Here is a 116670-nt window from a genome sequence, read left to right as displayed (position 1 = left end):
TTTTTGCCTTTTTTTTTAATAAGCTGTAGGAGTACTTTCTGAAAGTATCAGAGTAGTTTCCAGCAACTGGGGTAATTTTAGGCATGTAACCAATAAATAACCTTTCCACCATTATTTTAACTCGTTGACACTTTTATTCAGTGTGAATTACACTTTTTTTCTGAGTCAGAGGTATTCCTGTCGAAATTTTGTTTTCATTTTTTTCAAATTTAGACCAATTTAAATAAGATCATAAAGTTTTTAGCTTTTTTTCTTTATTAAAACTTTAATATCATATGCACTGAATGTAACTTTTTAATGTAAATATTATTAAGTAAACATGATTAAGTTTGCTTTTCAGTTCAATATATAAAATGTACTGAGTATGATGCATTACTGAGAATGGCCTGAGCCTGTATTCATAAAAATACTGAAGTTAAGATTTCCATTTAGAGTACCAGTAGACGTCCATTGCTTTTGAAGAAAAAACTGTCCTTTACGAACAAATATAACCTTAAGATGTGTTATGCATACGGGCCCCCATTTTTCAGCTTTATATTATTTTGTCAGTTTTGTTGACCAAATAAAGATATTGAAGGAGATTTCATGATATTTATTTTTTAGCTTAGTATACCTAGCCGAAGACTATTTGTGCTTTTGCTTTCCATCGTATGTCGCCCGCTGTTAACATTCCGAAAATTTTCTCTCAAAAACCACTGAAGGGATTTACTTTGAACTTGGCACAGTCTATCTTTCATGTCCTTATGCTACATTTAAAGCTCACCTGACCATCAAGTTGCATCCGTCGTCCGTCGTAATCTTTTCACATTTTCATCTTCTTCTTTGAAACCACTGGACGGATTTAAACGAAACTTTATAGGAATGTTCAGTTGAAGGTTCTTTACGAACTTACTTATTTTTGTTCTGGTCCAATGAAAAACAGGGTCGCTATAGCAAATCTTAGATTCTCATTGGCCGATTTTCTAAAATCTTCTCCTCTGAAACTGTTAGGCTAAATGTTTTGAAACTTCACAGTAATGACGAACGACAGATTTATTTGCTAATTTAGTTGCGTGGGAATATTTGAAAGCTTCCGTCCTTCCACCGAAACATTTCTTGTGGACACTCTAGAATCAGCATGCTTCGTTTGATGATAGTCCAAAACAATATCACGGATGCTTTTGAATTTCAAAGTCAGAGGTCAAGGTCGCAGTAATACTTGTAATTGTTTATGTTGTCCATATCATCCCTTTGTGGACACTTTAGAATCAACATCTTTCAATGAGTTTTGACGAGTTTTGATGATAGTCCTTTGTATCTACTCGGAAGCTATCGATTTTCAAGGTAAAAGGTCAAGGTCTCAGCGTGGGAATGGTGCGTGTGCGGTGAAACGTTAGTCTGAATCATGCTTTACAGCGTTAAGAGTCGTTACTTTCAGGGTTTTTGTCTCGCCAGCGACTTCTGTCGCAGAAAGCGAGACTTAGGAATAGTGATCCGGTAGCGTTAGCGCTTGATTTAAAAGCTTTATTTTCCAGAAGGTAGATGACCTGGATAATTCATACTTTATATATAGATGCCTTATGTTACGAACTTTTCGTCTGTCATGACGATTTTCCTTGTCGTCATTTCCATGGTTCAGTAACTACTTGAGAAAAAAAATCTTTTTCTTTTGCAATGATAATTTCTCGCTTAATATAAGTAATAGGATACCCGTATATTTGATATGTACTACCTTGCAAGGTCCTCATGTCTGTCAGTCAGTTTTCACTTGGCCTCGACATCATTGCATGGATCAGTTAACAAGGTTAATGTTTGTTTATGTGTTACATATTTGTTTTTCGTTCATTTTTTTTTTCATAAATAAGGCCGTTAGTTTTCTCGTTTGAATTGTTTTACAGTGTCTTATCGGGGCCTCTTATAGCTGACTATGCGGTATGGGCTTTGCTCATTGTTGAAGGCCGTACGATGACCTATAGTTGTTAATGTCTGTGTCATTTTTGTCTTTTGTGGATAGTTGTCTCATTGGCAATCATACCACATCTTCTTTTTTATAAGTCCATATCTATAAAGCAATAGGTCTTCTATAATTGGTTGTGCAATGATTGTAGTTGTTCATGTCCAACTGGCAGGTGACATCTGACCGTGACCTCATTTTCATGATTCAGTGGTCAAAGTATATTTTTTTTTGTGTTTTGGTCTATTTTGCAGATACTATAAGTATCCAGTCAATTATATTTGGTGTATGGAATGTTTGTAAGGTGTACATGTCTGTCTGTCAATAATAATCTGACCTTGACCTCTTTTTCATGGTTGACTGGCCAAATTAAAAATTTGTGATATGGTCTATTTCTCAGAAGTCAATTATATTTCGTGTATGGATTCCATTCTGGCAATAATCATTTGACCTTGACCTCAAGGTCATGGTTCATTGGCCAATGTTACATTTATCTGATTTGGCCTTCTTTCAGATACTAAAGGGATAGTATAACTATATTTGGTGTAGGGAATAATTGTAAGGTGTGTATGTCTGTTAAGTAGGTGTAAGTTGATCTTGACCTATATTTCATGGTCAAGGTTATTTTTTAAGAGGTTTATTCGGAGATACTTTTAGCAATAGGTAAACTAGATTTGTTGTATGGAATGAGTGCATGAACTACATTTCTGTCTGAAAGGGTTTATCTCACCTTCGTCTCATGTACATTGATCATTTAAATGTTTATTTATTTATAATGCTTGTGGTTTAAACTTGTTTTTTATACTTACAACATAAGTTATATTATGAACACTGGAACAGGCGAGACATTTCAGTGTGTCCACTCTTTTTCATACGAATCGAAATGTTGCTCATAGTGCTCAAAGCTATGCTAATACGACTCATGTCTATTTTTGAGGAATTTTGGACACGAGACACAAACACCTAACAAGTGAGTGAAAGAGACCGAGAGAGTCGTTGCTCGCAGGGTACCTCATACTACTCGTATGGTTGCTCATACGACTCGTGGCTTTTTCGTATGACTCGTTGGCTTGCTCATACGACTCATGGTTACATTTTGCATCGGCCACAGTCTCTCTTCTCCTCCTTTGCTGTCAAAATAACGCCAAAAGTAGGAAAAGCAAGGTTGTGAGCACGGATCAGAGCAGTGTAGATCACCGGGGGTACCGGGAATAGGAACGGAAAAGAGCCCATTGGAGCGAGAAAAAAAACAAAAGACAAAGGTGGGGATAAGTTGTGTGGGGAGAGCTATTTTGAGCGAAAAGAAGAAAAGAAAAAGGTTGGGATACGGTGCAAGAGAGCGCAAAAGAAGAAGAATTTTTTTTAGCAAAAAGAACAAAAGACCAACGTTTGGATACGGTGTGAGATAGAGCAAAAGAAAGAGAAGCATTGGAGAATATCTCAGAGAATTGACATACGGAACAAGATGGAACAAGTGTAATTAGCAAACAGTTGATTGACAGTTCAAGTATCAAAAGACCTATATATGTACGCACTCGGTCTGATATACAACAAAAATCATTAGCATGGTTATTTCCACGTATCATTTTGGAACGTTTACAAAGTCAAAAGCCAAGATCTTTATAAAAAAAAACTACCATATTTTGTACCTGTGTGATAGAAGAACATCGGTTACACCCATTTTCGTAAGGTACTGCTTTGTATATCACTACATGCAAATACAAAAGAGCGAGAGCATAAACCAATTTATTTATTTTGTATCTCTTTCATTTTCATAGCTGTTGAATAAACCAGCGACGCAAACTTAGGTATAGCGCTACTGACTCGTCGACGTTTTCGGGTGGTTTCAGTAGATTTTCCTCCATGTAAATGCATCCCAACTCAAAAATCTCTTCTTCGCATGGGTACTCGTCCTCTTCAGCGCATTCTGATCGACAAAAGTGTAGCACGTCGTCATCGACCTGTCGAATATGCTCCTCAGCATTGAACAAGTCGGGATAAAGATACATGTTGACAGGCCGTCCATGAAAAACATACTCTCTACTTCTAATATAATGAGTGTTCCATACCTGCGCAGTGTCATCTAGTTCGTTCTGTAAAAAAGACAAAGCCATTTTTCATTTTTAATCAGGACAAAAGGCCAATCAAATCACAAGATTTTCAAATGCAATTTGATTAAAATCTTCCCCATTAATTGTACACTACCGTTAGAAGTAGGGCTGATCAGTTTGTTCCAAATGTCCCTGTAAAAGTCCAATCTTGTTGGCGTAATTGTCTTCTCTAGGTTCTGATTGGCAAACATACATTAAGACGAAACGTCGACTGAAAGTATATGTGTCATTCTCAAAATATGTCCAGATTCAACAGCACACGATTAAAAGGTGGGGGAAGTGGGTGTTCCGGGTATGTGCACCCCCTTTTTTTTTGGAAAATTTTGTTAAATTCATGTGAAATATAGGCCAAAATCGGCAAATAGTAGCCTGGCACACCACCACCCCTCATTTGTTCTAGCACCCTTCCTTTTCAAAATTCTCGGATCGTCCACCTTAGACGGATTTGTTATCACATAAGCAACACGACGGGTGCCGCATGTGGAGCAGGATCTGCTTACCCTTCCGGAGCACCTGAGATCACTCCTAGTTTTTTGGTGGGGTTCGTGTTGTTTATTCTTTAGTTTTCTATGTTGTGTCGTGTGTGCTGTTGTTTGTTTGTCTTTTTCATTTTTAGCCATGGCGTTGTCAGTTTGTTTTAGATTTATGAGTTTGACTGTCCCTTTGGTATCTTTCGTCCCTCTTCTACAATTTCGCGTTACCGAGAAATCCTAATGTGGGTAACTTTTTTCTATGATGTTATTTTTTTTTCTGTTCCAGATCACATTTGATATGTATGTCGTTTACGAGTTTATACGTTAAAATAGGATATTACTTATTACAAAAACTCTTATACGTTACAATCATTAGAAGTCAGGTACAATTTATGGAATAAATGCCAATCAGATACCAAATCATCGAACAATTAAAGCGTGACATACGGAGGCCGCCATGCAGCATGTACACCATGTACGACCGTCTATGTATGGTCCCATAGGGCATCATGAGGATATGCCAACTTAACACCAAGGCAAACCAAATGAGAAACCTTCTCCCAGAAAGAAATTAAAAGATTAATTCAAATACAAACTCCGACAAAGGTTCCTGGCATAAGACAGGCGCACACTTAAAAATATGAGGCGGGGTTAAACGTATTTAATGCAGCCTGTCCCTGATATACCAAGATGAGAATAACAATTTTGAACAAGTAAAACGTACAATCTAAATAAGAATTAAAAAGGATCCAATTCATCGAGAAAAATCATAGACAATTTACCATGTTTACAGAAAAAGAAGACAAAACATAAATAAAAAGATTCACAAGAGAACACTCGCTGTTGCTGACAGGCAGCTCAGACAACCTAAACGACTGATAATAGAAAAAAAACCCAAGCACCTCGATATCAAATCCTTCATCCTAAAATAAATTAGTCAAATGAAAATTACTACGATGAATACGGAGTGACATTCCAATGATTTAGTAGATACAGTAGATCGTGTAATGACCTAACTGATAACTAAAATAAAACAATTTTGAAGTGTAAGCCAATTACGTAGTTATGCTCCAAGCAACGTATCAAATAATCTATATTTTCCCTTAAAATACCGTTTGTGAGGGATTGATTAAAAAACATAATACATTCCTTATATCAAAATAAGAGTTTTTAACAAGTAAAACGTACAACAAAAATTGGTATCAAAAAGGATCTTTCAAAGAAAGCCTATTGCCATGAGCTCATATTGGAAGGTAAAATATTTCTACAAATAGAAAAGAAAGGTACCTGAAGTAACTGCATGCAACAAAATTGAATTAGGTTAATGTCAAGTTTGTCTCCTGAAAATTGACCTCGTTCCTGAAGGCCTTTCATCGCTGATATCCATACTTGACAGCACTTCTTTCGCAAAATGCCCCACCAGGACTCAATTCTAGTGTTCATAGTGCTTTTTCCGTAAATGAAAGGTATTGTCACTTCATCTCCAGCAAACAACGTCTGCATTACTGCAACCAGCCCATTTTCTGTGCCCATATCACCTCTCATGCTATATGGATGACCTCTATGCTCTTCTATTGCGTCTATAAAATACCTAGCTATGACTTTTGGATTACTACTAGATCTACCAACTTTGAGCCATATTATTTTCCTGGAAAACCCATCGATGCAAGCATTGATGCATAAGCCATATCTTTTCAATTTATCGTAGGAGTCCAAATGCCAACAAAAATTTGGCCCCCTTGAAAAATATTCTCTTCTTTTTAGTCTTCGCCGGGCTCTAAGATATACCCCCTCTGGATCAATTGTGTTAAGCATGAGGCTAATGTGGTCTCTTTTTATTTTAAACCCGTGCCGCTTACACTTCTGATACATCCAACGATATCCATGCGCTGGTCCGTATGAAGTGACTTGCGTATGAACAAAGTTAAATACAGATCGAATATTTGAGTAGTCTTTTCTACGAGCAAGATTCATTTCTTTTAAATACCTCTTAACCTGATGAAGTGATATACTAATGGCATGATTCATTTGTAAAATCTTGACAATATCTCTATAAAAGAATTCCATTTCAAAATATCTCTTCACCAAACGAAGCACGTTTACCTACAAAAGAAACTGTCAAGATCAAATATTTTTGTATATATCTATAATACTAAAATAACGAGGTCGAATTTGTCAGCCGTCATGGGGTAAAAATGACAAACCAAAGAATTCAACTTTATATATAGCTAATATTAGAACAATGGTGTTGATTAGAATTTACACCACTCCAGACCCGTTAACAAGTTCCGGGTAGAATCCGATATCGATATAAATAATATATTCACCTGTTACCTATTACCTTATCTGTACGTTGCGCATCTTACAGGCGCACCACAAAACGGTGTATTTAGGATTTTGCTATATACACGGGTCATAATCAAAGGGTTGACACTTCTAAATTCAATCATTGTCATATTGTTCCCTATTGTAGTATTTTAATCAGTATGACTATCTAAGATGTCAATACGAATACAAAAAATCTGGACTTAAAATAAGGCGTATAGGTAGTTTTCGATTTGTTAGCCGGCATGACTTAAAACAGCGAATCAAAGAATTCAACTTTATTTATAACTAATATAGGACAATGCTGTTATTAAAAAATACTCCAATATTACCAATAACTGATAAAATCCAGGTCGACGGGTTCAAACAGAAAGATTTTGAAAGCAGAGAAAACTGTGAAACTTATAATCGGCATGACTTTATCAGATGACAATACTAGTACTAAAATAAGGCTTACGCATAGTTATATACTTTAATTCAGTCACGGACCCGTGATATCACGGGTGTGTTCTAGTATATACAAATGTTATGACTTTGGAACTTTGTTGTAATTTTTGTCTTTTTGTCTACATACATATAGCAGATCTTCCGATTATCCGACTATAGAATTCAAAAGAAAGAGTTCCTCATATCTCATTGAATTGATAAAATGTTTACCCAAAGGATTACTATACACATAATTGATAAAAATTGGGATGAAAATATAATCCTTTTTAGCTCACCTAACTGAAAGTCAGTGTGAGCTTTTACCATCACGTTGCGTCCGTCATCCGTCGTAAACTTTTACATTTTCACCTTCTTCTCTGAAACCACTTGACGGATTTTGACGAAACTATACAGGAATGTTACCAACAATCCTACCTTTGTTTTGGTCCAATTAAAAACATGGCCGCTACAGCAAATCTTAGATTATGAGCCTAGATCGTTCATATGACGGTCAATGGCACATTAAACAGATGTCAATATTTCTTCTAAAGGATGAACAAACACAATCAAAACATAAAAATGTACCTCCTCTAAAGTTTGGACGCTGATTTATCAACCCATCAAGAAGTACTGTCCCTTTTTCTACCTTCCTGACGGAAATGATCGTGTTCTTCAGTGTTTACAGTATGATTTCTAAGAGAACTTTACCATGTTTTGTTTATACTGTAAACATTCACTAATTGACGAATTTGTTCAATTGATTTATTCAGATATTGCCATACAGATTTCTTACGCATATCATATATTCCCAGCTAAATGCACCTATAATAGTGACACATCACCATAACATCATATATAAAACAAGCTTTAAAACACACAAATCATACTTACTCTTTCCGCCGTGTTGACTGTCACCATTGTGTAATAAGTTGACACGTGATAAGAAGCAATTAAATAATCCGAGATAACGATATAACAATCCGAGATCTCGATATAACAGTTTCGTTTTCTCGAGATAACGATATAATAATCCGAGATCTCGATATAACAGTTTCGTTTTCTCGAGATAACGATATATTTTTTATCGAGATCTCGATATATTAAACCGAGATAACGATTTAATAATCCGAGATCTCGATATAACAGTTTCGTTTTCTCGAGATAACGATATATTAAAGTTTCGTTTTCTCGAGATAACGATATAATAATCCGAGATCTCGATATATAACAGTTTCGTTTTCTCGAGATAACGATATATTAAAGTTTCGTTTTCTCGAGATAACGATATAATAATCCGAGATCTCGATATAACAGTTTCGTTTTCTCGAGATAACGATATATTTTTTATCGAGATCTCGATATATTAAACCGAGATAACGATTTAATAATCCGAGATCTCGATATAACAGTTTCGTTTTATCGAGATAACGATATATTTTTTATCGAGATCTCGATATAACAATTTCGTTTTATCGAGATAACGATATATTTTTTATCGAGATCTCGGTAAAACGGTAATGTTTTATCGTGATCTCGAATTAAAAAAAATATTTTCTAATGTTTTGTGTGTCCCCTTACGGCTTCCGTAGTTTTGTATGGACGCATTGCATTTGCGCCAATTTTAAAAAAAATCCAATCTTTCATTTGCGCCACAATGTTATATTTCATTTGCGCCAAATAAAACAACTCCACGGTGTCTTCAACCTATGCCAACATTTGATAAAAATATATTCAACCTATGCCTACAAACAAAATACAATAGGTGTTGTTATAACAATTATTAATTAATAAAAGGTAAAATACAGCCAGTATATTTAAGCATTAAATATTACTCTTTAACAATTCACAAACAAAAATGAAGTACATATGTATTTGCAAAATTGTGTTGTGGTAAAAAATGGAATTATAAACAAATTCTAAATAGATAAAAATTGTAAAATAGAACCCTTGATACTAGCGAAATTGAGTTGAACTAAATATTAAATTATTATAAAAATGAAATAAGACTAATTTTCTAAAATTAATCACATACAATACTTAAGAAAAAAGTGACAAAAAATTTCAATTGTACAATTTGTTTTTTATATTTTTTTTCATTATTTTGTTGTATTAAATACGAAACATACTCTAACAAGCAACAGAATATACAAATATAAAATACTTCAACAGAAACTTTTTTTTTAAATCAAATTTAAAAAATTTAAAATAAATATAAAAAAAAAAATGATTGTTTGGTTCATTTATAATAGGCAGCAACTTTCCAGTTGTACATTGCACTTTTGTTTTACGGATACTGGTTTAGAAAATTCAAGTACTCTGTGTTTGTTTTTATTCATTATATATTGAGTTGTGAGCTTCTGTCCATGTTTGGTACAAATCCAGGATAGTTTAAGAAAGTTATTAAAATTTAAAAACTTTGACAATAGAGTGAATGTATTGTATCCTGGCAGAAAAACTAAGTCCTTTTAGAAGTAAAATACTGAAAAAAATGATCTTTTTTTTACAAAATTTACTTCTGGATACTATCTAATGATCATGAACAAGCTTCTGTCCAAGTTTGGTACAAATCCTGGATAGTTGAAGAAAGTTATTCAAATTTTTAAAACTTTAACCACAGGGCGAATGTAATGTTTCCTGGCAGAAAAACTTAGTCCTTTTATAAGCAAAATACGGAAAAAATGGATTACAAAATTTACTCCTGGATACTATCTTATGATCATAAACAAGCTTCTATCTAAGTTTGGTAGAAATCCAGAACAGTTTAAGAAATTAAGTTATTATTACAATTTAAAAAACTTTAACACAGAGTGAATATTTGTGGACGCCGCCACCGCCGACGCCTACAGAATATAGGATCGCTATGTCTTGTTTTTTTTTACGAAAGGATAACAACATGACACCAGTATATATCTGAAATTATGACTTTTGAGTCAATCATATTAGTGAAATTTGTCTTATTCTCTGAATGTGTTGGAATTAATAGTGAACATTTAAAACATGTCAGGTCTTATGAAATTCATGAGTTTCAATAGTGGTGTATGCCATTGTATTTGAAGGAATCTATTTTACATAAAATTGAATATTTTTATCATATATTTCTATATTATTCATGAAAATGACACTCATAGACATTCAATATGACTAGATGATTGTTCCTTAAATAAAAATTCATAAAATCCCTTTTCCCCCCATTATTTCATTTATATACAAAACTTATTCCTTTATGAAATAGAGGTCCTCAACACACACAATTGCCTACATTTTCACTAGTAGTTGTAAAAGAAATTGTATATTGAATAAACATCAACGCTAGGTTTAAACTGGTTGTAGATTGATTAGCCCCTAATTAATTTATGTTTTTATAACACTTAATCTGTAACAAATTATTCAACCTATGCCAACATTTTTTCACACAATTTTATACCTAAATTTCAAAATGTTGGCATAGGTTGAATGAACCAACTCCACTTGCGCCATTTCACAGGTAATTCAAATAAAATATAACCGAACAGTTGAGTATTCTTTGCTGTATCTTGAATAAGATTTGTTTTTACAGTATTTTTCCTGGATGATTGTTCATACTAATTTCTAATACAAAACTGGGGTTTAAAATTATTAAATATTTATATGCTTGAGGTGTATAGATGGACATTGTCAGTTCAGAGTCCAATAGAGGAAATAAGTCTGTATTTTTTTATGATCACTGACACAAACGGTATATAGCTTATCATATTAAAAATCGTTTAGGTGTTCCATAAAACTTGCAAAGCCAGAATAACAGCTGATATATGGACAGAATTATAAATTTACTAAAGTGTATAATGCATACAACTGTCATGCTATTTTACTAGTTAACCGGATTTTTGTGCCAAAAATGTCGGTTATTGATTTGGGGATGTACGGCGGGCGGGCGTATGGGCGGCAATCAAATGTTGTCCGTGCATTAACTCATGAACCGTTCAACCAAAGCTTTTAAAATTTTAATATGTTATTACTGACAACTATACGAAGGTCAAGTTCAATAATGGCGATTTTGACTTTTACCGGTCAGGAGTTATGGTTCTTGAAAGATTGAAAAATGGAGTTTCCAGTCGTGTCCGTGCATTTACGCATGAACTGTTCTACCAAAGCTTCCCAAATTTTAATATGTTGTTACTGATGACAGAATGGAGGTCAAGTTCAATAATGACGAATTTGACTTTTACCGTTCCGGAGTTACGGTGCTTGAAAGATTGAAAAATGGAGTTTCCAGTCGTGTCCGTGCATTTATGCATGAACTGTTCTACCAAAGCTTCCGAAATTTTAATATGCTGTTACTGATGTCAAAATGGAGGTCAAGTTCAATAACTTAGTGACGATTTTGACTTTTACCGTTCAGGAGTTATGGTTCTTGAAAGATTGAAAAATGGTGTTTCCCGTCGTGTCCGTGCATTTTCTCATGAACCATTCAACCAAAGCTTTTGAAATTTTAATATGCTGTTACTGATGACAAAATAGAGGTCAAGTTCAATAATGACGATTTGACTTTTACCGTTCAGGAGTTATGGTTCTTGAAAGATCGTAAAATGGCGTTTCCATTCACGTTGTTGCATTTACTCATGAACCATTCAATCTAAGCTTTTCAAATTTTAATATGTTGATACTGATGATAAAATGGAGTTCAAATTTGATATTGACGATTTTCACTTTCATCATTCATCAGTAATGGTTCTTGTGATATTGCCAGGACACAAATAAATGTTAATAAATCATGGCCGGTTTGCTGTCGTTGTGACAGCCTCTTGTTTTTAGATATATTCAAAGTAAGGGGACGACCATTTGATATTCGGGGGGGGGGGGGGGGGGGGGGGGAGGCAGGTGGATTTGTTTTTGATCGGTTATTTATTTTTATAATTAACTAAGAGGACAGATTATTCATTTTCAAACTATAGTTATGATATTCGAAAACATTTTTTTTTTAAATATTTGTTTATTATAAATAATACATGTATATTGTGTACCATTTAATCATAATTAATCATCATCCTCTGCAGAAATTAAGCTTTAATATTCCTAAATGCATGTACATGTATTGCATACCTATTTAGTATTAAAGTTTGGTTGTAACTATGTAACTAGCTTCTTTAAAAGTATTGGCAAACATAGTTCGCCGAGCGGAGAGAGGCAAAACATGTTTTGAAGGGTTTTGGAGCCACCGAAGGCCAAACGAAGAAGCCATCGAACAAATGATGCAAAATCATGCTCTTTTAATAGGTGTTTCCCAGACCCTTTCTTAATCTGAAAATGCAAGTTTTGTTTTAATAATTTTAACTTAAGTTTCTAGGGACAACATCAAACGACCAATGTGCATGGTAAAGCAAAAATGGATTTCACAAAGTTAAGTCTGTGGCTGCTGTTTTTTTTTAACTCATGATCAAGTTCATAACAATCTTACTAGATTACAAAAGGAATGCATCACTAACAGAATATAGAATGGCAATCAATGAACAAAAGACAAAAATGAAGAAACATTGATCCCGAAAAATCAGCAGGGATGATTCCACTATATAGTTTAGGGCCGCTTAGCGGCCCTTGAACAGGCCAGCGGCCCCAAAAAATTGTACATGAAAATTAATTCCCAATTCAGGAAAATAAAATAAAAATCGATATTTCCGGAAAAGTTTCTGTCACCAATTAAGGCAACTATAATTTTTCATAGTTTGTTGTCAAAATGTTTTAAAATCTGGATAAGAATGCTGTATACGATCGCATTTTATTAACAACGATTTAATTAGGGGACGACCATTTGATATTCTGGGGGGGGGGGGGGGGGGGCAGGAGGATTTTGAAAATAGATAACTCAGCCTTTTTAATCACAAAAATAAATGGTTTGTTCTGTGGTAGTTTGAAAATAAATTACCTGACTTGCAATATATAGAAAATAAATAACTCAGCAGGTCTAATCGAAAGTATGAGATGGAACCCGAGATTCTTCATAAATTCAACTTTTTCCCCCAAAAAAAATCGGGAAACACTTCCCAAATTTTTTAATAACAAAAGTATAAATATTATTTAAATATACTTGAAATGTCTGAAAATTGGTTTCATTTAACTTGAGGTATATTGTCTCAGGAAACCTTACCTCACCTTTATTTTAACAGGGCCGTAACTACATGTAGGAAATTTCAAAACCAAACGCTTGTCTCTATATCAAATTGTGTTCACGGCCTTGCAAGAAGAAAGTTCTGTTTTCCCTCAGACTTATAGCCCTGATTTTTCGGGATCAATGTTTCTTATTTATTTGTCTTTATTTGTTCATTGATTGCCCTTGTGTATTCTGTTAGTGTTGCATTCCTTTTGTAATCTAGTAATTTTGTTATGAACTTGATCATGAGTTTAAAAAAAAACACAGCAGCCACAGGCCTAACTATGTGAATTCCATTTTTGCTTTATCATGCACATTGATCTTTTGATGTTGTCCCTAGAAACTTCAGTCTTGCACTGAATTTATACATTTTGCTTTGAGACCAAAATATTGTCAAAAAATTATTAAAACAAAACTTCATTTTCAGATTATGAAAGGGTCTTCGGAACACCCAGAAAGCATGATTTTGCATCATTTGTTCTATAGCTTCTTGGGCCTTCAGTGGCTCCAAAACCCTTCAAAAAAAATAACAGTAGCCCATCCAGAATTATTCAAAATGTTACAACTTACATGAACATTAGTGTACAGGTTAAACTTAATAATATACATTTTCCGTTTTTACAGGAAAATAATGTTATTTCGTCTTAGATTTTATGCTTAAAAAATTCCCAATTAGAATAAAAATTCTTAATTTGATGTTCAAGGGACCCATTTGAAAACACATGGAATCATCCCTGATCAGGCCTACGTCTGAGGGAAAACAGAACTTGCTTCTTGCAAGGCACTCGCCGTGAGCACAATTTGATATGGAGACAAGCGTTTGGTCTTTTCCTACACGAGGCATTGGCGTCAATGTAGTTACGGCCCTGTTAAAAATAAAAGTGAGGTAAGGTTTCCTGAGACAATATACCTCAAGTTAAATGAAACCAATTTTCAGACATTTCAAGTATATTTAAATAATATCTATACTTTAAATGTTAAAAAAAATTGGGAAGTGTTTCCCTATTTTTTTTGGGGAAAAAGATGAATTTATGAAGAATCTGGTGCCATCTCATACTTTCGATTAGACCTGCTGAGTTATTTTTTTCAATACATTGCAAGTCAGGTAATTTATTTTCAAACTACCACAGAACAAACCATTTATTTTTGTGATCATCAATGCTGAGTTATTTATTTTCAAAATCCTCCTGCCCCCATCCCCCACCCCCTTCCCCAGAATATCAAATGGTCGTCCCCTAACAGACCTGTGTTTTAACGAAGTTTTAATATACCCTGTGTATGATTTTAAGATGCCTGAATTCTGAGGAATATGTTTTATTATGCCAAAAAAACTGTATTTATTTTTCAAAGTGTTTTCTGAAAGAAAAAAAAATGAATACTATTTACCTTTATTTACCTGTATTATTTGCGCAAATGAAAGGTTTTATTTTTGGCGCAAATCAAATATGGATTGTGGCGCAAATGAAAGATTTTTTTGGCGCAAATGAAATGCCAATTGGCGCAAAAGCAAAGCACCGGTTTTGTATACTGTTGTTTGTATGTTGGTGAGGGCTTCTTTGTCATGTCATTGTCAATTCGTTCTCGTTGTGAGTGTGATTATCCCTTTATCATCTCTCGCCAAAATGTATAGTGAAAGCGGTAAAAGGTCTGGATTAACCTTAAATGAAGTATCCAGTGAGTGTGATTATCCCTTTATCATCTCTCGCCAAAATGTATAGTGAAAGCGGTAAAAGGTCTGGATTAACCTTAAATGAAGTATCCAGTGAGTGTGATTATCCCTTTATTATCTCTCGCCAAAATGTATAGTGAAAGCGGTAAAAGGTCTGGATTAACCTTAAATGAAGTATCCATGGCAATAATCCGCCCTGGAACCTGAGTGCATCCCTTAAATTGTTCTTCTTATTTTTTCTACGTTAATATCTTGTGAAATTTCTTCATCTGTTTGTCGTTCTTCTTTCGCCTCGTTGTGTTTATGTCAAGTTTTTTCTACGCTTAACGACTTTTGTGCCCCTATTTTCTAAGCTGTCATATAACTGCATACATATGATCACTTTAAAAAAAAAAGAAGAAAACTTCACCCTGACACTAACCGATTTTCATGACTAGATCCTTAGTTTCCGAGATATGAAACCCTAATTTAAAAGACTATACACATATCAATTTCAATATATGTTATACTGAATTCTGAAATTGTAATAAAAGTATTAAATTATGGTAACACATAGTTGCTCAAATCTTCCGTCATTTGGTCTAAGGTAGAAAGTTGTCACATCGGCAATCAAACCACATCCTTTTTGTTGAGCCTTCGACTTTTGTAGAAATAGCGATCCTTTATTCCGTCGTCGGCGGCGTCCACAAAAATTCACTCTGTGAGTAAAGTTTTTGAAATTTCAATAACTTTCATTAACTATCCTGGATTTCTACCAAACTTAGACAAAAGCTTGTTTATATCATAAGATAGTATTCAGAAGTAAATTTTGTAAACAAAAATCTAGTTTTTCCATATTTTACTTATAAATGGACTTAGTTTTTCTTCCAATTAACATTCCATACGTTCAGTACAGTCTGCAGTTCAAGTGTTAAAAAAAAAATAGATTCATAAACTATTCTGGATTTTTACCAAACTTGGACAGCTTCTTACAATAAAAAGATAGTGTCGAGAGGAATATCTTTATTAATTTCTTTCCTCATTTTTGATGAGCCTGCGATTAACAACAAAAGTAGGCGAGACACTGGGTTTCGCGGAACCCTTAGGATTTTATTTTTAATATTGTCTGAACGTTTTGAACGTTATTTTAAGTTTTTGTAAACATTCCATCACGATGGGATGCACAAACAGATATCAAATACGTACTGCCGCATGCTTGTAAAGTGATATAAATTATCCTTTCATTAAAATTATTACAAATTCACAGTTGATTTATCATTAGATACTTCAAACTAGCCAGGTGTGGTCCACTCGACAAAAAAATACCAAAGATAACGTGTAACACCAATTGGTCAAGTTGAAATAAGAACAAAATTTCAATTCTGATATAATATATATATGTCCATGCAGAGGATTTTTTACTTCTTAAACCTTTACTTTAATAAACAAGAAGTACATGGATGCCCCATCCGCACTATCATTTTCTATTTTCAGTGGACCGTGAAAATGGGATAAAATCTGTAATTTGGCATTAAAATTAGAAAGATCATATCGTAAGGAACATGTTTACTAAGTTTCAAGTTGATTGGACTTCAACTTCATCAAAAACTACCTCGACCAAAAACTTTAACCATGAAGCGAGACAGACGGACGAAAGGACGAACAGACGAACGAACGAACAAACGGACGCACAGACCAGAAAACATAATGCCCATAAATGGGGCATAAAAAGGTTAAGACCCTGTTCCCTAAAGAACAAGTTATTCGACTCATGCAAACCTTAAATCGAAGCAGGAATCTATGGAATTTATATGTTCTTTGGTTTGATTTGGTTCACCTTCAGATATAAACTGCATTTAAAAATGCCGCGCAAAGTTCATGATTTGTTATATATTGCGTGTGTTCGTGTGTCAAAGTGTCCATCACTGAATCGTGTACTTCTTGAGCGTCGCTCCCAACTTATCACTAACATAGTATTTTCTGATTTTATCTTGAAATGAAAAAAAGAAGTGAAAAACGGTTATTTCCAGACACAATTGATTGGTGACAGTCCCTAGGTCAGTTTGTAAAAAGAAGGATTGGGGTGTTTGTGGATTGTGAAGGCTGTTTATGTTAAAGTAGATTTTAGTTCATTGTTCTCGTTTTAACAAGAAACCAAACACTCAAATGGAATGTGATTTCATACTTATAAAGTAAAACTGTCAACAAAATTGGCTGTTGTCTGTCTACCCTTTGGTCGGGTTGTTGTCTCTTTGACACATTCCCCATTTCCATTTTCAATTTCAATAACGGTCGACGCCTAACACAATAAGTCAACTGTAAGGTATAAAACATAAATACATGGCATCATAGAAATATGCAAGTATTCGTTTTTGACGGCATTTTTAAACTATGAGTTATTGTAGGAAATACATTTGTCTTATCTGTCACGTCACGTAACACATTTTAATAAATTCGTAATTCAAAATAAATGTATTTCTCCTACAAAGGTCACACTGGAAATCACGTACCCTTTATCTGTAGATATTTTAACCTGTCAGAATAGATGATACTTTGTAGTATCCGTATGTAATTATTATCCGTTCCTATGTTGCTAAAATCATATTTTTCATTAAATTTCATTTACGTGACCTCATAAAAACTAGATCGGAATAGTAAATTCTACTTTGAGTCGGGGGTTTATAGTTTTTACTAAGAAATTTGCATCGGAAAGCTTTCGAAGATCAATTTCCAGAATTTCCGTGACAAAACAGCGCAGAAATCAATAACAAGAAAACGGCACCTGACGACGGGTCGCCACCTCATAGTTACTCTACTATTTATAACCATATAAATAAGAAGCACCACTGAGACAATTCTCCATTAGACCATTTGATGTAACAGTTAGCAAAAATAGGTCAGCGTACTGCCTTCAACAATGAGCAAAACCTATACCCCATTATACATTTCGTGACGAAAAAAATGTCGATTTAAAAACAGACATGGAGTTGTATTCTATATTTTAACTAAATACACACAAAATTGAATGTAAACGTTGCATGATCAATTACGGTATAACTAAAAGAGAAAAAAATACATGTTCATCAAACTAGAAATATAGAAGCAGTGGATAATGGCGGAATAAAAAGAACGAATCGGATGGGTTTTTGAAAACAAGAGCCTGAAGAGGGTCCTACAGTCAAACTAAAACAAAAATGTCTCAAAAATAATTGTTGGCCATAAGTGACAGGGTGGACATGAATAAGACTGCCAAATGATTGACGGGAATATTTTGTCTATGATTATTTTAGGCACTTAATTCTTAGGTCAGATGGGACAAAAGCGTTTAAGCGTAATAAAAAATGTTTGTTTAATATTAACTTTACTAAGTAGTAAACCTTTTGGAAATACTTTATAATAATGTAAATGTTAGACTCCAAAAATAAGTCGACAACACCCATCATCAATACAGAGTGCATTTTTAAAATCCATATATGTTTATGAATAAATTAGCTTTATTTGAAGTACCCAGTATTTATTTTGAGGTATAAGTTTAATAGAGTTTTATAATATACTTATACAGGTAAATCACTTTCATTCAGATGTACATTTCAGTGTTAAAGAGATGTCGATTTCAAAACGGATATAAATTTGAATTTGATATACTTTAAAGACACAAATATATAAAAATTGAAGGATTAGTCAAAAGCTACAGAGGTACGTAACATTTTAGAATTTATCATTTTTAATGAACATGTCAAACGTTCTATTTTAATACTATGATCAAATATTTATTACTTTTTAACCCCTTGTAAATAATACAATCTTGATTATAGCAACCTGGCAGTTTAGACCCCAGTCAGAAAACTGGTGTATGGGGTTTTATAGTTAGAAAAGGAAGATTAGATACCAGTCTTTTGACACGAAAAAAATCCCTAGAAAAGGGTGACTTGACAAGAAAACTGCTAGAAAAAAAGTTTTCTAATATTATAGGTTTTCTTCAGAATTTTGTATAATTTTTCTTATAATTGGACAGCTTTTTTCAATAAATCAACTTTTTGGGGTATATGAATTTTTAATAGAAAAGTTCCCAGAACCCTGCCATGATATTTAATATCTGATTCAGTTGTAAATATATGTTATTCTACGATTCTGTCGATTAATTCATTTTCTTTGGCTCCAATTTTCGTGGATTGATGAATATTACATTTTCGTTAAAACTCGGTTTCTTTGATGTAGCAACTTCTGTATTCAAGAGAATATGAAATTTGTATTGTCACGATAATACTTAAATTCGTGGTTAAGCTTTACTTACGAAATTCACGAAAATTACTACCGAACGAATAATAATGGAAGGCAGATTACATTGAAGTTTCATATCTGACAAGACAGATCGATTTATTTCAGTAACTACAAGATAATAGACCTACATACTCTTTTATTTATAAGTAAAACATCAAAGTGATATACATGATACGATAGTCTTTATTGTTACTATTTGTAAATATATTGATGTTCTAGTATTTAAAATCTACTATATCGTCCCCAATATGTCTGAAATATTTGTCACTGTAATTTCAGCATGTAACATTCAATTCGACTACCTTTTGTAATCATGAATCGTCCTAAATTGGGAGTGACAATGTGCTAACTGTACCCTGATACCGGTCACTCATTAAAAATGCCAGATTATTTTCGTTACATTTTTTGTTAACACTGCGTTAGATAATTTTTACCGAACAATGATATAATTAAATATATTAAGGCAGAACGACAGAAAAAGTTTTATCTTCTAAATCTAAATTGCATTACACTTGCTATATATACGTACAATAATACCCGTCTGAATTGGTCATTATATTTCGCGATCGTATTATTGAATTTTTAATTAATACATTCGATGTCAAAACTGTGACAAGCACCAGTTGCAGAAATTATAAAGCAAAATGGTTAATATAATGAGAGGAGGATTTATTAGTTTAAAAAATCTGTTGCAAATTTATTAAAAGTTTTAAAATAACATGTTTTAAGAACTGGTTTTACTTATTAAACTTCAAAAACACAATCAAATAGACAGTCAGTTTCGAGTTGTCTCTTTTGATTCACCATAACAAGCAACCAAGAGTTATGTGCTAACATAGTCGAAAATTTCTATGTTCTGTTAATTCTTAATGTTAAAAGTTACTGTGCACACCGGAAACCAACAACTGGATCTTGCCTTTGTTAGGCGTTTCTTGGTTGTCAGCATAAGTATGCTCAGAAAACAGTCAAAGTAAAGGATACCAGCACCCGACTAATTGTGAACGTGAATTCCGAATGATTAACTTGGGCAACCGCTCGAGTAAGGCATTTGGACTTAATTTTCCAAATCAAGCAAGTATATGGGGTATATTTACGGGTTGCTTTCTTAAATATTTAGAACTTGAAATTAAGTATAAATAACTTTGAACAACTGTTTTTGTTCATAACCTAACAAACGGACGGAGACACATGTTTTACAACATAGTAATGACTTCTCCCGAGAATTATCTATTTCAACAAAAAGAATATTATTTAACATGTATTAAATAAGAAATCTTCTCAACTGTGTTAATTACGCAATCAATTCGTCACCCGTTTAAAACTACGTAAGCAAACGACCAATTACCGAATCTTTTTTCGTTGAAATCTCTACGCGGACTGGTAATAAAACGAATTTTTATACAAATACCGTAACTCACCGCAAACTCTCAATACAACTTTTTGCAAATAACGGGATTGTAACGGATAATAAAACCATTGTTATACCTTGTAAAATAGTGTATGATTGCGCCAGGGGTGTTTCTAAGTAACATTGATGATATCGCTTATGTAACTCTACTCTATATATCAATAGATTAAAAAGCCATTAGTTTTATTTGTCAGCCAGCATGAATGTATTTTTTTGTATCAATTACTCAATTTAAAACCATAATATGTTGTTAATTGTTACAATAATACGTATTTAGACAAAAATGAAAGTGCATTCGATACACTTTAAGGGGGAAAATATACCCGAATGAAAAAAGAAAAGATCGATATACTCAACCACAAAAAGTTGTCAGTGCATTCCATTTAGTAACGTCACTGTACCCAAATTGCAGACCTGTGCATTTGGAAACTCCTTATTACAGAGTCATGTACCGTTTAGGGGTGGGTTCAATCCCATTTTCTTTGATTATTTATAGATTCAACAGTAAATATATAATATAGTAAATAATGACACATCTACAAAATAAACGCAGATTGGAAACTTGATCGTAAATAAACGTAACTAACAAAAATCGTCAAAATAGGTGCAACTCCGAAACAGTGGTGACATCTGACTACGCTTCTTTACAGTATGACCCGAACCATAACGCTATATGATGTCAAAGTTGTACATTCACGTCACATGATTTGTATTTAGGGTCAACCGCAAACAAAAACAAAACATAAACGATCATAAAGAGGCTAGATGTACCCCCGGGTGGCCCTGCTTTGCGACAAGTAATTGGAACATTCACTAACAAAAGATGCAGAGACTAAGGAGAAAAACAATTCTTTAATAAATAGTACTAGTTATTCGAATACATCAACAGGCGTGTTATGGTAACACGTTTTATGTTGTGTTTAAAACTTGGTAAGGCTAATTATACATTTTCAATGGTATTTGTGTACCACTTGTAATGTTCGTAATCTAAATATCTTTGACAAATATGGTGTTCAAATAAACATTTGGTATGTCATGACATACTCATTAAATAAAAAAGTTAGTTCATTAATCAAGTATACGTATTTACCATATATACATGTACTTAATACTCACAATATTAAAAAGTGTAAGAGGGTAAACCGTTTCAGAAACACATAAATTGTACCTAACCATATTTATTCGCGAATTTAGTAACATTTGATATAAATCAAAACTTATATTTTACAACTTATCTAAAATGTAAGAAGTATAGGCCTAGTTAAGCACTTGAACTTAACCGTAAATTAAACGGTCTTTGTATTGAGTTTTAAGATGGCATGCATTTGTTTGCTTAAAACATTACAAAGGCATTAGCAAACAATACACGTATGTAACTTGTAAGATTATCCTTTTAAATGTTATTTTGATCTATATTTTATTTTCTGTGCAAACTTTTTCGATACATCGAATAGCAATTAAGGATTTTAGTTTTTCCAATATTTTATGTAGAAACAATATTTAGTTGAATCAAGGATGTTTATACAGTCTTATAAGTTTAAAGTGTTTCACCTATCCAAGATTCTTCCCGCTTGTTTCATAAAAAACACATTTTCGAAAACATTTTAGTATGAATAAATCCTTGGCCGGTAAGTGGAGCATAGCTGTCGTTTGTTTTCAAGCATTTGCTGCCTAATCTAGAATCCATCTTCAATTTTCAAGCTGATGTTAAAAAACTGATGCAATTGAACAAATAGCTATTTACAAATCTGTTTTCGCACGAGTTCATTTCAATTCCACATCAATGCTTTTTGATAAACACGTAATTTCATACATGTGCAATCAAAGATTTTTATCAATGGAAATACGATTTTTCCAATTAAGTGGAAACTTGTTGACATTAATATTTCATGTGAAACTTACTTACAAGTAATAAAACTCACCTTTAACTTGAATATTGACATATTTACATAAAAGTTTAATTTGAAAAAATGAAGATGTAACCGAACGAAATAATGTTCGACATATTTTTCAATTTTAATGGCTTTTATGGCAGTGCATGGAAACTGTTTATGTTGCAATAAAGTAAGGGTAGAGAGCCGTGAAGTCAAATACTTCTTCATAAGAAGTTCCATGTAGAAAGTTATATTTCACTTCACATTAAAATATTTATCAGAAAATTGCATGAGTTTCCAAACATATACAACAATAAACAACTACGGGTCATATGTGAAAATTTACTTCTACTTCTACTTTTTAGTGACCGCCTTCAACACGTTAAAGTTTATGTCACTTGCACTGCGCATTGCTTTGTGGTCCACAAATTGTGGAGACGTATATACAGTGAAAAAATTAAATTTTATGTTTAAAAACAAAAATTAATTATAACATTTTTACATAGTGATGGTGCATATTTTTTTATTTTATTTATTTAAAATAGAAATTAACACAAAGTGTGAACATTGTATTGTATGATAGATGGGACAAACAATACTTTTTAGCAACTTATTTGATGTTACCCTTTGACAATTCAATGTTTTTTTTAACAATCAATGGTATTTTTAAACGCGATGTAAGTAAAACAGTTATCATTAGCAGAGAACAGTCCCGAATGATACAAACACACAATGGTAGAAGCATTGTTTTGGAATAAAGAACGATAACTCTCTCTACACGACCCATCTGAAAAAGTTTCGTCACTCTCGTTAAATCTCGTACGATTATTTTTTTTATATCAGTATCATAAAATCATTCATCTAAAGCATGATATTGATAGATTACCAATATATTCAATTGCATGTACGCAGGTGTAACTGCTTTCTTTTAAACCATTTCAATACTTTAAAATTGTAAAGAAAAGGCCATTAATTGATGAGCAGATAGGTGTAAATACATATGTAAAAAATATTATGTCAGACAACTGTTAGCGGGAATGAAAGACATGGGATTTTTTTTTCAATGATTGAGTTTTGCTTGGTATGCGTCCTGTTTCAATCATTTTCTGTAAAAAAAATAATATTAAGAAAACAAATGAACAAATAATTATACTGATAAGCAGGTTCTGCGAGATAGGTCCGCGTCATGGATATATCAATCAATCAAATCAAATAATTTTATTGCCATATAAACCAAAAACATGATCTGTGACAAACATAACATATATACAAAAATACACAATACAATATTAAAATACAAAAGGTATCAGTTCAAATTATTGTTTTGGGTCTCCCGTCCTCAGTTCTAATGACTGTCTTATAAAGGAAACTGTATTTTTAATTTGACTGTGAGATTTGGGGTTTAGTATTATTTTTTTTAACAGTATCTTTCCACTCTGAATTGGTTTTCATTAAGTCAAAATATTTGTTTCTATAAAAGTTATATTTAGGGCATTTGAGAAGGAAGTGTTTTTCGTCCTCTATCTCATTACAGAATTTGCAATATCTCTGATCTCTAGGGATCTTAAGATGTCTACCCTTTTCTATTAACAGAGTGTGTTCGCTAATTCTGAATTTTGTTAATAGTTTTCTGGAGTCAGAATGGTTATGTTTTAGGTAAAATTCTTGTTTCAAGTTAATCTTAATATTTTTGTATAGGAAAATTTTATTACTTTCATTTAAGTCCTCCATCTTTTTTCCAAATAGATTATTGAAAAAGACATTGCAATAAGATTTAATTTGCTTTTTTATGTTATTTATTGCTGTAACTGTATTTTGTACAGTTGTTATTATTTCTGGATTAATATCTAATTCTGTTAAAATATCAGTAAGGTAACTAACCATGTATATATTCCCTCTGAGTGCATTTTTTTTACACATTTCAGACGCCTCTTTTAATAAGGGGTTTACATTTTGGGTTTCCAGACGGGAAAGTATAGCAATGTTTGTGAGAGTATATATAATACTCTTCAATAGGGAGTCGACCAAGCTCTGTTCGTGTTGCTATATTTGACGAGGATTTTCTTACTCCAAGTAGATGCTTACAGAATGAAAGGTGAACTTTTTCAGTGGGACTTTTGTCAATAAAAGATAACTTATCAACTGTCTGATTAGTTTTCTTTGCTCTCTCTTTAGCTCTATAATAGGTTATATATGTGTCCATATAAAATACTTCAGAGTTGTATGTTAACATTGGTTTTACCATTGTTTCAAATAGATTACATGAAACATTTATAGGCAGCTCTCCAAGAGAAGATGTATAGGACTTTAAAGAAAATAGTACTTTTCTAGCTTTTTGTGACAAGTCTAGTGTACTTTGTATAAATGAACCATTACATTTTATAACATTATCTAAAAATTTATATTCAGAAACATCCTCTAATGTTTCTCCGTTTATTTTTATAGAAGTTGTCTTTTTTTTGCATTTTGATTGCCCTACTGTCATAGTTGTACTTTTTTTTAGTATTCACTGTAAGTTGCCAGTTTTCACAGTAATCATTTAATTTATTTAAACTATATATAGGAGGTACAACTGGATCTGCTTTTAAAATTTAAAAATTAATGTAACATTTGACATTAGGGCCTGTATCAAAGTTAATTGTGAACATTCTTTAACTCCCGAGCATCCCCTTTTTATTTGTTTACTTCCCTGAAACAAACCGTGCTGGAAAAGTGAGTTTTTATTTCATGCTTTTATGTTTTAAACATCTTAAATCCCAATAAAACTGTTGTCTAGTGCCATATACCACAATATTTATGACATATTTAATATAATACAAATGTATATAGACCTATTACTCTCAAGAAGTCATAGCAGTTATAAACAATTTTTATTACATATGTTATGTACAATGAAATAAAACTGGAAAATTTTAAATGTTCAAATTAAAGGTAAGTGTTAAATATTTATTTTGTTATGTGTTTTACTAGTGAAATGTTTTACGTGTTTCTATTTCTAACTGCGCCGGTTTTGATAGGGTTCGCGCAACTTTGCAGACTGTTGTCTTTTATTCATCTTCTTTTCTGTGTTGCAACAACTCTCTGAGGGCTCTGTAGGTGGCTGTTGCTAGGTAAAATTTCTGTCCCTATCCAATATACCCTCATTTTCCAGTGACAGTCAAAATTTCCCCGACCATCATCCCGGATGGCCTCTATTCAAGAATGTCCAATTATATTTATTGTTACCTCGTCCTAAACATGCAGGAAATATTTGCCACTGGACGCTAAGCAACCATCAATCAATCAATCAATCAATCAATCATTGAGATAGAAAAGTTGTTTCTTTATTATTTTTTTTTCTTATCCGTTTCCTCGCTTATTATCTTTTTACTGTAAGTCTTATAGCATAACAGTAAGAAACTAAGAGATTAATTTCAAGGTCCTAGTAGGTCTCCGCTTGTTTCAACATTGCGAAATTGTATATACTACGAGTACACATTAAACGTAAATCTGTTGAAATTGTGAATAAAGATCCTTAAATGTATGTATATTTAGTTTTATTTACCCACCCACCTTTTTGTATTTATTCAAGATATATGTTTACACTTAATTTGACGTAGATATACCAACTTAAAAAAAATGTTTAAAAGTTTGACAAAAACTTAAGATTTAAAAATACAAATTAAATCGCCCACCCTCAAGTAACGTCCATGCATTTCTTCTATAATTTTTATAAAAACTAAATACACATAAATCGTACGGTGATTAATCATTGACATTACCCATTTATAGCGTGTTGAAATTATTATTAACAGATAATAAACCAATAATTTCCAATATGGACATTTCCTTTGATGGTATATTTATGGTTTTATTTATTATTTAGTCGCAGTAATGAACTAGTTGACTCGATATGATAATCTATTGACTAGGGAGTAATTCTACCTACAAATGAATAAAATAAATTGAATTTTCCTGCTTATGAGCTGAGACTATATAGCTGTGTTTGGTTGTGGAGAACTGATCATTCTACCTACAAATGAATAAAATAAATTGAATTTTCCTGCTTATGAGCAGAGACTGTATAGCTGTGTTTGGTTGTGGAGAACTTAAATCTTTGAAATGGAATTGATTTTTCTGTTAAGGTTTTTAAAGCGACTGCATTAGTTGTAACACTGTTTGAATTAATAAACATTGGGAATAGGTAATATTGTGATATAAGAGTTCAATTGTCCATTTGTGAAAAAAATAATTTAACTGGATAATTGACGCTGAAGGAATATTGGCTATCTATTAGCTTCGATTTATGCATATGGATTTCAATTTCAAATACATTGGTGAGATCCTTTCTTTTATTCTTATCTTAGCACTTAATTAAGTTATCAGATTTCTTTTAAATCGAGTTTTACCGTACGTATTGGTGTATGTTTCTTTGTTCTACATTGGCTAGAGGTATAGAAGGAGGGTAGAGATGTCACAAAACATATTTAACCCCACCGCATTTTTGCACCTGCCCAAAGTCAGGAGTATCTGGCATTTGCTAGTCTTGTTTTTTTTTAAGTTTTAGTTCATTTATATTTTTAGTAGTTAAGTATGACGTCCATTTTCACTGAACTAGTACACATTTTATTTATGAATCCATCTGAGGACAGCCCCCGGGTGTTGGATTCTCGCTATTTTGAAGACCAATTGGCGGCCTTCGGCTGTTTTCTACTCTTTGGTTGGGTTGTTGTCTCTTTGACATATTTTCCATTTCCATTCTCAATTTTATCAAGACACAAAACGGTTAACACACGATTTTCATGACACCGTGACATATCTCATCCATGTATTAAAATTTTTCGACAAAACTATGCCATGATTTAGTATATTATGATAAAAGTGGTTTGAGAAATACTTGTAACAACCATGGGAATAAATATATAAATGAGCTAAAAACATGCACCTATTAACACACACCAAACACCGTTGTCATCTGAATACTCGTTTAAGGTAATTGTATTATTTAATCAAATTATGAAACGTGAACTTAATAAACCATGCACACGTAACTTTTTAAATTTGAATAACTTTTTAGTTGAATCACTCTGAGAATACATAATACAAGAAAAATGATAACTGCAACAATTACGGTAGTGCATATAGACACACCAAAATCCTACTTCCCGAAAAAAATATTGTACGACGCCCCGGGGGTGTGTGTGTGTGTGGGGGGGGGTGGGGGGGGGGGTGTTACTGGCTATCCCTTCGAGTATAACTGTGCCGACAGCACATGTCAAATCATACCCTGTTCTAACCAGAAAACCTTGAAAAACATACCCTGTTCTAAACACATATTGAAAAACATACCCTGTTTAGACACACTCAGAAAATGTATACCCTGTTCTAGACCGTATAAAATAGATCCTGTTATAGACCCGGGTTCTAGACTGTATTTTAAACAGTTGAATAAGCGATCCTGTACTAGACAAATTTTTGATTAAAAAAAAACCCGTTCTCACCAGCAGGGCATGAAAAAGCGACCCTGTTCAAATCAACAGGGCATGAAAAGGAACCCTGTTTTGCGGCATTCATACCACTAAAAATACAGGAAGTACCTACCCCTCCCCCCCCCCCAAAGGTACGACGAACGATTGTTGAAGTACCCTATATATATTTACTAAATCCACATTAACTGGTCTCTGGTTGAGGGTTGTTGGTAGATGTTTTAGAGTGGGTGGTGGTGGGGGTTTGAACCCCCTTTTTTCGATTATCAATTTTTCATTATTATCTTTTTATTTATGTGAACTTGTCATGGTGTTCTATGTGGCTTGATCTGCCCATTAGTGTTGCCTTATTGGCAAACATAGCACATCTTCTTGATTCTATATAAATAACAACAACGAACAACACATAGTTCAGAAAGCTTGACTTGGTGCAGGCACAAAATGTGGTACTGTTATTCCAGTTTTGTGATCACACAAACCTTGATGTGTCTATAGTCAATGTGTATAAAAGTAAAAGAAACAATAAAAACCCTGAAATAGCAGCTATACCAAACACTCACTTGAACAACTTTTTTTTTATTTTTAATAGGGAGATATCTAAGAATTTTATACGTTAGCAACATAAAATTACCAGAGTGATCTAAATACAGAGATTATAGTGTCAAGTTGATACCCACTAAAGACTAAAGACTAAGGGGGTAATTTATCTCTGTTGCGTCCACTTTCAAAGCATTTCCTAAATAGTGTTTCTTCTTTGTTGCTTCCCTTTTTCAAAGTGTTTCCAATGGATGTTTTTTCTCCGTTGCGTCCAAACTCTTTCAAAGCGTTACTAAGGGAGAATGTCTTCGATGTCTTCTATTGCATACGTTTCTAAGGGAGGATTTCATCTTCGTTGAATACTAAATTTTCTGAAAGAGAATACAACTTGAATGATTCTTGTTGTTCGGGGTGTTCGGAAACCAAACAGCATGTATAAATATTTGTGATTCTTTGTATTCTTTTGTGAAGGCGTAAGTTTGTTGAGTACTTTAATTTAGAAGAAGAAAAATATATAAATCTTATCTTCTTACATAATTCTAGCATTAGACATGCTTTTTATTTAATTATATTATATATTGACGATGATTAGAGATGATCCTTTTCAGCCTTGAAACGTGATTGTTGAAATTTTTTAAAGAAATGAAAATTTGAACAAAGAGTTTACGTAAGATTATTTGAAAAGCGAAAAAATCGAATAATTTTATCTTTTCAATTTCGATAGCTATCTTTTTAATAAAATTTAATAATACCGTTATCAACTTAATAAAACCTATCAAATGTATATATTCAATCGGTTGATCGATCGTTTGAGAAGTCTGCATGGTTCAAAATTATGTTAATTGAGAACCAAAGTAGAGTAAACTTTAATGAAACTATTATATTTGTAACAGGCACAATACGATAACATGAGTAGATATAAATTAAAATCATTATTTTAGTGCAATAAATCATATTTAACTTAAAATTATTCGGCCACCTGGGACTCTCAACAATACCAAATAGTTAATTCATATACACTTTGAAGTCAGTCTTGGTAACCTGCATTGTTACATTTTTCAACAAAGAATACAACCCATGCATTGTAGCTCAGTGGTTCTTTTATATAAGTCGTTCAGTTTTAATGTTTACTTTGTGCGTTTGTGCACTTTAAAGGGCAAAAAACCAACACCTCTCCCCCCAAATTTTTTTTCGATCCATAAAGAGACGGAAAAAGAAACCAAAGGGTTTTTCAACTAGTCGAAACGGTGATGCTCCGGTGCTATGGCAAGCAGATCCTGCTACACATATGAAACCCCTTATATTATCTTGTTTGATTTGGTGTCACTTAAAAGTGGTTATTGACTCTAAATCATAAGACAGTACCATTTACAGTTTTGGATATTGAATTATATTCGTACAGTAACTCGTCCTAAAATTCATGTAATGTTTGCCACTGGACGTTCAATCCAGGACCCTCATAAACAAAAAAAACCCAATTTATTAAAATGAATTGCTATCTTGTGAATGGTATACTCTTCTTGGTACGGCCGATATAACTTTTTCTTATTTTTTGCTGCATGGGCTTTTAAATAAAGGTCAGCTTTCAACCCAACCCGAGAAAAACAATAACCGGCGTTCCATATAAAAACATAAATGTTGAATAAAAAATATAAAGTTTATAACATTTTTATCTTGTTATGTCACTTTTATTAAAATGTATATAAAAGAATGATAAATCTTTATAAAGTTTGTTATTGACAAGTTTCAGAGTTATTAAATTTCTGTTTTTCACACGGTGTCAATTTTTCGTGTAGAAATACCATTAGATAAATCATTTAAACAACTTAAAAGATTTACATATATTATGTTATCTAAATTGAAATCTTAGGTCCATGAAATTATGAACTGTAAAAGGAAAGTATCAATTGCATTGCATAATGTATGTATACATAATAATAACTGTATCAATTCTCGAGCAAGCGTAAGCGAGTACAGATAAGAGTTATCCTTTCATTCGTGTACAAAGAATATCATGTTCGCAGTTCTTTGAGTGTATTTATAAGATCAGTTAGTTATAACAAAAGACGAATTGTGGTATATCGGTGAAAATTCGACACAAAAGCAAAATCTAAAAAAAATAAAAGACAACTTATGGCTGGGATATAATATACTAACGGCATATGCTCTCAAGACGCGATCTTGACAATAAAGAGTTAAGAAATCAAAAGGACAATTAAAACCTCCAGACAACAGAAAGACGGATAACAACATGGCAAAACAACGTATTTTCGTCATTTTCTCCAATTAAATATATATACACGAACAAAAACATGTGTTTTAAGAAATGACACTGTTTTTATTATGCCCTAAATTTTCGATAGAAAAAACTACGTTTTACATTTTTGTGTCTATTTCTTCACAGTGAAAACAAAAGATATATTTACAGTTTTTCAACAAGTTTATGCAAATGCCTTATTTGTCCCCCACTCCGTCCCTTAAAAATACAAGCAAGCAAACACACACACACACACTGTGCCCTAATAACCGCACTGCAAAAATATTTTTGTTTACTTTACAAGAACACATTTCTGCATTAAAGGCACCCTTTCAGTATATTTAAACGTTTTAATTATAACATATATATTCTAAGTACAGCAGTATAAGCCCAAGACTTGTGGTTTAATTTGATTTTATGTTTTTTAAGTCGCCACCACACAAAAGGATAAATAGTATACTTATATTAGCTGAAAAGTCATCTTTAGCTATATTGATCTTTTTATGTATTTAAGCATCAATAACTTTCAAAAAATTCAATCTGTCGAAAACACGGGCGTCATAACTGGGTTTTCAATTAACTTCACTCAATTTTACCTTTAAAATATAACAACAGGGAAACTTAATCAAACTGTCAAAGCTGCGAATAAAAATACAAAAATTATATTTAACAGTTATTCGGACTAATTCGTCATGTCTATAGCACATGTCTTTTTTCAAAAACACTTGTTTATCACGAATCGGAAATCAATATTTTTAATTCAAACAATTTTTGGATAATTAATTTGATGATAGTTGTATTTATGTAACAATAGAAAAATACTTTTATTCAATATTTTGAAGTTAAACTGTGTTGACTTTAAAGGTGCAGCCTTGTGATGTAAAACGGGTGTGCATTATTTAATGTGATAGGTCTTTAAAATTGTGTACATGGATTGAATGAAAATAAGGCGGATTTTGGCAGGGAAATTGCAGTATACACCATGGTGAGACACATTTTTATTTACTCTCAACAAAGTCGATGGAAACACATTGTATATTTTCAAATTGTTTTGTTAGGGTGCATATCTACACTGATTAAAATATACCGTTGAAAGTTTACAACATCAATCCTGTTAGTTAAGTTGAAACAAAGATTGTAATTTATAAAAAAAAAAATATGTACTCTACGTAAAATATTCGCTATTGTCCAAAATCAAAGTTGCATATATTCATTATTGCTCGTTGTGGCAATATTATAGTAAGCCGATTCAGGACACAAAACTTTGTCATTTTAATCATTTTAAGTTGCAATGAACAATGTTGATAGTGGTCGTATCTTCCTAAATACTAATGATAAATACAATTGCTATTTGCTATAAGTTAAGCGACAAATTTTTCATGCACTCAAGACAAGCGGAACATATTAAACAATCAATTTAGTAAGTCGGTTCATCAAGTTGGTTAACTGGAGAGTTGTCTCATTGGCACTCATACCCACGTCTTCTTATATAATGACTAAACGCAACGTTACAAAATGTATTCGAATATTTAAAACAAAACAAAAGAAATGCTCTATTAAACTCGTAATTTCCTATTGCATCATTAAACTGTAATTATAAGAATATAATTTATTTTTATGGTTTTATAGGATTTTAAAAGTATTGAGCATGCACACAATTTCAGCAAGTAGCACTTCCGCGTTTCGTATACATTGTGCTCCTGTAAACGTTGTAACACCACAGTAAAACAAAAAGAGAGGCATTAAACTCACAAATAAGCCACTCCAAGATAACATCAAACAAATGCATGAATATTTCCATCGTTACGGAAGCAATGCACTCAATTAAGGATATATTGATTTAAATTATCTTCTGCTATCACTACATTATAAAGTTGATTCAGGAAGCCGAGTCAGTGACACAAGTTTAATTAATAGCAACAGATAAAAACAAAATACAGATGATATAACGACCGCAAATTGAAGAAAAAACTAAGTGAAAGACGGACAGACCACCACGAACTGGTTATTATGTATCTCAGAACTCTGAAACGTCCATTTGAGCTGCTGTCAGATATGAGGTTAATACAAAGCTCTATGCGACCTTGGTGGTATAGTCGTTCGCGTGTTTCCAGCGAAGTTCGCAAACAAAACAGATTAAAACCCTTCTTTTTCTGCATAAGAAATGCCTCCACCAAGTTAGGAATATGACAGTTGTTATCCGTTCGTTTGATATGTTTGTGCTTTTGAATTTGCCATTTGATTACGGATTTTTTGTTATTTTACTTTTTTATAGCCTGAGAAATGTCCTCTTCTGAGAACCAATTACTTTTTGGATGTAATGGATGTTTACATTCATTATATAGAGTTAGTTGTTGCAATATTATTATAAATATTCTAATTTTATTTTGTAGGCACCAAGAAGAATTCCAACAATATCATAATGCCGTTTTCAAATAGATTCTTATTGTATTAATCCATTTGTGTCACAGGATTAATTGAAAATATTGTGTATTCATTGAAAATTTAGTCTGGACTTCTAAAAATCTATACGCTGTATGAATGGCTTAGCCATCATTAATGAATAAATTTAGTGTCAATAAGGATAATATAATTTTCACAGATTGATTAAAATAGTCAATGCAGGAATCAATTGTACAACAATAAAGTATTGAGCTTTTCAATTAAAACAGAAGGAAATAATTCAGTAATGGCAGGAACTGATTTCGATCAACGGAAGGATTTTCAAATTTTTGAATCGGATTATCGTCTACCTTCTAGAAGTTTTCATCGAGACGGACATAATCGAACTGAACATGTCAAACAGGAAAAACTTCCACATATTGTTATAAAAGACGTTACCGGTAGACGTCTTGACACGTTTACTCATCTTCAAGAAGCTATTTATAGAGCCAGACAAAACATTAAGCAGACGAAACAGGCTTTGACATCAGACGAATGGAGACTACCTCACGCACCTCCACCGGCAAGACCTGACTACTCACGTGCAGCTCCTCCTTTAGCAAAATTCAGAGACAGGTTAAAAGGTGACATAAACCAATTGTCAAGAACTACAAAAACAACTGCAACAAAAATTGTTGTAAGTATTTTACAAAAAAAACAAAAAAACTTTGTCCTTCGCACACAGTTTTTTTTAGTCCAGGCAGTTTATGTCTTTACATGTATGGTCCAGACTGAGACTTAATCAACCCCAAACATCTGAGATATCGGGCACTTAAAGTTAATAAGAACATGTTATATGCTATGGTTATGTAAGTATCAAACATAGTATCAAGCATGACAAAGTATAGCATATAAGTATTATCAAGATGAGCTTCATAAAAGGAAAAAGAGAACATAATTCCCATGAAATGAATGTTTTAATATCTTATTATTCTCGCGAGTTACGTAAGAGAAAATGAGTTTTTATAAGTACTCGAATTTAAATTGGTATTTGAACATAAAAGCTCATCTGCACCTGCAATGGCAAAGAGAAATAAATCCAGAATAAATTGTTTCTAACGTGACTGATGAACACGTGTCCATTGGATTTGTTGTTTGTTAGTTAATGTATATCATGTACGTGTACGTTGATGTGTGTGCTAATTTATTTAGATAAAAGTTCTTATATTGAATGTAAGCTTCAGTGACATTTATGGTTCTAGGGTAATTCTATCGTCTATCTGAGACTACTATCCTGTAACAAACTGTGACAAACTGAGTAATCATAAAAAAAACCCCCAAAAAACCAGCAAAAAAAACACCAAGTCAGTCTACAAAGACAACTCAAGTTAAGGCTGATCAGCACGAACCCCGGACCGTACCCCTCTTACTAGTTTGAGAACAAGAAAATTCAAATGTTACGTGAAAATATATATTACTAGTTTGAGAGCAAGAAAATTCAAATGTTACGTGAAAATATATATTAACCATATTTCTATCACCCAACTTCCACCGGTTGGGGGGTTTGGGGGGGGGGGGGGGGTACCCTGAAACTGTCACTGTAATTAAGGCAACTCAAGGTCAAAGTTAACGGAACATTTCAACAGGCCTTTAAATTATTTTCTTCAATGAAACCTTCAATAACCAATGCATAAAATATGCAAAAAATATAAAAAAGATGTTCCAGTTATACATGAAAAATTAGAGTTATCTCCCATGAACATCTTCTTAATTCCCGCCAAAATTAAGTATGAAGAACAGCAAAGCCTTTCTCACAGTTGAAACAGTACTGTACAGAGCGTAAAATATAACCACTTTTTTGACAATTTGTACAGGAATGACAAAACAACCCTTGTAGCCAAACCTATAACCTTACAGGGGCAAAGATATCATGAGATCCAAAAAGGGGAGAAAAAAAGGGGGCTGCATGGGTGGGCGGGCCCCCCTTTCTAGAAAAAAAATGGATGATCATATATGGAGTGACTCACTGAAGCACTGTAGCGGGCCCCTATTTTGACAGTCAGTGCCCCCTTTCATAGATCAAGAGCTAGGTAAATTATAAATTAGAAAAAAAATGACATTGCCAGTGGTATTATTGAGGGGCCTGACGGGTTATTTTCGTTCTTCGTGATCCGTTTTTCTACAGATTTTTTTTTATTTATATTTTCGTGATCTGTGATCATGGAAAAAATTATTTTCTGTGAATCGATCGTGATTGACAAAAAAATCAACTCGTGAATCGTGATGAGACCCCCGCATCAGGCCCCTCATTGTTGCCAATATCATGAATATGAAACACTTCTACACAAGAGACCAATTGACCTAGCAGTTAAAACAACTAGAGGTCACAATACAGCTCTCAGCAATGACTGAATGAGTAAACCCATACTAGAGGGTAGTAATGGGGGAACCTTCATGATGAATAACGGTAAAAATTCTTGCCGAATGTAATTTTGGGTGCATAGCACAATGTACACTTATTTTAGACACTAAAAAATCCACTGTGTTTTACACATCAGATTAATTTTTTTCCAATAATTATTTGAGACTTCTGATGAATCACAATAAGGATATTTTGACAAATCACGGTAAAATTTTAACCTTTTTGACGCAAACTGTAGCCGGAAATTATTGTTTTGATGCCTGATAATTAAAGGCATTACTACCCTTAATGGGCTTATACTGCATAGTCCTATTAAGGGCCTAGATGTAATCACTAATGTAAAACAATTCAAAAGAGAAAATGGCCTAATAAATGTACAAAATATTATAAACGAAAACCAAATATAATATAAAAAAGAAGATATGGTATGATTGCCAATGAGACAACTATCCACAAAAGACCAAAATGACACAGACATTAACAACTATAGGTCACCGTACGGCCTTCAACAATGAGTAAAGCCCATACCGCATAGTCAGCTATAAAAGGCTCCGATAAGACAATGTAAAACAATTCAAACAAGAAAACTAATATACAGCATGTACAGCAAAAAACGACAACAAACTGAATTACAGTCACCTGACTTGGAACAGGCACATACAGAATGTGGCGGTGTAAATTATATCTCTTGGTATATATTTAGGTTAAAACAGGCATGTAACTAGAAATTATTATTCGCTTTTAAAAGTTTTTTATATGTCATAAAAAAATCTTTGCACTTTCACAAAGGTTAAGTTCTGTGATAATTCATTTTTCAATTAAAAGATGTCTTTATGATACTATACCTGTATACTGATTACTGAGGTGTAAACATATAATTGCTATACAGTGTGATTATTCCATGGAAACTTGACATGGAAATTTTACACAATAAAATTGAGAAAGGAAATGGTGAATATGTCAAAGCGACAACCACCCGACCATAGAGCAAACAACAGCCGAAGGCAACCAATGGGTCTTCAATGTAGCGAGAATTCCCGCACCCGTAGGTGTCCTTCAGCTGGCCCCTAAAATATGCATAATAGTACAGTGATAATGGACGTCATACTAAACTCCGAATTATACACAAGAAACTAAAATTTAAAATCATACAAGACTAACAAAGGCCAGAGGCTCCTGACTTGGGACAGGCGCAAAATTGCGGCGGGGTTAAACATGTTTATGAGATCTCAACCCTCCCCCTATACCTCTAGCCAATGTAGAAAAGTAAAACAATAACAATACGCACATTAAAATTCAGTTCAAGAGAAGTCCGAGTCTGATGTCAAAAGATGTAACAAAAGAAAATAAATAAAATGACAATAATACATAAATAACAACAGACTACTAGCAGTTAACTGACATGCCAGCTCCAGACCTCAATTAAACTGATTGAAAGATTATGTCTTCATCATATGAATATCAGGTACAATCCCTCCCGTTAGGGGTTTAGTATCATACTATCATAAAATATATGAGAAGAACATAACCCGTGTCATGCCAACAACTGTTTTTTTAGAAATAAATGTGTTTAGTTCCGATGCAAAGACCCTATCAGTGAATCAATGTTAAAGCCAAAATATGCAATCTTTAATGACCTGACAACAGTATCGTAACTATATCCCCTTTTAATAAGTCTATTTAAAGGTTTTGTTAGTTTCTGAGGAGAATACTGACATTTTTGTGCTTTATAAAGAATATTTCCATAAAATTTTGGATGTGAAATACCTGAACGTATAAGATGTCTGCATGTTGAGTTATATTTACGAATTATTTCCTTATACCGGTGATAAAATTTAGTAAATGTTTTGACCAGTTTGTGATATCGAAAACCCTGGTGTAATAATTTTTCAGTAATACATAAATTTCTCTCGCTAAAATCTAATACATTGTTACATACACGAGCGAATCGTACAAGTTGAGATATATAAACACCATAAGATGGTGACAAGGGAACGTCACCATCTAAAAATGGATAATTAACAATAGGAAATGAAAAATCATCTCTTTTATCATAAATTTTTGTATTAAGCTTCCCGTTTATGATATAGATATCAAGATCGAGGAAAGGGCAGTGGTCATTGTTATCATTAGCTTTATTTAAAGTAAGTTCTACAGGATAAATTTCTTTAGTATACATACTGAAGTCGTCATTATTTAGAGCCAATATATCATCCAAATATCTAAAAGTATTGTTAAATTTTTGTATCAAATGTTGTTTTGATGGGTCTTTGCTAATTTTAGTCATAAATTGTAACTCATAACAATACAAAAACAGGTCCGCAATAAGTGGTGCACAGTTAGTCCCCATTGGAATTCCAATAACTTGACGATATACGGAATCTCCAAAGCGAACAAAAATGTTATCAAGTAAAAATTCAAGTGCATAAATAGTATCAAAGCATGTCCAATTGACATAGTTCTTTTGTTTATTGCTACTAAAAAATGATCTAAAAGAGTTTGAACATATGTACTCGCATTCCGACTTTTTAAATGCCCAGTTAATTAGGGATGTGAATTTTTTCTTAATAAGAATATGAGGCAAAGTGGTATATAGGGTAGAAAAATCAAAACTTTGAACAGATTCAAAATCACCAATATATGCATGCAATTTATCAAGTACTTCCAACGAGTTTTTGACACTCCAAAAGTAATTAATTCCACTATTTTCAAAGGCCTTATTTGAACAATTTATTATCAGGTTTTTTATTGTACCAAGTGTGCTAGTAAGTAAAACAGACAATTTAGTAGTTGAACAATGGCTGGAAGATGAAATAAATCTATATTTGTAAGGTTTTTTGTGCAGCTTCGGAAGCCAGTACATAGTTGGGACTTTCATTGTGTTTGGTTCTGCTTGTAAAGAAGTAGCTAAAAGTTTATGTTTGTTACAGATGTCGTTTTCTGAAAATGAAGTCAGTTGGAATGTTGGTGAATTGGTGATTTCCTTTTGCAGAACCTCTATATAAAATTTACGTCAAACAATAATGATATTATTAGCAGCTTTATCAGCCTGGACAAAAACAAATTCCTTGGCTAGTTCTGTTAGTTTATTTTTGATACGCGAAATAGGGTTTTTATAGTTTTTGTTGAGGGTAAAATGTTCTTTAAAATGTTGTATTCGAATATCAACTATCTTCATTACTGAATTAAAAAAAGAGTCCAAAGATTTTTTGTCCATATAATAATAACAAGTCCATATAATTCCAAAAGGAAAAAGTACACTGTCTGAAGAGATTCACTGTTAGTTTATCATTGATGATTTTTATGGGGGGGGGGGGGGGGGGGCTAGGATGAAAAATTTTGTCCTGCTTTTTTTTTTTAGCTATAATCTCTGTCCTGCCTTTTTATTTTTCACTCTGTTCGGTCCTGCCTTTTTTTTTTTTAGTTTATCCTGACTTTTTTTGCCTAAATTGTCGTCCTGACTTTTTTTTTTGCAGGTGTCTCATCCTGCCTTTTTTTTTAACTCAAAACTCCTGTCCTGCCTATTTTTTTCAAATTTCATCCTAGCCCCCCCATAAAAATCAAATGGTAGCTCCCTAACTTATGTCTTATTTTATTTTTATATAATGTTACATTTTTAGGAAGTCGATGTTGATGATGTGGCTTTTGTACAACAGAGGTATGTATCTACTAAATTATTCTTGCTTTATTTTAATTTTTATTTAACAGTTTTCAGAAGAAAAAAAATATTTGCCTGGATCACTGATTTTTATGTTATAAAGTTCATAATATTATCAAATGAGTCAACAATTTGATTTTGTTTTGTCTTTGTAAAATGATGAGAAATCACTCTAACATATGTTTTACAGTACTATGATAGAATTAAGAGTCTTATGTTGGTGATCAGACATGAGGCAAATTACATTGCAATGTAATGCATTACATTACAATTACTTTGACAAAACCATGCATTATATTACAATTACAATTACATGCATTTATCAAAGTAATACATTACATTACAATTACTTTGACAAAACCATGCATTATATTACAATTACAATTACATGCATTTATCAAAGTAATACATTACATTACAATTACTTTGACAAAACCATGCATTATATTACAATTACAATTACATGCATTTATCAAAGTAATACATTACATTACAATTACTTTGACAAAACCATGCATTATATTACAATTACAATTACATGCATTTATCAAAGTAATACATTACATTACAATTACTTTGACAAAACCATGCATTATATTACAATTACAATTACAAGCATTTATCAAAGTAATGAATTACATTACAATTACTTTGACAAAACCATGCATTATATTACAATTACAATAAGATGCATTTATCAAAGTAATGCATTACATTACAGTTACTTTTGAAAAGTAATGATTTGCATTACACATTACATTTGTCAGGGATGAATCCACTTTATAGTTTAGGGCCGCTGAGTGGCCCTTAAATTGGCCAGCGGCCCCAAAAAAATGTACATGAAAATGAATTCCCAATTCAGGAAAATAAAATAAAAATCGATATTTCCGGAAAAGTTTCTGTCACCGATTAAGGCAACTATAATTTTTCATAGTTTGTTGTCAAAACGTTTTAAAATCCAGATAAGAATGCTGTTTACAATCGCATCTTAGTAACAACGATTTATTTATGTCAACATGAGGGAAACAATTTTAGCAGCCAAATACAATTGATTAATATGTTATGGGAGTATTGGATCTTGTAAAAGCAGATCGCACAGCAGGTTGATAAAAATGAGTGTCAAAGCAGACCTCGGCAGAGAGCAAATTCAAATTTTGATATAACATTGATGGATAAGGTTTAATGGACGCCAATCTCGTAAAAGCAGATCACCCAGCAGAGCCGGTTATATAATATGATGAAAACTTGTTTTGTATAAGAAATTATTTCCTCAAAAGACAAAAGTTTGAGCGTTTTTTGAAAATAATGTTGATGATAGACCATTCATGAAATACGATGTCATCATTATTGAACTATTTCAAAAGTTTTGAAGATGATCTAAATAATTTTAAAGAACACTGGTTCAATGCTTTAAATATCTTATCAATCAAGTATATGAACTTTTGTAATTGCTTTTCTGAATTCAACAATTGACCAGTTCAATTTGAAATCCATTTGAATTCAGGTAAATTTATAGAGATGACCTGCTGTTGAAAAAATACCAGATGAATGATTTTTTTCAGTGGTTTATGTTAGCTGAAATATATGTTTTTGTAATAGGCCTAGGTAACTATAGCTAAGATAATAGACTAGTGCATCATGTTCAATGATATTCATGTAATAACATTAGCCCATCCAGAATTATTCAAAATGTTACAACTTACATGAAACATCAGTGTACAGGTTAAACTTAATAATATACATTTCCCGTTTTTCAGGAAAATAATGTTATTTCGTCTTAGATTTTATGCTTAAAAAATTTCCAATCAGAAAAAAAATTCCCAATTTGCTGTTCAAGGGACCCATTTGAAAACACCTGGAATCATCCCTGTTTGTAAAATGTTATTAACAAGTGAAAAAAAAATTGAAAATTAAATTGAAGTCACAAAAGATTGTAGCGTTGCAATTACTGTTCCGTAAACATGTTAAATGTAAGGCCTAAATTGATATATTGTTTGTTTCCCCAATTTCGACCCTGCCAAGCCAGGTGTGGGTAGGTAGGTAGGGAAATAATTTTATTTTTTCCAAAAAGGTGTAACAATAACTGTCGATCCGGCAAACCTGAAAATTGGAAATGAATAAAATAATATTAGTAGCACCATTTTTGCAAGGTCGATTGGGATTGGGGAAACAAACAATATTTTATTTTAGGCCTAAACATCAAAAAGTGTAAAAAGTTCTTTTCAATACAACTATTTTTACTATTGTATTTTGTGTTTTCATCCAAAAAGAGAAATGAAGTTTTTTTTATCTTTTTTTCAGTATCAGAAATTTACCGAATATACCATCACTGTCTTTCCTGCGACAAGAGATTTTGGCGGAACCAAAGAACTACTTTCAGATAGTGAATACCATATTACTACACAAAAGGTTTATGAAGCAAACGGACAAGAGAGATGCTATTTATAACTTCCCAGGATTCTGTACTGGCTGTAGGAGGGCAGGACTTTGTTATGGATGTGAACAAAGCTCGATGCCACAGTATGTATAAGACTGTATCTGTCATTAAAAGTTTTTTTCAGTTTTTATTCAGTTACAATGACTAGTGTTAAACCATTAAACGGGAAAACCAACGGTCTAAATTAACCGTCTAATCTATTTAAACAACAAAAAAAGAGAAACACTTATGAACCACATCAACAAATGACAACTACTGAACATTTGATTCCTGACTAAGTACAGGTGCAAACAAATGCAAAGGGTTTGAACGTTAAAATAGGTACCAACCTTCATCCTGATCTGAAACAATAGTGTAACATGACAACATAGAAAGACACATTTTGTATACATTTTGTGTTGCCTTTTGTAGTTACCATGCAGACAAGATGATGAAAACAGGAGGAGGTTTTACATACTACAAGAAATACAAGCCTGAACATCAAATCCCAGGGAGACATCCCCTCAACTGGAAAATTCAGTTTCCTGAACTAGCTCTTAAATCTGTAATGGAAGGTAAACTGTCAATTCAAACATGTGGAGTTAGGGACCTTTAATTTTTTAGAGCCATTTTTTCCCCAGCAGGACCTCAAATATTTAGCTTGTTTGAAATGAATATGCTGTATAAAAGGTGTCAGACTTTCTATGTTAATTCATGGATAATCATTTGAAACTTTTTTCTTCCACTTCAACTGAGGTGATTTTTGGAATTAAACCTGCAACTGTGGTCACTCAACTCCAGGTCATTCAAATTGAACCTCAGATTTGTTAAAAGAAAGTTTGAATACAAAAACTTCAAGTCTTTCCACAGTGTAGCATAAGTTCATGTTTTTAGGCCAAATAAAAAAGTATGTGTGGTTCCAGTTACATCTGAAAAAAAGTTAGGGTAGGTAGGTAGGGATTTTTTTTAATTTTTTTTTTTTTTTTTACATTGACTCTATGGGAGCAACATTCTGACTTTAACAGTGCTTAATGAAAAATGACAATAAAATCTTTAGGGTAGGCTATTTTTAAGCTGAAAAAGTAGGGACGGTAGGGTTACTGGAACCACACATATATTTTTATTTGGCCTTATGACTAAGAGTAGACATTCCATGTCTGCTCCAGACAGTTCGTACAAACATGATAAAGTACAAGGACCATCCAGAAGTTTTTCCAACCACTCCAAAATAGACAGAAATAGAAAAATTTGTCTGATCTACATACATGCTATAGTGTAGGCAAAAAAACATTCTACTGAGTTTTCAGATGACAAACAAAAAGTTTTTCATCAACATAGAAAATATCCATGACTGTTACCCAACTATGTTCTGATTATGCCAAAGTGTGCATATAGAAAATAAATACTTCTATTAACATTTAGATTCACAGTTTACCTATACCCACGGAGGCCACTTTGATTTGTATCTGACACGAATGATAATGAATTTCACAGTATTTATATATTAACCCTTGCATTCAACATGCATATTATAGGCTATGAATTATTGAATTATACTTCAATTCATTGTCATGCAAACGACATTAAGATGACCCTCAAGATATCAACCTATGTCATTCTTAAAGAAAAGTTATGAAAGTGCATGGGAAAAATATTTAAAATGTGCATATTATAATATTATAATGCAAATTCTGATTATTAAATGGGTCTTTTATTTGGGTTTAGAATCTTGGTGCAGTACGTAAATATTATTATCTATTCATAACACGATGAATAAGTAGGGTGTTTGATCAAACCTGATGGTAGTTTATACCTTAGTAAAGATTATCTCAGTGGGTTAATTTTATCTCTTTGAAAGCTGAAGCAGTATTTTTTTTATATTTTGGTCATATTTATGTTCTGTTTGTATATGTTTGTTAAATATATATGTTCATATTTTTAATATCTGATCTTATATATACCTATTTTCAATGGCAGTCCAAATTTCAGAGACTCATTTCACAAAAAATCATATAAACATTTCAGTACAACTTGCATAATAAATTTTTTGTTGAATTTTGTTTTGTGGAAAGAGCCATTCTGCTCTTCATTTCATCCTGGTTGACCTTCTTTTACAAGATCTACCTATTGTATTGTTCCTATCTCATGGAAAAAACATGCATGAAACATTTGCCACTGGACATAAAACAAACACTAACCAAACAATTAATAGTATTATTGTATAGCAATATAATATTTCCCACAGAAAGTAACCAAACGTTAGCGTTCAATAAATTCTAATATTGCACTAGTACAATAAATCTTCAAAATTCACGACGTCATCAACGACAAAATCTTAGTTTAAACCAATTTTTCCTTTTAAATATTATATTGCTATACAATAAAAGGGTTATTGCATGAATATTGGGGAATATTGTCCCTTGTAGAACATATATTGCACTCGCAAGCTTGTGCAATATAAAATTCTACTCAGGACAATATTCCCCAATATTCATGCAATAACCCTATATTACTATTAGTAATATGTATATACATGTAGGTAAGAAAGGTTATTATAACTTTACTTAATTTTTCATATTTTAGTTGTGTTTAAAAATATATAATAGGTATGACAAATATATAAAAATTAAATGTAATCAATTAAATATCTATTCTACAACACCAATTATATTCAATAATAGTTCTGTTTTTTTGGGTCAATACAAATGGTAATTTGATAACAAGAAAGCTAATAAAGCATGTCACAACTACAAAGATAACAACATATGTTGTATAAACTTTTAATTATAAACTGTCAGATAGAATTGACCTTATGCACGTGCATGTATACATGTATCAGACTGATTGTTTTCAGAACATTCAAATACCCCAAAAAAATCAATTTTGGTGTGTTATTTTTTATATCAACTCAATTTTTAAACAGTTATAGCTTTTGCCTAGATATTTTGAAATCCAAAAAAGACGTATCGAAATTGATTTGCATAAAGTTGATTTTTATCGGAAGCAGATCATATGTACTATCTATCCAAGCAACCTTTGTCTTACAATCATAATCTGCTTAAAAAGTATCAAACTAAAGTTAGCCGTGTTTAATAGATTTTTAAATTACTTGATTGATGGTTGTCTATTTAACTGTTGTATATCTTTTGCCTGTGTATTGAATTATTTCATATAAGAATTCTAATATTATGCATAGAATGTTCATGTACAAATAAAGAAATTCATTATAGTGCATGATCAATCCATGAATTCATCAGATTGAAGGTTTGGCCAATTTATTAAAATTTCACTTCAAGATGAATTCTGGTTCATAATTTTCAAACTTTGAGACAAAAAGGTTAGGGTGATTAGCAGATAGAAATTGCAGGAGATGGAAGGATTACAGTTATATAAACAAGGAACTAAAATTCTGAAAAAAACTATTTAATGCAAGATCATTAAAAGGAAGGGCTAGGTTTATACATGTTATATAGAGAAAATACTATAATACTGACGGCTTTTTACATATAGCTCATTAGGACAGAGGGTTAGGGGTGTTTAGAAAAGAAACCAAAATGCTGAAAGCTATATACATCTAGCTTATGAAAAGGACTGGTTACTTAGAAAAAAAGTACTGATTTGTTACATTCTGTTTTTATTTTCAGACCATGATAAAGAAGACCTAGGGTTACTAGGAGAAGATAATGAACATGATGAGAACTGTTTGTTAAAGGCTATGTTGGAAAACAATGTTTCACTGCCTCAAATTAACAAAGATAGTAAGTTATTTCAGTCTGCACTAGTCCAATGCCCCAGACTAGAATTTTCCCCCCCGACTAGCAAGTATTGGTAAAACTTTGTTTAGACACATAAGAAAAATGGGAGAATGTTGGTCTTAATGGACTAATAATTCAAAAAGTGTTTAGTGCAGACTATTTTCAAGTGTCCCAACTTTTGCATTTTGTCAAAGACATGTCAACATTAGACTGAAATACATGATTAATTTGTAACAGGAAAAAATGTATTTCTTGACGTTAATGCAAAAAACTCGACAATTTATCCATCTCTTCTTAGTGGCTTAACTTACATTTGCCTACAGTGACTTAAAAGAAGTTGGATATTCGTTAAATTGAATTGACATGCCTAAATCACAATTAGACATGGAAAAAACATCTCAAGAACAACTAACAGACTTCATAGAGGGGTCAGCCTATTTCAAATTTCAGTCACTGAATTGCCTGACAGTCTTTGACAAGTTTTGAATAGATTTAAGAATCCACTATCAAAGATTTGTCATATTTGCCATTAACAGATCAACACCTAATTCTTATTAGGACAAAGGACAACTAACAATGTACCTAATTAAATATTGTCATACTTCTTTTTAAAAGTGTTTTAGAAATTATTACTTATAAGATGTAATCTGGCAATCACTTTAAATTTGAGGATTGCCACTGCCACATATTCAATTCTTTTTTGTCAATTTCCTAGGTTTAATGACAGCCGGGTCCTCCACCAGTAGGGAGAGTGAAGAAAAGAATGAGGATGAAGGAATTGTTGCTGATGGTAAAAGTTTGGATGACAAACTATCTAAAAAAGATCGTAGATCAGCTAGAATGTCTGGAACTTCAGGTCAAGGGTCAGATCAGTCTGGTGAAGGTTACTATGGTTACGAAAATTCTCAGAATGGTTATGTACAAGTGGTTTCACATCCACGTATTGTGGATTTACGTCAACAGGACAATGATGAGGATCAGCTTAGTTTCGATGAAAACTTTATCAAAGATAGTATGGACAGAGCTTCAAATGGGACTAGAGAAAATGAGGAACAGTACAGGAATGAGGATACAGAGGGAGAAGGCATGGATACCGATAATGGTGAAGAATATGATGAAAATCAGGAAATGTATAGTGAGGATGAAGAAAGGAATGGTAAATATTGACTGTATAATCAACTATTTACTGAAAATTTGTGAAAAAAAAATGAATAAAAAATGAAAATTTTAACTTTTCACCCATACCTATAAAAAAAACCATTGCAATGTATTTAAGATTTGATCATTTCTATATCTGTAAATAGAAATATCTCAATTATATTTTCATTTTGATAAATAACGTTGCATGCATGACTATGAAAAACATGATTTAATTCTATAGTGATAATGGAATTTGCAATATTTGTTTAATGGAAATCTTTGGTCCATTATTTTAATGATATTTAACCACAAAAATTGTAAAGCATATAAAGCATGTTTCAGGTTGATCTTACTGTCAGTCATCTGTTGGCAGATAAAAGCATAACTTTTATATTTATCTTCACTAGTTTCCTTTTTACTTGTTTTTTAAAATATATAAAGTATGATAAAATCAGGTGATAGAATTCAGATAAGCAATTATTAGTAAGATCAATTAAATATGCAGCACATGTGTATTTATACAATTGCATAATTTTGAAATATTTGTTATAGTTTAAACATGTTAAGCATATTTATATTTAAAAATGACAAATGGATTAGACACAAGTTTTTCAACTTAGTAACGTCTTCTCCAAATATTTGTTATGATATAAAGTTGCAAATTTCATTACTTCAATTTCTTCAAGGTACCAATGATTCTAGATCTAGAAGTAGGACAAGGTCAAATAAGAGTTCAGACAAACATGGAAGACAAATACTGACTGGTAGTACCAGAAATAAAGATGATTATAAGGATGGTAATTATTTAAAAGCATTTAGCTCTAATTTAGTATTCTATTTTTGCCTATATAGAATGAAAAAAAATGACAGCCTACGATTTCAAACAACCTGATCCCTTCATATTGTCATTCTTGAGCTGGGCGGTTAAGAGTGCCTTGAAGTTGTGAGAGAAAATACACCTTAAAAGCAACATCTGGTTTTGCACATGTAATTTGAGTCATTCATTCTGATTAAGTTATTGATAGATACGGAGCAACCAGTAGCAAATATTTCATGCAAATTCAGTATGACAACATATTAAAAACACATGATTTTACCTGCTCTATTGAATTGGATAAGCCATGTAGAAATTGCTTTCCATCACACTAATATGCTTTAATTGGATATAAGAAGATGTGCAAATGAGTGCCAATGGGACATTCTCCATCCAAGTCAAAATTTGTAAAAGTAAACTATTATAGGTCAAAGTACGGCCTTCAACATGGAGCCTTGGCTCGCACCAAACAACAAGCTATAAATGACTCCAAAAATGACTAATGTAAAACCATTCAACAGGAAAACCAACGTTCTAATCTATATAAAAATGAGAAACAAGAAAACATTTATGAACCACATCAACAAAATTAATGATAAATACATTTTCAGTTTAACTATTGTTTTAAATTCTCTAGTATATTTATAATTCTAAAGTTTTTAAGTTTTTGTCTGATCTTTTTAGGTGATGGTAGTGTGGTTACCAAAAGCTCAAGTCCAAGCTCCAGAAAATATAACCGACTTTATCAAGGTATGTTATTATATATATCATCTCAATTGCTGGCTAAACTCTCTTTAAAAAAAAGTTTTGAATTTATGTTGTGATGTTGCTAGTCAAAACAATTTTAGTTCAACATCTTACAGATATATTTAAATGGTTTGAAAACTTCAAAGTCTTGACAAAACAATGAGTACCATAATCCTGTCACATTAGAGTTCTGGTCAGCTAAATTAATTTTGACACAAAAGGAGGAAAACGTAAAAAAAAAAAGTTTTTACCATAGTAATTAGAAAATTATTTTGTTTTTCACAGCAGTTATATGAAAATGGAAAAGTATGTTGTGGCTTAAATTTTAAAAATGAAAATTCTTCATGGAATGGATTCTTAATCAGAACTTTTGTTATCCGACCAAAGAGTAAAAGCTTTGTTTTTTTCTTCAAAAAACACAAATTAAACTAATTATTGATTTAGAAGCTTGATTGTGTTTGCTAGGTAAAGCTTATTCTCCAGAGGGGTCAGGTAGTCCTACATCCAGAAGGAGGCTCTACAGAGGTGATTTGACACTCTTTTCCTATACTCTCACATAAATTTCTTTTTTTATTTTTATGCGAATTTTTTATATTTAAATTGTCTATACATGACATTTATAAGTATATTTACACATATTCTCAATCTATTCTATATTCTGTGTTTCAATCAGATGATCAAAATGGTATACTTTCTTTATTTACTTATTACATGCATTGCTATCTATATTTGCATGCAAAGCTAGTTGCAATAAGGATTTGTTTTAGAGAGGACTTTAATTAAGTAGCTTTATGCATGCAACCGTTATTAGCCTTAGAAATTGTACTCCACCTCCAATATTTCAGTGACTATTGCTACTGAAACCCAAACGTTTTGTTTTATAATTGTGGAATTGGGGTTTAAATAAATGGTTTACAATTTTGATTGTAAAAAAACACCAAAATTGAAATTGAATTATGCATTAAAACAAAAAGATGTGTTTGCTGTAAAAACAAAATATAATTTTATTAATGGTAGTCTTGAAAAAAAATAAAAAAACCAAGAGCATTATTTCTATTGAATTTATATTAAGTTGACCCCATTCCTGATAGAAAGGTGTATACTGCTTTATTCTGACATTTCATCTGTATTCATTCAAACAACATTGTTGTATGTCAGACTTATTTCAAGAACTTATATTTATTTTTACACTAGTTGCATTTTGTTGCCAGTTGTAATGTGCAAAAAGTCAGTTGTCATTATTTGTATATTTAATAGATAGGCTTTTGAATTATGTAAGCTTTTATTATTGGGCATGATAAAATGTAGAAGAGCAAGATGCATTCTGTACATTATCTGAATGATCCTTGATAATTTCAATGTTAATTTTAACTCTTCGAAAAGATGATAAAGTGAGGTATATTAAATGACATTGTTTTTGTACAAAAGGAGTTCTGTATTTTCTTCTTCAATGGATACTAAAGTATGTTCATTAAATATGATAAAAGATGAAATTTTAGGCAATGTTAAAAATTCCCCCAAAAGAGATAAAATTCAATTTTTACAAGTTGATTTTTTGTCCTTTCTGAGCTGCAGGCCAATAACCTCTGTAGTCTGTATAGAATGCACCTTGTCTAATTAGTTTTAGAAATAAATTGCATGTGATGTAATAATTTTATACATTTACAGATAGCAGCAGTGGAGATGAATTATACACAAGTAATATATTAAATCACTGGTGTAGTTACTGATGTCTTGTTGGGTTGTTTCCTTAAAAATCTCACTGACCATCTAAAAAATTAAATCATAACTATAATAAAGTCAATTTGGTTAATACATTTAATTTTGAGTTTGGGATGTAAAAAAATATGTTCTAAATTCCAATATACTGTTCTGGACATAAAGCTTTTAGTTTTCGTCATGACTGGCAAATATGACCGTGTCTGCTGAACCCTTGGATGTTACTATGACTGACCTTAATAAGGGCAGTTTGACTGAATTGTGTTTTCTAAATTATAACTTTTGGTGATTGGCAAATCTATACTTTTAAAAATACACCAAATTTCTTCCAATAATTGTTTGTATCAAAATTTGATATAAATCAGATTAGCATCTCAGTATGCAGTTATTTTAAAAACAATTCTTCAGATGGTCGGTGGAGAAAACAAAATCAAGTTGTCACATCAGTCATACAGAGGTTCAAGCTTTCGTTAAAGAGGAAATAAAATAAAAACAAACAAAAAGGGGGGGGGGAAATTATTGAAAGTTCATTATAAGTAAAGATCAATATTACTTAACTATATTGTTGGTCACTGGTTACCATGGTAGCACTTTGAACAAAGATATATTTTGTCAATTGAGGCTGATAAAAATATGTACCTATCTATTACGAAAGATTGAATAGAAATTCAATCTAAAATCAGATGAACTTTTAATGCTGCTTTTAAACACAGTGTAGAGGGGGAACAATATATGAAAGTGACAACTTCATTTTGGACAATTTCCGTCTAAATAAAAATATTCTCTGTCAAAATGTTTTCTTTTTCAGGACTTGATCTGTAACATATATATATAATTCTTCATCTTTTTATAACATATGAACCTTGACCTTTACACTTTTGGTGATGAATCGAAGCACACTTGTGTGTTTATATAATTTATGTTGTTATAACAACCTGTGTAAATACTAATACAATAGTTGAGTGTTTGATTAACAGAATTGAAAAAATAGTTGTGTGATTCAACATAACAAATGTTAAATTCTTAACAATTAATACAGAAATATTCTGTTTTTCCTGTATTTGTTTGTAATGTATTTCTGCTTTTGCAAACAATACATTCCATGTTTTGTTGATGATACCTAATATCTGTGAGCAACTAAGCAAGGCACCTAGTTATTACAGATACGGTTAAACAGGGTATATTGTCAAAACGTTAATTTGAGCAATTCATTTTATATGGAAATGATGGAAATAGAAATTCTATATAATATATTTCCATGGAATTCCATGGAAAAACGTCATGGAAAATATTTTCCATGGAATTCCATGGAAAATGTTTCAGATGGAAATATTATTATTTCCTTTTTTCTCTTTTTATTTTCCATGGATTTCCATGGAAAACAGGTTCCAATACTCCATGGAATTCCATGGAAAAATATTCCATGGAATTCCATAAAGTTTTCCATGATAGATGATGGAAAATCTAGGGATGGGATGTACAAATGTACCATAATTAACATCTAGATAGAAATTTATCTCTTACCAATGCTAGGAGCAGCATGAACTTGCAGTGAAGTGCTGCCTTACTATGACCTTGAGATGTAAAACAGTAGTAAAAGTACTTTCCTATGTTTACATGGAGGTTTGATTCAAGTCAGAATTGGTGGATCAATTATTATGATTTTGACTAGAGGAAGGCGGCAAAAAATACTTCAACATTTATTTGAGAAATGAAGAAAAATTATCATAAATATATTTTTTAGAATTATTTAATTTAAAACCCACAAAAATAAGGAATTTCCTGCTTTTCAGAAAGCAATACTAGATTGAAATGTATGAACAGTATTATTTTCATTTTGTTTGAGCTATTTTAAAACATGCTTTCGGGGAATGCAGATAATAAATAACATTCTAAAACATTTTTTTAGAATCTTACATATATTGTGTTGTAAATTGTTGTTCCAACTATCTGAATGTTCATTTGTGATTTTCAAATGGGATTATGTTAACCAGTAGAAGTAAATGTTTTTCACTCTTGAGTAGAATTTATATTTGCTAAAGTTTAAACATATTATTGTTGATTGCAGCTCCACCTGCATTTAAGATCAAGAAGTCAGAACGCAGAAAGGTCAAAACCTCGTCACCTTTTAGTAGCAACAGAGATTACAATTTGAATCTCAATAAGAAGTTTGAATTGAAAAAGTCTGACAGGAAGGGTACAGAGTTCAGAGAATTCCAACAACATAAAGGAGACTGGAAGGTGATTAAACAGTTTTAAAAATTATGAAAATATTTAGTGGCTGAATAGTGGCTAACTGTTTATAATGGAATTTTATGGGACTGTCGTACAAATAAGAGGTTTAGCTAGCTATAAAGCCATGTTTAATACACCATTTTCTACATCAGAAAAGGCTTGTACCAAGTCAGGAATATGACAGTTGTTAATCATTCGTAAATGTGTTTGAGCTTTTGATTTTGACATTTGATTAGGGACTTTTTGTTTTGAATTTTTTTCAGAGTTTAGTATTTTTGTGATTTTACTTTTCATCATCATATTGTTTTTTTTTAATGAAATAGGCAAGAGTACTGAAAGTGGCTAACACAACTTATAAATCAATCAATTTATTAAGTTTTCAATAAATCTTTTGTCATGCATGCAATATTTGCCTCTGAACATTAAGCAACCAGCAAACACTCCATCAATGATTCTTTTGTACCTAGTTTTTATTTGATGACCAACGTGATTGATATGGTTTAATACATTCGTAAGCAAAACAGGGACTTTTTCATATGTATTCAGGTTGACTGGTGTGGTATGAATTATGAGCTTTGGCAGTTTTCTTCTTCATAAATTCCTGTACGCAAAGTATTATTGTTGCATGATTCTACCTCAGGCATAGATTGCCTTAGCTGTATATAATTTGGCTAAAATTTAAAGAATTTTGGTCCTCAATGATCTTCAACTTCGTACTTTATTTGGACTTTTTAACTTTTTTGGATTCGAGCGTCACTGATGAGTCTTTTGTAGACGAAACGCGCGTCTGGCGTATATACAAATTTTAGTCCTGGTATCTATGATGAGTTTATTTTCTACTGAGGCCTAAAATAAAATATTGTTTGTTTCCCCAATCCCGACCGACCCTGCAAAAACAGTGCTACTCATAAAATTTTATTGTCAAATTTAAGTTAAATATTATTTTATTCATTTCCGATTTTTAGGCTTGCAGGATCGTCCAATGTTGTTCAAGCTTTTTGGAAAAAATAAAAGTATTTCCCTTCCTTCCGACCCACACCTGGCTTGGCAGGGTCGGGATTGGGGAAACAAACAATATATTAATTTAGGCCTGATACTTGGATGGTAACAAATACTGTGGATTCCTTTGTTTTTGTTCATGGATTTAGGAAAAGTTAATTATTTTTTATGGATATTTGATATTGTGGTTGTAACAAAGTTTTTTTTATAAACCTATAGAAAATTTGTAATTTGTTGAATATTCAAATTTGTGGTACACTTGTACCAACAAAAACAATGAAAATTGGCATCCAAAGAATAATAATTTAATTTTGGATGTAATGTGTCTTCTGATTGGCTGTTTTGTTTATCAGCTTATAGACATAATTTTGTCATGTGACCATGACGTCATCAACATTTTTTCATCATTTACTACGGCTTTAAATGGAATTTTGAATTAAATTATAAGGAATGACTGTAATATTTGTTCTGTCTATTCAAAATAACATAAAAAATGTGGTGCACACTTTAAAATAACCCACTACGCTGGTTATTCAGTGTGCACCACATTTTGTATGTTATTTCTTCATAGACAGAAAAAATATTACAGTCATTCCTTAAACAATAAATCCACAGTACTATGAAGTATAATTAATTATTGTTTTAATATTTCAGGCTCCACCAAAATTTGAATTAAAAGATAACCAGAGAGAAGATATGAAATTTTGGAAGGCACCACAAAAGAAAGACCAGGTAATTATATGCTTTAAAGTATTCAGTGATCTTGGTTTGTATCAAACTTCAATATTTCAACATAAAAGAAAAAAGAAAAATTTGAAATGAGATTAAATGAAGATCAAGATGTGGGGTGTATCTTTAAGATCAAGATGTGGGATGTATCTTTAAGATCAAGATGTGGGGTGTATCTTTAAGAGCTTAAATGAACGACTTACTATTAATAACTCATTTCCATGATCTAAGATTCATACTTTTTAGTGCAGAGCTATTGGTTTGTGGTCTTGTTTGATTCCCATCACTTTTCTACTGCCCTTTCCACAATAACTGTCAGTGACGAACAGTTAGGCCATAAAAAAGAATAGGTTTGTTTGCCCGAACCCTACCTACCCAGAAAAAAAGCTGCCTACTCAAATTCTTTTATTGTCCTGATTTGAAGAAGTTTATTTTAATCAGATAGGCATGAAGACTAATTAACATCCGATACTTCAATTTCTTAAAAAAAAAAAAAAAAAAATGCCTACCTACCTACCCACTGCCTTAACCTTGGGTAGGATTTGGGCAAACCAAAATATTTTTAATGTGGCCTTAAGTCTTACAATCAAATTTGGTCATATTTTTTTAGTGAAAAAGGTCTAATGATACGTGTTAAGGAAATTGTAAGTTTTGAAAAATATTTATTATTATTATTATATTTTATTTTACATGGTACTTTATTTTTCAGGGCAACAAGAAAAGAAGCAGGTAAGAGTAAACTTCAGGGTGATATTACTTAAACTTTAAAACATCTTATTTTTCATATTTAATTGGTTTCATCCAAGTATGCTTATCTGGAATAGGGGAGGTAATTGGCTTGTTAACTGACAGCGTACAACCAATTTAAGGTACACAAATTATATATCCTACATTTTGGAAAAGTTGGTATCAATTAATTACTGTAAATTCAGAAATTATTGCGTATATCTATTATTTAGATTTTTACATGTCAAATTTTTTTTTATCAGTTCGGGATAAAATTTATTCTCTGCTGCATTGAGGGATAAAAGACCTTATCAGTGAATAACAGTGGCAGATCCAGAACTTTTTGTAAGGGGGGGCCCGCTCCAGTCACGCTTCAGTGATTCCCTATATAATCAACCAAATTTTTCCCACGAAAGGGGGGGCCAGGGCCCCCTGGATCCGCCTATGAATAAACATCAATGGTGTTTTTCTTATAAATTTTTCTTTACATTTCTGTCCGTAACTGGTTTACAAACAACGTCCTAAAAAAAACCCATAAAACTAAAGACTTTTAAAAAGATGTTCATAAATTATTTTAGATCAAGAAAGACAGAACATGTTTCTCCAGACTCTGGACTTGACAGTGAAAAGTTGGCAGGTAGGTTAATAGTCATTTTTTTGGTACATTTTTTTATCCTGGAAAACTTTTCAAAAAATGTTACGATTGAAATTGATCATAAGTTGTTCTGTATTGTTTGTGATATGCACATAGTTTTGCTCATAAGATTTATTGCAGAGAGCAATATTTGGATTCTGCAACAAGTTTAAAGATTATTTATGAAAGCTTTGCTGGTATTATGTTTGAATTTGTGTCACACATGTAGTTCTATTTACAATAATATTTTAAGTAATGTAATAAATGTTCCCTAGTGGAAGTTTGAATCTCAATCAGATATGATATGTACTTAAATTACTCTATTGGTACACTGTATGATAATAGGGAACCAGATTTATTTTGTAAATGAAAAAAAAAATAAGTGGAAGAAACCAAAATTGCCTGGAATATGCAGTTATACATTGAAAATATGTGCTTGTTTGTAAATGAACCATGTGATGCCTAATAGAATGTCTGTCAATTGGTAATGAATGATAGATGCATTTTCAATATTTATAAGGGATCACTAGCCTGTCAAAACTGAGGTGAGTTCTAACCCTGCTTGGTTTTACTCCAAGCATATTACTGAAGATGGGTCATTGTGTTCTCTGGCCACTCTAGCTGCAACAATTAAACTGGCGGCCGTTATATATCCATGCATGTTGAAAATTGTGTTAAACTTCAATAAAGAAATGAATGTACAGGATAAACCACATGTTGATAAGTGAAAATGTGGTCAACTTTCAATGGTGTTTTTTAACTTTGTGTATGATCTTTTAATTCTTTTACCATTGTTATTAGAATTATAACCCATAAAATCAAGAAAAGTAAGAAACTAGCAATTATAAATACATTTCATTTTGTATTATTATATGTTAATTTGACTATGTTGTTTTTAGAAATGCAGCGGCAGGGTAGTGGTATGACTAGAGTATCATTGTTCACACCTTCATCTGGTAGTGGTTCAAACAAAAACAACAGACCCAACACCCGAGATTCAGGTGCATAGGTGCATGGTTCTTGTCTTTGCTCTGAAATTATCTCCCTTCACATTGAATTGAATTATCTCCCTTCAACTTCAAACTCGGTTATGTTACTGTATTATGATTCTTTTCTGGGCACTGAGAATATTCTTTAACATTGAATTGAATGATCTCTCATCAATTTCAAACTCTGTTATGTTACTGTATATTTCAACACTGTGGATAATTCTTTTCTGGGCACTGAGAATGTTCTTTTACATTGAATTGAATTATCTCCCTTCAACTTCAAACTCTGTTATGTTACTGTATTATGATTCTTTTCTGGGCACTGAGAATATTCCTTAACATTGAATTGAATGGTCTCTCATCAATTTCCAACTCTGTTATTTTACTGTATATTTCAACACTGGATGATTCTTTTCTGGGCACTGAGAATATTCCTTTATAATGAATTGAATTATCTCCCTTCAACTTCAAACTCTGTAATGTTACTGTATTATGATTCTTTTCTGGGCACTGAGAATATTCCTTAACATTGAATAGAATGATCTTTCATCAATTTCAAACTCTGTAATGTTACTGTATATTTCAACACTGGATGATTCTTTTCTGGGCACTGAGAATGGTTCTTATTTCAAATCTGTCATGAACAATTCATTTATTCAATTACTGTGAAAATATTAATATTAGTGTAACTCTTCTTAAGAGTATCAAGGCTGGTACTACAATTACAAGAGTAGAGTCAATATAATAAGTTTCAATATGGACTACCACTGGTAGTCCATATTGAAACTTATTATATTGACTCTACTCTTGTAATTGTAATCACAGATTGTAAAAAAAAATAAACATTGGAAAAATTACTTGCAATCAACATATACTTTGATTTATTGTGGTTTGGTAGAAAAAAGCAAAAATGACATTGCGAATTTAAAAATTTCACTCAAGTGACACATTATCATCAAGACAATTATTGTTGTATTATTTTGTCTTTATTTATAAGATATTTAAGGGTATCAGTTGAGAATGGGAAATTTCCTCCCATTGAATTTTTTGTTCTACTTTTAAGTTGAAGTATATCTATAAAATATGCAGTTTCTTAAAAGTGGATTATTTTTGATTACTTTATAAATCTTCGGCACATCTACCAAATGTCCACACTACTTGAATATATACTATTTCTAACACATCAAAACACATTCCTTCATGATTTGCAAAGTCTGTCTCAGCACAAATTCAAATAATTTTGTTGATGCATGCATTAGATGTTCAAAATTGGTAAAAATTGTTTTTAATTATAATAATTGGTTGGCTGTGAAATATGTTATATATGGTAATTAAAATATATATATACCTTTCTTACAAAACTGTCTTAAACAATCGAAAGGTGTTTTAGCTTAAAAACAATATCTTTAATTAATTTCTTTAATAATTTCATTATTTTTTAGCTCACCTGGACCAAAGGGCCAAGTGAGCTTTTCTCATCACTTGGCGTCCAGCGTCCGTTGTCGTCTGTTAACTTTTACAAAAATCTTCTTCTTTGAAACTACTTGGCCAAATTTAACCAAACTTGGCCACAATCATCATTAGGGTATCTAGTTCAAAAAATGTGTCCGGTGACCTGGCCAACCAACCAAGATAGCCACCATGGCTAAAAATAGAACATTGGGGTAAAATGTAGATTTTGGCTTATAACTCTGAAACCAAAGCATTTAGAGCAAATCTGACATGGGGTAAATTTGTAAATCAGGTCAAGATCTATCTGCCAGCAATTTTCAGATGAATTGGAGAACCTGTTGTTGGGTTGCTGGCCCTAAATTGGTAATTTTAAGGAAATTTTGCTGTTTTTGGTTATTATCTCAAGTATTATTATAGATAGAGATAAACTGTAAACAGCAATAATGTTCAGCAAAGTAAGATCTACAAATAAGTCAGCATGACCAAAATGATCAGTTGACCCCTGAAGGAGTTATTGTCCTTTATAGTCAATTTTAACAATTTTTTGTAAATTTTTCTAATCTTTTACAAAAATCTTCTCCTCTGAAGCTACTAAAAAAAATTTAACCAAACTTGTCCACAATCATCATAAGGGTATGTAGTAAAAAAAATGTGTATGATGACCTGGCCTGTGACCCAAGATGGCCAAAATGGCTAAAAATAACACATAGGGTAAAATGCAGGTTTGGCTCATATCTCTGAAACCAAAACATTTAGAGAAAATCTGCTGTGGACTAAATTGTTCATTGGGTCCAGATCTATCTGCCCTGAAATTTTCAGACCAATCGGGCAACTTGCTGCCCCTGAATTGGTAATTTTAAGAAAATTTTGCAGCTTTTGGTTGTTATCTTGAATATTATTATAGATAGAGATAAACTATAAATTACAATAATGTACAGCAAAGTAAGAGCTACAAATAAGTCAACTTGACCAAAGGGGTCAAATGACCCCTTAATGAGTTATTGTCCTTTACAGTCAATTTTTTACAATTTTCACAAATTTTGTAAATTTTTGTAAATTTTTACAAAATATTTTCCACTGTCACTTCTGGGCCAATTTCATTATAGATAGAGATAATTGTAAGCAGCAAGATTGTTCAATAAAGTAAAATCTACAAACACATGACCAACACCAAAGCACAATTTTGTCATGAATCCATCTGTGTCCTTTGTTTAATATGCACATAGACCAAGGTGAGCGACACAGGCTTTAGAGCCTCTAGTTTTATTTTTCATAGTCTTTTTTAACAATGTGAAAAAAAAAACCACCAAAAATATTGTATGATATGGTTTCCATGCTGACAGTACATGTTTCTGGAATAACCTTTGTCAAAGAGTTTCAATAATAATACTGAAAACTATAAATATAAAAAAGAAAATGTGGTATGATTGCCAATGAGACAACTATCCACAAAAGACCAAAATGACACAGACATTAACAACTATAGGTCACCGTACGGCCTTCAACAATGTGCAAAGCCCATAATTCATAGTCAGCTATAAAAGGCCCCCCATAAGACACTGTAAAACAATTCAAACGAGAAAACTAACGGCCTATATATAAGTTCAACTCGACCTCTGTAAAGAGTTGCATTTATTTGAAAGTCACACCAACATTGTTTTTCTTGTTATAACATTAGGTGCTGTCCAGAGAAGGTCTTTGTTTTCTGTTATCCCACACCTGCCGCCAATTTACCAGGAGTCAAGTGATCACCAGAGTGACTTAGACAGTCTTCATGATGACTTAGTCACTCAATCAGTTAACTATGACATGTACACTAGTGACTTTGACAGAAGACAGACTGACTCAGAAAATGTGTTTGAGAATACAGGAGAATTGGATGATCATTGTATTGACTTAGTCAAAAAGACAAATGATTTACAAAGGGGCAATTTAGGGATGGGGAACAAGGATTTTGATATAAGACAAAATGATTTGCACAATAAGACTGTTTCAGGTAATAAGCAAAAGAATGAAATTGACAACTTGACTAATCTTCAAAATTTATCTAACGCTAGCAGTGAAGAAAGTTATAGTTTTGACATCAAGAGTGGTATAGACAGTGATGTCTCCTACATATCAGAATCTGACTTGGACATGCTAGAAGGGTCTGACTTGAACACGGCAGAATCTGATTTCGACACAAAAAGGTTAGACTTGGGAACTAACCCCTCTGATGTAAATCCAGAGTTCCTAGAAACTTACCATGAGCCAAAAATAATTGACTTGAAACTAACGTCACCTTGTTCTTCAAAATACACTGGTTTAGCAAATATATCCCAAAAAACCAACATACACAATAAAGAAGATACAGAAGTTGATCTTATTAGAATATTTAACAGACAAAAGCAGGAAAATTTGGATAGAATAGGAACTGGCAATAGATCAGATGTTGAAACAATACCATCTGTCAACCTTTTCGAAGTTAATGATGACCTGAAAATAATCACGTCTAGACTCACTTCAACCCCAAGGATGGTGTCAACACCTTATATTTCTTTGGGAGATATTGATATTGAATTTGACTCAGAAACAGACACTATAATTTCAAGCAGAAGTTTATCAGCTACTGATGATCAGAGGAGCATTGATATTTCTATTAGTGGAAACCAGTTTTTAAAGTACAATGAATCTGATGAAAGTGTTCTAATGACTAATGGTAACCAGTCTGTAGACAAGAAACCAGAAAGAAGTATTGGAATGAAGGATGGTAACCAGTCAGCAGACAAGGAACCAGAAAGAAAATTTGGAATAAAGGATGGTAACCAGTCAGCAGACAAGGAACCAGAAAGAAGTATTGGAATGAAGGGTTGTTACCAGTCTGCAGACAAGGATTCAGCTAGGAGTACTCAAATAAGTAATGGAAATCAGTCCAAAGGCAGAGAATCAAATGAAAAAATGTTTGAAAATGCTTGGAAGAGTTCTCCAAAGCATGTAAAATTTAAATCTCCAATTGATGAAGTTAATAATTTAAATGGGAATCTAGAAAATGGAACCAAAGATTTCTTAAATGCAGAAAATATTGAGATAGAAATTGCATGTAAACCACAAAGGAGCAAACAGAAAGTTAAAAGGAAAAGAGAAAGAGAAAGCAAGAAAAATAAATTTGAAATTAGTATTGATAATGGAGATACGGATATTCAGATAATTAACAGTGGAAATACAGTTGAAAAGAAAAAGAATGATTTAAAAGATTCAGGATTTATTGAAGAGGAATCAAGCACACCAAGATTGAAACAAAAATCAAGTAGACCCAAAGAGCTCATGGACAAAGAAGTTCATTTGAGAAATGTTGGGGAGAAAGATTTGGAAGAAATCAAACCTACAATGGAGAACATTTTAAAAGCTGAAATAGAAAGTGATGACAACCCAGAAGAATGTTTTGATTATGAAAATTCTTCAGATAAAAACCTATATAAAGAAAATGTGGAGTTAGCAAGTCAATCTAGATCTAAATATAAACAACGACGAAGAAGAAAACATAAAAAGCGTAACAAACTTTCTGTGGAAGATGATGATAAAAATAGGTTTAGTGCTTCAGAAATTGATAAAGTTAGTAGATTGGAAGTTACAAATTTAGATGATACCATTGGTAGTCGCATCATGAATGAAAAGTTTCTTTCATTACCCCTGCTAAGCACCAAAAATAAAAGCATGGCTGAGGATTCTGCAGCTGACTATACCAGCGATGTTAGTTCAGAAGATGAACTGATCAGTGTCTTCAAGTTACCAGCAGTGCAGTTGAATAATGATGGAAAAAGTACTGAAGAAGTTGAGGAACAGCAACCTCCGGTCAAAACATTCCATAAACAGAAGAAGCAACATAGAAAAATTTCAATCAAAGCAACAGCTTCTGTTGTAGAAAATGATGATCAAGGTGAAAACAAATATGCCATTTCTCCTGACAAATTCATAAAAGATGAAATAGAAGATGATGATGAAGATCTGTTAGTGAAAGGCAGATTTAGAGATAGAAAGAAAAGGACAACGAAGAAAGAAAGTCTTCCAATAGAAAGTGCAGATGATAAGAGTCATCTAATTCAAAATTCAAATGACAGTGACTTGAAAATAAATGACATCTTTACCAAAACAGATGATTTTGGTGTAATTGCAAGTGATAGTGATTTGAATGAGATGATTGACAGTGAAAAAGATTTAGATCATGTGATCAGTCTTCCTCCAATCAAAACCATGGATTTTGTAAGAAATTTACAGGATAGTGAAACCCGGAATGATGTAGAAAGGAAGAAAAATATGTCAAAATTGACAAAGGAAAAGAGACAGAGGAATAGAGAGAGGAAAAATAGAGATGAAACAGTAAAAGATCGTCAGAAATTAGATTACCAAAATGTTTCTTTGGATGTAAAGGAAGAAAACTCTGATATTAGCAATGATATTAATGAAACAGAATCAGACAAAAATGTTTACAAAATTATATCAAAACCAGAATTTGTAACAAGTAAACACATTTTGCCAGAATTTGATGATCAAAATTTAGGTATTTCAGCTGAAATTGAGGGTCCTTTAACTGATGTGAGAAAAGTTAGAAAAAAAGATTTGGAAGAAATCAAACCTACAATGGAGAACATTTTAAGAGCTGAAATAGAAAGTGATGACAGCCAAGCAGGTTGTGTTGAATTTGAAAATTCACCAGATAAAACGCTATATAAAGAAAATGAGGACTCAGCAAATTACTCTAGATCTAAACATAAACGTAGACGAAGAAGAAAACATAAAAAGCATTACAATCTTTCTGTGGAAAATGATGATAAAAATAGGGTTAGTGCTTCAGAAATTGATGAAGTAATCAGATATGAAGATAAGAAGCTACAAGATGCAAATGGTTTTGGCAACATAAATGATACATTGCTTTCATTGCCCCTGCTAAGTACTGAAAATAAAACCATGGCTGAAGTTTCTGCAGCTGACCATACCAGTGATGTAAGTTCAGAAGATGAACAGATCAATGTCTTCAAGTTACCAGCAGTGCATTTGAAAAATGATGGAAAAAGTACCGAAGAAGTTCAGGATGAACAACCTCAAGCCAAAACATACCATCAACAGAAGAAGCAACAAAGAAAAATTTCAAACGAAGCAACAGCTTCTGTTGTAGCAAATGATGATCAAGGTGAAAACAACTATGCCATTCCTTCTGACAAATTCATAAAAGATGAAATGGAAGATTATGATAAAGATCTGTTGGTGAAAGGTAGATTTAGAGATAGAAAGAAAAAGAGAATGAAGAAAGAAAGTATCCCAATAGAAAGTGCAGACCAGAGAGCAAATGACATCTTTACTTTAACAGATGATTTTGTTGTAATAGCAAGTGATAGTGATTTGAATGAGATGATTGACAGTGAAGAAGATTTGGATCATGTGATCAGTCTTCCTCCAATCAAAACCATGGATTTTGTAAGAAATTTACAAGATAGTGAAACCCGGAATGATGTAAAAAGAAAGAAAAATATGTCAAAATTGACAAAGGAAAAGAGACAGAGGAATAGAGAGAGGAAAAATAGAGATGAAACAGTAAAAGATCGTCAGAAATTAGATTACCAAAATGTTTCTTTGGATGTAAAGGGAGAAAACTCTGATATTTTCCATGATGTTAATGAACCAGACTCAGACAAAAATGTTTACAAAATTATATCAAAACCATATTCTGTAACAAGTAAAAACATTTTGCCAGAATCTGATGATCAAAATTTTGGTATTTCAGTTGAAATTGAGGTTCCTTTAACTGATGTGAAAGAAAATTTGTCTCATGGAAATAATCAAAATGGCATTATTCATGACTCACCATACGTTGATCAAAGAGACTTAAATGAAATAAACCAATTAAAAGTAATATCCCCAAGGAAACAAGTTAAACAATCTGATAATAAGGGAATAAAAGATTGTTTGGAAACTAAAAATGATAAAACGGTTGATGAAATTGATAGAATATCCTTACCATCAGTTACCAGTAAAAGCAGTAAGTCCAGAGAGGTCGAAAGGATACTGGACGTAGAGGAGTTTGAAAGAATCTCCTTACCATCAGTAAAAATCACCAGCTGTGAACCTGTAGAGGTTGTAAGTCCAATGTCAAATAATCAACAACCCAGTCAAAATCTTGCAAGGAAGTTTTCCTTTGGAACTTTACCAAATATTACGAAGAAAAGGAATTCTTTTCCAACACAGCCATTGAAGAAACCAAAAGTTAAAAAGCAGTCATCAAAATATGCAAAAAGTAAACAAATTTTAGAGGATAATCCTAAGCAGACGTTCTTGTTTGATTTGCCTAATGAAATAAACCATAGAGATTTTGAAGAACAGGGGGATGTTTCTTTAACTGATATAAAAAATCCAAATGACCTTGACATTAAAAACACTACTGAACAAAACCTTCCTGTGGGAGATCACTCTGGTAACTACAGGGTACCAGACAGTCAACTTACAAACAGACCAATCAGAAAAGGTTTTACTTGTGTGATTTTTGTAAAAGTATGGAATGAAATTGATACCATGAATCATTATGCAAAATAAAAAGAAATGATTTGAATTACAAAAATATACATTTTGAGGATAAGACTTTTTGATTCCTTTTACTGTTTTAGTATCAATATTTATTCCATATGGTTTTAAATCACAATATGTGTGGAAGTGGTTTGATTTTTTTGTTGGTTGAAAATCATTGAAGATTTTCTTTTCACTTTGAAGGTATACCTGTACCTTTATCTTTAAAGTAATGGAAAAATACAAAAAATCTGTTTTTTTTTTTTTTTTTGAGTATATACTTTTTTTACCGCCTTTAAAGTATTTAAATACAATTTTTATAGAATGAGTCAAGAAGGGGCAGACAACTTTTTCAAAGGGAGACAATACAATAAGATAGATGTGAAAAGAAAGTCTTCAAATTTTGTCATGGAACACAAAAACTGTCACTAAGCATGTCCCGGATGTGATATAATGAAAAAAATACTAGATCTAAGATAAGATTGAAAAAAAATGAAAATATAGTGATTGAGAAAATCTTCAGTGAATTTATAGATCAAAATTGAAACCATTTTCATGCATAAGTGAGTTGAAAGATATAATGAAGACCCTCCCGTTGAAATTAATTTGGAAAATTTTAAACAATCTTATGGAAATAGAGATATACAGTTACCAAATAAGAGTAGATTATTTTTTTTATCAATTATCATAAAGTTACAAAAAAATCCTCCATTGATAGTAAAAAAGAGTCCACCTTGCATTTTTTCTTGTCAGCCCTTGAGGTACGGAACTTATATTCAGTATCAATTATTTTCAGTGTTTTAAGAAAAATTTTCCACACAGTTTGAATGAGAAATCTTTTTATGGTTTGAAATGTCTAATTTGTTTTATGGACATCTTTTGCATGTTGGTTGTTGTTCACAATTAGACAGACCATACACAATTACATTATATACTTTATATACAATTTATAGATCAGTAAAAAGAACAGGTTTAATTCTATGCATATTATAGATATTTAATTGGCACTTTCGAATATTTGTTTTAAGTTATTAGCGTTATCTTTTTTTAGGTATTTGCTAAAAAAGAAAAGTTCATATTTTATATTAGATAATATTAATTTTTTTGTTTAATATTTGACAGACGGCAAATTGTTATTTACTTTTATATTTAATTTATTTTCGTAAGACAAATGAATTTAGTGATTAAAAACCCCTTTAAAGTAAACGGAATACAGTAACAATATATATGGTGTAACTGATTCAAATACTTTAATGTATATGTATTTTAAAGATGAATTTAAACTCATAAATATAACCTGTTTAATTAAGGTCTTGAAAGTCGTCCAATGACAAAAGAAAGAATGCCCATGTTTCAACGAAAACCAATCATGCATGAAAATGACAACAAGCAAGAAAGACAACATGATGATATCAAATCCCAAATGGAAACTGCCACTGATATAAATGAGTCAATGAGTCCGTCAGAATCATGGATTAGTAAAGGTTAAACTTTGGCATGGATTTTTTTGAAATATTTTTACACTCTTATTTTTCTTTGTCACCATGTGATTGGTCATTTCACTCTGTTCTGATCTTTTTCTGCAAGTTATTTTTTTGGCAACTTTTTTGTAGAATTTTAAAGTTTGCTTGCATGACAAAAACTTTTACGAGGAAAAAAATGACAGAAAATGTGAAAAATGTACCAATAAAGGTAAAACAGAAGGCACAAAAAATGAATTACTTTAAAAACTAAAAAAAAATTAATATAATATGAACATTTGAATTGGTAAAAATTTGAAATTCATTTCCTACACTGATTTTTCCATCACAACCAAAAGTCAAATTGCATTTTTAATCTCAGACAGTTTTGTTTGCAAAATTACTACTTGTGATTCTCCTGTTGTCTTCTTTCTTAAAAAAATACCTCTATCTGCATGGTTGTGTAAGAGTTATCTTTCTTGGGAAAAAATACTTGTGTAGTTTTTGCAACCTTGTGCAAACACATAAAATAATGTTTGAAAAGGTATAAATGCTAATTATATTCAAGGGTGTGTTTAGTGTATCACTATTTCTCTAATTCTTCGTCAATTTATCCCTTTCTGCAACCATTGTATAAAAAAATTTAATCAACGTTTGGTTTGTTTGATCTCAGTTCTTCATTGGTTAAAATCCGATTATGACATCGAATTGTCTTGTTTTCCTCTGAATTTCCTATTGTGACGGCATGAAAAAAGGCGACCATGCCTGATGACATCACATAGAACACCACATCTTTTTGCAGATCAGTCGCAAAGAAGGAATACGTTTGCCTGCGTATTGTTTGAAAATCATTAGAGAAACAGATTCTACAACCAAATCTTGTGTAATACGATATTTATCCACTCTCGACAGTTCAATTTTAAATATTTAACTGTCTCGAGTGGATAAATATCGTATCACACTCGATGCAGTGGTAGAATCTATATGCAACTCCTTGTTGGAATAAGCCATAAAGAAGGGGTTGCTCATTGTCTTGTTTCCTCTTATCTAAAGAATAATCACTTCTGACTGCAGAGTTATCTTTCTTGAAAGCCAAAATTGTGTTGTTTTCATCATTGTGGTAATGTGTAAAATAAATGATAATAGGAGTCTTACAAAGTTGAGTACAGTTTACTAAGAACTAGTACTTTGTTATTTGGTCAATTTCTTGATTGAAATAACCATGTTGACATGTTTATTCATTGCTTGTTATCGATGAAATTTTGTAATAAAATTGAGAATAGAAATGGGGAATAGTATATTTTATATTGTGACCTTATTACAGTATGGGTTTGTAGTGATAAAAACTTGTCCCCTGTCCTTGCAGATATGTTATGGTTTTAAGAGCTTTTTAAGATCTGGTATCCACCTCCACGTACTTTCTCAATAACTTCTTGCACTTAAGAAATCTCACCAATTATTTTGGAAAATTGTGATTTCATTTATTATGACATAGACATTTTGTTTCCTGGTCTCAGTTGCAAAAGAACTTCTGCAGAACCACAGATAAGATTGTTTGTGTAGAAGCTGGTGTCCGTATTTGAACACCTAACAAAGTCGTAGCATTATGGGCAGCAATTATACCTTGGAAACAGGGTAGAGGAAAAGACCGTTTTTGAAGAAACTGTATATAAAATATAGGTTGTTTGTAAAACAACTAAAATTGAAAAAAATAGATTATGTGTAGACACAAGTGAAGCAAACTACAGTACAAATGTTTGGTTTTTGTTGGTAAAAATGATTCATGTGACTTCTGAATTCTATGAATGAACAATTATCTCTACGGAATCACCTACAACTGACAATAATAGAAAATCTATTCATGTAAATTAATTGTTACATTGAAAGTAATATGTGATTTTTTTTTTAATTCTGTCATTTTTTTCAGAGTTTTGAATTTCAGATTTTACAGAAAAAAAATATCATTTTATTAACAGCATTTACATGATAAATCAATTCTGAAGATTTGCATAGTTGTGTTACAATTAGATTTACTTGTTATTGTTGATAATGTTGCATTATTTAAATTTACTATTTTAGAAAAGCCTCTTTTACATCTGTAATTTTTTTAACCATGAACTTTACTATTTGTAATATAGTAAGAGCAGCAAACAATCCAGACGACACATTTGACCTTGACCCAAAAAGACAGCCTCATTCTGATGACAAAGATGAAGAAAAATCTACAAGAAGAAATAGAGAAATAATTCAAAATGGAAACAAATATGTCCGACCAGAAAATATGAACTTCAGAAAAGACAGTGACAAAGGTCAGGACATGAGACAATCTCATGGGTCACATAAGAAACAATCTCATGTGATTCAATCAATGTCAGGAGCCATCTCACCCATCATCTATGAGACATCAGGCTGCCCATGGATCAACTCAGGTTTTACTGCATGTTGCATGAAGACTCCATTGGTGTGTGAACTGTTTTTGTTTTGTGATTTCCTTGTTTTGTGATTAACTTGTTTTATTGACTAATCTTTTGACAATTTTTTACTGAAAAAGGTGTTCTAATAGATTCCATTAATTTTAATATGCAGTGAATTTTTCATTAAAAATCTCTTTTTAAATTAAGTGGTTTTTGGGAAAATTTTAAAAGATTGACTTACTCTCTGATGGTGGTCTTAGAATCATTGCATGTTTAAGTAATTTATATTCTTCTTGACCATTTGAAAAAGAAAAATTCAGGATTATAAAGGAGTAGGTCCAGTAAGACCATTTTTGGCCCCAAAATATAGCAGTTTTACAAAATTGTTAAAATGTTAACTTTTAGTTATTCATTGGACAGTAGAATGCTTCTGCTACATAAATATGAGCTGTTTTTGACAATACAATGCACATATATCGGGTACTAGCACCATAAAGTCATGCTAAATTACTGAAATCTTCACAATTCTAGCATTTTAGTTAAATTTTGGACGGTTTTCGTGTAAAACGAAAGTGGCCGCATTCGTGTTCATCCTTAATATTAAAATGTAAGTTGTATTTTATGATAATACATAACATATATAAAGGTTGAGGATGAACAAGGATGCAGCCACTTTCGTTTTTGACAAAAACCATCTGAAAATTGACATTTTTGGTAGATTTTTCACATTTGAGCTTGAATCGGATCGTTTTTAAAGACTAAATCAGTTAAAATCTTTCACATAAACTAATTGATTCAAATGAAATAGACACTTAAGTGTTTAAAAAGTGGTCAAAATCTTTCGTCAGATGAACCTGAAATTTGAGGCCAAAATTGGTCCTTACCGGACCTACTCCTTTTAGAAATATGCTAGTCATTTTTCAATTTTGCAGATCTATTGTCATTATTCAATTATATTATTGTTTACTTAAAATTTAGGTTAAATATGTTTCACTGCAATTTTTTATAACTGCATGAGGTGATAATTGTAAATTAACATTTGACAGATGCATTGTGGGAATAAATGAGTTTGTTTCACATAAAGAGTTGTCTCCCTCTAACAAATTGAGGGAAAACATATAATTACATCCCCTTTATTAAGATATCCAATAAATTTTGAAAAGAAATATCTTGATTTAAAAATAATAAGACAATTATGTGTGCACCCCCCCCCCCCCCCCCCCCCCCCCATCTACAAAAAAATCAGAAATCTAGTTTTATTCAAACTTGTATGAGCAGTGTTCCTTGGAAGAATGCACCTGAAATGGCCTCAGATTCTGAATATGTCACAGAACTTTAAATCTTTGCCAAATATTTTCTTCAAAAGACTTTAAACCATTGATTAATTATACAGTATTATCAGGGAAATATATATTTGGTTCCACAAGTGGTAAATGGGAGATAACTCAAATTATTTTTATTTGTGATCACATTATAACATGTTTGAGATGAGTTGTTTTTTTATTGAAAGAGAGAGAAAAATTAAGGAGATATTAAGACATCTATTTCACATTGCTATTATTTTATAGGTTGAAAACATTGCTATGATTTTATAGGTTGGAAAGCTAATTTATAACAAAACAGGTTTCATTCTTGTCTTACAATTATTTTGTTTTAACATTTCAAATATATAACAAAAAATTCTTCAATTATATTCACTGGAAAAATTTGAGAGTTTGTAATCATTGAAAACAAGTGATAAGTTATTTTTTGTTATTACTTTAAGTAACCATTAATCTCTGAAAGCTCTTTGGTCTAATTTTGAATTATTTTTTTTAGGTCAGATCAAATTCACCTAATTTTTTTTTATTATGCATACTGAATGTGATTTAGTTGTAGATGAACTTATTGTAGACTTGAACTGTAGCTATATTTGTAGGTGACAATGATCGTGAGTACGAAAAGGCTAATTATCATCACCATGGCAACAGGAAGACAAGGAAACAGATCAATGTCCAGTTGCCAGATGCTAGCATGGAAGAAGAATTAGGAGACAGTTCTGATGTTTCTCAGACAACAGAATCTGACCTTGAACTTGATTTTGATGATGCTTTATTAGAAGAAGATATAGGTCATTCTAATATGCAAAATTATGAAGACCAGAAAAATCAGATAATAAAAAAAGCAGAGGAAGATGAGAAAATAGATAAAATTGATGATGAAAAATTAAAGGATTCATTAGAAATGAAAAGGGAAATGATAAATGAAAACTTAAATGATGTTTCTGAAAGACAGGATAGAAGAAGGAGAAGAGTAAGGAAGGAAGATAGAAGTGAGTTTGATGAAATGAAAGATGAAAATTATAATGTATCAGTTGAAAGAAAGGATAGAAGGAGACACAGAAGAAGACGACATATCAGTGGGGAACATCCGATGAAAAGTGATATTGAACCAAGTGGATATATAGATAGTTCTCAAGATAGGAACGTAAGAAGACATAGAAGAAGGAAGGAAAAAATAGAGGAGGAAGAAAATGATGTTTCTTCAGAATTAATGACAAGAAGGGCACACAGAAAAGGAAGGAATGAGGCAAAGGATGAAGAAAATCTGAAAGATGAAAATGGTGATGCTTCAGTGGAAAGGAAAGGTAGAAGAAAACACAGAAGAAGAAAAATTGATAATGAAAAGAGTGGAAATATCAGTGCCGAAGAGGAAAGACAAATGAAAGAGCAAAGAAGACGAAGAAAGGCCAATGATAAAAGAGATGTTGTTGTTGATGAAAATGAAGAATATAGGCATGATGAGGAACAACAAGGCAGACGAAGAACACGACGAATAAGAGTTGATGACGAGAAATTAGTTGAGGGAACTCCAGATGATGTAGAGGTTGATAAAAGAAAAGATCAGAGGCACAGTAGACATCAGAGAGAAAGACAAACGAGAAATGAAATTGTAGGGGATAATGATATTGAAGACAAAATCAAAAGTAGAATATCTGAATTAAATGACAATAAAATGAAGGATAGGTTGACAATATATGGAAATTCAGACAATGAGTCCCGTAGACTGAACACAAGTGCAGAGAGGGCACTGTTGGCATATATGTACAGTGATTCGGAGAAAGAAGCAGAAGATCAGTTTAATGAAGATGAAAATCAGATAAAAGATGAATATGGTCATCCTATACGTGCAATAGATGAAAAGAGAAATTTTACCATAGATGATGGTCAAGAAGCATTAATGGACAATTCTGAGACTGAAGCAGAAGATCAGTTTAATGAAGATAAAAATCAGACAAGAGATGAAGATGGTCATCCTATACATGCAATAGATGAAAAGAGAAATTTTACCATAGATGATGGTCAAGAAGCATTAATGGACAATGATTTCAATAAAAATAGATCTGATGTTGATGCATTGAAAGAACGAGAAAATAGAAATGCTTTAAAAGATGATAGGGATCAGGATGCTTTGAAGCATCCCAATGACCATGATGATATGTCTGCACATGATACTTTAGAAAAATATCAATTAAGGGATGACAATAGGAGTTCTATCAGTTGTAATGAGGAGGATATAAAAAAGGCAGAGGGGAAAATGGAGGGTGAAGAAAGTATCAAACTGAAAACTCTGGTACGAAGAAGAAAGCATGACAAAGTTAAAAGAACCAGAAGAAAGCATAGAATTGATGATTCATTCAACACTGATCAAGATGATAAACATTTAAAAGATGCAGATGAATATTTGGCAGATGACACAGAAGAATCTGACACAGAAATTTCTAAAATAGAATCTTTTAATTATCAGAAAAAGGATGAAAAGGAAATGTACAAGAAACATGAAAGAAAGAATAAATCAAAAGTTGCTCCAAAACAGAAAGAAAGAATGGTAATGAAAAATATAAAATCAAGGAGACATTTTGATAAGAAAAAGGCAAAAGAAGACAATGAAGAGATAGATCTCAGTACCCTACCAAGCATCCATGATACATTGAGCAAATTATTACCAAAGAATAAGTTGAATCTTTTAGAGGGATTAAAATCAATGGACAAAGAAATCAAAGGAAGTAGCCATACTGAAAAAAATGACCAGAAGCAACTTGGATCTGAAAATGACCAAAGATTTTTGTCAACAATATCAGAATTTCTTGATAGACCTAAATCAGCTTCACCAGAACGTTTGGTCAACATTTTCCCATCCATGTTGAGAAGGACTTCTTCTTTGCCAAGCATTGCTGACTTTGTCAACCTGAAAATACCTGATTTTGAATACCAAGAATTTGACTTTCCTCAGAAGCAGACGACAAAAGCCTGTCCTACTTGTGGTGATCCCACACCAGAAGTAAACCATGTCTGCCTACCAAAGTTTAAAAACAGATTTAGGCCAAAGAAAACAAAAGGTTAATATTTGTAAAATATTTGTTGTTAGAAAACCAAAATTCATTACTTAAAACTTGATGGTAATTTTATTCTGAACAGGATTTTTTTTTTTAGGTCTCCTTACATTATATCATTAACATTTCATATTTATTTATTTATTTATAGCTTTTGATAAAATATTTAAAGATGAAAGATGCAATAAAGTTATAAAACTTTTAATATAAAAAAATTGAACTTCAGTGTATTGCCTAAGAAAGGGAGACTATTTACAGGCCAGCACATTCTTTCATGGAAATAAATTACCTCCCTTTTAGATCCTAATAAAAAGGTACGTCATGGAGGCATTGGAGTCAGGCAAGTGAAGAAATATCATACAGACAACTCTGACACTATATCTGATATGACTGTTACGACTGTTAACACACAGTCAGAAGTCCAAACTGGTTCACAATTACAGTACTCTTCTAGATGGCCATCGTCTCAAGCTGTATTGAGAGGTTCAAAAGGTTAGCCAGTGTGGTTTGCATGTGATTTGTGAGATTTGTTTTAACCATCATGCATCATGTTTGAAAGCATGTGTTAACAGTTTGTTGTCAAAAATACTTTGGAGTGTTTATATGCTAATATTATAACACTTGTTAATTTCATATTAACGATAACAGTGAATGGTTTGTAGATTTTGATTTGTTTTGATGTTAACACTGAGAATGATGTAATTGCTACATATTGCATGCACATGTTTGTGTTAATGATTTTATAATTTTTTGTGTTGTATCAACATCAACTAAAATGTTTGATGTTAACACCCTGTTATGGTGTTATTGTTATATTTTACATCATGTATGTTGTATTAACAGTGTGAGTATGTCTTGGTATTTTAACACCTGGTTATGATGTTACATTTTAAGTCTTGATATTTTAACACCTGGTTATGATGTTACATTTTAAGTCTTGATATTTTAACACCTGGTTATGATGTTACATTTTAAGTCTTGATATTTTAACACCTGGTTATGATGTTACATTTTAAGTCTTGATATTTTAACACCTGGTTATGATGTTACATTTTAAGTCTTGATATTTTAACACCTGGTTATGATGTTACATTTTATTGCATGTATGTTAATGAGTGAATGATTACACATGGTTTGTGTTGTATTAACAGTATTAACAAATCTTGATATTAACACCTGGTAATAATGTTATGCATTGTGTTGACTGTTAACATATTAACTTGTTGTTATGATAATTTTGTTGCATTTTTCCACATTTAATGTCAACGTGTGAAAAATGACACATGATGCATGTTGCATTAACAGTGTTATCATTTGTTTTTGACATGATAACTAACAGTATTTGGTTATGTGTATTGATTGATATGACATAACTATATTTTTTTTTAAGGAAAATAATCTTTGAATTCAAGCACAAGATCAGGAGCTTAGGGTTGTACAGATTAATATTGGTTCTGAAATAATTTTACATGCAGGCCAATAAATTTTATTTAAAAAAAAAAGAAAGAAAAGGAGTTGGTAACAATTCAATCATCAAGACTGTGGTCATATCCTTGTATAATTTAATTTTGGATGTTACGCGTCTTCTGATTGGCTGACATGATTTTGTTATGAGCCCATAGACATAATTTAGTCATGTAACCGTGACGTCATCAACGTTTTTTCATGGTTTTCTACGTTTAAAATGGAATTTAGAATTAAATTATAAGAAATGACTAATATTTTTTCTGTCTATTCGAAATAACATAAAAAATGTGGTGCACACTGTTAAATAACCCTATACGCATGTTATTCAGTGTGCACCACATTTTTTATGTTATTTCTTCATAGACAGAAAAAATATTACAGTCATTCCTTAAATAAACAGTTTTAAAATTTTAAATACAAAATAACAGTAAATACTTTTAAGAGATCCTGTCTCTTCAAATACATTATTACTGGTGTTTCTATTTTAATACAATGCCCATATAGCGGTACTAATAAATGATATTTACTATTTTAAGGTATATATATAATCTATATTTTATTTTGAATACTTTTAAGTGTGTAATTAGCCCTTAAATAGTCCGTATTAGTTTACGACCAAAGTTCACTTTTGTTTGTTATCAATTTAAAAAAATCAATTGTTTAAAATATGATTATCATTTTTGTAATAAATCATGAAATTTAGGCTATTTCCAAAATGATCATTCTGGACCATAGTTCACTTTGAACTCTTGATCTTGAATTTTAATTTAAAAAAGATCATTTCTTAATTTTGATATTATTTTTTGTTTCTGAAATTCAATTTTTAGACATTAACAGTTTTAAATATCCCAGCAACTAACAATGACTAAATAAATAAAAAGTTCAAATAATTGATTCGTGTGAAAGTTAATAAACCCAATTTACAAAAGAAACCACTCATGGTCGGACAAACAATAGCGAAAGAGATATTGGATTTCGTACCCTTTTAACTTTGTTTTTTTCACTATTGTAAATAAAAACCTGGTACGTTTGTTGTGCCGGCAACTCAATGTTTAATTAAATTGGAAAAGTTAAAAAAGAAATGACGTGTTTGCAGTGAAGCTACTCAAAAAGTTTCGAAAATTTTAAAATGACATTTTAAAATCTATAATCTTGTTGTTGTGTCAAGTTTAAAGTTTTATGACATAGAAATTAAGTGGTGAAAGAAATTTGACTTTTTTTGTCGTTGAAAATCTACTTAAATGTTTATTATATTAAAATTATACGTTGGAATAATATGGGGTGTGAAAATAACGAAATTGGAATTAAAATGATACAATATATCTATTGTTGACTTTAAATGCATATTAATGCACAAAAAAAAACTTTTGAAAAGTAGGTAAGTCGTTTAGATTTAATGTTTAAAATTTGAATTATTTATTGGATTAAATTGTAATTTAATTCAATTTTATGAATGAGCTGTGTTAAATTGTTGATCTCTTAAAAATATAGGGTCGTCTGCTACCATTAACATGAGATTCTTGAGTAGCATCAGTATTTACATGGAGGAATATTTTGCGAAGGAGATGTAATTTTTGCATTTCATTTAAGATCTAGGCAAAAATGCTGTGCTTGATTTTGTGTTGGTGATTTTGTTATTTGGTCTCTTTGGAAAACATTTCTGCACTAATTTGCAAAGGATATTTTTGGTCTGCTGTCATGTGTAGCAGAAGTGAGGTCTATACAAGTGAGTTTGATTCATTTTCAGAGAAACCAGAGAGCATGCATGAAATATTGAAGGGGTTTACAGCAGATTTCATTGAGTATGTAGCCAAAGGTAGTATCTTTGGTTAGCTTGCTTGTTAGCTGAACCGTGAATTCATTATCGGGTCAGGTATACTACCCTTCTTTCGAAGTAGCCTAGTCGAACAGACAGATAGATTGGTTATCTGCCGGACTAGTCTACTCTTAAAGGAGGGTAGTTTACCTGAACTAACAATGACTTCACGGTTCAGCTAACAAGCAAGCTAACCAACGACATTACCTTTGGATACACACTCAATGAAATCTGCTGTAATTGAAAACTGAAAAATTAAGTTTTATGTTTGCATACAAGATTTATTATTGTACAGGTTTTTTTTAAAAAGAAATACAGTCAATTTTTCTCCTAGCAAGTTTCTTTAGCAAGTATGGACATTTTCTAGACTTTCTAAAATCTGTAGAATCATACCATGTCTTAAAGTTAACATGAAGGTCTAACTGAAAAAGTGAAACCAGATTGAATAAAGGGTAAAGGATTTGTCAATCAAAGATAAATGTTGATTAAATGGGTAATGTTTCCTTGATTTTCAAACTTGACCCAATTTAAAATAAAATTATGAAGTTCTTATTGGTACTGTCCTAAAAAAATATATATGGGAATATATATCGAAACTGAATCATGACTAAATGTAAGGTTAAAAGTTGAAAGATGGATTTTATCAATATGTATATCATTATAAAGTTTGTTTGTTGATCCACCTCCATGTCTGAGTGATCCGTGTTAGGTCATGGTATGTGTGGAGTGGATTTTAGAATGTCCACTACCTATAAGCACAGCGAGTTAAGTCTGGTGATCATATAGGATTGATGGTATTTGTTTCAGGCTTTATGCTAACATATTTTAAAAGACGATTTCTGATATTTCAGGACATATATATTATCTATTGTCAAATTATAAAATATATGAATTTGGAAGCTGAGGAATAAATGTTTTTCAATGGTGGAAACTTTGTATAATTAGACATCATATTAAATGTGGAGGATATTTTTATTTTGTAGATACAAGTAAAGAATCTGCAAAAGAAATGGACGGTGCTGGTAAGTTCTATAGATTCAATATAAAATTAAGGGGAGTATCTTTTTTTCTGATTGGTAACTTTTTGGTATGTCAATCACATCGATAGATGAAATACTGATTTTCAAAGGAGGGATTTTTTATTTGGCTCTAAGTCATCTACCATAATCTGAAAAAGTCACAAAAATCATATAGACAAGTTGATATTTAAAAAAAAAATGAAGTGCTTTTTAGGGGACACTCAGTGGCAGACTCCAATCTTGTTTAACTATTTAAATGTCTGCTAAAGGTTACATGTTCTCTCTGGGCACTCTGCCTCTCTCAACTATTAAAAACTGACAACCTTGACATAACAAAAACTCCTTTTACTGAAACATATTTTTCCATTCAGATAGATATTTTAAGTTAGAAAAATATTTCATTTTAGAATAAATTTGTGATAAAAAAAGATTCAGTGCTGAAACATGTTTTTTTTTTAAAGGAGTATGTTCAGTAAGGTCGTAAAATGGCCCCCTTTTTTAGCTTAATTTTCAAATTCGGATTTATTGACCAATATCACAATAAATTAAAGCTAATATAGTGACTAGATAGGAAATAAGCTATTTTGTTGAAAACTTTACGTTTTCACGATACATTATGACGTCACAAGTTGCACTCATATTGATTTTTCACGAAAAAATCAATGAAAATAGGTAAATTTCAATAGATTATTGGACAGGAAACATAGAGCGCATACGTCGACAACAAAGATCTTTTAAAATAATGTGTGTGAAGACATTTCACATGTCTTATTTGAATATTAAGTTTGTCGACGCCTGCACTCTATGTTTCCTGTTCCTTAATTTGGTTGAAATCCAGCTCATTTTGTCAAATTTCACCAAAATCCCTTATCTTGACCTTTTTGGGATGTAAAAATCAACGTCTTAGACTTAAACTTTGACAAAAACAGTTCTGTTTAACTTTCTCAAATGTATTTAATGCAACTTAAAACCTTTATTGGCTTGTAACTATGAACTTTATAATTGGGGCCAAATATGGCCCTTACCGAACATACTCCTTTCTATCCATGTTTTGACATGCACCAGGAACTGGAACTCTATATTAGATAAGTACATCAAAGTATAAGAATTGTACATCCTGAAATATGATAGAACCAGATCATCAGAATTAGATTTTGTTAAAAATTATCTCCCTTCGGAAATACAATAAATTGAATTGATTTATAATTATCTCCCTTGGCACAATATTAATTCTGCCTGTATTAAACTTTTAAATGTCCGATCTGTATAATATAGATTATCTACATTACAATACATAATTTATTATCAATCTTCTGGGGGTTCAAATACCTTATGGTTCAACTTCTTATTAAAATGTTTATCTGAGATATTAAAGTTATTAAATATATTGGAAAAGTTAGAAAAATGATAAATCATGCTGATTTATGGAATCTTTGTCTATATTAGCATTTTATCATGTTTGAAATTGACTACGAAATTATGAGGTTTCCTACAAAATGCTTTACTGAGCCTTGATCTCTCAGGTTTTTCTTTCGTGGATACAATAAAAACGACTTGATCATATTTTTAACAGTGCAGGGTGCAGAAATAAAGCTTGATAATCTGATATAAATACTTTAATTTGATTTTATTTAAAGTTACTCAATTTATTTGCCGTATAATTAACTTTATTAAATTCATTTAAAGACTTAATAACCAATAACCAGAGGAAAAAATTGATTGACATGCAACAGCCAAGGACAGTAAATCTTTGTATCTGCAATTTGGTATTTAAAGGTTCAAATTTATTATTTGTTATTCTTCCGCAATGATACAAGATTGACGTGATTTCAATACCTGAACATTGATATAGAATATTACTTGCAAAATTAAAATGAAAGTTTTAATAATGTCAGTCACTGCTTATATATCCTGTTTCCTGTCAGTTAAAAAAAAGTCTGATTGTTGCATAGACAGACTTACTAGAGTTGTATTTTTGAATGAATTTCACCAGTTGTCCCAAGGTCAACCTACATAAATGACATGATTGGCCAATTGGTTCTTACTGTGACAAAATAACATAAGCATTGTGACAGGAAATGTACAGGAATATGCACAAACTTGAAAATGATATATTGTCTCAGTTCCGACCTTTAATCAGCACATGTTAACTCCCATTTTGTCAAATGTTAACCCAAGGGTTGACTAGGATATAGTCTTGCCTTTGTACCGCTCCCTTGCTGTAGTCCAACCCTTGCTTAGATGAGGCAGTCATCAATTTGGCTGTGCTGGTTGCATAAATTAGCTGCCACTGAGCTTTTTTTATGCTAATTTTAAATCGTGTATAATTCTACGTAATTAAAATGTCAGTATTTTTCTGAATTTTTTGGATAATTCAGTGAATAGCATTTAATAATTCATAAAAAAATATAAATCAATTTCACAGGAGTATATTCATTGATTTCCACATAGAATTTGATACAATCATGAATAATAATGATAAATGAATTTCAAATCCATTGAAAATATATATTAGAACCAGTTTAAAATTGCAAGTTAGCAAAAAAAGTAAAAGGTATCATTTACATTAAAAGTCAACAAAGATTCAAGGTTAATAATAATTTATATGCCTGCATCTAAGACCACCAGATAAAAATGCCTTGGCTTTTATTTCTCAAAATTACTAACTTGTAGATGTAAATTCCCACTTATTAACAAATTTGTAGCTTTTCTGGGTGACTATAGTAAATACTTTGCATTTGATTTTATTCTCAATTTGACAAGCACTAACATAGCTATCAAAAGAAAGTATTTCTTGTTGAAAAAAATAAAAACCAAAAATTCCAAATGCACCCTTGTCATTAAATAGTCCATGGTTCAATCACGTAATACTGAATTTCAAAAAATCGTTAATTTGACATTTTTAATTGTACACTTTCTCTACCGCGGGGTAACAGTAAAGAAAATGTTATCATTGAAATATTGAACTTTTTATTATTCTTTGTCTGGAATATTGTAAATTAACTTCATACATTGTATTAAAAATCTCTCACTTCTTTGAACTGAACAGGTGACACTCCGACAAGTATTTTGTTACGTCAATTTAAGATTTTTGTTTTTGATAAACATCTTTTATTATATATTGTTATAGTACATATTGATACACCTTGGGAGTTGATAGACATTTAAAATTTGCACTTCTTAATAGCTTATTATCGACTTTTCAAGATATACACGTCTAAAACATCGGTATTCTGATGGTTATGTAAGCGTCTGTCAAATTGTGAACGAGATTAAATACGATATTTTCTCTACCTGGGATAAAAATTGTTAAAGGTGGAATAAGTTTATCAGCCGTCAATTTGTTAATAAGTGGGAACTTAACATTTATAAATTCATAATTTTGTGTAATAATGTCCGAGGAATTTGAACCAAAGGAAATATAAATTTACTTCATTATTGGAATTTTTGCAATTGATGTATTTTAAGACATTGTAGAACAAGAAATTAACTTCATTATTGGAATTCAGATATAAGAAGGAGGAATTACTGAATCAAATGAAATATAGCATATTCATCGATTTGATTTAGTTTTAATTAAACATGAAAATGAAGTTTAATAATCTCATATGCATTGGAGTATATTGATTGAAAAACAAGAAATCTTGTTACCGGTATGAGACCTTTGACTTTTTACTGCATGTTTTATGAAAGAAATTATTTTTTTTCGTATATTTTGATTTGAAATGGAACAGGATATTTTATGGACATAATAAGTGAAAACTAACTCAGACAAAGCCTAATATTCTTAATCTTGGTGTACTTCTAAATATCAGGAAGAAAGATATTTGGTCAAAAGAACTTGTTTACAAAAAACTGTTAAACATTGCAAATTCCAAAATGGCTACCAGAAGTGTAACTCCTGCACGGACGCCATTAAGTTCTCAAAATAGGATAAGAGATTACTCTAGTTTGTCTCAAAATATTGACATGGTCACTCCATCAATTAAATCGCAGGAAGTTGAGAAAACTTTACAAATATGGCAGCTGACACCAGAAGTCACCACTTACAGTATGATCGACGAAAATTTTGGATATTTAAAATCAGGTTTGTTAACTCATTCGCCCCCAAGACATTTTTGGAAAATCAGGCATTTTCGAAAATTTGCAAACATATGCAAATTATATACAAATGAGCAAACTCCTGATAACTGATCAGGCATGGGGTAATCGTAATCAGTAATCGTAATCAGCTGTAATCGATTACATTTTGCAGTGTAATCCTATGTAATCTGTAATCATGTCATTTCTGATTACAAGTAATCGTAATGTAATCGATTACATGGCAAAAAACAGGTGTAATCATGATTACTTTTAGATTACTTTAAGATTACATTCATCAGATTACTTGATGATTACAAATCTTGTATAAATATGAAAATAGTTTTTGATAGACAAGATGAAAATAAGAAAATGTTAAGCTTGAATGAAAAATCATGGAACTTAAGTAATCACAATGATGGGACCTTGTTTAATGTGATCATCTATATAACAAATTTGTATAACCAAGTGTTTTATTTTGTTTTAACAGTTTACAAAAAGAAATTTACTGTCCAATATTTCTTTGTGAAATTGAGCTCTTATGATACAAGAATATGCCTTGAAAGCATTTGTTTTCCTTGATTGAAAACTTCTGATATTAACTCCAATTTCATCATGTTCATATTAGTTTACCCAATATTTTTACATAAATACATTGAAATTCAAATGCAGAAAACATTTAGTTCCTATTTGACTTTGATGGTCGGCATAAATATATAAGCCCACTTAATTCAAAATGGAAGTTAAAACCAGGTTTCATTTATTGACAAAATTGAATGAATTTTATTTTCCATAAATTCGTGTATAATATGTGCTTTCTTATTTTTATTCTTTATTAACTTTATTAGCTTTAAGGCTCACCAGTATAAACAAGTACAAATATTGCAAACAATGTGCATAGTAAACAAAAGGTGACATCAGAAGTTTCATCAATACAATAAACTGTTGCTTAATATAAAGAGAAATGTATAATCTTTCCTAAGTTACAAAACTGTTTTGTGTTTTCACCTGACAATAATTCTATTAATTTCAATTAGATCAAGTATTAAAAATTTTCAAACAAATAATGACAATCAACATGATCAACGACTTTTAATTTTATTTATAACGTTATTAAGACAATAAAATTTTAATACCCAAGCCCACCCATTGTTTGTTTAAAAAAATGGAAGTAGTGATTAACACCTGTAAAAACATTAATGGATGTGTCAATTATGTCCCAACAGACAATAAAACTATACTTAATTAATTTTTCCTTATTTTCAGTTTTTTTGTTAATTAGGTAGTTGGTTACAATTTGTAGTTAAAAATAAAGTTACATCTTTTACATAAAGAAAGGACACTTGTCTATAGCTATTTTATCAAATTACACATGTTACACTGTAACTGTAGCTGTCTTGTCTATAAATTCTTTTAAAAGATGAATAAATTAAGGCTTTTAAAAAAAATCACCAAAATAAGTGGATAAAAAGTTATAAAAAAACTTTGATATAGCAATATACAATGTAATCATAAGTAATCTAAAGTAATCATGATTACAATAAAGAAAAGTAATCTAATGTAATCGATTACATATGAAATAGGGTGTAATTGTAATGTAATCAATTACATTTTATTAGCAAAGTAATTGTAATTTAATCGATTACATTTTAAAGTAATCGACCCCATCCCTGTAACTGATGCTCATCTATTAAACTACTTATTGGGATTAGGGGGTGGATGGCATGGGTGGGGGGGGTGGGGTGGGAGGTGGAATATTTTCTCGTGGGTTTGAACCCACCCCCAGTGAAAAATGGTAATTTTCCGTCTATTTTTCAATTTCAAAACGACCTTGAGAGGTGAACACTGATGAGACTGTGTTTTTTTGTCATTCAAGTATTACCCTATAGTTACAGTAGTCCATTCATGCTAGCTGGGAGTATATTGGACTTCAGTGTCTTGCTTGGGAATTATTATTGTCAAGTCAGGTCTGCCTAAATGTCCGTTTTTATGGATTTTTGACAAAACGGTGACCTAGATTTTACAGACTAGATTCCTATTGGCCATACTATACCTCGTTGTGTTCCAATACCACCTATGCATGCATATATGATAATAGTTTTTACCAACAGTCACTTCCAGTTACGTAGTGGCCATCAAAAGATGCCCACCTCCACCTGATTTTGGCTACTTTTCATGTTTTTCCGATTTTGAACTCTTAAACGGCTTTCAAAGTGCCAAATTTTCATGAACAGACATCTGAGAAGAGTTGACGGACCATGAACTGCTTGGTTGAAGTCCCTGCTATCATGACAGTTCAGTTGGGGCAGTTCAAAAAAAGTATGGAGGGTCATAAGGGCCATCAAATAATGGTTGTCGCCATCACGCCTACAGGCGGGATTGGGGGTTAAAGGGTTAAAGAAGGAATTGTGCAAAGTACCATGTGTTGCATTAACCTTTTTTTTTGTTCGCTGATCATTATTTAAAAAGGGGGAGGTATTAGATCTCAAAAATTTTATCACATGTGCCAGACTGCCAGCCATAAGTAAGAATCTTCATGATTATGCATGAAATATTTGCCACTGGACACATAGCATTAACAACAATCAATCAACCATTAGTCAGGATTTGTTTTAAAGGTTTTCTGTAGTTATGCCTTTAAAATATTTTACAGTTTCTAATAGTACATTGAAGCAATGAATATAAGATCTTAGCCAGACTTCTGTTAATTTAGAGTTTGATATATTCCTAAACACTTTTGTTGACCTCTAGAACTTTCTGTTTTGGTGTGGTTATGTTGCTGTGTTATAAAGGCATATAAGACGTGTCACGGTACTTTTCTATTCTAAATTCATGTATTTGGTTTTGATGTTATATTGGTTATTCTCATCGGATTTTGTCTAATGCTTAGTCCGTTGCTGTGTGTGTTACATTTTAATGTTGTGTCGTTGTTCTCCTCTAATATTTAATGCATTTCCCTCAGTTTTAGTTTGTTACCCCGATTTTGTTTTTTGTCCATAGATTTATGAGTTTTGAACAGCGGTATACTACTGTTGCCTTTATATATACCCCAGATCTTTTTTTATTTATAAGTGGAAATAGAAGTGTAACACATTATATTAGTCTGACAGATTTAGCTCCTAAAAGATTGGTTTACTTTTTATTTTTGAAATTTTATTTCGATAATTTATGAAGATTAAAGAAAAGCAAACTGAGTAGATTATAGTTCTGTTTGATTTTGATTTTATCAGCTAAATGTAGAAGTTTACGTTTAAGGGTCATCTTTTGACCTTGATTGGTTGAAAAATGCAATTTATATAATTTCCATGAGAGAATTGTTCTGCCAATTCTTTTCAAATATTGATATGTTGTTTTTTTATGACAAAATAACGGTCAAGTTTGATTTTGACAATTTCCACCCAAGAGTTATGGCCCTTGATTGTTTAATAATAAATTTGTTTTGGAGTTTAGTATGACGTTCATCTTCACTGAGCTTGTACACATTTCTGTATTTTCACTTAGGGCTGGCCAGCTAAACCCCGCCTCCTGGTGTGGGATTTTCTCATTGTGTTGCAGACCCAACATATGCCTTAGGCTGGTTTCTGCCTTTTGGTTGGGTCGTTGCCTCTTTTACTCATTCTCAAATTTATCAAGTAAAACCTCACTGTTATTTTGGTATTTGTGGAAATGTTTGATATACAGATGAATTGTAATGTTTCCTAGAGAATTAAAATGTCATTTGAAGATTAGAATTTGACCAAAAATCTGAATAAAAGTTTGCAAGTTGTGTTATATCAGGGGCGTAGCTAGGTATTCATTCAACTGTAGGCACCAATCGGCAGGGGGTCTGGCGGCCGCTTAAGGCCCAGCAGTTCCAGGGCAGAGGCCTGGTAGGGGGTTCAGGGGGGCTTGCCCCCCTGACGGAAAACGGTTTTCAGCGTTTTAGCTGCAAAATTTAATGTACAAAAATATTAAATTTACTGGTTATTTAATCAGGATAATTATTATATACATGATGAAAAGTTAAAAGAATTATGAATAATGTACCATAACATCTGACTGGTGAATTAAAAAACCCAGTACAATCCGTAATATAAAAAAAATATTTACAATATGCATTGCCCAGTGTAGATCAGCGTATCATAATTAAGCAGTACACCCTGTTTGGTATTATCATATCTATTCCGTTTTGATTGATATATATGTTCACTTAATTAATAGTACATATTGACGATCCTACATTTAAAAAAAATAGGCACGTAAACAATGATACTACTATAATAAAACTATCATTTTGGCTAGACATCAACCATCAATCTTTTGAATCTTACACCTTCACCCTAGCCACACAAACGCATACAAACATAGTCGATGCCTAACAAAATTCAAGAAATTCGTATTTCTTTATATATCCCCTTCTGTAAAATCCCTACCTGCTTAGGAATTTTGAATAATTGTGGCCAGTACAAGCAGATTTGAGAGTACTAAAATTTACTGGAAGCCAGTTGATTGATTGATTTTTTACATCCAGTGTCAAATATTTATGCAAGTTCAGGACCGTTGAAATTTTTTTTTACAATAAATACAACTTGGAGCTAGGTCCTGTAATAGGTGTCGTCCAGGACGAAGGTCTAGAAATTTAAAAATACCATGCATTGGAAAATGAGGGATTATTGGATAGGAGCATAAAATTTGCCTTTCAGTAGACCAACTACGATCTCCTCAAAGAGTTTCATTCTCTCTACAACTAGGCATCAGATTTAATGTTCCCATTCTGACCAGGCGTGACTGCGTATTAATACATCCTCCACAGCCAAACGGACGACCAACATTGGCAAGTCGGGTGAAGACAAAGTGGAAAGCTATTTGAAAACTAACAACAACTAATTAAAAAACTTGTGTGTCTAAGTTGAGGTTCATTCAAGTTTTTGTTGATAGAGGTGAAATGATATGAGCAAAGTTCTAGTTTTAATATAGTTTCTATATAAGGTAAAATCGTAAAAACATTCAATTCTATCCAATGTTCCATTCACTAAGGACGAGAGACTAGTGTACACATGACAATCGATAATTTAAGAGTTTTGACAACTTCACCGGCTTTCATCTACAGATAACGTTGTTTATTTTTTTTTTTTTTTGATAAAAAAAAAATTATTGTGAAAAAATTATGTGTAGGCACGTGCCTAAAGTGCCTAACGGCAGCTACGCCCCTGTATATGATAACTAGATATACTGATACCTAAATTATAACACACAGATAAACTGTGACTTGTAAAGTAATTAAAAAAATATCTCTTCACTTATAATTGAACTAGGATAAAAGGAAATAATATTAAAATTGAGAATGGAAATAATGGGAATGTGTCAAAGAGACAACAACAGTCACCAAAGCAGAAAATAGCCGAAGACCTGAGTGAACCAATGTATAAAAATAAAAAATAAAAGCATGATGTGGTATGATTGCCAATGAAACTGACACCTATCCACTTCAAACGAAGTGGATATAAGCATGTATAGGCAACAGTACGACCTTCAACAATGAAAAAAAGCCATCCATATATATGATACCTTCAAAAATTTATAACAATTTTTTTTAGATTAAGTTCATGGATATGTTCATAAGATGCTACAACAGTTCAAATGAGGTGGATGTAAGCAAATATAGGCAATAGTACAACCAATACCATTTATTTCATACCTTCAAAAGACTAACAATGTCTTTAAATCAAGTTCATGGGTATGTTCACAAGATGATACAACACATTTCTTGTTAAATTGATTTATCTTTGACCAGACCCTACATTTAAAACGACCTGATTGCATTTGAATTCAAGTTTCAGGGTCATGATTATGTTTTATCACAGGGGTAATATACTAACACAATCAAGATTGTAAATGTGTGAACTGATTTTAAATATGATTATCATTGTATCTGTAGTATTTAAATGTTTTCAAATGAAGTAAGAACTAAATGATGACATGTTTTAGATGATAGATATTTGTGTATTGGAAATATTTCGTACAATTCTTTGTGTATTTTGGGATTTGTTCCCACAGCTCTTCGCTGTCTGCTCTGATCACATATAGTCTGTATGATGACCCATAGTTCAAGGACAAATGCTAAATAAATTTCTGTAGATAACCTTTTAGTATTTTTTAGGGTTAGATCTGCAGTTGCAATTATATGTCTCTTTAATATCTTCCAATTTTGGTTAACCAGGGACTGTTCATAGCCTTCCTTATTGTTGAAGGCCATGTAAGCCGATGCTTGTTTGACAATAAATGTTTGACAAGAAAACCTTTGGTCTTTTTATGTCTTGCCTATGATGGTACTGGGGTGTTATGTTTTCCGATCTGTTCGTCAATTTATTTTCCCATTTGTCTAGTATCAGCTTAGATAACTAACATGGAAGAGTAACTATTGAATTTACTTCTCAAGTTTATAATGATAGGAGTTTATGAACATATATAATATCCTTGTCCTTTGTTCTTTGGTGGATAGATGTCTCATTCAGACAATCATACCACATCAATGATCTTTTTAAAAAAACCAAAAACATAACAACGTCACAGCCAAACGAAAAAAAAAATGATCAGAAAAATACCAGCCCACTAAACCTTGAGTCAAATAATAAAAACTGACATCTCATTATGAATCTGGAAAATTGAAAGTGTTCCCAATAAATATTGTTGTTGAAACCTTGAATTATGCATCTAGACATGATAAAGATCAATAGAAAATGTATATTTCATTAGGTTTTCAATTACAGGATTTTAATTGTCTAATTAAAATCTTATTAATAAATTATTAAGGTGATTTTCAGGTAGTTATAAACCTATAAATATTTCTTTTGTTGGGTATTATTTTATTCAGAGGGTAGTGACCACTGCACCTTGTTCATTTTTTAAATGGGGCAAAAATCCTTTGTGATGGCAATTATTTTACATACAGCAATGATGTTCTTCTATCCACTGCTTTCCCACACGAAATTAAGAAAGTTTTACAAAAGTAAATAACAATATTTAGTGAAATAGTTTCTGATAAAAACCTTGAATAGAAGTCATTCTTTGTTCTTATACTGGAGATATAAACAGTGTTTACACAGGTTGTGACTTAATCATTTAATTTTACAACCTACATAAAGATATCTTGAACAGACCTGGAGGTCAATTACATGTCAAAGTAATTAATTACATTTCAATTACATTTATTTTTGTTCAGACTGCGACTTTGACACAAAAATAAGACATAGAAATCCTACAATCGGTCATTAGCATTGGTAACAGAGGCAGTGCCCGTCCACAAATATTAAAAAAATCTGTGGATCAAGTTTTTGAAATTTTAATAATTTTCTTAAACTATCCTGGATTTCCAATAAACTTGGACAGAAGCTTGTTTAAGAAATGCTGGCAAGCATAGCAAGGGATTTCTTTTTTCCAATCAAGGCTGGAGGGCACACCCCCCTCTTTGCCTCCCCCCAAATTGGGCTTTGACACTGATTTAACATTTTACTGTACTTTTTTCAAGGCATTGTATTCTACAGACACATACTCTAGTTCATTTATAATTTTAATTCTATACCTAGCAAAGATTATAATGAGGCCAAATAAAAATATATGTGTGGTTCCAGTAACCCTACCTTTCCTATTTTTTCGGCTTAAAAATAGCCTAACCCTAAAGATTTTATTGTCATTTTTCATTAAGCACTGTTAAAGTCAGAATGTTGCTCCCATAGACTCAATGTAAAAATAAAACATAAAATAAAAAAAATCCCTACCTACCTACCCTAACTTTTTTTCAGATGTAACTGGAACCACACATACTTTTTTATTTGGCCTGACTATAATCTTTTTAGGAAATCTGCTCAAGATTCCTCAAAGGGGCAGAATCAATTTGCGGCAATTGCAGTTTTGAAAAGGTATTAATTGCGCCACTGTCTTTTATTTTGATGGTATTAATTGCGCCAATAAATGAAATGAAATTGCGCCAGATTTACCTGTAAATATTTTTTACCTATATCATACATGTACACATTTTACCAATATCATACATGTAATATAATTAACCTTTCCACTTAAGATTTAACTGAACACTTATCAAATTTAAGAAAACTCACCAAAAAATAAATTGTTTAGTAAAAGAATATTTTTCATGAGTCAAGATGTCTGATATACCATTCAAAAACTAGAGTCTGATAGAGGAAAACCGGTCATCATTGTTGAAGAACACAAATTCCATCAGGCATTTGTAAAGAACTAATGAGTAGAGAAGTAAGCAGAAAGGAATATGTGTCTATTCTCAACTACAAATACCAGCCTTTAATTCAATGATGAACAGAGACATTTTATATGGTTTTAACTGTATATATACGGGTGAACGTTTTAATTCAGCATACATTTCGTTATTAAAATGACTTTAACTCCGCCAGTTGGTAAACTGCCCGACCCAAGCCCAAAAATAGGATGATGGAAGTCAATCATTTAGTTGTTATATATAAATAAAAATAAATAAAATTGGCGCAATTAGATGATTATTTCATTGGCGCAAATGATACCTATAGTTTTGAAAATTATGTGGCGCAAAAGAAGTATTGGCGCAATTAAGTTGTGGCGCAAATGAGTTACTTTTTGGCGCAAAAAGATATCGCCCCCTCAAAGATTAGTTTTAATTTTTTTAACAATATGTCTTTTATTTTTTGCAGAGAGAGTATTGACACCAGCTTCACAGAAAATATCTACACCACCAGGTTTGTACTGGAGATTTTAATTTTATACAATTAACTTATAAATGTTAGTGCTCTTCAATTCCTGGTCAATTTGATGTTGTGGAGACAAGAACAAAAATATTTCTGCTCAATTTGCACATAGTAAATTTTTGTGTAACAGCATTTATAAATACGTTAAATGAATATAATTCTCTTTCTATTTAGCTCTTTTGGCAATTAATGATAGAGATATAAAAAAAAAAAAGAGGTCATAATGATACCAAGACTTATATATATCTTATTGTTTTCTTATTTAAGCAAAAAAGAAAAAGGGTTATTCTAAAATCACATAATTTTGCTAAATTTGGTATCATAGAGTCTGCAGTGAATTCGGTATATATGTAAATGTTAATGTTTTTTTAAGTAGAGTAAAAAAGTGCTATTTTATATGTTCTTTTCAAATTTCTTTTAAAAATTAAAAATATTATATTTTATTTATTTGTTTTACTTTAATCTTAATTTTACATAGATTTTTGTCTTTATATTTTGTTTTTTATTATATGATTATGTTATAATTTTACATTCTTTTATTGTGATTATTTGTACGAGAAACCTGGAATAGACAGTACACTCCTTCATTAGATATGGCTTACAACTTAGAGAAGATAGACCATTGAAATTCTTAGGTCACCATTTAAAAATTCGGCTAATCTATTTTGGCAAAGAAGTAAAAGAGGTCTGTGTTGAAGGCTGTACCTTGACATATAATGGTTTACTTTTATAAATTTTTACTTGGATGGAGAGTTGTCTCATTGGCACTCATATCACATCCTCCTATATCTATTATCAAACAAATAAACTAGTTTAAAAACTGCAAGTATTTTATTGCAGTAATCTCAAAGCACAGGCTTGAGAACAAGAGAAACTGGTATCCTAATGAACTATCAATGGTTTATCTTCTCTGGTACCAGTAAATAAATGAAACGTCAATGGTTTTTCATCACAAGCTTTATTTTTTATTAGTAATCACAAATTTTGATCAAAGTGAAAGTTGATTGGGTTTTGTTAGTTTGAATAATGAATTATCAGGTGCAATTTAAAGATAGAAATGTTCCCATTTAAGGTCTAAAAGAATTTTTAAACATTTAGATAAACTATCTTTACATTGAATCTCAGGATTGAATAGCTCAAGTCCAAGATAATTTACCAAAGGAATTGTTAAAGAAAAATATCAATTGAATATTGCTTTTCAATCTTTGATACATTCAGATTCCTATTTAAAATTTCATCGTCATAGATGAATAATACATTTTTATCACTTGTATAGGTCAAGTTAGTCTTTGTGTCTAGTGATTTCGTTGGAATAAATATAATCAGACATGAAGTTTCTTTTAAATGAAGATTAAATAAACAGGGAAATTAGTTTATAAGCAAACAATCAACTTTCATGATCAAAATTTTATAAAGGAAAAGGGAACGTGTAACTTTATATTAACCAGGCTTATGATATAGGATTGCATTTGTTTATATTCCAACGTTCATTTCATTACATACACTATATAATATTACAATGAGGCTACAATAATTGAATTAGAGACAAAAGACTATTTAAAATCCCATTTGAAATATATTGTAAACCAACTAATTATATGACAGGCAGTTTATTTGTGACATTCCCAAAACATGAAAAGAATTGTTGTGAACATTGTCATGATTGTAAAATTTTGTTTTTCACCCTTATATATTTAAATACATCAAGAAAATTTAAAACTTTGGAAATTTAATTCCCTGTGAAGTCCATGCTTGAGAGGGGTGTTAAACGAAGTATATATCTGCAAAAATTAAGTTGGTTTATATAATATAAAATGTTTGGTGATTAAAGTTGGGTTTCGATTGACACAAGTTATGCAAGAATTTACTTCCTTTTTGTCGCCATGCTGGAGGTATAAGTGTAAATTTCTTCATAAATCAGCCAAATTTTATTTGTTATCCTGACCACTACTGTAACTTTAGAAAAATGAGTATTTTTGCATTATCTTTTTAATTTCTACCCACTTTTCTCAAATTCAGCACACAGATCTAGTAATGATCTCTTATCAGATTTTTGTGTATTGGGTCTCAATTTTTCTAGACAAATAATAAAAAAGACCCTTTATCCCTTTAAAATGGTGACAAAGGGAAAGAACTCAAACTTGTGTTACATCATTTGAAAACAATCAATGAGAAATGAAACAGTTGGAATATTTACAATAATGCATTTTGCATGTTTTACCCCTGCTGGTATTAGGATGATGATTTCAATAAAGATTTTATAGATGGGCGTTAGTAGTTTTAGAAGGAATTTATATATTATGACATTAGCAAACTTGATTTGTCCATGTTTTCATGGTTTAAAATATGCATACACATTTTCATGTACAGTTAATTTCAACAAGGACATTTTGTTGTGAAGAAGGATTTAAAAGAGGGAGGAAAGATACCAAAGGGACAGTCAAACTTATGTTTGCCACCGTTTAAAAAACAAGTACCATTTTGATGTGAAAATGTATATGCATGAACAAATAGATCATGAAAACGCAAAAGTCATATCCATGAAAAAGTTCCAATATAGTGTATGCTTGTATGAAATTTTCCAATTAGATAACCTATAAGAATTTAGTGTTTAGACAAGAATTTGAATACTAGAGTTAGAATAGTGGCGTAATAGTACCTTGAGTGGAATCACTTTAAGTATTTGCATATTTTATAAACTCTTTAATACTGCAGGTTTTTTTTTGTTATTAATAAATGTTTTCTATAAAAAAAAAAAATGAGAATATCAAAGTGAGGCTAAACAAATTGATAGGCAAACAAACCTGCAGTATTGGTGAATTGTTATTTTTCTGGTATTTGGGGTGTATTTAAATTTTGGTATATAGTTTAATAGATTTAAAAAATAATATTTTGGGATAATGAAAGAAATTGTGGGAAATGGTGTTTTGAACAGAGTTCTTGGTAATCGGGATTATATAGATGTGGGGAAATAGGTGATTAAACACTATAATTATAAGTCTTTTAACCAATCTATGCAAATAAGGCAACTTTCTGTTCTTTTTGTATATAAATTCAAAGAGGTGGTCATTCTTTAGCTGATTTGAATTTCAAAAAAGCAAAAAATATTCATGTAAGAGAAAAAAAAAAGTAATGCCTAAAAATTTAGACCACTTATAAAAGGAGAATTCAAGAAAAATAAAGTAAACTGCATTTGATTGTATAATGTTAAGATGAAGTATTTAGTTAGAATAAGCATAGATTGGTAAAAATTATCAAAGCAGAAAGATGATGAAAAAAAGAAGCATAGCAAAATGTTTTAATTTTTAAATTATTTTTGGTTCCAAATTCTGCAATTAATTCAGCTGAAAAGATAACTTAGTGAAATAAATTTAAGTATACATCTTTTTATAAATTTTTAAACTTCTAAATAAACCATTTGCTTCTGCTTTGGTAAAAATGGCATGAACACTGTGTATTATCATATATATAATCAATAGCTTAACTGGAATTAGGGCTTGCTTTATAGCTTATATGCTTCTATATAGACTCACCACAGCTAGCGATGACCCCACAACCATTTAGATTCCCTACACCAGAGTTTACTGTCGGAAAGTCCGGTCCATCTCGGCCAATCCGGACACCTTCTCCCGTTGTAGAAAAACCAAAGAGAGTCATACAGAAAAAACAGTTCGTCAAGAAAGAAATCGAAAGGAAACCACCAACACCAATAGCAAGGGTAAGATTTTCTAAATAAGTACCAAAAGTAATAGGTTACTGCAACAGTCTTAAATTTTGCCACCTACTTAAATTTTGCTGCAAAAAGTTATAATTTTGAAAAAAGAAAGAAAAAGGTATCACTCGAAAATCTATGAATTAAACATTATTTTAGCTTACAATTTAAGATTTTGCAGTTAGCTTTTTGACAAATATTTCTAGATCCATTTGTATTAAGACCAACCTTTCTTTTATTGAGAACTAACTGTACAATAAAACTCAGAAATTTTGTGTGCATTTTTATTATTGTGATTGTTGGACAAAGAACATAAATGCTAGATAATTAATTCAATTTCAGAAAATGCTATATACAATTATACTGTATAAAATTTAATGGGTGTAAAGAGGGACACAAAGCACATTGTATTAATTGACACAGATAAATGTGAGCATTTGCCTACCCAGTTATTAAGTCTGACTATAATTGTTCTTACTACCACAAAGCTAATCTTCCCCAAATTTGGCCAAAAACATCATACAAATGCTTTTAAATTGCCACAAAAGTAGTAGTCAGTTTAAAAAAAAATGTGAATGAATTCAATAAAGATGAATGAAGATTTAAAATTTGTAAATATAATTTTATAGAGCTGTACCCCACAGACCCCCCTACCTCAGGTGAAGGAACAGGAGACGGCCATAGTGACCCCGGAGCCAGAGGATACCACACCCATCAAACTACCTGAACTGGTACGACTAGACACACCACCTCTACCAGAAATCACAGAACAGAAAAGGGTAGGATTTCCTTACTAACTCATTTTCACAAGTGATTTTTTTTTCTGGACTTTTGGGAGTTGAAAAAATAAATGAATTGAAATTATTGTGAATATGTTAAACTTGGATATTCTCTTTTATTGTATAGCAATATAATATTTCCCACAGAACGTAACCAAAAGTTAGCGTGCAATAAATTCTAATATTGCACTAGTACAATAAATCTTCAAAATTCATGACGTCATCAACGTTTAAATCTTAGTTTAAACCAATTTTTACTTTCAAATATTATATTGCTATACAATAAAAGGGTTATTGCATGAATATTGGGGAATATTGTCCCTCGTAGAACATATATTGCACTCGCAATCTCGTGCAATATAACATTCTACTCGGGACAATATTCCCAAATATTCATGCAATAACCCTATAGTATTACATGTAACATGTACTATTTTTCAAAGGGTAATTATCACTTGATTTAATTACTAAATAGGTTATACTTTAAAGTTAATCCTCTTGCAAGTTCAAGCATTTATAGAGTCTCAGTAACCATACATAAGAAAGTGACAATAACTACTGAATCAAAAGATCTTTTAATTGATACTAATTTTTTTTTCGAATTCTTTTTTTTAGGAAAGAGCAGCTAAGGATGATAGAAGGACAGCTATTTTACCTGTACCGAAACTTAAAGAGGCACTAAAATCACCAACACAGAGGAAGAAGAAAGTCAACATGTAAGATTTAATACATATTGTTCTTTCAAAAAATCGCTTATAATAGTGTTGCAATAAGAATATTTTGCTTGTGATTAAAAATGTTGTGTTACTTGCTAAGATTAAAATATAAAAATTTTCACAAGGAAAGATTGACTTTAGAATGACCAATTCTTATAAAATATGGAGTTTCAGTAATTTTCTACAATTTTTCATCAATTTTTGTGCTGCTTCATGTTTACTAGCTTTGATCAATAAGCATTGCTGACTTATTAAGAAAAACAATATACTGTTTAAATCCACAGTAATGAATGAATTGTTATTGTTGGTTTGATGTCAACCTCATTTTCTAAATTTACATTTAAGGCCAAGGTCAACACATAAAAGAAGTAGAAGTAAGCAGGCTGCAGAGGCCCCTGTTACTAAGGAAGAAGTGAGAGAAATGAGAGATCCATTAGATTTCCTTGCTAAATACTGTATTGTCAGGTAAATTGTATTTTGCATATTGTTGAATTATTAATGCATATTGTTATGCGTTTACTTTTCTACATTGGCTAGAGGTATAGGGGGAGGGTTGAGATCTCATAAACATGTTTAACCCCGCCGCAATTTTGCGCCTGTCCCAAGTCAGGAACCTCTGGCCTTTGTTTGTCTTGTATGATTTTTATACGACCGCAAAATTTGAAAAATTTTTCGTCGTATATTGCTATCACGTTGGCGTCGTCTGCGTCGTCGTCGTCGTCGTCCGAATACTTTTAGTTTTCGCACTCTAACTTTAGTAAAAGTGAATGGAAATCTATGAAATTTTAACACAAGGTTTATGACCACAAAAGGAAGGTTGGTATTGATTTTGGGAGTTTTGGTCCCAACATTTTAGGAATTAGGGGCCAAAAAGGGCCCAAATAAGCATTTTCTTGGTTTTCGCACTATAACTTTAGTTTAAGTTAATAGAAATCTATGAAATTTTGACACAAGGTTTATGACCACAAAAGAACGGTTGGGATTGATTTTGGGAGTTTTGGTTTCAACAGTTTAGGAATTAGGGGCCAAAAAAGGGCCCAAATAAGCATTATTCTTGGTTTTCGCACAATAACTTTAGTTTAAGTAAATAGAAATCAATGAAATTTAAACACAATGTTAATGACTACAAAAGGAAGGTTGGTATTGATTTTGGGAGTTTAGGTCCCAACAGTTTAGGAATTAGGGGCCAAAAAGGGACCCAAATAAGCATTTTTCTTGGTTTTCGCACCATAACGTTAGTATAAGTAAATAGAAATCTATGAAATTTAAACACAAGGTTTATGACCATAAAAGGAAGGTTGGTATTGATTTTGGGAGTTTTGGTCCCAACAGAATAAGGGGCCCAAAGGGTCCAAAATTAAACTTTGTTTGATTTCATCAAAGTTGAATAATTGGGGTTCTTTGATATGCCGAATCTAAATGTCATGACTGTGTATGTAGATTCTTAACTTTTGGTCCCGTTTTCAAATTGGTCTACATTAAGGTCCAAAGGGTCCAAAATTAAACTTAGTTTGATTTTGACAAAAAATGAATCAGTTAGGTTCTTTGATATGCTGAATCTAAAAATGTACTTAGATTCTTGATTATTGGCCCAGTTTTCAAGTTGGTCCAAATCGGGGTCCAAAATTAAACTTTGTTTGATTTCATCAAAAATTGAATAAATGGGGTTCTTTGATATACCAAATCTAACTGTGTATGTAGATTCTTCATTTTTGGTCCTGTTTTCAAATTGGTCTACACTAAAGTCCAAAGGGTCCAAAATTAAACTTAGTCTGATTTTAACAAAAATTGAAATCTTGGGGTTCTTTGATATGCTGAATCCAAAAATGTACTTAGATTTTTTATTATGGGCCCAGTTTTCAAGTTGGTCCAAATCAGGATCTAAAATTATTATATTAAGTATTGTGCAATAGCAAGTCTTTTCAATTGCACAGTATTGCGCAATGGCAAGAAATATCTAATTGCACAATATTGTGAAATAGCAAATTTTTTTTTAATTAGAGTTATCTTTCTTTGTCCAGAATAGTAAGCAAGAAATATCTAATTGCAAAATATTGTGCAATAGCAAGATTTTTTTTAATTGGAGTTATCTTTCTTTGTCCAGAATCAACTTAAATCTTTGTTATATACAATATACAATGTATATTCACTTTTTACTACCAACTGATAAATTAAAATAATCTTTACCATTCAGTGATAACAAGCAGTTTTTTTACATCTTAATATTTTATGATGTATTTAAATGAGTAGTTATTGTTGCAAACTCCATTAGAAATTTTAATTGAGATTAGTTTTGGAATAAGGGAAAGGGGGATGTAATTTAAAAAAATTGGGTTCAATTTTTCTCATTTGAAATTTCATAAATAAAAAAGAAAATTTCTTCAAACATTTTTTTGAGAGGATTAATATTCAACAGCATAGTGAATTGCTCTAAGAGAAAACAAAAATTTTAAGTTCATTAGAACACATTCATTCTGTGTCAGAAACCTATGCTGTGTCAACTATTTAATCACAATCCAAATTTAGAGCTGAATCCAGCTTGAATGTTGTGTCCATACTTGCCCCAACCGTTCAGGGTTCAACCTCTGCGGTCGTATAAAGCTACGCCCTGCGGAGCATCTGGTTAATTTTAGTTTCTTGTGTATAATTCGGAGTTTAGTATGACGTCCATTATCACTGTACTAGTATACATATTTTTAGGGGCCAGCTGAAGGACACCTACGGGTGCGGGAATTCTCACTACATTGAAGACCCACTGGTGGCCTTCGGCTGTTGTCTGCTCTATGGTCGGGTTGTTGTCGCTTTGACACATTCCCCATTTCCTTTCTCAATTTTATTGGGCCACAGTTTTCATTGATTATAAAAAAATCCGTTTTCATAGATACTTAATTTCACAAAAAGATATTTGTAATGTGTATTTAATTAATCATTTTGTTCTGTGATTCACTAAAAACTTAGTACCCTTGGAACTCTCTTTGATAAAAGAAAAATCCTCATAATATTTGGAATCAACTGCATGATGGCAAGTCTAATACTTTGCAAGAATATGAAAACTAAAGGTTTTCTAATCATCACAATTTCAAAAGAACATAAATTTACTTTAGGAAAGCTTAATATTTGTAAAATTCTAATTCTGTATAGCGGGAAATTTTTCCTTTTTTTTGCGGATAGAACAAAATCGCCAAAATAAATTCTGCCAATTTAAAATTGCAAATGCAAAGGTATTGATAAAAGTTTTGAATCAGCCAAAATAATAACCGCCAAAATATTTCGTATACCTTTTTCAATGAAAATCATGAAATTTTACACCCGCTAAAATAACCCACTATACAGTATCTATTTCATAAACTTGATTATTTATTTTTTGCAGTAAAGATAGACTACCATTCTATGAAAGAATTTACAAGAATATAATTGAGGGTCAGCCAATGAGATATGATAGGGAGCCCATCTTGTCACCAAGGACGGGAATGCCGATCGACAAAAATGATGGAAATAGCCATGGTATGGGATGGGAAGAACACCAACTTAACATGTTCCATGACCTTGTCACAATTAGTAGAGGTCGTGATGTGGCAAGACCTGTAAGTTTTTGCAATAAATGAAAATAAAGATCTTTTATACACTGCCAAAAATCTGTCTGGCATTTGTAGATTAACCTATTTCAGTTAGTTTATATTCTTGTAAAAGAATGAGTTAAGTGTTTTTTGCGGAAATTTATTATGATTGATCAATGATTTTTCAACACTTCACATTTTCTTATTTTCATGAAAGGGTAAAGGAGTGAATTTTTTTTTTAGGGTTTTTTACTTTCCTAAATTTGGGAAAAAATCTTTGAAATAGACCAGCATTATGGACAATAAATACACAGGTAAACGTCATAAACACAGCTTTGACACATGAAATTATGAAAATCAAACACAACAAACCATTTTACAGTTTATTGCTCTTTTCCAAGGTTTAATTCATATCAAAAGCTAAATATAGTCTATTTATTACAGGGTGTTGGTGTTTCAGAGCAATATTTAGAGAAGATCTCTTATACCCTGGAAATGCTGGACAAGAAACAACGACAGATCACTGACGATCTACATGTACTGCAAAGTAAGATCTCATTATTATAGGGGTGGTGATGGTGTCTGCTTGGAGAAATATCAATCAACAACATAAGATTGAGAATGGAAATGGGGAATGTGTCATAGAAACAACAACCCAACCATAGAACAAACAACAGCAGAAGGTCACCAACAGGTCTTAAATGCAGCGAGAAATTCTCGCACCAAGAGGCATCCTTCAGCTGGCCCCCAAACAAATATTTATACTAGTTCAGTGATAATGAACACCATACTAAACTCCAAGTTGTACACAAGATACTAAAATAAAAAATAATACAAGACTAACAAAGGACAGAGGCTCTTGACTTGGGAAAATCAGAAAAACATGTCTACTGGTAAAGAATAGGGTCATTGATGGAAAAATCCCCCCCCCCCCCCCCCCAAACAACAAAATAGAATAACTGCTCACAGTAATCTTTTTTGTTTAACATAGTTCTAAAAAGGAGGGACATCTTGGTGGCCAGGTGGTCCGAGATTCCCTGTCAAAGGTTCATAGAAATAAGAAGATGTGTTATGCATGCCAATGAGACAACTCTCTGTCACACTCTAGATTCTGGAGCTTATAAAAAAGAAGATGTGGTATGATTGCCAATGAGACAACAGTCCACAAGAGACCAAAATGACCCAGAAATAAACAACTATAGGTCACCTTACGGCCTTCAACAATGAGCAAAGCCCATACCGCATAGTCAGCTATAAATGGCCTTGAAATGACAATGTAAAACAAGATAACAAGAAAACGAACGGCCTTATTTGTATAAAAAATTGATTTCTCTATGAACAAAATTTGACCGCCACGCTAAATCCAAGAGTGTTCAAAACACCAAAAAATCAACCAATCAAGCATGGTGCACAAATGGTGCCCTCAGATTTAGGAAAAGAATGTAATGGGATGCATTTTTGGAGATTAGTGCTTAAATTATTTTTTTTAATTTTAGGTAAAAAGTTAGGTCAGATAGCAGAGAGGGCCAAACAGTTGATTCCAGAAATAGCCAGAGTTCAGTACCAACCTAAAGTGAAGAAAAGTAAAAAGAAGGTAAGCAAATAAAGTGGTAGAAGGGAAGGGGTTAATTTGGAACCCTGATCAATTTCAAGGTAAAAAAAAATATGGCATATTATATCATGATGGAAAAAACAGTCATTTGAGTTACAACAAATATGATTGAAGGGTTAAAACCCCATATTTGTTTTGTTGTTTGTTAAAATTTTGTTTTTAGGAGGTTATCTATTCATTTGAAATTTTTTTAGAAAAAGAAGAAGAAGGGTAAGAATTTGGATGACTTTGGAGATGATGAGGATGAACCCCCTTCTGTACCTCTTAGAGCAGAAGATATAACTGATGAAGTTATTGCTATGAGATTAGATGAATCTATGTACAAAAAGGTAAGAATGATGTCTACTAGAATTTCATGTTCACTTTTACATTGAAGGAAAAATTGTTTTTAAGTTTTTGTATATGATGACAAAAAATAAATAATATAACAGACAGGCAATGTTCATCTCTGAAAATATTTGCTGACACAGTGACCTAGATAAAATATATCTGTTTTCTGCGGCCTTGGATATTTGAAAACTAAAAATTAGATAATTTAACTAGAAATATGGAATAAGTACCTAAAGTGAATGTAATAAATTCCAAAATAGTCAGTTAATTTGAAGTTTTGGTTGTATTTTTTGCATTGAATACTTAAATTAGCTACATTGCATTATTTGTTTCTATTGAAGATTTGTAAGACTGGAGAAATACCACAAATTGATCTTGAGATGCAAAGATGCGCTGAGAAGTTAACTGGTATAGATGATAGACTAATGGAATTAGAAGGTATGTTAAAGTTGGACTTTATAAAGGGTAGGATGCTAAAGCTTGAAATCAAGAGGGGGAAAAAGGGGGGCTAATTGAATATTGAAAAAAAAAATTAGAAAAAATAATACCATGGCTGAAAGGAAAATGAAGAATGGTAAAGTTTACAGAATAGAAAATAATTGTAAAAGGATGCAGAATAAAGGACATAAAAAGCAATGAATATAGAAAGATCTATGCCAAAAAAATGAAAAGAGAATAATGGGATCTTAAATTATATTGAAAATAAATAAATTAATCCATAATTTTTTCTTTGTTTTCCAGGAGAGAAGAATTTATTGAGTCTTTATTGTATGGAGGTTTTCTTCAATGAACAAAACGATAATAATCAGCCAATAGAATTTAGACGCCAACAGAGCGCCCTCTACAGACATTTACATCCAGATCCTGTAAGTACAAGAGTTATCTTCCCATCTGAAAAATCTAAAATTAAACTTACAACAAGAATCGTTGATATACGGGATTAGCAGCATAGTGTTACCCTTGTCCGTACATCTGTAAGTCACAAAAGTATTTTCATTTCTCTGAACTTCAGTTTGCTTCAACCAAATGTTATAAAAACTTATAAAAAATGCTTGTTACCACAAAATACAGATCAAGTTCAGATTTGGGTTGTCTCACTTTTACTATTCTTAAGTTATGTCCCATCATAAAGTTATAAGCTAAACTGGGCATCATCTGTGTTCTAAATGCATCATGTACAACATGTAAGAAAGGGTATATACCCCACCCTATCTTCTAGTTTGTTTATCAACAATTATAGCAACACACATTTAATCATATGACCTCTGTTACATCTGATGGACCATTTTAATGCCCCACATACGATAGTAGAGGGGCATTATGTTTTCTGGTCTGTGCCTCCGTTCGTTCGTTCGTTCGTTCGTCCGTTCGTTCGTCCCGCTTCAGGTTAAAGTTTTTGGTCGAGGTAGTTTTTGATGAAGTTGAAGTCCAATCAATTTGAAACTTAGTACACATGTTTCCTATGATATGATAATGTCAAATTAAAGTATTGACCCCAATTTCATGGTCCACCGAACAAAGAAGATAGTGTGAAGCTCAGGTTAAAGTTTTTGATGAAGTTGAAGTCCAATCAACTTGAAACTTAGTACACATGTTAACTATGATATGATCTTTCTAATTTTAATGCCAAATTAAAGTATTGACCCCAATTTCACAGTCCAGTGAACATGTAAAATGATAGTGCGAGTGGGGCATCCGTGTACTATGGACACATTCTTGTTATGTTTTGCTTTCTCCAGAATATCCGATGAATTTTTACATGTGCTTCATAATGGCTTATTTTACGAATGTAGTTCAAACTTAAGTAAAGTGTATTCAAAGTGACCAATAGACTGTTTCATTTTTTCTTCTTTAGGATATAGAAATGAATATAGAAGAATTAGAAGGGGCATTACAAGTGGTCAATCATAATTTAATATCAGAGTCAGAGTTTGACTATATATATCAGGTATGTTAATTAGAAGGTATAATAAGTACAAAATGTCAATCTTGATTTAATCTAATTTGGGGTACAAAATTCAAGAGGGATTGTTCATGAAAAAAGTAAAATAAAAAAATACTGAACTCCAAGGAAAATTCAAAACTCAAAGTCCCTAATGAAGTGCCAGTCTTTGTAAGAATCAGGCAATTTAGGTAAAAATCAAAACATGATCAGAAAAAACCCACCGAGTTAATCATGCTATTTAATACTAACCATCATCCTGAGTTAAAAATTATTGGTCTTTCGTTTGTGTGGGTGGTAATATCAAATAACTTGGTTAGAAAATTGGTTAGAATGATAGCAAATTACAGAGTTATCTCCCCTTATTCATTAATTTCTAGTGCATTTCAACCAAATTGTATCTTCTATTACCAGAACAGGAAACAGAAATGAATGTTTTTTTGTGCACAACTACATTTTATGAACTGAAATCAATGTCAAATTGGGTGGGTTTTTTTGGTCGAGTTTTCACCACTGCCTGATTCTTAGGAAGACTGACACTGAAATAGCAAAATGAAAAACTCAAACACATCAAACGAATGGTTAACAAATCTCATATTCCTGACTTGAAATTTCAGGAACTGTTAATTATTGATTTCTTAAATAATCATTTCTCTGTGTGTCAATAGATAAAATAATGGTCAACAAGTTTTGTGCATCAAACAGTTATTTTAATTGTCTTTTTTTCTTGTAGATTTTAAATTTACCTGGCAGAAGAAAAATCAACTTCCAACTTTTCACAGTAATAGCTGCTTTGTCAGAGAAAATATCTCAAATGGAGTAAGTACAATAAGATGATTTACTCAAGTATTTTCAATAAAGCTGTATAAAGATATTGAGATGGAACTTCATCAAAGAGTAAGAGTGCATGAGAGCTACAGGAATAAATAGCACCCTCATGAAAATAGCTTTGGGAATTTTTTCAGAACAAGATGCTGGAATATTACTAAACACATTCATTAAACATGTTCCTTAACAATGACTTAAATTTGCACATTGCAACAAGTTTTCAGCAAATGTTCAGTAAAAAATCAGCAAGACTTTTCAGTAAACATTCAGCATGAATTCTGATTTTTTTCCTGAACATCTTGTTAAAATTTTCAGAATCTCTAAAAAAAACTTTTTCTTATAAATTGCTGAATTTAGCATATTCCAGCAAGTTTACAGCAAAACTTTAGCAAGACATTTGCAATAATTATTCAGCATTAATTCTGATTTTTTTTCTGAACACCTGGCTGAAATTTTCAGAATCTGAATAGATGCCCTGTGCTGATTGGTTTAGAGGAAAAGTCATAAGCAGTGGAACATGGAGGCAACTACTTTATCAAAATTATTTTGAAAAATACAGCAAAAAAAGGTTTTGACATTTAATTTTAATTTTCGAAGGAGTACTTTACTGAAATTAATATTTTACTGTTTCTATGAATATATTTTGTGATTTTATTTTGAAACAAAAGTTGCATTTCTTCTGTTTTATTGTAGCCCTGTTATAAAGAAGATATTAATTAAAGATAACCCAGAAGAAACTAAGAAGAAAAGAAGAAGCTATGATGCCTTAGATCTTAAGATGGAAACTTCAAAGGTAAACACTGTCATAATAAATCAGTTCATTTTGAAACCAGTGGAATAATATAAAAAAGAAGATGTGAGCAAAGCCCATAATGCATAGTCAGCTATAAGAGGCCCCGATAAGACACTGTAAAACAATTCAAATGAGAAAACTAACGGCCTTATTTATGTAAAAAAAAAAAAAAAAAAAAAAAAAAAATGAACAAAAACAAATATGTATCATTTTCTCGCTACATTGAAGACCTGTTGGTGACCCTCTGCTGTTGTTTTTTATTTGGTCGGGTTGTTGTCTCTTTGACACATTCCCCATTTCCATTCTCAATTTTATCACATAAACAAAAGACAACCACTGAATTACAGGCTCCTGACCATTTTCATATAACCATTTTTGACTCGTCAGGGTTACCTTCTCTGTGGTAGGGCATTTTGAGGGAAAGTTAACTGTTTTTAAATGGTTTTTTTACACGACTAAATGATCGGATAACAGTAAACTTTCTGTCTAAATTGCACCTTTTTATATATTTGATTATACTTCTTTTGGTTGGTTGTAGTTGACCGAGTACCAGGATGTTCTAAGACAGAATAGTTAACCTGTCCAAAACTTATAAAAACTGGAGTCAAAAGTCAGTAATAGGAAAATGGTCTATTGTATTCGAATTTTTGTCTATTTTAATTATTATTCGTTACTTAATTTCAGTGGAACACTGTTGATATTTTTATGTCCCACTTAGACCCATTATTTTTATGCCCCACCTACGATAGTAGAGGGGCATTATGTTTTCTGGTCTGTGCGTCCGTTCGTCTGTTCGTTCCTCCGTCTGTCCCGCTTCAGGTTAAAGTTTTTGGTCAAGGTAGTTTTTGATGAAGTCCAATCAACTTGAAACTTAGTACACATGTTCCTTATGATATGATCTTTCTAATTTTAAAGCCAAATTAAACTTTTGACCCCAATTTCACGGTCCACTGAACATAGAAAATGTAAATGCATGTTTCAGGTTAAAGTTTTTGGTCAAGGTAGTTTTTGATAAAGTTGAAGTTCAATCAACTTGAAACTTAGTACACATGTTCCCTATGATATTATCTTTCTAATTTTAATGCCTAATTATATTTTTATCCAATTTCATGGTCCATTGAACATGGAAAATCAATGATAGTGCGAGTGGGGCATCCGTGTACTTTGGACACATTCTTGTTTATGCCCTATTTGTGGGCATTATGTTTTCTGGTCTGTGCTTCTTTCCGTCTTTCTGTTCAATAATTCGTCCATCCGTTCATCCTTCTGTCCTGCTTCAAGTTAAACTTTTTGGTCGAGGTAGTTTTTGATGAAGTTGAAGTCCAATCAACTTGAAACTTAGTAAACATGTTTCGTATGATATGATCTTTCTAATTTTAATGCAAAAATAGAGATTTTATTCCATTTTCACGGTCCACTGAACATAGAAAATGATAGTGCGGATGTGGCATCTGTGTACTGGGGACACATTCTTGTTTCAGTCTGTGGCTGCGCATCTGTTTGTCCATCCTTCTGTCCCTCTTCAGGTTAAGAATTTTGGTTTAGGTAGTTTTTTGTGACGTATCAACTTGAAACTTCGTATACATGTTCCCTATGATATGCTCTTTCTAATTTTTATGCCAAATTAGAGGTTTGACCCAATTTCACGGCCCACTTTACATAAAAATGATAATGTGAGTCGGGCATCTTGTTCTGGTGAGTATGGACACGTTTTTATCTGTATTTCAGCTTTTATTCAATTACACATTATAATTCCAAAATATATTTTACAGGAGTTATTCGGACTGTTAGCAGACGGTGATTATGAGACAAACAACAATGGCAATGCTAAAGCATCACAGCTAGCGGTAGAATTAACAGCAGGTGGGCTGGATCCTGAATGTGTGGGATATGTAAGTTTCTTATAAACTAAATGTTGACCTTGTATATTTTTTGTATAAAGGAAATCAGATGAATTTGCCGATGAGGCAGCAACCCTAGAAAAAATAGAAATAACATCTTGAATTCATCATAGCTGTTTTTAGAATTTGAGAAATGTTTATATAATGGGATTTTTAATGCCCTTCCACATGAAAAAATAACTTTTAAATGTTATCTTTTGCAATGTATTAAAAAAACATCTGGCAGTGCTGACTCAAAAAAAAACCAAAAAAAACCCCAAAAAATACTGTGGATTCATTTATTTTCGTGGGTACTAATTTTCGTGGATTGCTAAAAACTAGCATATTCGTTCGTGGATATTTGATCGTGGTTTTGCCAATTTTTGTAAACAAAGCTTATCGAAATTATGTTATTCGTTGAACATTTGCATTCTTTCACCTGTACCCACGAAACCCATGAAAATTGGTATCCAACAAATATCAAACAGTATGTATCATGTATAAAAAAAAGTCTTTTAACACATATCAGTTAAACCTTTTTAAATTGCATATTCTATTTTGAAATAAAGTTGTAATTTCTTGAATGGCTGTATTTAAAAATGTTTTCAAGAAAAAGAAATAATCAAATTATGTATTTATGTTCATTTTCAGGTTTTAAGCAAGTTTAACAGATTTGGAACAGGATATATAGATTTTATGGACTTTGTGACTTATGTACCATTATTTATAGAAATTCATCAAAAAATAGTTGATGATCCTTTTAATGTTAGTTTGGATATTTCATAATATTAAATTTTGTATTAAAAACAGTTTAATGAGTTTTCAAGGGAGATAATTTTAATAATTTTTTCAAATTACCTCCCTTATTTCATTTCTCTATATGGTTGAACAAAGTGAGGTTTAGTGCCACATTTTTGTTGTGGAAAATTGTCATGGCAATTTGATGCAATGCATTCTGATAATTATTTAGACATGTCCGAAGAGATTAGAAGCTATAAAATTACTTTAAAAATTTAAAACAGGGCATAAATATTGAGCAAGGGAGTCATGGACTTAAAATGATAATGAGGAAAGGTTAAAGAAAAAAAAATGAAGTAATGGGATGTGGATATTCACACCGTTCTTAAATGGTTTTTCTAGTTCTATCATGAATATGAATTTATATTAAGTTTACTGGGAACTTCCTTTCAAAATTGTATTTGTCCGTCCATTGTGAAGTTAAAAACATAAACTGTGATATAAAACTAGAACAACTGTGATATTTACATGTAAGCTCCAGTATTTGTTTGTATTTATATGATTTCTTGCACATTGTGTTGTGTTTTGTTGATTGAAAATTATTATTATTGTTAAATCTGAATTATCTGGTACCTAAAAAAATGATGAACTGGTATCTTGTTATAATATCTGTCAAATATGACTGCGATTAAAGTTCTCAATGGCTTCAATTAAATGATTAAGTTTATTATCTATGGTATGATTTGGAAATAATATGAATTATATTTTTCAGCAGTATCATTTGGGATTGAAGTTAAAAGATTTAGTATAGTTTTGCAATGCTGAGTGCAATGTTTAAAATGCAATAATGATAGAAGAATGTAATGCTCAAATATTGGTCTCAATCTAATTTTATGAATTTTAATAGTTAGTTCAATTTGTCAGCCTTTTTTTCAATAAATAAATTTGATGTGGAGTATACATCAATGAGACTGCAATTTAACAACACATATATAAGCAAAAGTGTAAATTTTGATTAATGAAATATTTTATAAATGTTTATGATAAAAACACAAAATAGATTAAAATAAAGATTCACTTAGAAACTGCACTATTTCTGAAGTCATAAGCTTTTTATGATATACATGTAGCGCTATATTATGTATGTAGGAACTCAAAAGAAAACAAAATATATAGTTCTGAAAGTTGTAGGTATTATTATTATTCAAGAACTTAAACTTTTGCAATGGAAATTAAAAAATTATTCAATGACTTTATCATTGCAATTTTTTTAGATATTGACAAAAATGAGAGATTTGTTATTGTGACTTCCGTTAAAGTTTTACCAATCTTGCAATCCATAGAGACAATTTATATACTTAGAAATTGAGTTGATTTCAATTCTTAGCAGGGAAAACTGTAATAACAAAAATACCATAAAAGACCCTTATATTTTATGTTTAAACATTTTTTAATTAATTTGTTATGTTACAGAATATTAGGGTTCATCTGTTATATATGTCTTGCAATTCTTGTCATGTTTTGCTAGGCTCAACATTTGAAAGGAACCATGAACAAACTGGGTTGACTGGTTTCAATTGTCACTTGCTTCTGTTATAGGAAGAAACCTTCTACGCATTGTAAAAACAGTATTTGTTTGTTATTTATTATATCTTGTTAATATATGGGGCTCAAGTTTACATTAGTGGTTAAATAATTGCACATTTTGTTTTTGCATGTTTTATAAATAAATTGAACAGAAATGGTTGTTTTGTTTTTACCAATATTATGTATGCCCCTGATAATAATGGCAAAGCATTATAGAGTCTCATGTTAGCAGTTATTCAAGTTATTCAGGGTTCCATATGTTAAAGAGATATGGCAAATTTGTATTTGAAATAAAATTGGAGAAATTGTGATGCAACAACCCGACAAAAGAGCAGAAAACAGCCAAAGACCACCAATGGGCCTTAAACACAGCAAGAAAATCTTGCACCTGGAGGCGGGCTACAGCTGGTCCCAAAACGAAAATGTGTAATAGTTTGGTGATAATCATACTTAACCCCGAAATATATAAATAAACTGAAATAAAAAATCATACAAGACTAACAAAAGGCCAGATGCTCCTGAATTGGGACAGGCGCAAAAATGCAGTTGGGTTAAAAATTTTGTTTAGATGTCCACCCTCCACCTTTACCTCTAGCTAATGTAGAAAAAACAAACGCACACAAATACGCACAGTAAAACTCAGTTTTAAAGAAAAATGACAATGATACATAAATTAACAAAGGACTACTAGCAGTTACTGATATGCAAACTCCATACCTTAATTAAACTGCCTTCATCATATGAACCTTACCTTAACCTTAATTCTCTCCACGCCAGAAGTCGCATAAGGCCTCCACGCTGCTTTTCCACCCTTTTCTATCTTTTGCTGCTGTTCTGGCTACTTTTCAACTTGTCCATCCTTGTTGGTTCCTTTCTCTCTCTGTTGTTCTCCATGTATTTTTTGGCCTTCCTCTAGTGTTTTTCCCTTCAGGTGCCCATTGTAGAGCTACATAGCTGTTGTTTTCTCTTTCACGCCTTAATATATGACCTATCCATGTCCACCGTCTCCTTCCGATTTCACAACTGATGTTTCTGGTGTTAGCTATTTCGTTTACTGTTTTGTTCTATGTTTTACTTTGCCATCTTATTTTTAGGATCTTTCTTAGGCATTGATGTTCTACGGTATTAAGTTTCTTTTCTTCGTTTCCATGTTTCACATGCATGCATGTATATATATATATCCCTTACAGAACTGAAATGTTTGCAGCAGATCTGCTGCAAACTTGCTGCAGGTCTGCTGCAAACAAAATGCTTGCAGGAACCCTTTGAATAATGTTTGCAGATGTTCGCAGCTAGCTGCAAACCTCCTGCAAACATTGCAGCTTTTTGCTGCAAGCTTGCGGCAAGGTTGCAGAAACAAATATGTTTGCAGTAAGATTGCAGGAAAAACTAGAATATAAGGGATGTTCGCAGCTAGATTGCAGGAATCTTTGACAATTTTATATGTTTGCAAGAGCATTGCAAGAAACTACATAAAACGACTGAGCATGCCTATTGGTAACTTCCTGAAAGATAAAGATTTGAAATTTGAAAATTTTGGTGATGTTTGTGTCATGATATATATTAGTGTTCAGGGAAGTATTATAGTTTGGGAATTAACAGATTAGTTTTTAAAGACATTACTTGTAAGTACATATTCATCGTAGAATGTTAACTTATGAAATTCATTCCATCCGAAAATATCTGCATGAGGTTTAAAATACATTTTCAAATATGTATATAACCATGCAATTATATATACAGTACTCCCCTCATATGCTTAGAGATTATAATTTACAAAATAGAATCATATTCAAAACAGTGTGGTCCTGGCCATTGATTGACGACCTAAATTATCCCATTGACTGGGACAGATTAGGTGAACGTTTGTCTGTAACGACCATTGCTCACTTCTTACTTATTATAGAATTTAAACTGTGGGGTCACCAAAGGTTCTTAACGCCTTTAATAATAAAATTATTCGAAATATTATTCAGGAATAACCTTTATGTTTTGATTTATATTATTGATATAAATCAACACATCGTATTATTCCGGATTCGTTTTTCGAATTACTTTATTTAGGTGTTGAGAACCTTTGGTGACCCCACAGATTCAGTGTCTTTAACAAGTACATAGTGAGCAGTGATTGTTACCGACAAACGTTCACCTAATCTGTCCCAGTCAATGGGATAATTTAGGTCGTCAATCAATGGCCAGGACCACACTGTTTTGAATATGATTCTATATGTAAGTCTAGTTGAATTTTGTGACAATTTTAGTTTAACTATATACATGTAGCTGTATATAATCATATACATGCGCAAAAAAAAATTCAAATAAATCTTTTTAACTTTAGATTCATGCATGTAATTCATTTTAGAACGTACTTGCCAATGGAATTAATTTAACTTATTAAACATGTTAAAAGGTATATAAGCTTATGCTATGATAATTTTTCAAATGATAAAGTAAATGAATTATTTTATGAATGGATGGATGTAACATAACTTTTAAAGAATTTGCTGTGTAATATAGATAAAATGATGTGTACACAACATGACATTGGTTAATTGTATAACAGATTGATTTGAATAAAAATGTTTGCAGCAAACACGCAGGAGAAAGATTAATTTGCATAAATATGTTTGCAGCAGGTCTGCGGCAAACACTCATTTGCATATAAATGTTTGCAGCAGGTCTGCAGCAAACAGGCAGGAAAAAGATTAATTTGCATAAATATGTTTGCAGCAGGTCTGCAGCAAACACTCATTTGCATATAAATGTTTGCAGCAGGTCTGCGGCAAACACTCATTTGCATAGTAAATTGTTTGCAGCAGACCTGCAGCGTATTTGCAGCAAACACGCCGCAAACACGGACTCTATGTTTGCTGCAAGTCTGCAGCAAGTTCGCAACAGACTTGCAGCAAATGTTTGCAGAAGGCTGATTTTTTCAGTAAGGCATCCAAACAATAATACAGGTCTAACTAATGATTTATGTAGGTGTATTTTTGTTTTTCGGCCAATTCCTCTTGCATACCATATCGTCGCTAGGCTTCTAAAATGTCGCATATGACTTTTTTGGCTAAAAATAATTTTTTACACCAATGGTCTGGGCGGGAGGAAATCTTTGGTTTTACAAAACAGCATACAGTTAGACCAATCAAAACGTTTGAAATAAGACATATTACAAAATTGCCAATGTCAGTTGTTTGTAAAGTTTGCTTCCAAAATGTTGTATGAAAGTTTGAAAATCGTTGTGTAATGGCATTGGAAATAAAATATGTCAAAGTTTTTGTTTCACTGCTATTTGTAAAAATGTTCAAGTTCACATACAACATTTTGGAAGCATGCATTTTGTCAAAATTTTCCAAGCCTGTTTGTGAGATATTTTTTTCTTGAAAAATTGTAATTTACATTTTGAAAGCCAAGCGACGATAACATATTTCTTAGGCGCTGGAATGTCCCTCTTGCTTTCTGTATTCTGTTTTTGATGTCACAACTTTCTCCTCCCTCTTTGTCCATGACTGATCCCAGGTATGTGAACTTGTCTACATCTTCTACATTCTGGTCGTATAGTGTAATCAACTCTTTACTCTTTGTTTGCTTGGATCTCAGAGTTTTACACTTTTTGGGGTTAAGTTTCATTCCAACTCTTTCAGCTTCAGTTGTTAATTTCTGTGTTTTTTCATCAAGGGCGCTAAATTTTGAGGAAAGACGTACGATGTCGTCAACAAAGTCAAGATCTTCAAGAACAGTATTAAAGTTCCATCGTATCCCTCTGGCTTTTTCTGCAGTTGTTTTCCGCATGATCCAGTCTATTGGTGACCTTCTACTGTTTTTTTTTTCTATTGTCGGTTTTTTGTCTCTTTGGCACATTCCCCATTTCCATTCTCAATTTTATTCATGACTAGAAGGAAAAGAAAACCTGACATTACGCATCCCTGTTTCATTCCTGATTTTATCTCAAACCATTCTATGAATATGAAGCACAATCCTACCTTTTAGGGGTTTACTCATTTTAGTATCAGACCATCATTAAATATATAAGAAGGACGTAACCCGTTTCATGCCAACAACTGGTTTTAGAATAAATGTTATTTCCGATGCAAAGACCCTATAAGTGAATCAATATAAAAGCCAAAATATGACAGTTTTGTTGACCTGACAACAGTATCGTAACTATATCCCTTCTTAATAAGTCTGTGTAAAGGTTTTGTTAGCTTTTGAGGTCAATGCCGATAATTTTGTGCTTTGTAAAGAATATTACCATAAAACATTGGATGTGAAATACCTGAACGTGTAAGATGTCTGCATGTTGATTTATATATCCGAATGTTATACCGAGGATAAAATTTATAAAATGTTTTGACTAGTAAGTGATATCTAAAACACTAGTGTTTTTTTTTTGCCCCACATAAGAACTAAGCATTAAAAGTGGGAAACATTAAAATCGAATAAGTTACGAATAAGGAATTGGTAACAAACAAGTAACGAATAAGGAATATGTAAAAAATGGGTAATGAATAATGAATAAGTAATCATCTTGACTACTCTCAGTAGATGTACAATGTATGTTTAAACTGTGTAACTTAGAGGGACATTTCAGATGGAACTTTGGGTGTATCTGTTTATTACCATCTGTGAGCTAAAAAAAAAGAGAATTTCAAATTCCAATGTTTCATTTTCTGAAATATGAAATGCATTCAAATTTACTTGTCCTGTCGTGTCATCTAACGTTTCTAGGTGCACATGTGTGTTTGTACTCTGAGAAAATCGGCCATATTTTTCAATTCGTTGTGATGAACCTTTCTGTTATTTAAGTCAACCTGAAGCCTAGATATATATAATTATTATAAAATATGAAGCTAGATGATGTATCACATGTTTGCTGTATACGGTATCAAAACAAAACCGTCAACTCAAACTCGCCTGAACATTAAAAGGTGTACTCGACTTTCTCTTTTCAATGAGAATATTGCATATTTTTAAGATTTTTTCACAACATTAAACTGTTGCTGCGGTGGGGATGCACATTAATGTGTTAAAACAGTCATTCTTTTATCTTTCTGTGGGTTTTATGTTACCAGAATATGCTGACAATGGCTGATGCACAAAAAAGATCCAGTATTGTGAAAACAATATGTTTTTTATTATTGTTACATTTCCATGTAACCGTTAAATGTCCAAAAAACAGATGTCACCAACTTTGCCCTTTTTACCTTCTCTAACAAAGGGTGTCATTTCTTTTGTTTTATCTTAACTGGTTATTAACCTGTATATACTTGTCAAAGTTTATGGAAATCATTGATAGCTCTGTATGCATTACTCCTCTATATATTAAGCACTCTATTGTCAAAAATAGTCCAAGGCGAACCCTGCAGATTTTGATTTAATAAAATTACCATATTTTTAGAATTGTAACAACAAAAGAGTACATTATCCTCAACTATTTATATATGAATAGAGTCTAGTTTTTTTTGTACATCCTATATACATAAAATATGAATTTATAAGACATTTTGATGTCTTTAACTGTGATATAACATTCTTCGAGTTAATTTTATGAACAAAAAATTTAAATGTGATTGTCCCACCAAACATGAGGACGGATTTCTTATTATAATCTTATAGTATTGTTACCATATCACCATGGTGATACGGTCTGATTAGTCAGAGGCTAAACGTCAGGTTCGGGTAAATCTGTTAACGGTATTTCTGTTATTTCATTGGTTATAAATACTATCTAATGGCTGCTTCGTGGCTGTTTCCGGAATGATTATGGGGGAAATGAAGGTCATTTTAACGTCTGATTGGCTATTAATGAGTGGCATGCATTATATGTTCAACGCGTCCGTAAGTGGGGTCGGATTGAAATCATGATACTAGGTTATAGGTACATATTGTGATAAAGTGTTCATTTGCCATAGTGATTAGTTATGATGATAACTCATCACAAACTGTCAATTTGGTACAGATTATATAATCATGTGACAATGTGATGATTTAATTTTGAAATTATGTTGCTATTTTGGTAAGAAACTGTACATTTATGTATTATTGCTATTCTCTAAAAATAGAACAGTAATGTGTATAATTTACACTTTAAACTGCGTATTAAAACGGTTAAATGATTGAGATACTTTTGTGTTAGATTTCTTCGTATAAAGCTTAGATTTTAAATAGTTAATACACAAAACGTATGCTCTATGTATAAAAATAATAACCATTTATTTTTCATTGCTTGGACATATCGATTAGAAAATATTAAAATCACGGAATTTACCGAAGATGTAATTTCGTTTCCAGCACTTTCATCGCTTCATTGATTTCTGCACAGGCACTTGTTTCTATCCATACGAAGGTCGACTATCCATATAAATCTATCACACTGATTTTAACTATCACACTGATTTTAAATCATTATAGGAAAGCACAGTGTATAAGCAAACATTTCAGGAGGCAAAGAGTCTATTATAGGCTGACTGCAATAGTCTGTATATTATCTGAAAAAGCTTAGTTCTTGTCAACTTTCTTATTATTTCAAACATTTAAATAGATGTCTTCCAAATTTGGTGTATTTCTATTAGCTTTTTTTAAAGTCATTTTCATTTATTTTTCAACCTGGCCCAGAAATATGTTTAATATAGCTGATTTAGAGAAAGGCGACCTGGGTCACCTCTAACAAAGGCTATATTTATTGTCACTGCAAACATTTTACCTGTTCAACACCAAATGCTATCAAGTTTGGGGCCCCTGGCCATGGCCCTTTTTTCATAATTCATCTTACATACATGTACATCTCCTTTGAATTGTTTGCTTTTTTGTTCTATGGTCTATCTATGCATATCTATCTATATACCACATTTTCATGGTCCCACAAAAAAGTTTAAAATGTATACATTTGACTTTTTTCTAGCTTCTCTCATGTGATAGCCATACCTTTTTGGTCACTATTTATGTGTTGCGTTTTAATATGAATTGTAACACTTTACAGTGACTGAACAGGTAAAACAAATACTCAAGAAACAGAAAAAAGAAGACTACTTGGAACAGCACCAGACTACATGTATGTACATGTACAATGTATGAATAAAAACTCAGATCGGAATAGCATGGAGGATATGATATGTCCTTGTGAATAAGCAAGGAAAGCTTTTAATAATAGTGCCTATTTTTTAATTTACTAGATTTTTCATTCATTATCTGTGCAAATTTCAACATAATTTGTCATTAATCCTTATCTAACTTTACTCAAACTTTCAGTGGTGGATCCAGAAATTTTCATAAGCGGGAGCCTACTGACTGCCTAAGAAGGGGCCACCTCCAGTCATGCTTCAGTGATTCCCTATAAAAACAACAAAATTTGTCCTAAAAAAGGGGTGGCCCAGGCCCCCCGAAAAACCCTCTAACTCCACCTCTGACTTTAATTTAATATGACAAGTGTTTCATTCACCAAAATACTGGTGCGTTTCTGTGATAAATATCATGCACAATTTTATAAATGAGAGGGGAAAGAAGATCCACATGTGGTGTACCTGCACATGACAATTGCAAACTGCCCCATTTTTCTTATCACAACCAATCAACTGATCATGCTGATACTGACATTACCAGAGAGTACACATCAAATGAAAAATCACAAATAACTGATACATATTATCAGATATTACAGAATTAAATATGTTTTTTTATTACAAAAAAATGTGTTCTCAATCTTGTAGATAGATATTACTGGATCTCATATACATGTAAGTACCAAAGACAACTGTCTATCCAAGTCACAATTTATAAAAGTAAACTATTAAAGGTTGTAGTTTGGTCTTCAACGCAAAGCTTGGTTCACACCAAACAGCAATTTTATATAGTCCATATCAATCATGACAATGGCGTTTGGGGTTAAACATGTTTTCGTAGGTAAATAATATTGCCATGGAACTTTTTTCATGAGAGTGTTATAGTCTATAGAGTATTACTTCCTGTTTGGTGGAATAGTGAAATAGAAGTCAATACGTTCTTGCTCAATCCTATGTCGCTTTGAAGGTGTCATGATTGTAATCCTCAGCTTAAGCAATGTGTTACTGTAATTTGAATTTCAAAATAACTGAGCGACGTTTTTCGAAGCACTGGTCACCTCCACCATAGCGAATCACATGACTTTGACAATCAGTAAATTCCAGCGAAAAATATCTCTATAAGTAAAGATTGTCGGATAAAAATTAAATAATAGAGTACACAGGAAATGGCAAAGTTCACATAGTCGCGTATGATTAATCATTTAAAAAAAAACGAGCAAAAAGGGGGGGGGATGGGGCGTACACACTTTACGTCCCCTCTGGAATCGCCACTGCCTTCTGTTGTTGTCCATTTTGTCAAGTAGTAATCCTCAAAAGTATGTGTAGGTTATATGCTATTTTTATCAAGTTGATTATAGACACAGAATACATTTTATCATAATATCATTCCCCATTTCCATTCTCAATTTTATTAAGTCTCCTTCCATTATAACACGGGTCCACCAATAATACAACAAAAATGACAAATTAGTAGAAAAGATGCGCTATGTTTTCATATTGCTTGAAGTGCAATATTCCAATAAAAATAAACTACTCACAAACCACTGATCTCAATATAATCAGCT

General features: G+C 31.8%; 1 protein-coding gene and 1 long non-coding RNA gene across 2 annotated transcripts; one reads left to right on the top strand and one right to left on the bottom strand.

Moving 5' to 3' along the window:
• Positions 1-3663: 3663 nt before the first annotated feature.
• LOC143053891 (uncharacterized) lies at positions 3664-6506 on the bottom strand. Its single transcript, XR_012971497.1, has 2 exons — positions 5805-6506; positions 3664-4026 (listed from the first exon to the last, which is right to left on the bottom strand). It is a non-coding gene; the product is annotated as an uncharacterized LOC143053891 (long non-coding RNA).
• A 25102-nt stretch (positions 6507-31608) lies between these two features.
• LOC143053677 (uncharacterized) lies at positions 31609-108205 on the top strand. Its single transcript, XM_076226466.1, has 37 exons — positions 31609-31847; positions 33256-33941; positions 39287-39324; positions 41626-41844; positions 42173-42315; positions 45385-45498; positions 46211-46651; positions 47322-47432; positions 48134-48199; positions 49865-49894; positions 51984-52156; positions 53804-53881; positions 54588-54607; positions 55183-55241; positions 56138-56239; positions 59358-64175; positions 65524-65697; positions 67812-68102; positions 70006-72465; positions 72760-72951; positions 76726-76764; positions 89523-89567; positions 93104-93294; positions 93918-94067; positions 94683-94783; positions 95129-95248; positions 98154-98367; positions 98785-98887; positions 99837-99934; positions 100147-100281; positions 100624-100720; positions 101024-101148; positions 102138-102230; positions 102958-103043; positions 103746-103845; positions 105618-105737; positions 106377-108205. Exons 2-37 carry the CDS (start codon positions 33552-33554, stop codon positions 106509-106511), a joined length of 11871 nt encoding a protein of 3956 aa, XP_076082581.1. The 5' UTR covers positions 31609-31847; positions 33256-33551; the 3' UTR covers positions 106512-108205.
• The last annotated feature ends 8465 nt before the right edge of the window (positions 108206-116670 follow it).

The sequence above is a fragment of the Mytilus galloprovincialis genome, chromosome 12 (assembly GCF_965363235.1).
Source record: "Mytilus galloprovincialis chromosome 12, xbMytGall1.hap1.1, whole genome shotgun sequence".
Taxonomy (NCBI): Eukaryota; Metazoa; Mollusca; class Bivalvia; order Mytilida; family Mytilidae; genus Mytilus; species Mytilus galloprovincialis.
The sequence above is the reverse complement of the archived record's forward strand: the minus strand, read 5'-3'. Positions and strand labels throughout refer to the sequence as shown.

What these genes read in the sequence shown, in the direction of transcription:
- LOC143053677 (XM_076226466.1), top strand. Translation starts at nt 33,552, where the DNA reads ATGGCAGGAACTGATTTCGATCAACGGAAGGATTTTCAAATTTTTGAA. An exon ending in TGAGGATGAAGAAAGGAATG is followed by an intron (nt 46,652 to 47,321) that starts GTAAATATTGAC and finishes AATTTCTTCAAG; the next exon opens with GTACCAATGATTCTAGATCT. An exon ending in ATGAATCTATGTACAAAAAG is followed by an intron (nt 100,282 to 100,623) that starts GTAAGAATGATG and finishes TTTCTATTGAAG; the next exon opens with ATTTGTAAGACTGGAGAAAT.